General features: G+C 43.1%; 10 protein-coding genes and 1 non-coding gene across 14 annotated transcripts; 4 read left to right on the forward strand and 7 right to left on the reverse strand.

Moving 5' to 3' along the window:
* Nucleotides 1–3,210: 3,210 nt before the first annotated feature.
* LOC133965580 (forkhead box protein O3-like) lies at nucleotides 3,211–34,466 on the reverse strand. Its single transcript, XM_062400205.1, has 2 exons — nucleotides 33,049–34,466; nucleotides 3,211–7,377 (listed from the first exon to the last, which is right to left on the reverse strand). Exons 1-2 carry the CDS (start codon nucleotides 33,535–33,537, stop codon nucleotides 5,674–5,676), a joined length of 2,193 nt encoding a protein of 730 aa, XP_062256189.1. The 5' UTR covers nucleotides 33,538–34,466; the 3' UTR covers nucleotides 3,211–5,673.
* A 5,244-nt stretch (nucleotides 34,467–39,710) lies between these two features.
* On the reverse strand, nucleotides 39,711–42,482 carry med18 (mediator of RNA polymerase II transcription, subunit 18 homolog (yeast)). Its single transcript, XM_062400281.1, has 3 exons — nucleotides 42,110–42,482; nucleotides 40,981–41,075; nucleotides 39,711–40,380 (listed from the first exon to the last, which is right to left on the reverse strand). The coding sequence occupies exons 2-3, from the start codon at nucleotides 41,051–41,053 to the stop codon at nucleotides 39,824–39,826; spliced, it is 630 nt and encodes a 209-aa protein (XP_062256265.1). The 5' UTR covers nucleotides 41,054–41,075; nucleotides 42,110–42,482; the 3' UTR covers nucleotides 39,711–39,823.
* A 1,234-nt stretch (nucleotides 42,483–43,716) lies between these two features.
* Nucleotides 43,717–50,930, forward strand: LOC133964619 (cytochrome P450 4B1-like). Its single transcript, XM_062398798.1, has 12 exons — nucleotides 43,717–43,977; nucleotides 44,489–44,633; nucleotides 44,770–44,814; nucleotides 44,901–45,028; nucleotides 45,389–45,513; nucleotides 45,678–45,832; nucleotides 46,653–46,759; nucleotides 47,364–47,554; nucleotides 47,648–47,781; nucleotides 48,160–48,224; nucleotides 48,767–48,849; nucleotides 50,384–50,930. Exons 1-12 carry the CDS (start codon nucleotides 43,798–43,800, stop codon nucleotides 50,550–50,552), a joined length of 1,527 nt encoding a protein of 508 aa, XP_062254782.1. The 5' UTR covers nucleotides 43,717–43,797; the 3' UTR covers nucleotides 50,553–50,930.
* Nucleotides 50,931–51,990: 1,060 nt separating this feature from the next.
* LOC133964620 (cytochrome P450 4B1-like) lies at nucleotides 51,991–59,466 on the forward strand. The gene is made up of 12 exons (XM_062398799.1): nucleotides 51,991–52,189; nucleotides 52,646–52,790; nucleotides 52,919–52,963; nucleotides 53,050–53,177; nucleotides 54,467–54,591; nucleotides 54,726–54,880; nucleotides 55,690–55,796; nucleotides 56,098–56,288; nucleotides 56,379–56,512; nucleotides 56,850–56,914; nucleotides 57,796–57,878; nucleotides 58,671–59,466. The coding sequence occupies exons 1-12, from the start codon at nucleotides 52,010–52,012 to the stop codon at nucleotides 58,837–58,839; spliced, it is 1,527 nt and encodes a 508-aa protein (XP_062254783.1). The 5' UTR covers nucleotides 51,991–52,009; the 3' UTR covers nucleotides 58,840–59,466.
* Nucleotides 59,467–60,946: 1,480 nt separating this feature from the next.
* Nucleotides 60,947–67,318, reverse strand: ppp1r8b (protein phosphatase 1, regulatory subunit 8b). Its single transcript, XM_062399447.1, has 7 exons — nucleotides 67,196–67,318; nucleotides 66,687–66,747; nucleotides 66,229–66,382; nucleotides 65,285–65,502; nucleotides 63,474–63,618; nucleotides 63,257–63,321; nucleotides 60,947–63,117 (listed from the first exon to the last, which is right to left on the reverse strand). Exons 1-7 carry the CDS (start codon nucleotides 67,249–67,251, stop codon nucleotides 62,764–62,766), a joined length of 1,053 nt encoding a protein of 350 aa, XP_062255431.1. The 5' UTR covers nucleotides 67,252–67,318; the 3' UTR covers nucleotides 60,947–62,763.
* LOC133965650 (small Cajal body-specific RNA 1) lies at nucleotides 66,459–66,618 on the reverse strand. Its single transcript, XR_009923893.1, has one exon. It is a non-coding gene; the product is annotated as a small Cajal body-specific RNA 1 (non-coding RNA).
* A 1,070-nt stretch (nucleotides 67,319–68,388) lies between the features above and the next one.
* On the forward strand, nucleotides 68,389–73,496 carry themis2 (thymocyte selection associated family member 2). The gene is made up of 6 exons (XM_062398842.1): nucleotides 68,389–68,518; nucleotides 68,759–68,899; nucleotides 68,985–69,386; nucleotides 70,192–71,411; nucleotides 71,666–71,783; nucleotides 72,382–73,496. Exons 1-6 carry the CDS (start codon nucleotides 68,416–68,418, stop codon nucleotides 72,477–72,479), a joined length of 2,082 nt encoding a protein of 693 aa, XP_062254826.1. The 5' UTR covers nucleotides 68,389–68,415; the 3' UTR covers nucleotides 72,480–73,496.
* Nucleotides 73,497–73,558: 62 nt separating this feature from the next.
* Nucleotides 73,559–79,663, reverse strand: rpa2 (replication protein A2). 2 transcript variants are annotated; one of them, XM_062398848.1, is made up of 9 exons: nucleotides 79,525–79,663; nucleotides 77,453–77,544; nucleotides 76,425–76,526; nucleotides 76,106–76,219; nucleotides 75,794–75,868; nucleotides 75,224–75,340; nucleotides 74,975–75,118; nucleotides 74,095–74,189; nucleotides 73,559–73,906 (listed from the first exon to the last, which is right to left on the reverse strand). In XM_062398848.1, the coding sequence occupies exons 1-9, from the start codon at nucleotides 79,580–79,582 to the stop codon at nucleotides 73,819–73,821; spliced, it is 885 nt and encodes a 294-aa protein (XP_062254832.1). In that variant the 5' UTR covers nucleotides 79,583–79,663; the 3' UTR covers nucleotides 73,559–73,818. The 2 variants fall into 2 exon arrangements, with proteins under 2 accessions (XP_062254832.1, XP_062254833.1); XM_062398849.1 differs by lacking the exon at nucleotides 79,525–79,663 and adding an exon at nucleotides 77,730–77,860.
* Nucleotides 79,508–82,641, forward strand: smpdl3b (sphingomyelin phosphodiesterase acid like 3B). 2 transcript variants are annotated; one of them, XM_062398843.1, is made up of 8 exons: nucleotides 79,508–79,641; nucleotides 79,748–79,961; nucleotides 80,209–80,306; nucleotides 80,384–80,542; nucleotides 80,632–80,801; nucleotides 81,162–81,342; nucleotides 81,834–81,973; nucleotides 82,142–82,641. In XM_062398843.1, exons 1-8 carry the CDS (start codon nucleotides 79,554–79,556, stop codon nucleotides 82,505–82,507), a joined length of 1,416 nt encoding a protein of 471 aa, XP_062254827.1. In that variant the 5' UTR covers nucleotides 79,508–79,553; the 3' UTR covers nucleotides 82,508–82,641. The 2 variants fall into 2 exon arrangements, with proteins under 2 accessions (XP_062254827.1, XP_062254828.1); XM_062398844.1 differs by having other exon boundaries at nucleotides 80,399–80,542.
* An 821-nt stretch (nucleotides 82,642–83,462) lies between these two features.
* mecr (mitochondrial trans-2-enoyl-CoA reductase) lies at nucleotides 83,463–88,454 on the reverse strand. Of its 2 annotated transcripts, XM_062398845.1 has the most exons (11): nucleotides 88,142–88,454; nucleotides 87,173–87,270; nucleotides 86,927–87,058; nucleotides 86,696–86,839; nucleotides 84,748–84,850; nucleotides 84,566–84,673; nucleotides 84,354–84,456; nucleotides 84,171–84,244; nucleotides 84,008–84,068; nucleotides 83,845–83,917; nucleotides 83,463–83,747 (listed from the first exon to the last, which is right to left on the reverse strand). In XM_062398845.1, the coding sequence occupies exons 1-11, from the start codon at nucleotides 88,330–88,332 to the stop codon at nucleotides 83,584–83,586; spliced, it is 1,251 nt and encodes a 416-aa protein (XP_062254829.1). In that variant the 5' UTR covers nucleotides 88,333–88,454; the 3' UTR covers nucleotides 83,463–83,583. The 2 variants fall into 2 exon arrangements, with proteins under 2 accessions (XP_062254829.1, XP_062254830.1); XM_062398846.1 differs by lacking the exon at nucleotides 84,566–84,673.
* Nucleotides 88,455–91,269: 2,815 nt separating this feature from the next.
* On the reverse strand, nucleotides 91,270–102,078 carry lin28aa (lin-28 homolog Aa). The gene is made up of 4 exons (XM_062399520.1): nucleotides 101,897–102,078; nucleotides 101,318–101,490; nucleotides 96,941–97,125; nucleotides 91,270–93,390 (listed from the first exon to the last, which is right to left on the reverse strand). Exons 1-4 carry the CDS (start codon nucleotides 101,925–101,927, stop codon nucleotides 93,171–93,173), a joined length of 609 nt encoding a protein of 202 aa, XP_062255504.1. The 5' UTR covers nucleotides 101,928–102,078; the 3' UTR covers nucleotides 91,270–93,170.
* Between the last annotated feature and the right edge of the window lie 2,806 nt (nucleotides 102,079–104,884).

The following is a 104,884-nucleotide window of genomic DNA, read 5'->3' on the forward strand; positions in this document are numbered from 1 at the left end:
CAGCTTTTAACTCTGCTTTCAGTCGCGAAATTCTCAAAGGCCTTTCTGACAAGCCCTTCTCACTCTATACCCCTGTGTGTCAGGTTGTTTGCCATTTTAACACCTCTTCTTTGACTATATTCTTGATGCTGTTGCTGCTTTGAGAGCAAGAAAATGAAAGATATTCCACAGCTGATGGTTAAACGTCTTAAAAACCTGAGAAGAAATCTCTAGATGATCAGCTCTGATATGTCCTTTTTGAAATTTACCGATATTACTGATGCTGCCCTTTGTCTTGAAATCTCATCTTTTGAGTTATAACTGAAACTCAAAGTCTCAAACCCTTGAACCAGTGAACTGTGTTTTGAGAGATTTGACACTCCTTAAAGATCAGGCAAATTATATCTTTACAAATTATCTTAAAAACACAGAAGTTAGTTTAGCACCCAATACAAGAATCAAGCTCTTCTTTGATTATTTTAAGTATCGCTGCCGTGGCCTTAAATCATCTTGATTATTCAGTTCAGTCCGGGAAAGAGTGCGATGTCGCTGCAGCTCGTTGGCTTTGACTTGAAAAATACAAGGAAAATCCCAGAATTCAGCAGCTCAGCCTGCAGAACCCCGCTCCTGGTGGTCTCTCCCTGTCTGATCTCAGCTCTTTACCCATATGGAGACAATTTAAAGGAAACTCTTTCGGATCATTTGGCATTGGCAGGGCAACACCACATGTTACAGTGAAATAATTACACAGTTGGACTTTTCTCTGCCAAGAGATATGAATTTTTTCCACAATTCAACTTTTTGTATCCACTGTTCTGCAGAACACTACATTGAGTCTGACATTTCATCAGCCTAAAAATATTATTCAACCCTCTGCACATTCAGACTAGTTATAACAAAAATAATAATTTAAAAACTTTAATTGTAAACAGCAGGTTACCGTATATCCTCTAATATAGGCCCGGGCCTTTATTTGACTCAAGTCCATCATGACCCAGGCCTTTATTGGAAGAAGGCCAGAATTAGAGGCAGGCCTCTATTTCTATTTCTATGTGTCTATTTGAACCTATAAAATACTAGGTTCATTTATTGAAAAAGTAGGCTACAGGTACCATATACACACACCTCTGCTGCATTTGTTTCCATTAGGACACATTTTGTTGTAACGCATCCTGTTGAGCTGATAATGTTTTAGTCTACTATAGTACATTCTGAACGGATTGAAGGACATGTTTGTTTGCAAGGCAGAGGATTCAACAAGCTTTGTTGACACTAGCGCTATAGCCGCCGCGTAGCGCTTAGCTATAGCTAGCGCTAAGCGGCGGCTAATAGCCCCGGCCACTATTAGAGACCGGCTTTTATTTACCTCCGCCGATAGCGAGCCCGGCCAATGTTAGATACCCGGCTGCTAATGGAATACAGGCCACTATTAGAGGATTTACGGTATATATGTATGTCGTGTCTTATACATCCAAAAATTCAGTTCAAATGATTATGATCAATTCTTTCTCTTTTCTTTTTTTCTTCTGCTGCTTCTCTTCGCGCAGACATCTTTAAAATCACGTTATGATGTGATTATTGAAATTGATTTCCACAGTCGCTGCTGTGGGTAAGAATAAGTCTCGACAGTTGTTTTCCGGAGGCTTTACAACCAGCTCCACCCTTCCGTGTTGGAGTATTAATCATATCTGTGAACGATTGAGTTTTTGGAGGTATAGCAGCTTTTCACTTTGCAGCTCGGCTGGAAAGCGAGAAGTGCTGAATCCTCATAAGCACTCAAGGACATCTGTACCCTGGAGCCTTGCCTGGGTGGGTCTGTCTGTTAGCAGTTAGCAGTGTCCCCAGCCAGCCTTTAGCTCCAAGGGCGGTCTCTCCAACGGTATCGCTGGGCCAAGTAAGGAAAGACTTCCTCCCAGATGCTTGAGCGGATGAATAATGACACTGTAACACAGCTCCTCTCTCTCCCTCTCTCTGATAATGAGTAACAGAAGAGCAGACCCTCCCCGAGGCACAGCACCTGGACTGGACTGCCTTTCCGTCTACCTCAACCTCCATCTCTCTCAGGAGACGGGCGGTGAGGAGTAAGACTTTGGCCGTGCGCCAGCCTCTCCGTCTCCGCTCCACTCACTCAGTCTGGTCTAATTGTGAAATCATGAAACATCCCATAAAGTTACGGAGCCATGTTTTGGCTTGACAGACCCTCCTCAAAAATGTTTCACGAAAAACAGCTCTTAATCGTTTGCTTTGGTGTCAAGCATCTTTAGCTTTGAATATACACCGCCTGGCTTCCACCCTCCAACACCTATGTCTCTCTCTTTCCCTCCACTTCTCACTTGTTTCCCTGCAGAGAGGCTTTGTCAAGTGGAGTCAATTAAAACTGTACATCTAAGTGAGAAATGTCTGTTGGAGCGCGCGCGTCGGTGCACATGGTTTCATAACCGCGCTGTGTGCTTCTTTTGTGCAAAAGTGTGAATTTGTGGTATTTTCAAATGTATGTGTGTGAATGTGCATGTGTGTTGTGAGTCTGTGTATGTGTGTAAACGTCTGAGCGAGTGTAGAGGCGGAGGCTCCCCTGGGGCCTGGCAGTATGGCGCCGAGCACTGCACACTCCTCCTGTGAAAACGCCTCCAATGGGACCGGGACAGCTGTGGCCAACCAATGCCGCTTCATGGGCCATAACAAGCCTAGTGACACTGACACACACACACACATACACACACACACACACATATATATATATACACCTATTACCCCCAATCCTTCCAACTCTGTCTGGCTGCCTCCCTGTTTTGTCTGTCTATCATAAACTATCCCTCTTTCTGTCTCTCGCTCACACACACTCACCCCATTTCTCTCTCTTTCTCATGCAATTGCACAAGTGACGCTCCTTGACATATGTGAAGGTCCATTATTTACCCCGTTCTTTTCATATTTTTTTTTATCAATACAGACCACTCGTTTCTGCCTTCCATGCACCAACTTGGCGTAACTGGGCTGCAGGGATTGTCTGCTATGTGAAAGGAGTTTGAAAATGACACTAACTACACAATGAAGAAATTAATTAACAAGCAACACACATTCATTCATCGCATTGGCTATTGTGCACGAGCACATGAGAGAAAGCGCAGCTGACAAGCAAAAGTAAGCTCAGGAAAATCCACTTTTTTGTGTGTTTCCGTGAATTGTAAAGAAAAGCTCACTTCGACAGACCTTCTTTTGATTTCATTTATTTAACAGTCACCAGATGATGAGATACATTCTCTTAGAAAAGAAATAGACAACAAAACTGATACTCTTTTTGAGATTTTTAAAAACTATTATACAATATTCTTAATATATAGATTTTGTACAAAATAAAAGTCAGTAAAGGGGCAAAGGGAGAGTGACATCTTAAAAAACTGAGAAAAATAAAAGGAAGGGGACAGGAGTAGACTCAAACAACGACCACATTTGGGAGAGACAAAGACCAATCTCTTTCATAAATAAATATAGGAAAATTAGACATCATATATAGCTCTCTCTCCAATAGCAGGGCATTGCTAAATGTCTGTAGCATAGGATATAACAGAACTGCTTTGTGAGGCCCATTTGCTTAGAAAATCCCACTAATTCCCCACATAGATTAAGTGGAACCAGTGTGGCTAAAAGCCCTGAAATATAAGTATTTACCTCAATAATAGGTCTGATAGTCTGTGCCATGCTTGACCTTTGGCTGGAACAATAAGCCCCACCCCACCTGTACACCCCCGCACCCCCCTCGTTTCCTTTGTGTGCTGTACTTGGTACAGACCAAGGGCAGAGGGTCTGCTTAAGGGAGGCAGAGAATAGGGATGTCCTCCTTTTCTCTCTCTCCCAAGGCCAGTGAGACACAAGCTTCAGTCTCCCCCACTCACAAACATGGAGACAATTGAGCCGAGCACATGTGTGAGGGGGGGCACAGTATTGGAGTATGGGAAGGTCATACTACCAACATCATTTCACCATTGAATAACACCCTTACACTGCTGCTATTTCAGCGCTGTTCTTGTTGGTCCTTGGAATTTCAACAATACAACAACTACAAGACAACAGAATAAAACACACAATAAGTGGATGTGGATGGCTGTGGTGCATCACAACCCTGTTTGACGGAGACTCACGCCACTCTGACTGGCTGATTGTTTTCTCTGTAAATCTCCTCTCATTGCACCTATTTGAGTTGTTGACGCTCAGGGTAAAAGCCCAGAAAACATGGGAACAAGGGAACACGGAATGAAGATATGAAAATGAATTTACGATACCAATACGCTACATGTTTTCATACACATGCCCGATGAGCACGGAAACTGAGGCTGATGACTGATCCCACGGCAACAACAGACTTGTTGTTCTATCCTTGTCTCCATCTTTTCTATCTTTTTTACCCTCTGTGAGCAGGCAAGTGGACAGTGACATTGGCCCTTCACAGAGCAAGACAGCAGGCAGAGTGACTTGGCGTTAATCACAGTTTTGTCTCGCTTTCTTGGCACATTAAGTTGAAGAGGCGAGTGGCGGCCCGGGCGGCCGGGGTGAGAGATGGGAGGACAACGCGGTAGATTCTCAATAATGACGCATCGCTGCCACATCACTTTGGAGATTAAAAGCAAGATGCTGAATTTCAATCAAAGCACATTAATGGCTTGGTGTGAGAAATGGCCACTTTGTCTCCCCTGGCAGGCAGAGAGAGGGAGACAGATAAAGGGAGAGAGAGGGGGAGCTGGCACAAGAAGAACAGGTGAGACAAGGTGATATGACATTTTAATTCACCAAATTGCATGCTAGCCAGTAATGATAGAATCCTTTTAACGATGTAGTGACAATATTCTCCCAGCAATGGCAAAAGGTCATTGACAAAATGTTGCATCCGAGAGAGAAGTCACAGTGCCAAGGACGGAACGCATGAAGCTGTAAATAACAGCACTGTTGATGTAAGATAATTAATTGGAAGCAACGATTTAGTGAATGTCGCCATTAAAGTGGTTTCAGATCAGAATTCTGTTGTACAAATACTCAAATATGGCTTAAATCTAACAAAATCTTATTTATTTTTTATTAAATATCAATTAAAAATTTAAATCAAAATCTTAGGAAAGGTTTGAAATAAGAGAAAGCTCTGAACAAACAAAAAAAATCTAATCAAAATGAAGATTGGGCTTTATTGCAAGAACAAAAACAAGAGTTTTTCCTCACCACTGTCAATGACACCATATGAAAATATCGGGTCCGAATTTGTAATTCAGTGCCAAGATCTAACATTTTATCAACTGAGTTTTTGATTTCCACACTTGCGCCGATCAAATCCTGCCGCCACCTTGCAAAACATGCCGAGCTCTGCCTGAGCTGCTCTGTGAACGTATTGCACTGTGAGATGTGACCCACTTGCAATAAAGTGCATTGAGAGTTCAGTTCTCATGGTAGATGAGAAGCGATGTTGGGCAATCACAGCTGAGAGATTGTCATCACAGTATAGCTAGTACAAGGAAAAACCTAATGTGACATCTTGGAGGGGAGGGGGATAAAAAGAGAAGGGGGTGACAGAAGAACTGTCAGGACAACAAAGGGAGATGGGGGAGTTGGTCGTATAGTCTCTGTGTCAAGTCCGGAGGGTCACAGCTGAGCACAGTGCTTCTTGGGTGGGGTTGTTCTTTCTGGGGGTGGGATGTGCTGTCTTTGACTTCAGCCTGGCACCCAGCTCTGGTTGCTGTGGGCTTGCTGTGGACTGGCAAGACTGCTCATCCCCATCCCCATGCCCATAGTAACACCCATGCCCATACCCATGCCAATGCCCACCCCCTGGGCTAGGGAGCAGTCAAAATTAAAGTCCATCTCCTCCCCAGAGTCCATAATGTCATGGAGTAGGATGGACTCCACATCGCAGTCCAGGCTACCGTGGAACATGTCAATGTCCAAATCGGCCGGTAGTCTCTCAAGGGTGTGAGGTTGGTGATAGCTGTGGTAGTTGCTACCGATGTTACCGTTCCCCATCCCCTGGACATGGTGGTAAAGTCCGTTTGTCATGCCTAGGTGTTGGGGGTCAAGGTAATGGTTCTGACGGGGGTGCGGGTGTGGGGCAGCGGCCACATGGCAGGAGTCCTGGGGCATGCCAAGCATACCCGCTGGGTTAGGGGGTAGGGTTGTGGAGGCTGGGAGGTGGGCATGTGATGGGGGGCTGTACATATAGGGAGCTTTGTGGTTGTAGGTCTGCAGCTGATTGCCGTTGCCACGTGGGGCCACAGCCACAGCCCGTGGGGGTGTGTGGTTATGGCTCTGGTTGAGGTTGTGACTGTTGTGAGCGAGGCTGTGGGGTGAGTTGTGGTTGGTTACACCATTGTGATTATGAGTAGGAGTATGGCTATGAGTTCTGTTATGGCTATGAGCTGAGCTGTGGCTATGAGGTCCATTGTGGCTGTGACCATTGTGGTGACCAGGGAGGTGGCTGTGATGGTTGGAGCTTACTCCATTACTACCAATCATAGGATGGCTTTCCCTCTCCTGTCCCAGCATCATGTCCTTGGAACAATATTGCTGCCCAACTGGACCCCCTGTGAGCAGACTCTGCAGGGCATTGGTACTGGAGTATGCCCGCATTGTTCCAGAGAAACTGGCTGGCTTGTTCTCCTGTATGGTCTGCATTGGGGAGTGGTGGCGCAGCATCCCCATGCCTGTTGCTCCGTAGACGCTGGCACTATAGGAGCTCTGCCCCTTCACTCCAGAGCTGTAGTGGTAAACAGGGGTTTGCTGCTTGTGTCTACCAACAGCAGGGTGCTGCTGGTGTTGCTGATGGTGATGATAAGTCTCCTCCATGAGCTGCTCATCCAGCCTGATGGCCCCTGCCAGGTTAGCCAGCTGAGGCAGCTGCTCAAGGGGAGGACAGCGATTCCCAGCTCCCATAGATGGGGAGCGGGCACTGGTTGGTGAGGGGTAGAGATGGGGGGATGTCGAACAGGATAAGCCACCCTCCTCTGGTTCCTCAGGTTCTTCCTCAGCTAGGATAGGTGACAGACGCCCACTGAGGGTCGAGGCTGATGAGCTAGCCCTGGAATGGAGGTCTGTCCAGGCGTCAAACTCTCCATCTGTCCCAGTTGCCGCACCGACTCCTGGGAGGCCTTTCTGAGGTGGGCTGCCATGATCGGGGGAGCCCTGGAGCCCCACCACAGCAGACCCTGCTCCTATCCCAGGACGACCAACCCTCTTGCCTCTGATGCGGCCTTTGCTTTTCAGGTACTTGGTGCTGTTGTCCATGGACACTGCTCGCCGGCGCGGAGACTTGCCCATCTTCCCTCCATCAGGGTTCAGCATCCACCAGGAACTCTTCCCAGTCCCTTCATTTTGCACTCGGATAAAGCGTGTGTGGAGGGACAGGTTGTGTCGGATGGAGTTCTGCGGAGAGATGAGAAGAACACACCATTTTTACACAAACTGCTTTTTTGAAATATACACTTGCATAATTTTATTTAAGATTCATAAAACAAATTATTGGCAAATATGATTTTTTGACATCAAACAATATGGGATGGCTCATAACCTTGGTAGAAGTTCAAATTAACTATTCAACCCACTATGCAATCAGTGTCAACCAAAGTCAGACAACTAAGGGCAGTTTTTGACAACACAATCATGTCTGAAGGACAGCTACAGCTGACACAGAGGAAGACCCTGCAAAACCTCAGCCAACGTGCAACGATCTGAGATTCAGGCAGAGACACTCTTCTCATGTACGTCAATCCTCCCACTTTAATTTCCATCAATCCATCTGTCCTCCTCTACTTCTCCTTTCAGCCAGCCTGATGTAAGCTGCTGTGGTTGAGTGTACTGTATGTTTGAAGTCTGTGCCAGTCTGGCTCGCTGCCAGCCCTGTCTCTTTTGCTCTCGTAGCTTGAATGGGAAGGGGGGTGTATCGCAAGATTGGGCCAGGAGCAAGGAAGGCTAATGGATGTCTCCCACCATCCACCATCCACCTTCTCTAACTATCTCCCTTTCCCTCCCATGTTTTGTCTTTATCACTTTCCCTCTTGTCACTGTGTGCTACATATTTTGATTATTTTTTCTACACACTTCTTAGCACAGAAGAGTCATTTTCCACCTCTGCTTTCAGTCTCTATGCCTTTAATTATACAGTGTGTCACCAATTACTTTCCCATTATCCCCTACAACAGCATGTATAGTCACTGACTAAGTAATTCAAAGGATATAGTTTTTCTTTTATTATCATTTACATCTCAATGCTTGCTGAATGCTGATGGTTCCTGATGTGAAACAATCTGTCATTGCAATTCATATTTCTATAGTGTGTGGGGCACTTTGTCCCTCGAGCAGGAAAATATCAAATCCAAAGCTCTTCCTGTGTTTAAAGAAAATACTGGTACAATAGATTGTTCCAGATTGCCGAGTACTCCCATTTCCACCATCTCCATCTTGTTGCAGATTATTTGTATTCACACTGTACCGCACGGCAGGGAAACAAATAAATCAAATTTGCGGCAGTGAACACAAATGGGAGGCAAACTGCATTCAGGTGATCTGTGAATGCCTCCTTGGGTTATCATACTGTGACACCTCCAGCGTTGGGTCACCATGGCAACCAGGTAAACGGGCACAAACGTGCAGAACTATATTATATTGCGGAGAGAGAGAGAGAGAGAGAGAGAGAGAGAGACAGCACGCTGGAAGGAGAGTGGGGGATGGGGAAAGGATGCAAGAGGAGGCGGTTGTTTGATGCCGCTGCTCCAACACTAAACAGCCTTTCATCTCAGCAGTGCAGGTCCGCAGGGGATGCCCGCTCCCTGCTTCTGACGGCTCCTCTACGTGCCGCGCCAACTCCCTGTCTCACTCTGGCTGGATCATCCACCTATCATACCACTCAGAATCATCAAGTCCCCGCGCATGCCCGAATTAAAACATATTTAAGCTTTCATACCATTCCACCACTGTCGGTTTGTAAATGGGGCATTTTTTCAGAGGGCTGACGCACTTCGTGCTTGCAACTCTGTGTGACCTGTCTGATTCAAATCGCGATTTATCCCCATATGAGGGGAAGAGCGGCCCTGCTGAACTTGGAGGGATTTGTCATCGTCCAAACCCTCTTAAACTGATGAATCCACCTGCTAAGAGAGATTTGAGAGATTTCAGATGGTGGTCAGCCACAGTGACAGCATCATCATCATCACCATCACCCTCACTGGCTGCTGGCTTCCGTTCATGTAGTTTTCCACCACATGGTCTTTTGTTCATTGTCATCCTGTTTGTGTGTTTGTGTGTTTCGGTATCTAAGAATATCCTCGGGTTGCAGGTGGTTCCTCTGTGGGTGTGGTTCTGTCCGCCTCCTGTTCCCTGAGTCTGAGTCAGGGGCAATTTGGCCAGCCTATGGCCCTCAGGCCCCTGAAACAGGCAGTCACTGCTAATCCCCCTCCATCCCAGAGTAATCCCAGACAATCCTGGGCTAATCCCAAGTTGATTCAGGGGCACTCCCAGCTGGGTGTCTCACAGAGAGCCATGCCAGGTCACTGCGGACACAGTGGGCTGCCCGGATATGCTATGATCCAATAGTAATACAGCATAAGGGGAGATTGAGCTGTGGGAAATAAGGACACTGTAAAACCCTTTTAGGATGCAGTGCTATTGCCTGTTATGTTTGTGTGTTTGTGTGTATTTTGATAAACGATTTCTGAGGTACTGAGCTGATTGATGTTAACCATATTTTTGATGCCTCTGCTGCACCGACTACCTTTACTCTGTGTGCTGTCCTTGAGGGTTGCCTTTGCCACGTTTCAACCCCTTAGGGTTGAATAGAATAAAATTGAAAACTTTATTATGTTTTAAATATTCATAAAATGGAAATTCTCTTTCAGCCCCCTGGCTTGCTGAGGCAGACAGATGAAGCCCACAGAAACATACAATGACGGAGGAACACACACATCACACGCCTGGGTCCAGGAAGCTACTTCCTATTCAAATCATACCCCTTTAATACAATGGACCTAGTGGAGAGGCCTCTAAATAATGAATGAAGCAGTGGCTGGGCTTTCGCAGAGAGATGCACTGCCTGGTCCCATAGTGCTGGGAAAAGAACAGACAGAGACATAAGCAGCAGTGCAACTTCTTTGTTTTGTCGTCAGAGACATCTGCAGCAGTCAGCCTACAAACAGCTAAATCAGGCTGAAAGTTGTTTAAGTGAAATTAGTTGAGGATAACAGCTTGCAGACCGATCTAAGTCAGTTAAGGTGAACTTGGTTCTATAGGCTGCAGGAAAGAAATCAGCTTGGGTTCAACTCTCATTAAGAGCTAAAAATCCTAATAGCTGATTTAGATATTTAGACAATGGATAGGCTGCTTTGTCCCCAGATTAAGCTTTAGGCCCTTTGCATACAAATCCTACGTGTTGACACTTTTTTCCAAAGCACACAGGTGGACGGAAGTAGAAGGGCTTTGCTTTGGCTCCGGGTAGGAACTGAAGTGTTGAAACCAAACAGGCAGAAATGTCTGCTGTTGTTATTTGATCCCACAGATTGAGGATCATTATTTGTTGATGAGCAGAAACAGGTTCTTGGTATTCATCCATAATAACCTCTTTAAGAACCATTCATTTGTATCTTGGAAATCTTACAAAAACAATCAATTGCTCTGCTCTCACCGCCTCCCTTTTTCCATGTAAACTCACTTTGATTCAGGGACTGGAGAGGCCTATTTACAAATGAGAATCAATGATGTTTAATGGCTATCAGTGCTGAGGCTTAGTGCACATCAAAGTTCGGCTAACTACACAATCCAGCTGCATTATGAGGCCAATATTGGTGCTCAATACGCCATATCCAAGTGTTTGCACAGCCATGTCTAACAGCCATGGGCTCCGTATTGTGACCAAACTGACTCGGTGTCAAACACTGCCCTCTGTGTCCTCACCAAGGAGTTCCAGCCATCCGCATTGGGAGTGGATGTGGCTAGGGGTTGTTATATCGGGCCAAATGGCTCATCTGGGTTAACCTGACTGGCATAGGGGGCAGCTGTGCTAGGGGTTGCAGCAGGAGGTGGAGGGGCTGTGTGGGTGGGAAAGAGGTACTGCAAGAGGCCCCTTCAAGCCACACAAAGGGTTGCCCTCAAAATGCCCCCCACTTGTCCCATCCCCCTCTATTAGCCCCCCACCACCACCGTCAACAGAACCCTCTCTGAATGTTTCCCGCTCACACACATGTTCACACACAGAGGGGCGAGGAAACAGGTCAGACAGTTTATAGGTCCCATCTTTTGGCGAATGTGCACTCAATCAAACAGAACCGAGTGAGGAACGAGGCACTGTGAGTGGGGTCTGGGAACTGGCAAAAAGAAACCACTCACCCGATTCAAACAACCTCAAGGGTGAAGCAGAGTGGTGCACTTGCCCAACTAAGAACACAGCAGCTGTTCTCGTAGTGGCACCGGGTAAAGCCGTTTGCCACACTCGACTGGTATTACCGAACCATTTCATGCAGAATGGAGCCATTATGTATTGTCAAAGGGTATCCCTCTATGGTGCACATTCATTTGATAAGCCTAAATCAAGGGGGAGTAACAGAAGCGCTAACTGTGTTTATTGTGATGCTGTATTTGCCTGTGCAGAAGGCAGGAGGGATCAGGGGGAGGGGAGATTTCAACACAAGCAGTTTTGTTCAGCACAGGAATGAGTTTTGTCAGCTAAGCCTGTCTCCAGGCTATTGGTGGAAATTAGCGCCGACTAAATATTCGCTTTCCATGATTGATGTCACGGCTCGCGTTGTCCCTTTGAAAGGAAATAAAGAATTTAGAGCCATGTGGATTAATAGGGACAGGGTTGGGGGAATTTAATGTGTCTGAGGGGGACTTGGAGAGGGACTGAAGAGTCTAATGGCTGCACAGATATGGCACAAAGGAGCCAAGACGATAAGGTATCAGAAAGTGGGAGAATACAAGTGAGAGTATGACAGTAACTACAAGACAGAAAACTGGAAATTGTGTATGAGAGAGAAAGAGGGAGGGAGTTAGGGAGAGAGGGAGACAGAGGGTATGCGAGACAGAAAGAAAGAGATGTAGCTATTTGCCTGAGAGTCAGATGATTAAAATCCCTTTAGGAGACTTCTTTAGGAGAGACAGATGGGCAGACAGGCCTGTTTTTGGAATACAATCAAATTGAAAAGATTAAAAAGGAGTCTCTTTTATTAGGAGGTGAGAAACAGTTACTTCTCCGCCACATGTCATCATCGCCTCAACAGCAGTGGTCACGGCTGCATCGGCATGCACGGCACACTGAAGCTTTCGTTGGAGAAAAAAATAAATAAACCTGGGATTAGGAATTGCATCTGTCTCAGTGTTTCACTGTGGGGTCTCTGAGGATTGGCAGCATTAGTAATTTATTGCTGAATAAATACGCCCGTCAAAAACTTCACCTCTTATGGGATCATTAGAGAAAGAAAGCTGAGCTGAGCCCCAATAACTCAAGGGCTAGTCACTAATCGCTGCCCCATTACAGACACAACTTTCACTCAATCTCAACGCCAATCTGAACAGGTACAATTCAAATGTGGTTGCCATTGTCCTCGAATAGACTGAGTTTGCACAGTAGAGTGATTCAAGTACTGTGAAAGGTGCTCTGTATTCGACCCCATTATTCCAACACTGCAGTGGTGCCGTTTATAAAAAGGCTTAAAATGGAAAGCAAGTGTGTGGTAGCGTTTCTGTTAGCCTCGGAACAGGAAGTGGCTGTGGAGAGGGGAGTAATGGAGTTGGTAGGGGATTCCTGCCTGACTGTGCACTAATTGCAGCCAATGGCTGGCGACTCATCAGCGGTGCCCACCCTGGCGCCAAGGGCAGAGTTGGCATCAGGGTGGCAGGGTGTGGGATGTAGAAGGGCTGCCGCAGCTTTGCTGGATATAAATAGATACTGACAGCTTAGTAGAGCATCTGAGACCCGGATAGGGGATCGGAAAATCCACTCGCATGTTGCCAGGGTCAGCTGAGCGTTTCCGGTGGGGACACAATCTGGGCATCACGTCTGACGCCCACGCACAAAACAAGGAGTGGATGAGGGCAAATTAATAGGCAAGTGCCACAGTGTGGCATGGATGTGATTTTTCCACTGGGACATGCAAGGGAGGCAGAGCTCACGCCCTCCCACTGAGGATTCACACAACAGGTGTTTGGGCTGGGCCACCTGTGGGGCCAGCCGCCTGCTCGCACTTCACACCTCGTCGAGGGAGCAAACTAACATTTTCCATTGGGCTTGCCATGCCTTTGTTACAGACCAACACATTTCTGGAGAGGCTTTTACAGCTTTTTTTTTTTTTACAAGATCAGCAAGATGTGCGTGTGTGCGCGAGTCAATCTGCGTTTATGTGAGCGCCTGTGTGTCTATATTTGTGTATCAGTCCATTTAATAGTCAACAGGCACAGTGTGGAGTTGATTATATTGAAACCTCCCTCTGCCATATACAAAGAAAGTGATGGCCAACAATGGAATCAATGCAGGGCTTTTTCCATACTCGGCCTCCACGTAATCTCATTCATAACAATGAGAATCTCATTTCCCACATTCTAAAGGTCAGTGCACACCTCTGATCACACTTTAATAAACATCATCCTCACCGTTTAATTTAATTTCAGCAGAGCAGGAAACTCATAGGCAGCCATGCACATGGCATGCAAAATTATCGGATCGTCCCTTTAATTGTTTCAATTTCACAGTACAGAGAAGAATGACCGCAATCATAGAGATGAAAAAAAAGAATGTGCGAATTCACAAAAACACAAACTCACATCTGCAGAACACACACAAATACACAAACACACACACACACACATGCCGACGGAGAAAAAGATAAGTAGAATCAGTCAAGTGCCAGTTACATTTTAATAAAATAAGCTTCTCAATATTTTTTGGGAGCAGCACCAAGTCGTGCCTCCACATCTCTTTTGTCGTCACACATTTTAACTCTCACCTAAATTGGCAAACTGCGCCAAACAACCGCACAAACACGCTAAACCACACATGCGCACACACACACAAACACACACACACCTTTGCAACACACTCACTCACTGTCTCCCACACGAACATCGCATACACACACACACACACACACACACACACATGCCAACGTGACACAAAGCCTGGCACATCGGGCACACACTCATTACTGCAATGCCAAGCTACCAGTTGCTAAGGAGACCTGTGGGAGAGGGAGGGTTCCTTGTTGTTGCCATAGCAGCCGGCTCGCTCCCTGCCAACTCTCTCTCCCTCGGGGGGGAAACAAGGCGAGAGGTGGGGGGGGGGGTGAAGTGGGTAGAGGTAGGGGGCAGCGGTTTAATAGGGCTATGGAGGTGCAATGGAACTTCATTAGCCATCAGTGTGCGCCACACCGACCCACATGCGACACTTCAGCCCGCAGACCTCCACTAACTCACACACAGCCCATAGACTCCCACTAATTCACAGACCTCCATGGATAAGATGGAGAACGGCATGCTCAGAATGGAAAACAGGGAGCCGAGGTTGTGTCTGTGTGTGTGTGTGTGGGGGGGGTGTATCTGCTGAGGGAGGGGCTGAGAGGGCAGAGGTGAATGAGGAACATAAAGAAGACAGAGGAACAAAGGAGAGTCAAAGAGCGTCTTTAAATGTAGGGGCCCTGCTCCAGTGTGTGTGGAGGCAATTCTGTGCCTCCTCCCAATCAACCTTGACCTTCACCTACTTCCTCCGTCTAGACTCAACGGACGTAGAGTTTATAACAAACTCTGTCATTGCTCTTGGCATCAGCACGATAGGACTCCGCTCATCCACTTCCCTGTGTTCACTTTGTGTGTCTGAGTAAAATACACACTGCGCACGTTGTCCTTGACATCTTTCACTTTCTGTTGCCAGCCTGCACAGCTCTAAAATACTGATTGGAGTGTGAGTGATGGCTATAAATGCTACCTGTTAATGGAGCCTGTCGAAAACTGTGATGCATGATTGACAACTTTTCATGCTTTTGCAAACAACTGAGGGACCTCATCTTAGCCGACTCATCTCTCTGCGATTATAGCTTTTGTTAATTAAAGTAATAGATTTGACATTTAATTTGAATTTTAATGCAGCCGCTGAGAGAGTACAGTAATTGTCCGAGGTTAAAAAGTAAGGTTCATGTCTGTTCACATTTGATCCATTTAGTTTTGGTTTCACATTGGAATTTGGAACACTGACGCTGACTAAAGACTTCTTTGAGATATATGAAGTTCCGGTTTTGTGCCTGAGATTGATTGTGCTATTGTATCCTTGTTGAATAAAGTGGATAGAAACAGTTAACATGATTATAACTTATACTGGACAAGCTCAAGCCACTTAGAAATTTGAAAGTGTTGTTTGTCATTTACAGAGGCAAAGTAAAGAATAGTGTCATCAAAGATAAAACATAGAGAATACAATCATAACGACATGCATGAGAATGAACTCAATTTTAAAACATTTCCCTTTCTCTGCTTCACTGTCAATGGGAATCCGAATGGAGAGAAAAATAAGTCTCAAAGTGAATCCACGTTTGTCTGTACACAGTCCAGAAACTGGATCCTTGTAAAGTCAAGGTGAAGAGAGTCTGAACACCTGTAGGGTCAAGTGGCTTCTGTATTCAGGACCAGCGCTACAGATATCGACAGTCTGATAAACCCACGATACTCCTGCCTGCCTTAGATTCTCATATAACCAGTGTACAGTATGTACGCAGGAATGTATTGATTAGTCTGAATGAAGCCTGTGTGTGTGTGTGTGTGTGTGTGTGTGTGTGTGTGTGTGTGTGTGTGTGTGTGCGTGTACAGTACAGAATACCACCCACCACCACCCCAGACCCAAGCTTGACCAATTCAATACAAGCTCATATATAGAGAGAAAAGGACGGTGAGAAAGAGATCTAGAGATAGAGTGATAGAGAGAGAGAGTGAGAGAGAGAGACCCCTGTACAGCTAAGAGGAAAGGGTGAGATGGGGGGGCGGGCAAGAAAAGACAGGATTTACCCCTCTTGCCTCACCCGCACCCACCCTCCCCCCGTTTCCTGAAACAAAAAGAGCCCAATTAAGTCAGTTTGAGTTAGGGTCTTGTGTGTGTGTGCGCGGGGGGGGGCTAAAAAATATATGCATCCAAAGCATGGGAGTGTATGCAATAGAAGGAAATAGGGGAGGGGGCATTGTATTGTAAGTTGTGGTGCTGTCTAAGGGCATGGGGGGGTTTGTTGTGGCTGGGGGCGGTGTCAGGGGGGGGTTAGAATAGGGGGGCTGAAGCACTCTCTCTTTCTCCGTAGCCACTCTCTCTCTCTCTCCGTAGCCAGAGAGGGCCAACCTTGCTCTCAGCTCCTCGACGGGAGACGCTGAAATATTAATCGCCACGCTCCAGCCGCAGACTAGTGAACACAAACGCTTCAAACTCCCACCCTAATGAGTGTGTTCATGAATGGCTAATGTGCACAGATGGGGGGCTGATGACTGGATAGATCGCAACGGGGAGGTGAGGGAGGGAGGGGTGGAAGGGGGGAAAGTGAAATTTCGGCGGGGGCGATGGTGAGGGGGTGCGGAGGCATGCCATGACCTTTTAAGAGCCTCCTGAAAACTTAATTAAGACTAGCCCCGCGCTACACTTTCCTCCCGCTCCCTCTCTCTCCCACACACACACACACACACACACACACACACACACACAGGCACACAAATTCAGTATGATCCCTCGTCCTCTCTCCCTGCCCCTTGCCCTTTGCACACGCACCCCACTGAGCCGACGTACAATAGATTTCTGGGGATGAAAACTTCAGAAATGACTCACGCTGGCTTTTTATGGTCACATCAGTTTCTCGGTCATGTTAAGGCCCGTACACATCCCGAGATAAACAAAAAGCACGACCGGGGCATTAAAACTGCAGCAGCTGGAATGTCTTCCTTTACCCCCTACATGGATACATCTCAGAAAGAGGCTGGAACAAACCCACAGGGCTCTGGAGAGGAAGGTGAGGAGCTCTTTAACCTTAAATGCCGTCGACTTCCACACAGAAGTTGCGGTTATACGTCTCACTGATGGGGTGAATCGTAACCTGCTCGCGGCGCAGGACATGTGGGTCAAATTGACCTCAAAGCTGGAGCTTGTTCTCTGGGAATGACAATTATTCCCATTCATCTTTTATGGGCAAATCCGACCCTTTCTTTCACCCCAAGGATACTTTTTAGCCTCAGTGTTTCTCCATCCTCACTTGTTTCCTCATCGCGTGCTGACGTCACAATAATGTTTTAAAAACATGTGGCACGTAACAGAAAAGCAGGCTACAACGCTTATTCCCATGGACTCACCATTACCATAAGGGCCACCTCGGGATTAGGAGCAGCCTGCGTACGGACGCATACAGACGTACACACAAATGCACTGACATGCATACACTCAGTGCATCTAATTAGAGGAGCGAGATGCTGTTGACCTACTTCCTAACCTCTCCTCGGCAGTCAGGATTGTTGGGGCCTCTGCTTGCATCGGTTGGATTCAGGCGGGAAAATGAAGGTGCCTCACAGTGAGACGTATGGAAATAGAGAAAGGATGGTAGGGGTCTCGATGGGATGGCTGTTTTTACATCAAAGAGAGGTTTTCTGCTCAGACGCGTTCAGAACAACAACAAATCCACCTGCCGCGAGAAGCAGACAGAGGCAGGAAGTGATGTGTTAACTCTGCTGCAGAGATCATGTGATTTTGTTTACAAATTAACGTTCTAATTCACTGTTCGTGAGTTGTGATCTTGTGAGGTTTTCCACTATATGCACTTAGGCTGAGGCAGGGAATGTATTTCTGACAGTTGGAAATGTTTGAAGATGTTAAGCATCATATCCAGAATCAGATTTAAGAAACATTACAGTCTAATCTCAGAATCTCCTTCTCTGGTGACCGTACCAATGCTTCACTCACATCTGACAAAAGCAACACCTAAAAGAAAGCTTCCAAAATATACTGTGTCTGAATAAGAAGAGCCTTCTCCAAAAGTTTTTCACTTCTTATCTAAAAGTGCCACGTCTGTGGGATGCCACCATACAGTAAACACGCAGCCATTTAGAGGCACAACTTTAAATTTAGTAGCATCACAAGCCACTTTCCCTGATTCTTCACTCGAGTCCCAACACATGAAGGAAGGAATGAAGGAAACCAGATAGTGAGAGAGAATTCACCTTTGTGCAGACAAAGAAGTAAAAGCACTGTTGAAACTCTCTGTACCGGAAGAGGTTCAGTTTGAGATATTTCACTTTGCTGTCAACAGAATACTTCAATGATCTAAATTGGAAATGCACCTTCGCAGTGCATTTTAAGACTAATCTGCAACTCTGCTGCCATACCCGCAGAAACAAACTGAACAAATTCAGTGCGGCATGGAATCTTTCTGTGTAAAGCATTTCTTTAAACCTCAGTGAACAAAAGTTAACGTCAAAATGGATTGTGTATTTCCTATTTTTGTGCTCTCTTCTCGTTTTTAGCATGTCCACTATTACAATTTTATTTGTCATGGAGATCAGGGGCCAAAAGAGACACTAGCAGCATCATTAACAAGTGAGCTGTAGCCTGGGATTACCTCCATGGCCCACATCTCTCCATCACATGGAAATTCCTGAAGGCAGATGCAGCTGGATGGAGGCATATTTACAGTAAGTGCATGACTGTGAGCCCCACCGAGGGGTCCTGTGTGTGTGTGGGGGGGGGGTGCAAGGGCGATGGTCACATACTCACAGACACACATATATATACACATGTCTGTCAGCAGCTCAGCATGAGCTGATACATGTATGTGAGAAAGTGCTACACCTCTGTATGTTATACTGTGTGTGTGTGTACGTTTGCGTTTGCGTGTGTGTGTGTGTGTGTGTGTGTGTGTATGTGTGACAGCACTCCTGAAGGGGGGCTGCGGCGTTTCTGCCTGAGTGCGACTGTCAGTGGGCATCACTCAGCCCGGCAGTGTGGCAGGATGCGAGGATCATTAGTGGAGACGGAGGGAGCGAGAGAGGGAGCAGAATGGAGGAGAGTAAAGGAGAAAAGGGGAGAGAGGGGCAGTGACTGTGTGAGTCGGGCAGCGCGTCTTAATATCCGTCTTGAGAGCATTACACACACGGCAGTGCACTTTCCTCTCAGTCACGCTATCGCCCCACCGCAAAGACCCCGCAATGCACAGCCCCCCTCTCCTCTGTCATTCTCTCCCCCTCTGTCACTCTCCCTCCCCTCATCCATCTTAGCCCTTTTCACCCTGCATCTCTGATTGACCCTCTCTGTCCCTCCCCACATCTCTGAAGTCGTGCCCTCACTTAAGCACGGTGCGTTGCAGCTTTTCATTTCCCCGGCTCCAGATTTATCCATCCTGCTTCCCCCTCTTCACTAGCATCTTTCCATTTCAGCCCATTGCTCCCATTTTCACCCACTCCGCATCGCGCAGCCGATCTTCTCCTTGCACTAAGCATCATTGCTACTTGACCTGTTCTTAACCGCAGCAAGGTGAAACAATGTTCTACACATGTGAGACATAAGCTCTTTTCACTTCTGCCTTCATTCCTCACTGCATCCGCGGCACCTCATCCCCCTGCAGTTGTGCATGTCGGGCTTTCGCTGTTTCAAGCCTCAGCATATTCATTTGTACATTTACCCATCAATCCAGCCATTCCTCAGACACTTTGCATCAGTATACTTCAAGTCTGCATTCATGTGTATTTCTCCACCATCCACCCCTCCCTTCATCCTCCCCTACACTCACTCACTCTCTTTAGTCAGAGCGATCCCTCTGATCTCCCTCTATCCCTCCAGGTCTGTGACCTGTGCTGCGATGTCCTGTGCTGAACACCAGAATCAACATGCCTGACATTTAAACAAACAGAGCGGCTTCTACAAAGCTAGCCGTGTTAGCACAAGTGCTAAATCTCCCTTCGTTTGCTTAGTCTGGGGGTTCCCAGGTTCACGGATCCATTTGTTTGTTTTACCGTTTTAGTATTTATCACACAGATATTGTCCCAGTGAAACATTTGTGAGCTTGGTGTTGGCACCTGCTGTCAGTATGGTTTAGCATTATGGCCGTGCTGATGACATCAATGCAGTGGCATCATGAGGTGAAGGAATGCAGTTTGTGTGGCCCGATGCCAGCTCTGTTGAGAGATTGGTGGATTTCAGGTGGTATGGAGTCAGATATGGATCTGGTATGCAAGCATTTGCACAAGACAAAGGTGCAACAGCGGACAGTGTAACAACGCCACTGAGGTCTGAGTCTTTTGAATATGATTTGTGGAATATCTGTCCCATATTGGACAGAAACCAGAATTGTGTTGCAGAAGTCCAAAAAGAAAATGCTCCTATTAAAGTAATTTTAAATTCATGACGCTGGTCTCCTGGAAAGAAATTTCAGTGAAAATCTCAAAATGAGAATAAGACCCTGTTTACAACACGTATGATCTGAATACAAGTGGACAGCTGAGACACATCACAAGTGTTCAAATTTCATTGCAGACCAGATGCATTCAATGCAAAAGATAGGTGGCCAGATTTGAACATCTGGCTCGCATGGGGTTACTAAGATTGGTACGGACCAATACATGTAGGAAGCAGCAGGACCAGAAAGAGAGAGAGTGAGTGTTTCTTAAAAAGTTAAGTTAGACACTAATTAGAGAATGAAAGTGCTTTAATAAGAACCCATATATAAGTTGCGTCAATCTGTGACAGTGGATCAGTTTGTGCGTGTGTGTGTGTGTGTGTGTGTGTGTGTGTGTGTGTGTGTGTGTGTGTGTGTGTGTGTGTGTGTGTGTGTGTGTGTGTGTGTGTGTGTGTGTGTGTGTAGTGCTCTACTTCCCCTCCCCTGCAGGCATGTTGTGCATGCCAACCGTTATTAGCTTTAATGTAAAAAAATAAAAAAAATTATAAACGTGGTTTGACTACAAAGCAGACTGAAGAAGCGATGTATGACATTATTTCACATACAAGGCCGAAAGCCAGGGCGGGTTCATGGACACCGCAGATCCCGGCTGTAAAGGATGTTTGAAAGCTACACAGGCAAACAGAGCCAACACGTCCAACTTGGCAAAGAAGCTCGGCCACAGACGTGCCAACACAGAGAGAGAACATGATACCTGACATAATTACCCTGTGCCCACAAATAGTAAGAAGTCGAACAAGGGTGAGTTATTTTGTGACAAGCACACATTGTTCACAAGGGCGACGATAACTGCTTTTACTTGTAACGTTTCGTCTTTCAAGCTAACTCAAATGCTAATTGGCATGCAAACGTTCACCCTGGTAACTTTAACCCAACCATAACTCGAAAGCTGCTAAAAATCAGGTATTCACAAGCGTGCAGCTCGACAACGCCACCTATAAATAAATAATTCATACTCAATCAGGGCAGGTAATGGCAATTATGCTATTTAAATTACCTCTATAACCAAAAATGTGACATATTAGAGAGCCAACGTCCACTGAGAAGGTTTAATGAGTCTGGTGAGGTGATATCTGGAAACCATATAAACGTACAAGGGACATAAGTTTACAATCAAGCCGCATAGATTATTTTACAGACTCATAGATATCAGTTCCCTTATTGGGCCATGAATTGTTCCCTGGGAAAATGTCTCTTCCAATGGTAAAGATCCCTGGATCCGCACCAAATTGTAATGGGTTCATCCCCAACCTATACCACATCCTTCCACCAGGTTTCGGGGAAATCTTTGTGTAATCTTCTTTACAAACAAACCTACAAACAAATGGACAGAGGTGAAAACTATAATCCTTAGCCAAACATTTATCAATTAATTAAAGAAAACACTGAACTGTAAATTCACTTCAATTGCATTATTAATGTATTAAAATAATGAAACACAGGCACTTCATGGTGATGTTAGCTTAAACCTGGTATAAATAGTCTGAAGTAGATTAAAGTAAACACAAATGATTAAATACACCTCTGTGGCTCTCCTGAATACATTTTGTACTTTCAGATACTTTGGTCTTGAGATGTTTGCGATGAGCTTTTGTTTCAATGTTCTCTTCATTTCATTGATTATACAATTAATGTAATGTAATTATTGATCATCATACCGGATCTTAAAATCCCAACTACATATATTTTCCCCGTTATTAAACGTCCATTCATCCTGTCTTTTCCGTTCTCTCATAGCAAGGAAACCTCAAAGCCTACATATCATTTACCACATATACCTACATCAATATGTTTAATGCTCACACACACACACACAGACACACACACACCTCAAGAAGGAAAGTCAGTGTTTAGCTCTGCATCGCTTTCTTTCTCACTTGTTCAAATTCCATTGTATGAATTACTACCTTTTTACCTAATCACCATTCCAGACACTCTCAGGCCTGGAAATGTACAAAGACAGCTCCACACACACAGACTCACACACATACAGACACACACACACACAGCCTTGACTACAGCAGCATCCCCTCAGCTGCCCCTCTCGCACCTCCTTGCCACACAGCCAGATCTCTTCCCGGCCAGTCTTTGGGAATGAATCACTTGTAAAGATTTGAGAAGACTCTGCTAAGCTGATTGCTGAAGGGGAGGGGGACAAATTACCATCGCACAACTGCATAAAAACCTTCTTGGGTCATGATTTGCCTTATGTAATAGGTTGTGTGTAAGTGTATGTGTGCGTGTTCCCGAAATACCCCCCCGCAGCCCCTACCCCACGCCACTTACCCATTTTGCACTAATTGAGGGATCTTTTTTCGGAAGCCGTTATTGCGCACATTTAATTATTTATTTTGACGGGAAGCAATCTGGTGGCTAGTGAAGAGGCCGCGCGTGTGTGTGTGTGTGTGTGTGTGTAGCAGTGAGAGAGTAATAGAGAGGGGGAGACGGTGCAAGACTGGGTCAGTGCAGCTTTTTGGGTAAATGTGTGTGAACGTGTGAGGCCAGGGCTACTGTAAGCCAACTGTGTCTGTGGGGCTTTGCATGTATGAAGAGTTTGAGAAAATTTACCCTGTGTGTTTGTACGTGTGCATGTGTCTTGCATCTCGGAGTGCACGGCTCTCTGAGTGCAACGGGAGTGCACTAATGGACGCACACTTGAGCTGAAGTGTGCAGAGTGTAGCTGAAGTGCAGCCAAGTCTGGCTTCCAGTCCTGCTTGGAAGCCCTATAATCTACTCTCTTCTATTCTAGCTCTATTTTCTCGCCCCCTCCATTTCCCTGGCTCTCCCCTACTTGTCTTTCTATCTCTGTCTCTCTATCAATTCAACATTTTCATCCCCTCCTCGGTGGCTGAGACGGCCGCCCCCCGTCTCCCCACTGTCTCCCTATTAAATCTCTTTATCCTGGTTCTGAGAATGAAGACGCGTGGATCGCCGGTGTCGCTGGCTCGCCGCGGACTTTCCTTTTCTTCTCGGCTCCCTCTTCTCCCCTCCTCACCCCTCCCTCCCACTTCCCTGCTGTGCGGTGAGGAGAATGAAATAAGGGAAGACGACATGTAACCACCAGTAGTCTTGACCTTTATCAAGCTCCGGCGCCTGAGGCAGGGTGAATGAGACATTAAGAAAATGACTGAGCATTATTAACCCCTACTTACTTACACACACACACATTTACACACACTGTCTGCTCTGAACAATTGGCCCTGGTGCCTTTTTTTCCCCTCTGCGTGCACTTCTGACAGTAAAGGATAAGCTAAAGCCAAACGATCATACTGGGAATAACACTTCTGCATTCTGCATCACATCACTTTAAAAAGATAAGAATGGCAAGACCGGCCCGGCCTGCCAGCTCACATTGTTTAACTGTGATTGATCCCCTGTCGAGCTCCAGCTTCCCAGCGAATGCAAAAACCTGAAAGCTGGACCTGAGAGGACCAGAGGTTAACCCTCACTACTGCAGTCCCAGCCTAGCTGTACTTCTAATAATAGATAATTTCCCTCTCTCTCTCTTCTTCTCAGCCTTTCTCTTTATTTTTGTTGCCGGTGTGTGCACGACTGGATGTGCATGTGTGGCCATCCTTCTACTCCAGTCAATCAATGAGCAGAGACAATTCCCCGAGTGACATTTACGGAGAAGAAAGAGAGCCATTTATCACTTTAGTTTTGGGATAATAAAAGAATGACTGAATGAGCCTGTGTGCGTGCGTGTGTGTGTGCGTGTGTGTGTGTGTGTGTGTGTGTGTGTGTGTGTGTGTGTGTGTGTGTGTGTGTGTGTGTGTGTGTGTGTGTGTGTGTGTGTGTGTGTGTGTGTGTGTGTGTGTGTGTGTATGAGGGAGAGAGCAGGCGCGAGAGAGAGCTAAAGATGAAAAGGGGATTTCAAAAGCACATGAAAGAAGCAGGAGAAATGAGCGAGGGAAGAGGGAAATGAGTGATAAAAAGGCTACTTTGTGGGGAGGACTGTGAGTGTGAAATAGAACAAGTGAGGAGAGAAGAGAAGGCTGTGAGTGACTGACAGTGAAAAAGAGAGCACGAGAAAAGCATGGGAGGGAAGAGAAAAAAAAAAACAGGCCTCGGGTATGGAAAGAAAAAAGGCAGAGACAGGGGAGAGGGGATTGAAAAAAGGCTCTGAGCACAGAGAGAGAACGGGGGAGAACGAAGGGGAAGAGAGGAGGATGAAGTGAAAAAAAGGGTCCATGAGAAAAAGAGAAAGGGAGAGGAGACAGTCGGAGACAGAGCGAGGCAGACGTGCTGGGTTCATTCAGGGCTACGAGCAGACTTGGAGTTCAGACCTCACACGGTCAGCATACTAAACACCGGACCCAGTGTCCTGACCTAGATTCATGCAAGTGACATACAAATCCAATCGGGGGGGGGTGGACGATTTCCAACCCCCCCCCCCATCCCGCTGCCTCGCCACACATCCCTCAGCCCTCAACCCCAGCTGGTCCTCGCAGTCACCCCATAACCCGACAGCCCTCGCCTCAATCCCGTTACCGCCCCGCGCATATGCTGGCTCCCACACAGATTTGCTCACACATGGCTTGTTTTACACACACAAATGCACAGGCCCGGGCACGACCACAAATGCGAAGGGATTTCTCTCCAAGGTCGGCTCCGTCTATTTCGGCTCAGGTGAGTCGACATTACACCTCAGCGGGGGGGGGGGGGGGGGGGGGGGACTCCGGGTTCCTGATCAGCCATTACCCGACGTGACCTCTGCAGCTACATCCATCAGCCACGGGCGCGTGGGTCAGCCACATATCCAGCCGCCATTAGCATAACAAGCATCTTTATGGAAGATAACTCTTGCCGCTACTCCTCGCCACTCCCTTTCCCCTTTTCTCCCCTGTCCACCTGCTCCGATTAGTCAACGTTAAGTACATTTCCCTTTGTGAGGCGGCTCCCTCCATCACTCGCCGGGACCGTCGAGCTCAGATAAACTGATCTACGACCCTTGTATACGCTTTTATTTCCCCTCCCACAATCCCTTGGCTCATGACAGGGGCTTCTGATGGACAGGTGGAGAGGAGCGAGAAAGCTGGGGCACGTGGCTGCCAGGAAGGGATGGTCCAGAGATGGAGCGTTGAGAAATACAGCGTTTAGCTTGGCATGCATCATCGCTTTCTCAGGGACAGGACATGGCAATATGCGTGGCACATGGCCATCAATCGCTTGCATACATGCAGGAAGAGATATCCGACGAGGAGAAAAATTGCATTAGGTAAAATGGGCGCCGTGATCTGTGGGGAGCCGGTTTCGTGGCCCGGGGAGAAATACCGCTCGGAGCGTACTTCATCTTATATATCGGGAAGAGGAAGGAGCATCCACGTTGTTTATCTAAAGCCCCCCATCTAGTTACAATGGCTTGATTTGAAATATTCATATACATGTATGACAAGATCATGGCCATTATGCTGCTCTCTCAGCGGGGCCTCACTGAATGGACTGAATGGAAACCCATCAGTCAGTGTAAATTATGAGGACATGATACATTACATAAGCCTATAGATGGGCTTGAAGATGAGTATTATGGTAGCTGGATATCAATCAGGGTAACGCACACTCAACGGTGTCATCAGTATGATAACATGCTATAGGCTATTTCAAGGATAAACCCGCCATTATAATATTTCACAGAGCATATAACAAAAGGAAAACACATTAGGCTTTGTGTTGTGTGCATCATAAAGCATCATGGGTTGGGTTTTAGATGGATCTGTGAGTATACAAATGGTACCTCAACCATGAAGTGTAAATCATGCAGCCTACAAGGGCTGCAGCTTGTGATTGTTTCCTTTATCAAGAGTTATTTCTACCAAAAATAAATCTTTGAACAGACACATGAGGACAATTTGACATAACGTGACCATCTCTGAGCACGTAAACAGTGAAAGGAAGCTTCATTTTCGTGCTGATAAATGGCTAAAATTATTAATTATCAAAACCGTTGATGATGGATTTTCTGCTGATCAAACACGATGATAAAACAACCTAACGTTCAGCTCCACAGCCGAGCCGATCAACCTGCAGCTCACGTCTTTGTTGGCCAGCGAAACGAAAACATTCTACAGCAACGCCCCCAAGAAGTGCACGGCCTGTATCTAATCAGAAGTATATGAGGCACATCTTTAAGTACAAATAAAAAATAGTATGTGCATTGTACGGCTATTAAAGTGCGCACAGATACGGAGTCCGGGAGCCCGAGGCCGTGTTGGTGGTGGGGAAGGCGGAGGGGGTGAGCACTGGAGACGGAGCAGAACAGAGTGGAGCAGAGCGGGGCCCTGTGGTGGCAGAGAAAGAGACAGAAAGAGTCGACCCAGCGTGACTACCGCCTGCCTGAGTGGAGCAGCCTGCCTGCAATTAAGGTGGAATCAGGGAGAAATCTGCGCTGCCTTGATAATGAGCCTCGTCTGAATTATTAACGAGAGCTGTTCCCCCGGGACCCGGGCTCCCACTGAGCCCATCAACCCCCCCAACACATCCACATCCCCACACACACACACACACACACTCACACAGGGAAAGAGGGGAGCGAAATCCACTCAGAAAAATGCACAGCATAATCACACATTATGCACATTGACAAAGATGGGCAACAAGCATGCCACTGCACATGGAGCCTGACATTTTCAGCACCATGAGGGCCAACGCATTTCATTCACATGCTGAAGTGGTGACTATCCAGAGCCATTACAAACATATGCAGTGACACATTTCTCCACGACAAAATAACTCCAATCACCGCTGTCGGATTGAGACTGACAGACTATTCTCTTCGGCATAGCACATAGACTGAATTCGATAAAGTATCTCACGAAGCCTCCATTCATCCGCCAAGCGAGTGCAGTGATACAGGGTGTTTTGCTCACCACATTACATTGGGAAAAAGTAAACCGAGGTATTTTGTTTCGGAGCCAGTTATTATATGATGAGTCATTTATTGCATATTAGTTATTTTGGAAAGCATTTATTGTCACGGGTGAAAAATGCCTTAATCAAAAACTGTTTTCTGGGAATAATATTACTGTTAACTCAGCTGACAAAGATTTGTGAGCCCTTACTCTATTTTTGTTCAGCAAACCCTCAAAACTAGAGCATAAGCAGCGAGTACAGAGTTTTTATTAGCAGGTTTTTAAGTCACAGGGATACAATAGAAAGTGCTGAGGGGTAAGTGAGCAGGAAGATAGGGAATTTAATCTCACTTTATTGAAATGTGGGAATGAACTACAATGGCATTAAGAGCCCCGAACAGAAGAATACTTCTCTGTCGCCTCTTCCATAAAATGTCCGAGGCCCTCGCCACCTCCCGTCGGATCTCCATGACACCAAACTAACACAGCCTCAGAGAGAAACACACACCACATTCTGTCCCTGCAGCTGTGAGCGGTTTTGCCAAAAAATCCGCGGGTGCTCACCAAACACCGCCACGCCTTCCGTGTGAGCCAATCGCAGAGCGGCAGACAGGTTTCAAAACAAATCAGACAGCAAAACAAGCACCGCAGAAAAGTCGCTTCCGCTTCTCGGTCGGCCCCCTCCGCTCTCCAAAAAAAAAAAAAAAACGTTCACCCCACCCAAGAACAGAGTGTTCCTCCATGGGTGGTTCATGGAGGCGCAAGTGTGTAATGTTTTTCGTGCAAATGTTTGTGAGCCTGAGTCAGAGGGAATAGTGGAAACCATCACCCTAAATAGTGCAATGGGAAAAGAATGACTATTTATCTATGCTTCACTATGCTTTTTCGGTTTAGAGGGAAAATTAACTAGGAAGAGCATTTCATATTCTAGGAAATGCCACCCAATGGTTGTTAGAAAAGAAATAAGAAAGATAATGCAGAACCAAGGGTAATGGGCTTGGTGAGAAATGCTTCAACAGCTGAAGTTCAGCTGAGAAGAACATCCAAATTAGTTCAACCCCGTCGAATTGGGAACTTGACGGTCTCATCCCCTTCTATTCTGCTCCAAAAGGCCCAATAGCTGAGGACAGTCGAGCTGGGGGGGGGGACAGCATTGTTATCTCTGAGATAACGTACGATGTGAGATTTCTCTTAGATAAGAGGAAGCACACTGCTGAAGAAAGTCGAGATCACCGGCTGGAGACTGCTAAAGCTCAAACACCTGACGCCACAGCTCCCACGAGAAAGACTCTTCACCTCAATTGGCCCTTGTGCAGCAAGAAAAAAAAACACTAAGAATGTATAGAATGTCTGATGGACAAAAGATGGGCGGAGAGATAAGGGGAGTTAGCATGGCTGTCTGCTCCGTACGGTGATAAGAGAGAGTGAAGTAATACCAAAGACAAAATTATATTGTTTTTCATTTTGCCTTCTCCTGATTGCTGTCTCCCATATTTGAATGCGTGCCCATGCTTCGGTAATTTGCATGTCCATTAATCATTTTCAGTGAGAAATGAAGTGTCATGGCTGCCTGAAGGCTGCAGGCGGGAAGGCGGTGAGAACAGGCTTCTTGGCATCAGATACCCAGCTCAACCTGAATATACTGCCTGAACCCAACCTGGCTCTGGCTGCAGAAGCCAAGGGGAGATGTAAGGTGCTCATAATCCTACACCATAAATCTGTCCAGCATGCATCATATGCTCTCATTTTGCGCGAGTGTGTATGCGTGTGTGTATATCTGTCGCACTCTCGTATTACTCTGCTCCCCTGAGCCAAGACGAAGGATAAAATATGAATCAGCTGAAGTCTAGGACAGTTTCCAGTCTCTCCAGACTCACCCACCATCATCGGGTGACACGAGCATCCATCCCTGTGCACATATGCACAAAACAGACGCATGCACACGCGGCAGACACACTCCGGAAGTTTCAAGTCTTTTCACTTCATGCTAAGCTCCTGACAAACACACTCTTCGTTGCACATTTGACATTCATATCCCTCATATTTGCCAAGTGCCTCTCCACTGCAGCTGCCGGAGCCCGTAGTGACAGGATTATGAGACTCTTTCTCTTTCCCATCAATCAATTAGACAAAGTGATACGATCCAGCCCTGTTTACAAATACATGTGTTATGTGCCTCTACCGAAGATAAGACTATACACATGTAAATACACCTTTCTTTGTATTCTCTGCGTTTCCTCACACGCCGCTCATGTTTTCTTTCCCATTTCTTTGTCTTGCTTTTAGTTCCCGGTTCCAGGTTTCTCGGACTTCTGCCATTGACTGAAAGCCCCGTGACCTCTTGCCCGGCTGGCCCCGCAAAGGCCTCTACCTAAAGGCACTTTATAAGTAACAGTCTAGTGGCTTTGGATTAAACTGTCTGAGTGATTGCCTGGCACCCTTGGCGCCCCGCTGTGCGATGCCCTGGCATCCGACAGGGCCCAAGTGCCGGAGAAAGCCCTGCAGTGTAAATATATACAGGGATAAACTACATGTTGTATGTAACGTATTGTCGAGGCGGACGAATTCCACAGAAATAGACTGTACCTGTAATTGCACCTTTAATTTCAATTTTAACATATTTACTGCCCCAAGAGTGTGGATTCTTATTATGATTTTTTATATCCCATAACGTCCCATTCTGACATCCACAATAACGCAAACCCCCTCCCCCTCCAAAAGGCATAACAACGGCATTATCTAACCCCCTTGAAGTTTATGAACTTCGAGGCGCCTGCAGGGCAATCCAGACACCCAGTTCCTTTTAAAGACCACCATTAGCGGCATTATGAAGTCAAGAGCAAGGCTACACACCATTCTCCGCAGTGACATGCTGTCAGACCAATCAGCAGGGCCAAACACACATGCCTATAGAAGAAGACAGCCCCTCCCCCTGTAGTAGCCCCCACAAAGGCACATACAACGCTACCAATCCCTGACGTGTTTTGTTGCAAGTGACATGTGCTTCTCCCGCGCACAAGTGCGGAATGTTCACACACACACGCACAACCGTGGATCAACCTAGCAACAGGGCACTGGAAAATAAAGGCCAATTTAGTGTCTGCTAATCTTCACTGCACTTTGGCTAGCACCCCAGTGGAAAGTGTAACAGGGTTCTTCTCAAGTGCAAAAGTCGACGTAACCTTCCTCCAGTAAGGAGCTGATTAGGAAGCCGTGACCTCACAATACCGTAGCCTTCCTAGAATCCAGAAGCCATTAGGTATTTATAGGAGCTTAATGGTACTGTCTCGATGCACTGGCTGTCTAGCACCCATCATCGAGCCGGTATCACATCCATTCCACGGCGGCGAGATTTACAATGCACAGTCTGCTTTTGATGATTATATTCCTACAACAACCATGTATGATCCAGGTTCAATAAGCTGTCTCCAGAGGTTCCTTTTTGCTTTTAGTTGGTCATCCCCCGCCTACAAACATCCCCCCCCCGCTTCCAAAAAAAACCCCAGAGCCTCCCACATGAACTGTCAAGCTATACCACTTAATTTCATTTTATTTCATCAGCAGCTTACGAACAATTCTTTTATCTCCCCCCCCCCCCCCCCCTCCCTTCCCCTGTCATGACAGAATAAAGCAGACTGTTTCACATCAAATGCTTTTGTGCGTGCGTGATTTTCCAGATTGAAAATGCAGTGGATGATACAAGCAACTTTTTTCATACTCACAACTGCTGTCAAATATAATTGCCTGATATGACTGTGGGTTTACACGTGTGAGAGTGCACCTGCGTTGTGTGCAAGTGGAGGCGGGAGGTTGCTGGGTTAAGACTCAGGGCTCACGATGGCCACTCGGGACATGTGGCCTCACGATGACCTTTAGAAGCTGATTTACCATGCGATCCTACTCTTCAGCTCTCGTCAAATTAGATAATTCAGTCCAGAAATGTCTATTGAGGGACAGACATTTCTGTTTATGCTCTGCAAAAATGTGCCATAGTGAGCAAAAATCAAGATTTATGGACCTTCTGTATCTCTCCTACCAAAACAAATATTCTACACAGCTTGATTATGAATTCAAAGAGCAGCAAGGATTTTTGAATTTGAAGAGTCAAGTTCACTTAAAAAACTGAAAACTACCTGGGTAGGCAGCTGCAGCAGAAATCAAGGTTTTGTGTACATGCCTGTAGATGTGCTGCTTAGGGTCAATATTTCAATCAGCTTGTTTTCCTGCAGCTTAGCTGCACATGTGACGTTTAAGTGTATGTTTACATTACCACTCTGTCTCTGACCAAAACCAGGTCAGCCCTGTTACTGACATTATGGCTGCCTGCTTTAAACGACTTACCTAATCCCCCGTCATTACCTGGAATGGGGCCCCACGTCTCGCCTGTGGCCTTAAATAGCCCAGGACCTCAGATTGCCACTGTCAAACCCCCTAATTTGCAGTTTCATAAATAGGAGACTGGGACTTTGGCACTAAAGATAAAGAGGCCCTGCGGTTGAAGCCTCTGTGGTGGAAGCGCAGGGCTAATGAAACAAAGTCTACCTGGAGACACACCTTAGCAACGCTCACTTTAATGGGACAGGCTTTAGGCGTCAGTCAGGTGCTTGTGATTAAATCTGGGGCCAACAGGGGAGACTTTAGGTGGTGACAGAGTTTACATTGTGCAACAACAACACACAAGTTTCTACAAAGGACTAATTCCTCTAAAGCGACAAAAATATCAATGCACGTCTTTACTTTGGGCTGTGATCTTTTGTGATGATGAGTGACCAACCTAGATCGTTCTATCCAGGAACAGATATAAATCAACACCTTCATCTCAATAATTCTTCTTTTAAATATTTAACGTTAATTTAGCAAAAAGTATTAACGCTCACTTAAAGAAGCAAGTGAAGTCCTCTCTCTAAATCCTGTTTCGTCGATACTGCAAGCCCCTAATATGAAACTATAAGCAGTTTATAGATTTTCCTAACCGACAAGGAGCTGTTGTTATACAGATCTACCTTCTTTACCTTCGCATGCATACAACTCTATTTTCAGAAGCAAACTTAACATGTAGTCTCAAAGTGTCAGCAGAGGTGAACTATGAGGACAAGCAGTGCTGCCCGGCTGATCCCCCTGCCCCTGCTCCCTGTCCTCAGATGGCCGTAATGACTGCCTCTATAGGAGCAGAGGCTGATAACACGGGCAGATGTCCAGGAGGTTACTCTCGGCTCTCAGCCAGACGGGCAGTGGTGGTGGACTGTGGTCAGTTATGAAACAGCCGCTCTGAATATTTACATTGTGGACAGCTGACCTGTGATCTACCAACAAGTGTCCCTCTGTTGATTCATAGATGCTTTCACTGATAAGTAGAGGAAGATGTGGTGTATGAGGATTATGCATGAAGTAGTTTGCTCTGTTTATCCGCAGCAGAGGGATCATAGAGCACTGTGGTCCAGGTCCTGATGAAGAGGTTTCATGCACTGTACAGACCCTGCACACCACGACCTGCTCTCTGAAGCTGGGATCAGCGAAGCCTTGTTACGCACACACTGCAAGCGACTCCACTCCAGTCTATTACATTGTGCCATCTCTGATCTATTAGAAATGACTGACGGCAGTAATGAACTAAGACAAGATTACGCGTGTCCCCATTCGTGCGTAACCGACACGGAATCCCACGGTAGCATGTGGAGGAGGTGAAATAATCATAAGGGACAGAGTGCATAAGAATAATGGTTTATCGTGGGCTGATATCGGTGTGGATACTTTTGATTAACATGTCAAAGCTCCACCACGCTGGCCAGTGTGTTTTCACTCCTTACCTTCCAGCCAGCTGAGCTATTACTGTCGCCCTTATCCTTGAAATAGGGCACATAACGGACCATCCAGTCGTATATCTGTGACAGCGTGAGTCTCTTATCCTGGGTGCTCTCGATGGCGCGGGTAATGAGATCCGCGTAGGACTGGTTCCCCCACGCGTTCCGCCGCGAGGACTTGGCTTTGCGCAGCGATCCGGTCACATCGAGCGCCGCGCCGGCCAGGCATGGGTGCGTCGCGCCCGTGGGTGCCGGGGCGCCGGCTGTGTGCTTCAGCTCTCCCGGTGCGCCGCCCACGAGCCCCGCTCTGCACGCCGGCACGTCCTCCGGTTCCAGTTTGATGCTGGCCAGCGGGAGACCCCCGCTGACCTCGTGTCCGCCGGGGAAATCCTCCGGGCACGGCAGCGGCCAGGTGCAGGAGCGAGGCCGGCTTTGCGGCTCGAAATCCGAATCAACCTGATGAGCGTCCAGCTCGTTGTCCTCCATCATCAACATTTACCCTTCAGTTGAAATGGGTATAATTCAAATGAGAAAGCAAGGGAGGGGAAACACCTCCACGGTTCCGTATTTTCCCCCACTGTCCTTAATATCACTTCACGGTGAAATTCGCGTTGTGACACGGCTTTTCAGCTTCTACAGTCCGGATCAATAAGAGGCAATTCAACAGAGTAGAAGGATCATGATGGAGACACGAAAAAGAAAATCACAGCTCGGCGTGGAGAGATAAGAGAAGTAATAAAAGTAATAACAATTTTTCGTCCATTTTTCATCTGGAGGAGAAATGGTCAAATGGTGAATAAAATGCTTCTTATTGAGCCGTCCACACCACCTCAGCGCATTGGTGGTGGTGGTGGGGGCTCCTCAATCCAGTTGCAGCAACAGATGATATTTCAGATAAGGAGCAGATTTGCGTCGATAAATCCTCCAGAAGAAGAAAAAAAACAGGAATAATGGAGAGAAGGGGTAAAAGAAAGAATAACCAAATCAGCGGGGCTGTGTAGAGAGCAGCCACTGAGGCGATAATGCGTTATTACCGTGAATTATTAAATCTTCCAGTGTGCACGGATTAAGCTGGCAGCGGCACATTCAAGTCCATTCAGCCTGAACAGCACCCAACTGTCTGCAATTACAACGAAGAGGCGTGCGCATGTGACGAATCGATAAATTCCCAGTCTGAGAAAAAATATATAAAAGGATGAGGAGGATGAAATCAAAAATAAAAACAATAGTCCGGCAATCAAATCTGGTATCCACTTGTCAGGATGACAGGAATAAAAAATGGCTTTTTCATCACACCTCCTCCCGCTCCCCTCTGTCCTTCTCTCACTCTCTCAGATCCCACACATGTTCTCATTTGCTTACAACTCGCTCCGTCGATGTGAACTGAGGATGACGCGCCGGCGCTGTAGTGGAGATGCTGCCAATTGGAGTGCGCTCACGAAATCAATACTCCGAACGTGATTACAGCGAAATCCCGAACTCTCTCCTCCTCCTCCTCCTCCTTCTCTCTCTCCTCCTCCCTGTCCTCCTCTCCCTCTCTCTGCCACCTCAAGGAGCAGTAACTCTCAACACCCCCCCCCCCCCCCCCCCCAAAAAAAACCTTAATCACAGCTAATAATGACCTTTTCTGACGGTGCGTCACGCGGGTGCTTTGTGCGCCACGCAGCCTCAACGTGCAGCGGTGATAATACAAGCGAGACAACGTGAAGTAGGAATTCCTACACAATCTCGGATTTGTTTTTAAATGCAGCGTCTGGTGTGAACTGCCTTTGTGCTTAACAAATTGTCCCGCGCCCCGTACGTGTGTGTGTATGTGTTTGTGTGTCCAAAGATGCCCTCCTGGGAGAACCCACGCGGCGTGCATGGAGGTTTTCACCTATGCTGATTATATTGCGGACTATACCTCAGTGAGTGTAATTTTCGATGCGATTAGACAGATTTAGTGCAGATTAGGAGAGATTAGGTAACCCTAGATTTTAATCCGGCAGGAGTGAGGTGAAATGGGGATTTTTTTTTTCCCTACAGAGGCCAAGCAGAGCATGGAGTGTAGGGGGGGGGGGGGGGGGGCATTCCAGACCCACAGTCCAGCCAACGCGAAGAGGAATAAAACACTTGCACGTTATCATCTCAGAATCTGCCAAAGAGACGCAGCTCTGGCGCACAGACGCATTCCCCTGGTCAGACCCGCGTGCGGAAATGCGCTGCCATGACCCCCTCCTCCTAAAATCTGGCAGCAGGGCGGGCACACAGTCACAGGTGCTCGACTCCCATTGGCTGTCTATCTCCCACGTAAACGATTATTAAGAGTAAATCTGGGGTGACTTCACATCGAACTTCACCCTTTCCCCCCTCTGTCCATCCAGAACAGATTTGCTGAGCTCTTTTCACAGGAAAACTCTGCGTCACGTTTTTTTTAAGCACACTTACACCTGTTATGTTGCTATGGGGAGGATATTATTTATTCATGGGCTTTTACAGACAGTCCTACATTCACACTCTCACAAAATTTCGGAGATTACTGGCAGGTAGACAGCCTCTCCATGCAAGCATGTTAATAGCCCATGGGTAATCAGTATGACCTGTGGGGGCATGTTCCTATGAAGGCACTGCAGTCAAAAATATTCAACAGCTGAATGGTAGATTGTCCCTACACATGGAGTTGTGCAATCTCTGCAGAGTGTGTGACGCTGAATCCAGAAAAACACTCTTTGACTTTTAATTTTCAAGCTGGAGCTGTGTAAGGTGGTTGAAATTCTCGGCGAGACCCACCCTGATGTGTGCAAAGTGTGCGTGGACTGAAGCTGTACTTAAAAGTTGCACAACATGGCCACCCTGTGCACTCAGACATGACTGATGTTGAGAAATTTGTGTCAAAAATAGCACTCTTTTACATGTGGGAGGATGTGTCATGGTGTGTCATGGAGTGACTTAACGGCTGAGCATCAGCGGGATCACGTGGGTTAAAATGTCATGTTGCTAATAGTTTGCATATGTCAAATTTCTACAAGCCTTATTGCACCTATAAATTTGAGTTAAGGGTTATTACTATATTGTCTAATAATGTGGCGAGAGTAACAATCCAGCCAATGCTGGAGACAGACGAGCCATTCATATCCTCTGGTCTCCAACACAAGGTTTTAGTTGCGATGCTTGTCCACAAATAAAACTCCAGAGAGCCATAGTTATTGTGACACTTGAGATTACATAATGTGTCTTGATTACACACATCGAGAAAGAGAAGTAATTGTGAACATCAAGAAGACGGTGTAGATCCAGAAGCTCGAAGCAGGACTGAATCTCCAGAGTCTGGGCTCTTGAGGAAGAGGATGAGGAGAGAAAAGGTCCAGGCAACACGAGTTCAGGAAAACTATGTACGTGTTTGGTCCCTTCCAGGCTAACTGCTATACTGTCCGCATACCAGACATTCCAGAGACAGCGTGGCTGGCTTCAGGCTCTGGCTGATCCTGGAACAGAATATTCTGCACGGCAGTAATCATCTTAGCCAGCCACAAGCAAGGCAGCGCACCACATCAACAACAAGACAGAGCTTTGTGCCTGTCAATTTGCACCCTAAAAACATTCTCTGGAATTTCCTTCACATCAGGGACACATTTTATTTCATCTGCCAATTTCTGCCAGGCCCGTCCTCGTTTTCTTGGCCCTGCCACTTTAAACATCCCTCGCAACCTCATGATGTTGTGCAATTTATCCCTGCACCCCACTCTGCCCTGTGGGATTAGGAAAAGACGAAGCTGAAGGAGCCACAAGAACACCCTTGGGAGATCGATGCCTGTCTGGGAAAACACCTCCCCTGGTTCTCCACCTCTCTCGGCAAACAACCAACACTCTCTAACAGGCATATGGGCGCCCAATGACACAGGAAGGAGAGGGCACAAATCCAAGTATTGGGAATGTTTCTGAGTAGGCGAAGCTGGATTTTTGTTTTACCCCTGTGGCAGTGGCCCAAAACAGGGTAACTTAAAGACTTCCTGCCCCGACCAAGAGCCAGCTTTTTTGGTGGCATCTTGGCATCTGCGCTGCCAACTATGTACATTATGTTCAGAGGCAGCAAAGACAATTGGTGCCAAGAGTTTTAATTAAGACTGTGTTGTGGAGTGGAATGCAAAGGCATGTGCAGGTAACGGCTTCTATCCCCATTTCAGAGGTCTAACAAAATATGATTAACCAACACTGTCTGCCTTGGTCAATTAATTATATTTAACAGTTAAAGACCCAGAGCAACCAAACGGCCCAGAGAGAAACTCAGTGAGCGCTCGTCTCATACCCAAAAGTGCAGCGGGCTTAATTGTGTTATAAACTGATGATATTTAAGATGTTTAAAAGGCTGTCGGAGCTCAGCTATGTTGTTGCACTGTGAACTAGAAAACAAGGCATGGGACCTACACTAAATAGATTGCATTATGCATCTCCAATTGTTTTGGAAATGTAATCAATCATCAAGGTCAATTATCAATAAAAAAACTGAATGGTTCCTGGGTCCAGCTTCTCCAATGATGCTTCTCCCAATTAATTCAAACTGAACACCAGGAATATGTAACAGCCATTTTTCACTATTATTAGCCATTTTATAGACAAAACAATCAATAAGTGAATTGGAAAAGCAAGGGTTTGATTGATAATGAAACTTATTGTTTGCTGTAGCCATAGTAAGTGCAGATGTGCTGCCTCTGTGAGCCCCACACTTTTCCTGACTCACAATAACAAATCCACAATGAAAATGAATCAGGTTTGATGATCACTCGGTATCTTAACCCCCTGTTAAACCCAATTCCCAGATTTATCTGGATTTTTGCATACATGTGTTTGGATAGGGTGTCACTCCCATCTGAATTTCATAAAATAAACCATGCAGCTTATCATATTGCCTCTGGCAACAAGCTAAATCCCTCACTTGTGCAAGTCAGTGGTTGGCTACGTCCACAATAGTCGAGCAGGCCTGATGCCAAGACACTGATTAGCCTAGCTATGCCTCCTTTCTCCAGGCAGTGCGGAGTGGAGGTGCAGTGGGAGTCCAGCTCATCACCAAAGAGCACTGTGCTAAACACGAGTTTAAGTGGAAGAAGGCCAGCAGACTGTAGTGTATCCATGCTGGACATATAAAGCCTTTGGCAAGGAGGCATCTGCCTCTTTAATACATAATTCACTCAGAGCTGAAACATCATGCTTTAGTCCTAAGGGCCAGTAGTCTGCTTCTGCTTGTTGGAACATGAAACTGTCTCCATCAGATAACAGTCTTATTGACAGGCAACTTCATGTAAAGGGGAGGGCTGTATATGTACATTGAATTTGTGCATCAAAATATTTTTCTTCAAAATACACAATCTTTCAGCAATATGATGAACAGTATATTCAAATGTGCAAAGCGTGGTTTCCCAGGTGCACGAAATGTAAGCAGAAGCAATGTCATCTCACCTTTCCACCTCAGTGAACTTGTCCTCATCAGCGTTGATATGCAGGTAGGTCAACGTGTAGAGACAGCCATCTGCCCCGAGCTCTCCCCTCAGACACGCACATGGTCACTTTACATTCGCAAGCCCTGCAAATGCATCCTCCTGTAGCAGCGTTATTAGAAGCACTCATGTCAGATTGCCCACGTTATTATCATAACTGACAGGATGTGCATTAGTTACTTCAGTCTCCACGGTGGATTGGCCATAATGTCGACACAGTAGTATATATATATATAACCTGAGGGAGCTGCAGTGCTTTCAGGCAAAATAGTCTCAGCTCAAGTTCCCATGAAAGAGGCACTAATGGGTTAACAGTAGAAATGAGAGGGGAAGCGAAGGGAAATCAATGCTTTTGTTGGGGGAAGAAAGAAAGGCTTGCACAGGTCTATGTATCATTAAGCAATTGAGAAAGCTAATTAGAGTGGGGGGAAAAGATGTGCAGATCTCACAACTAATTATTTCCATGGCAACCGTAGCTCATGTAGATGATCTGAGGTAGCTTTCAGCTCACTACTTTTAGGACAGCTGCACGAAGAGCATGAGAGACCCCTAGTGGTGAACAATGAACATGTTCACTCATTGGAAATCAAGCGATCAAATATGACTTTGTATCTTTATACATAGAACAATAATCATGAAAGTGAATTGGTACTTCCTGGAAATTAAAGACTTTTCTTGGCGTGACAAATCATCAGTAACTGTTGAGCAGTGGCTGTTTCCTCACCTTGGTGTAACAAAGCAGACAAATAATCATTTTAAGAAAATGTATATCGCAGGAGCCTCGTTTATATCTATGCTACATTTACAATACAGCAAATGACAAGTGGTGATCTGTTTCGGGTTGTTTGCTGAAATCTATTGTGAACAAAATTCGTCATTTGTTCAAGACGCTTCCACTTCCTCTAAACACATCACAAGTGTTGCCTCGATGAACAATTCAACACTCCACTAGTCTGGGAACAACTAGATCAATACTTACTACAAATGAAGTCACCTCATTAAACTGGGCTGAAGTTAAACTAAGGTATAATATAACTCTTTGACAGAGAGATAAAGTTTCTCTTGTGGAAATTGAGGTATGTGGTTGTGTAGTGAAAGCACATTTTGGCTGTAACGCACCTTGACGTTGGGTGCCACCCATCCAATAAAGAAAAAGAAGAAGACATTTTCCAGCTCATATAACAAATTGACCAGAAGTGTAAGTGTTCAATCAAAGATGCACTGTATTTCATTTTAGGTAACAAGAGAACATTGGTGTAAAAAAAAAAGAAACATGAGAATTTGTCTATCGCAATAGTAAGAGAGTCCAGTCAATGTCTCTGTTTGCTCGGGTCTATCTTCTCCAAGTGAACCAGGGGTTTGAGCTGCTCAGCGAAACTGCGCATGTCCTCTGACATAGTGTCCTGACCAGCGGGAGCCAGCACACTCAGCTCCACCAGGTATGAAAGTGACAGACGCTCCGTGTTGTCGGTGTTCCCTGGTACGAGGATGCGTGACAGTTTGGAAACCACGACTTTCATTACTCCTTTTCGAAATATGTGTCCATTCGCCACAAACTCATGGTCCATGCGGAAGCCCATCTCATTCAGGAACTCCGGCAGGCTGTGAGAAGCAGCCACGTCCACACAGTTGCGGACTAGGGCATGGCGGCTCTTGTCTCCCACCTCAGGTTGGCCCAGGTAGCGGAGATGCCAGGGAGCCGTGGGGTGGGAGAGGGAGCGCCGGGCACGCAGGATGAAGGGGTTGCCTTGTTGGCCTTTGAGAAGATAAACCAACTCATGATCTGTGAAGATCTCCGGCTCCATGTTGTCACACAGACCTCGGAGACGATGTAAGAGGCTTTCAAGGGCCTGATCTAACACACTGCCTGAAGGGTTAAAGGGGAGAGAAGCATTATTAAAGCAGTTGAATGATGTAGAGAGATGACTTAGACTGCACAATATGTTTTGATCATAACTGTCATTTTAAAACAAAATGGGGATTGCTCTTTTGAAAGAATAGTGCTCATCCAGCCATCAATAAACACAGTTTATCTCTAAAACCTGTTCTGGCAGGTCATGATCTCCCTGCATATCATTAAAGCATTTACAACAGTCTTTCCTTTATTTCTTACCCATCTATATAGATTAAAATTGTTCTGATTGCTAGTATGTGCAGTGTGTTTTTTCTAATCAGCCTGTTTTATGCATTAAAGTGACACAGAATATTGTGTGGTTGTTAGATATACGACAGAATGATATAGGCTCTAGATCTACAGTACTTTCCGACACTCACAAGCTTAAGTTATTGACATGTTGACTTATCACATCTCATAGCACTATATTAGTGATGTAAACCTTGCCACTTATCACAAATTGTATTTGTCACACTCAGTCCTAGGCGCTGTTTGTAACAAGGCAGTTCATAGTCTATCATTGAGACGTTTTATCCTCTGTCCTCAACAGCGGCTGTATCTGACTAATCTCACCTTGCAGCAGATACTCCATCATATTGATTGTGCCGCCAGTGACTGGCATCGACGTGACAGGAGGAGCCTCCATCTTTACTTTGGCACTTCTGAATCTAAAGGAGGAAATTATTAATTTACTACAACAGTCTGCTAAATATTAATACCTTTGAACACATTTTACCAGTTACTATTGAAATTCATGTAGATCAATGTCATTACATGTCATTACATTCATAATTAATTTAATCTAAACATTGAATTCATTCAACAGTCAGACTTTGGTATTCTCTCGAAAGTGGAAATCAAATATAAATCAACAGCATTGTCTTTTTAAGCTGTTTTGACCAGACGTAATATGTTGGTTTATTTTTTATCATTATCTTATCGTAAGATGAACATTGATCAACTAATCTGTCCTACTTCTTTAACTGCCTTCTTCTCTTTTATGCACCCAACTAAAACGCTCAACTGTCTCCAATACAACACTTGTATAATAACTCCCAGCCTCATGAAGTGTAATGTTTATGTTGCATTGAAATAATTTTTAAAGGGAAACATGTTGATTTTGAAGGAAGCAAATAGGCAATTCTGTTATTTGGCCACATAGATCCTCAAAGATATGAATGGGATGAACAAAATAAAAGAATCATCTATCTAACACAATACCTCTCACCAGGAAAGTTGCATGAAGCCAAATCCACAACTCTGTACAATTACTAATTGTGCAGTATAACTTATGGATCCTGGGTTTATTGCACGAGTGTGGGATAAGAAAGCATTAGTTTAGTATTAACTAGGTTTACTCAATGAAGGTGCACCTCTACCTCCTTTAATACAATATTATCAAACTGAGTGTTTGTAAATAGTCAACATTAAACATATGTGGGAATTTCGACCTTAAGCATTGAGAATTTCATTAAGTTCCACTGCTGAACAATTAAAGAAGCTAAACTTATTTTAAGTTTACCAGTTACTTGTTACCGTTTGAGTAGCTGGACTTCATTTGACAGCTTGGAGCGTCTTTTCGGATCAGTTTACAACTTCTATCACATTTGGACACCTAGCAGCCAGTTTTAGCATGTAGCATACAATAATTAAAGGTAACTCTTCTAGTTACCCCCCTAGTCAAAGTAGTTTGCTGTTTTACCTGTTAAACCTCGGGGAACAAAATGAAGACAACGAACACTGGGTTTGGTTTGCGGCGTGTTCGTCTTCGGGGGAGTCTCCACGGGACAGACCGAGGATCCAGTTGGGCCTCACCGGTTCGTTCAATCAACACACGGCTAGCTAGCTAACTAACTAGCTGCTAGCCACGTTAGCTTCATCAGTTAGCAACAATGCAGCTCAAGAGGACGTGCTCAGCATTTCAGCGTGGAAGCAGTTAAATGTGATTAAAACAACCAACTAGGGGAAAGAAGATTGAAAGAAAAAGAAAGAAGACAAAGAGCTCGTTCACTTATCAGAGGAAGAGAGAAGACAGATGAATGAGAAGCTTCTGTTCGTCTTCCGGGTGGTTATGCTCAAGTTAGCAGCTTCTAGACACACTACCACCACCTACAGGACAGGAGTTTGTTTTCCTCCCTGTCATGGAAGAAGTGAATGTTGCTCAGAAATATAATTTTTTTAAGTAAAACTACTCAAGTCAAGTTACAAGTAGCCGAATGTTATAGAGATACTAGAACTAAAAATGTGATCATTCAATTGTTATCATTGATGCATAGATACATAAACAATGAGGAGGAATACTGAGATAATTTACTCTTCTTCTCTTACTTTAAACACTAAAAATAAATAGTAGCCAGAAAGTTATCTTCCCAATCAGATTTGGTAAATGATTTAAGACATTTAAAGAAGAGGAGGTTGGCATATGACATATACAATAATCCTTTCTTTACCTTGTCAACAGTTCACCATTGCGTTTGCATGTGTCTGTTTGATGGTTCATTTGTACCAATAGTAATAATAGTCATAAGTGTGTCCTGACCCCAATATACTCCATCCTACTAGGATAATCTTCAAAATATTAGTCATTTTTTATCCTAGAATGAAACGGAATTTGTTTAATTATTATAATTGTTCATATGCATCAAAATCAGATTGTGTAATTAACGTGTTCCTTGAATTATAATTTACTCACAATCTGTCGAATATTTCTAAAGACATATCTTTATTATCTGTTGAAAATTTGTGAAGATAGCTGTGCCATTCTTGGTGAGCGGGGAGATAACGACTTCCTTTGTTTATCAAACATTCAGGGAGAGATTGTTGTTCTAGCACCACGTGGCCAGCGGGTTCTCTTCAGTCCTGTACTTTGATTCTTCGTTCCTGCTGATGAGACTTTTTATTAACAGTCTATGGATGAGTGGATCTCACAATCGTGTTATCAGCAATATTGACGAAGTGGTTTGTGGAACTGTGTCCGGTGTGACCCGGAAAAGAATAAACAACAACAGATTCTCTGATTTGTCGCTAGAGAGAGGGAGGGAGAGAGAGAGAGAGAGAGAGAGAGAGAGAGAGAGAGAGAGAGAGAGAGAGAGAGAGAGAGAGAGAGAGAGAGAGAGAGAGAGAGAGAGAGAGAGAGAGTGGGAGAGTGGGAGAGGGAGAGAGAGAGTTGGAGAGAGAGTGGGAGAGAGAGACAGAGAGAGGTAGAGTTTTAGGAAGAGAGAGTGAGAGGGAGAGAGAGTGGGGGAGGGAGAGAGAGAGAGAGAGAGAGAGAGAGAGAGGGAGCTCTGCAGACTCCTCCTCTCACCAGCATAAATCCTCGCAGTTAAATAACACCAGATTGAAGAGTTTCTCCTGCTACAGGGGGTTCTCCTCCACCACCTCCTCCTCAGTATGGACTTCACCGAGGCTCTCGTGACTTGGCCCCGCATGCATCACCTGTTCGCTGTGCTCTGTCTGGTCACTGTTGTTTATAAACTCAGTCTCCTGTTGGCGAAGAGAAAAGCTGGGTTCAGTAACACCGAGTGTTTCCCTGGACCCCCGGGACACTGGCTGTTCGGACACGTCCGTCAGGTAAAACATTCTGCAGCCTCTGTAACTCAGCTATAAGACAGCACCCTGCACTGGGACCAGTTCATGGATGAGCCATCATCATTAACAGTTATGGAATATCACCAAACATTTACACCTCAGGTGCCAGTAGTCCAGTGTTTGCATTTATACTTTCACTCCACTATATTTCACTACTGGTACTGCTCTATATTTATCTGACATTTGTTGTCGTTATCTAAACTTACATGTTATTTAGGTGAATTAAATAATATTCTGTTCACTAAAACATGATATTAATCAATAATATAATGATCTGTTGACATAATATTAAAGTAAATACCTTCACCTTTATTATGTGTACTTTTTCATACTAGGCACATTTTTCTAATGATAGTCAAGTCAAGTTCTTCACACGCGAGACGCACAGTGGTTTAACATCATGACTCAAGCATAGGAAACAGTTCTTCATAGAGGACTGGCAAACTGTGCAGGTGAATGTTTGATGTCTCACATGTTTAGATTTTTGTTTCAGTTTAAACAAGATGGCAAGGACTTTGACAAACTGCTGGAGTGGGCAAAGCAGTACCCGTATGCTTTCCCACTGTGGTTTGGTCCTTTTACTTGTTTTGTCAATATTCACCACCCAGATTATGTAAAAACCATTCTGACATCAACAGGTGTGTAAGAGTTCATTCTTTTTTTTATGATATATCCTTATAACATTGTGGTCAAATGTGTCTTATATATGCGATACAATAAAGAAAAACAAAAGGATCAAAGTAACAAAACCTGTTTGTGATTCTTTCTTCACAGAACCAAAAGATGATATGGCGTACAGGTTTATCAAGACTTGGATTGGTAAGACTCTGCTTTGTCTGTGTTGCCTCATGACAGGTTGTTGTTTTTAGGTTGTGATTCACGTACACATATTCTGTCTGTTTCAGGGGATGGTTTATTGGTGTCAAGCGGTCAGAAGTGGTTTCGCCACAGACGACTCTTGACGCCAGGTTTCCATTATGATGTCTTGAAACCATACGTAAAATTGATGTCTGATTCTACTAAAATTATGTTGGTATGTAAATCACAGTGCCTAAAAGCTTATTAAACCTCTAATAATTGAGGTAGCAATTAAAGTACAACAAGAGGGGGCTCGATGGAGTCAAAGTAAAGGGATAGTTCACCTAAAATGAAAATTCTACACATGGATGACATGTGGGTTTTTTACATCTGAGGATGAGGTCCTGTTTACTTCAATTGTATTGGATTTGGCTGCAACTCCATTTACCTCTCAAACACTTCACCCACGCCTCCATCGGCACAGTGATGGGTAGATAATGAGTGGATTTAAATTTTGCGGTGAACTATCCCTTTAATGAGTCTGTTGGAGTTGTTGGAGCAGGAGAAGTCACATCTGTTCTCTTACGGCTGCCAGGACAAATGGGAATGTTATGGCGACACCAACAAGTCCTTTGAACTGTTTGAACATGTGAGCCTTATGACACTGGACAGCATCCTGAAATGTGCGTTCAGCCACAACAGCAACTGTCAGACCGAGAGGTGAGTCCATACAAACTGTCCTTCCAACCATTCACAGTTTCCATCCGATGTTCTCATGTCTTTACTTCCTCAGCTGTCTTACTCATGTTTGGAAGAAATAAAGCTGTTAACATTTGTCCACATTTTCATTTCAGTGTTAACATTTGTCCACATTATCATTTCAGTGGAACAAATGCATACATCAAAGCTGTGTATGAACTCAGTTATCTGGTCAACCTGCGGTTCAGGACGTTTCCGTACCACAACGACCTCATTTTCTACCTCAGCCCACACGGCTTTAGATTCAGGAAAGCGTGCAGGGTTGCTCACGGTCATACAGGTAAGCTCTGCTGCTGCACACATCACTTGATGAATGACCATCAGAAACAACTCACACATATCAATGGTACTCAGGGACGTGCATAGACATGTTGGGGGGCAGGGGCACAAGTAAGAAAAAGGGCACCTCTCATAATTATTTATAAATTTTTTTTAATAAAGTATCACATTTCTGACTAGATTAAACATTTGTTTTATTACCCTTACACAATTGTTAAATACTCAACAATGGGAGAATTAATAGTTATTAGATGATGTGCCTACAATAAAATGTTTGCAGTTCTAGGCAGGACACTAAAGGCAAAAACAATGCTTTTCATGCAATGGTCAATTTTGAGATTTTGGTCATCTTCTTTCTCTCCAATGTAAAGAAAACTTCACAGGCGTCGCGTCTTCTGCGACAATGAAGTAAATGTCAGCGTAACTTATGATCAGTGTTTATTGTTAAACTGTAAAGTGAGCGCAGTGATGGCGAATCAGACTCCAACAGAGACTCAGACAAAGCTAAAAACAACATGAAACGATAATGTTCTGTCTCTGCATCGATGCATCTAAGAATCAAGACCACAGCTGTAGTGCTCCAGTGCTCCATTAACAGATTCGTTTAACAGGGAGGCTGTGCACAAACAGGAAGGTAATATGCATTTATTTAAAAAAGTACCCAATAAAAAGGGCCCTTTCTCTCCAGGAAAAAAAACTGCCAGGTGCTCAATCCCCCTCAGATGTCTATGTGTGCACCTGCCAGGTGGTAGTGATCATGTTGCATTGTGCAAAGCCAGATTCGGTCTGCAACTACTCATCCATTATCTTGTGCTTTTAAGAGGATGTAATAAGAAAGAGAAAAGAAGAACTGAAGGAAGAGAAGGAGCTGGACCAGATACAGGCCAAGAGAAACCTGGACTTCCTGGACATCCTTCTCTGTGCAAGAGTAGGTTTAATGATATGAGGCTCCAACCTGTGATTTTACAAAATTACATGTTTTCAGAAATAATAACAATATTAATTTAAACAAAATTATTGTTATTTATTTAGTTTTGTATTAGGATTATTGTTGTTGTGATTAATATTTTAAACCGTATTTATTTAGCACTTTTTATAGCATAAAATGCAGCTTAATAGAGTTGTTAAGCTGCAGTTTCCAGCTAACCAAGTTTACATCCAAATGTTGGGGAAATGTTTAAAATCATTCTATTTCTATTAATTATTTAAAGCTCCTGTGATATGCAGCAGACTAGCTAGTAGCACAGCTTTAACTCATACTGAATGACATACTGATCTTTTTTCCCGCCCAGTTAGACAGCAGTCTTCCCTCAGCTATCATTAACCCCACCTTTGACCTGGTGAAGGTGTAAACAGGCGTGTTATCTCCCTGACTTCCATTACGCAACACCAACCAACCTCACTGCCTTTTCTTGTGCTTTTGTTATGAGGTCAAGTTGCTCTAAGCCAGCTACTGTCTGGCTATTTCTATTAGCCGTCATAGTAGTAGCAGTGGCAAATGTGTTATTTTTGTCCTTTCATCGCACCTTTAGGACGAGAGTCAGCAGGGTCTGTCAGATGAAGATTTGCGGGCTGAAGTGGACACCTTCATGTTCGAGGGCCATGACACCACAAGCAGCGGCATCGCTTTCATCCTCTACTGTCTTTCCTGCAACCCAGAACACCAGCAGAAGTGCAGGGACGAGATCACGGAGGTCCTGCAAGACAAGGACACCATAGAGTGGTAAGCTTGTGTACTGAAAACACTGGCATGTGCAGTGCCAGGCAAAATGTGCTGGATTGGTTGTGCACTAACATTGTTGTATTTTATTGTTAGGGAGGATCTTAATAAAATTCCATACACAACAATGTGCATAAAAGAATCCCTTCGTATTTACCCTCCTGTACCGGGAATGGCCAGACAACTCACCAAACCCATGACCTTTTGTGATGGGAGGACTCTGCCTGCAGGTCTGTGGTCTATTCTTGTCAGTAGTTAATAGTAGAAAACACGATGGGGTCTCAGTTAACTGTTTTTTTTAAAGTTAAACATTAGTTCATATGATGGCGAACTGTTATCTGGAACTGGAACCTTTACCCTACTGGTTAAAGCTAAAATATTAACTTTTGATGGAATCATTTTTGTTTTATGTATTCGTTCTTCAGCGCATACAAACACTTAGATCTGGATTTCGCCACCCTGGGGTCAGTCACTGTTGACCCCAGGCTGGTGAAATCCAGATCTAAGGGTTTGTATGCGCTGAAGGTGAAACTGTTATAACGTAAGATGTTGTCTGATCACATGCATATTCCTTAATTAAAATTCCCCTATTTTTTTCATGTTGATAGGTTGTCTTGTTGGAACAAGTGTCTATGGGATTCACATGAATGAAACCGTCTGGGAAAACCCTTATGTAAGTCAAGATCATTTAGTTTTGAGGGTTATTTTCTTAGAGACCAGAGGCTGTGTTCAGTCCTTGCATCAGTACGTGTCTCCACATACGTCTGAAGTGGAGGTTTCACACTGGCTCATGCAGGTTTTTGTTGTTTAGTCCCTCATTGTATAAATGATATATACACAGAACTTTTTATCGTACTTCTGTCAATCGGGTGGTGAAGTCATGCCTCTAGATATTCTTGGTGCCATGTGTGTTTTTTTACAACAAGGTCACACTCATCTGCCTCTTTAAGTCGAGTACCAGGAGCGACCTGTCATATCCTGGTGCCTCTTGTAAAAACTAACAAAGTGCCTTACTTACATAAAAACATGACAAACAATAAAAGACAAAGAGGAGAAAAGGCAACACAGGAAATTAGCAAGGCAACTATGACGGGGGGGGGGGGAATACAATATTAACAATGACAAATATTACTGCATGTCCAAATTAGAAAATGGACTGTGATGTTTGATTTATGCCACTCTGATGTTTGTTTTGTCCTTGTTTCATCATCTTAGGTCTTTGACCCACTGCGCTTCCTACCAGAGAATGTCTCCAAAAGGTCACCTCACGCATTCGTGCCTTTCTCAGCTGGGTCAAGGTTTGTCCACACATAGGCTTGGCAGGGAGGTCTACAGCTGTCGTAATACTCAGTTCAGGATGTGTAGCGTCACAATTGCCTTCCGTTCGCACAAGAAAATATCAGACAGATGAATATGAGACTTGGAGTAACTCAGTTCAGATTGTGTGTGTCTCCCCTCATGTTGCCATGGGAGCAATGGAATTGTTTGTAGCGTGGTAACTTGACCCAAGGCAGCCGTGTTACATGTTACTTGGGGAAATGAAAAAAAAAACAAAAGCCAGGAATGCAAATGAGTTTGAGGCTCTTCAGGAGCAGTGTTTTCGCTGCTTAGGGCTTTGGCCTTTGTAACCCGGCAGAATGTACACGTGCAAAAAAGACACTTAAAAATATTTCTTGAGGCTCATTCACGCTCTACTGAAAGAAAAAGCCCCAGGTTTTGGGTGGAAAGTGTATCAGTTTGGTTAATAGATAAAAACAACCAGCTGAAAGGTTACTTCACAGAGATAGTAACTTCACACAGAAAACCAAGGTTACAACATAACCAAGTGGTCTGTGTAAAAAAAAACTGTACTGTAAAGCGCTTTGAGTGGTCATCAAGACTTGACAGACGCTATATAAATACAAAAACATTTACCATTTACCATCGATGCAGATGCTACTGTATCGATACGGCATCAAAATGTTGGGACGGCTGTCTTGAAAACGAAACATCACCCATGTTGCAGTGCACAATAATGCCAATAGGGGGCAGCAAAGACAAACACAGCGCACGGCTCAATTCAAAACAAACAGTGAAGGAGACAGTGGATAAACTGTCGGAGTTATTGCACGTGAAATGCTTTGCCCCCAGTCTGAATTTGGCCGCGCAATGCCCACTGTCTCTTACTTACGCTCCACTAGGGTGTGGAAGAATGCCAAGGAGTTGTGCGATCCTTAACTGAAGCCGACCTGGCCTGTGCTGAAGATGTGGCTAAAGCCCCGAGGCTGCTAAAAGTTACAACACTCGTAATGTCTGAAGAAAAGACCCCTACGCGGTCTGTTATAGCACCGCTGCATGCCCAGCTGTGCAACGGCGCTCATGTCCAAGCAACAGACTCAGCACTCACGAGGGACATTAAAAACACAGTATCTGGGGATCTTGGGAAGAGATACGTGGGCGACAGATCCTTTCTCTGCATCTCCTTTTCCTTTTTATTCGGATTAGAAAGATCAGTATTTGTCTTGCTTTTAAGATCTTTTAATGGCCAGAATTGTATTTTGAGTAGTGCGTTCCTAAAGACTTTGCCTTTGTTGCTATATGGAATAATAAAGAATAGCTGTTGTAGTAAATTCTGTAAGGACATGGTCATTATTCATAAGCGACGTGTATCGTGATACGTATCGGGAACTTGTAGGCAATACCCAGCCCTAATGTCTGCACAACCCCCAAATAAAACCTTTGTTTTTCAATCCTAATGAAAAACAGTTGTGCACACCTCATTTTACAACCCAAAAGTATTTCATTGCTCAAGATCCTCGCGTTGTTTCACAATTGTGCGTTTTCCTCCAACAGAAACTGCATCGGTCAGAACTTCGCCATGAACGAGATGAAGGTGGTCACAGCCCTGACGCTGAGGAGATATCAGCTGACAGAGGACACCACTTGCAAACCCAAAATAATTCCCAGACTGGTGCTGCGCTCACTCAATGGCATCCACATTAAAATCCAACCTGTAGTATAAATACTTGTTTTGAAAATGGATTGATCAAACTAATGAAAAGTGCACTTATATTTTGTTTGCCTTTTTGCATATTATAGATTTTGAGTATTGTAGTGTGAACGTTTAACTTGGATTATTTCTATTAACAGTAGACTGTCAGTATTTGAGGCTAATACTAGGACTGAGTGACAGTTTCCCCTGAGGTACTTTGAACCATACCAGAGTTCTTATGAGACACTTGTATGTCTTGTTATGTTGATCTTATTGACTTGCTTCTGTTGTGTTTGCTATGTACACTGAAGATACGGCTTGTCAAAATACTTTCCCTTCAAAAAATCCGGTGTATCAGACTACATGCAATAAATATCGATGCAAATACAAGGCAACAGCTTAAAACACCGTAGAGTTTGAGTCAAGTCATTTCTTTATCTACAGTAATATGATAACAAAATCCACAGGTCCACAGCGACAAAACAAAGTCACAAGCACAGTTTGAAAAAATGTAGGACTTTTTTTATCTCGAATATTCAGTCTTTCATTTATTTGAGGATCCTGTGAAACAGCCACTGTATTATCAGGGAAAGCTGCTCTTTCTGGAAAGCAGTGCATCTTTATGGGCGACCTCATGCCTGTTCTTTTAACTATGACCAACCTTTCTTACATAACTACATAATTTAAATACTTCAATACAAAGTTTCATTCATTTCCACTGCTGAAAAATGAAAGAAGCTAAACTTATTTAAATTTTCCAGTTACTTCTATACCATGTTAATCACTGGACTACATTTGACAGCTTGAAAACTTGGAGAATGTGAGTCTTTTCAGATCAGTTTACAACTTCTATCACAATTTGACACCTAGCAGCCGATGTTAGCGTGTAGCATACAAGTAGTGATGGCGAGATGTAGCATCATGAAGCATTGACGCTTTCCATCCAATTGGTTCACTCATGGGCCGAAGCTTCATGAGTGGTGTGTCTAATAGGTAATTTTCCATTCTTGTGGTCTGCAAAAGTCAGTCTGTCAGTGAGACTGAATGTTAATCACTGCATCTTCATTTTTGATTCCTGACCCGCAATATACTGCCACTTTTTACAGTTCATTGTGTGCAGAGATTGTTATGTAAAAAAATTCTATGGTGCAAAGAGAAGCTAGAAAACGTTTTGTCCATCCCAACTGGATAATCTGCAAAAAGATCTTATAGTCTTTGTTTTATTAACAATCTATGGATGAGTGGGTCATCAGCAACATTGATGAAGTTGATGGTAGAACTGTGTCCGGAGTGACATGGAAAAGAATAAATAACAACAGATTCTCTGATTCGTAGTGCGAAAGAGAGGGAGTGGGGGAGAGAGAGAGAGATACATGTTTGCTCTGCAGACTCCTCCTCTACCATCCTAAGTCCTCGCAGTTAAATAACATCAGATTGAAGAGTTTCTCCTGCTACAGGAGGTTCTCCTCATTCACCTCCTCCTCAGTATGGACTTGCCCGAAGCTCTCGTGACTTGGCCCCGCATGCATCACCTGTTCGCTGTGCTCTGTCTGGTCACTGTTGTTTATAAACTCAGTCTCCTGTTGGCGAAGAGAAAAGCTGGGCTCAGAAACACCGAGTGTTTCCCTGGACCCCCGGGACACTGGCTGTTCGGACACCTCCTTCAGGTAAAACATTCTGCAGCCTCTGTAACTCAGCTATAAGACAGCACCCTGCACTGGGACCAGTTCATGGATGAGCCATCATCATCATAAACAGTGGTGGAATAGCACCACACATTTATGTTGTGATGTTCATCCACACCTCAGGTGCCAGTATTCCAGTGTTTACATTTATACTTTCACTCCACTATATTTCACTGGTACTCTTAACTCCTTAATAAAACTGCTACTTTTCGCTTAACCACATTTCACTGGCACTTTTCACTCCACTATATTTCACTACTGGTACTGCAATATATTTATCTGACATTTTTCTAATGATAGTCAAGTCAAGTTCTGCACACGAGAGACGCACAGTGGTTTAATATCATGACTCAAGCATAGGAAACCGTTCTTCATAGAGTACTGGCAAACTGTGCAGGTGAATGTTTGATGTCTCACATGTGTTTATTGTTCCCTCAGTTAAAAGAAGATGGCACGGGCTTTGACAAAATGCTGGAGTGGGAAAAGCAGTACCCGTATGCTTTCCCACTGTGGTTTGGTCCCTTTACTTGTTACCTCTCTATTCACCACCCAGATTATGTAAAAACCATTCTGACATCAACAGGTGTGTTAGAGTTGTTCTTTTTTTTATTATAAATCTCTATGACAGTGTGGTCAAATGTGTCTTCTATATGCGATACAATAAAGAAAGGGTCAAAGTAACAAAACGTGTTTGTGATTCTCTCTTCACAGAACCAAAAGATGATTTGGTGTACAGGTTTGTCAAGACTTGGATTGGTAAGACTCTGCTTTGTCTGTGTTGCCTCATGACAGGTTGTTGTTTTTAGGTTGTAATTCACATACACATATTCTGTCTGTTTCAGGGGATGGTTTATTGTCGTTAAGCGGTCAGAAGTGGTCTCGCCACAGACGACTCTTGACGCCAAGTTTCCATTATGATGTCTTGAAACCATACGTAAAATTGATGTCTGATTCTGCTAAAATTATGTTGGTATGTAAATCACAAGGCATACGAGGTTGATAAAAGTTAAAGTATTGAAGTAGCAATTAAAGTACAGCAAGAGGAGTCTCTCTTGAATCAAAGTAAAGGGATAGTTCATTGAAAATTGAAATTCTACGCTTGGATGACATCACAGCAGCAGTATGGAGACATGTGGGTTTTTTTACATCTGAGGATGAGGTCCCGTTTACTTCAATTGTTATGGATTTGGCTGCAACACTGTTTACCTCTCACTTCACCCACGCCTCCATCGGCACAGTGATGAGTAGATCAGTCATTCCCAAAGTGTGGGCCGTGGCCCCCTGGTGGGCAGTGAAGCCACTGCAGGTGGACCGTGAGAGGTCATCGGAAATAAACAGATAAAAAAGTTTCAGATTTGTAAGTAAGCGTTTAAAACCACCAAACATTTATGATTGATCAAAAAAAAGTTAGCATCACAGGTAATGAAACAAAGAAATGAGATTTAAATTCCACATTGTTCGTATTTTATTTGACCCATAAAGCAGGTGTTGTTGTATTTGCTGAGCGTCACGTTAACACTTGAACGCTTTATTAACGGGGGGGGAGTCACAGTTGAGGGAGAACTTTGTTATCTGCCTTGTCGAGCAAGATGGAGCAGAGGAAAGCTGCTAATGATGAAGAGGAATCAGGAAGTTAAACTGAATCATTTAAAACTAAAAAGAGGACTCGCAGAAAGGACTCCAGTGAGGACCTGTCACAGGCCCAGAGGACAGCCCTCAAGCCTGTGTGTGTTTGTGCTGTGCGCTGAGATGCAAGCTAACAAGACCCGGGGATCATGTAAAGTGCGCCGCCGCCGTTTAGAAACTAAACATGGACAATATTTATCAAATCCTCGAGCATCTTTTGAGGGGGGGGGCTGAACCACCTCAAGGGCTGAACCACCTCAAGTATATTTGGTTATGCCTCAAATGTGTTTGGCTTCTCCCGGATATCCTTATTGTGCTCTGTTAAACAAACAGTAAGAATGTATTTTTAACAATACCCTATTTGCACTTAATGTTTTTCATTGGTTGCTATGCAAATTGTTACGCTTAAATGTGGATGTTATTGGATTTGCAGTGTGTATATGTTCATAATCAATTATTTATGCTATAAAATTAATAATATGTTTGATTCTAGTCCTGTGTGTGGATCATATAGTTGTGATTGAAGGTGTGGGTGGGCCGCACAAATCTTTCTATTTTCAAATTGGGCCGAGGCCGTCCTAAGTTTGGGAATGGCTGGAGTAGAAGTCACATCTGTTCTCTTACTGTTCCCAGGACAAATGGGAAAGTTATGGAGACACCAACAAGTCCTTTGAACTGTTTGAACATGTGAGCCTTATGACACTGGACAACATCCTGAAATGTGCGTTCAGCCACAACAGCAACTGTCAGACCGAGAGGTGAGTCCATACAAACTGTCCTTCCAACCATTCACAGTTTCCATTCGATGTTCTCATTTCTTTACTTCCTCAGCTGTCTTACTCATGTGTGGAAGAAATAAAGCTGTTAACATTTGTCCACATTTTCATTTCAGTGGAACAAATGCGTACATCAAAGCCGTGTATGAACTCACTGATCTGGTCAACCTTCGGTTCAGGACGTTTCCGTACCACAACGACCTCATTTTCTACCTCAGCCCACACGGCTTTAGATTCAGGAAAGCGTGCAGGGTTGCTCACAGACATACAGGTAAGCTCTGCTGCTGCACACATCACTTGATGAATGACCATCAGAAACAACTCACACATATCAATGGTACTCAGGGACGTGCACAGACATGTTGGGGGGCAGGAGCACAAGTGAGAAAACGGGGAACTTCTCATAATGATTTATAAAAAAACATTTTAAAGTATCACATCTCTGACTAGCCTAAACATTTATTTTATTACCCTCACACAATTGTTAAATACTCAACAAGAGGAGAATGAATAGCTATTAGAGGATGAGCCTACAATAAAAATGTTGAAGGTGAAGGCAGGACAGTACAGGCAAAAACAATGCTTTTTCATGCAATGGTCATTTTTTAGATTTTGGTCAAATTGCTTCCATGTCGTCTTCTTTGTCTCTGAAAATGTCTGAGGCGTCGCTTCTTCTGCGACAATGAAGTAAATGTCAGCACTGTACGTGTCGTGATAACTTTTGATCAGTGTTTATTGTTAAACTGTAAAGTGAGCGCAGTGATGGCGAATCAGACTCCGACAGAGACTCAGACAAAGCTAAAAACAACATGAATCGATTATGTTCTGTCTCTACATAGATGCATATAAGAATCAAGACTGCAGCTCTAGTGCTCTTGTTTGACAGGGAGGCTCTGCACAAACAGGAAGATAATATTAATTTATTTAAAAAGGGCCATTTCTCTTCAGGAAGAAAACGGGCAGGTGCTCAATCCCCCTCAAGGGTCTATGTGTGCACCTACCAGGTGGTACTGATCATGTTGCATTGTGCAAAGCCAGATTCGGTCTGCAACTACTCATCCATTATCTTGTGCTTTTAAGAGGATGTAATAAGAAAGAGAAAAGAAGAACTGAAGGAAGAGAAGGAGCTGGACCGGATAAAGGCCAAGAGAAACCTGGACTTCCTGGACATCCTTCTCTGTGCAAGAGTAGGTTTAATGATATGAGGCTCCAACCTGTGATTTTACAAAATTACATGTTTTCAGAAATAATAACAATATTAATTAAAACAATATTATTGTTATTTATTCATTTTTGTGTTTTTGTTAAGTTGTGATTATTATTTTAAACTGTATTTATTTAGCATTTTTCATGGCATAAAATGCAGCATAATAGACAAGTTTCCATCACTTTGCTTTACAAGTAAACCATCTAGTGTCTATTTCTATTAGCCGTCATAGTAGTAGCAGTGGCAAATGTGTTATTTTTGTCCTTTTATCGCACCTTTAGGACGAGAGTCAGCAGGGTCTGTCAGATGAAGATTTGCGGGCTGAAGTGGACACCTTCATGTTCGGTGGCCATGACACCACAAGCAGCGGCATATCTTTCATCCTCTACTGTCTTTCCTGCAACCCAGAACACCAGCAGAAGTGCAGGGACGAGATCACAGAGGTCCTGCAAGACAAGGACACCATAGAGTGGTAAGCTTGTGTACTGACAACAATGGCATGTGCAGTGCCAGGCAAAATGTGCTGGATTGGGTGTGCACTAACATTGTATTCTATTTTTAGGGATGATCTTAAAAAAATTCCATACACAACAATGTGCATAAAAGAATCCATTCGTCTTTACCCCATTGTACCGCGAACGGCCAGACGACTCACCAAACCCATGACCTTTTGTGATGGGAGGACTCTGCCTGCAGGTCTGTGGTCTATTCTTGTCAGTAGTTAATAGTAGAAAACATGATGGGGTCTCAGTTAACAGTTTTTTTTAAGTTGAACATTAGTAGATAAGATGGCGAACTGTAATCTGGAACTGGAACCTTTACCCTGCTGGTTAAAGCTTAAATATTAACTTTTATTGGAATCATTTTTGTTTTATGTATTCGTTCTTCAGCGCATACAAACACTTAGATCTGGATTTCACCAGCCTTGGGTCAACAGTGACTGACCCCACGGTGAAACTGTTATAACATAAGATGTTGTCTGATCACATGCATATTCCTCAATTAAATACCCTTATTTTTTTCATGTTGGTAGGTTTTCTTGTTGGAACAACTATCTATGGGATTCACATGAATGAAACCATCTGGGAAAACCCTCATGTAAGTCAAGGTCATTTTTTTTTGAGCTTGTGAAAGGTCACATGTGGCCACTAAAACTAAGAATTATGGTCCCTCTTTACTGTGCACATAACAAGTTAAATGATTGAAGGGTTATTTTCGATAATGGGGCGGTGTGGCCTAGGTGGTAGAGTGGTGGTTCTTCAACAAGAAGGTTGCCGGTTCAAATCCCACTATTTCCCATCTGCATGCGGAAGTGTCCTTGGCAAGATACTGAACCCCTAAATGGCCCCTCATAAATGTTGAGTGTAATAATTGTAAGTCGCTTTGGACAAAAGCGTCAGCCAAATGACATGTAATAATGTAATGTAATGTAAAATGATAGCTGGCCTTGTTCAGTCCCTGCATCAGTACGTGTCTCCACATACGTCTGAAGTGGAGGTTTCACACTGGCTCATGCGAGTTGTCTTGGTTTAGTCCCTCAGTTTATAACTTGATATATACACAGAACTTTGTATCCCCCCCACCCAGCATGCCATGCTGAGGGGTATATTGATCCATATGTTGAGGTCTGTAATAATTTCGTCTCAAAAACAATTCGGACATTTTTTACAAAAGTTATGTCCTTATGTCAATCGGGTGGTGAAGTCATGCCTTTAGATATTCTTGGTGTCATGTGGGGCTTTTTAAGTCGAGTGCCAGGGACGACTTGTCATATCCTGGTGACTTACAGAAAACATGACAAACAGTAAAAGACAAAGAGGAGAAAAGGCAACACAGGAAATTCGCAAGTCAACTATGACGGGGGAGAAATACAATGCTAAAAATGACAAATATTACTGCATGACCAAATTAGAAAATGGACATAAATGTTTGATTTATGCCACTCTGATGTTTGTTTTGTCCTTCTTTCATCATCTTAGGTCTTTGACCCACTGCGCTTCCTACCAGAGAATGTCTCCAAAAGGTCACCTCACGCATTCGTGCCTTTCTCAGCTGGGTCAAGGTTTGTCCACACATAGGCTTGGCAGGGAGGTCTACAGCTGTCCTAATACTCAGTTCAGGATGTGTAGCGTCACAATTGCCTTCCATTCCCACAAGAAAATATCAGTGACAAAGACAGATGAATATGAGACTTGGAGTAACTCAGTTCAGATCGTGTGTGTCTCTCCTCATGTGTCCATGGGAGCAATGGAATTGTTTGTTCAGTGGTAACTTGACCCAAGGCGGCAGTCTTACATACTTGTTACTTGGAAGGAAAAAAAAGAGCCAGGAATGCAAATTAGTTTGAGGCTCTTCAGGAGCAGTGTTTTCGCTGCTTAGGGCTTTGGCCTTTGCATCGTAGCAGAATGTTCATATGCAAAAATGACACTTAAAATCATTCTTGAGGCTCATTCACGCTCTACTGAAAAAGCACCAGGCTTTAGGTGGAAAATGTTTCAATTTGGTTAATAGACAATACAAATCCAGCTGAATGTACAGAGGCTACCACATAACCAAGAGGTCTGTGTGTATGACAACATCCCCCAAACACAGAACAAGATTAAAAACAGTGGTCAAGTGGAATTTCCCAACAAAACTGACGACTTGACATTCACCGCAGAGGTGTTTTCAGGTGTTTTTATAATTCACTTCCTTGCACTTACTGATATTATGTCTGCACAACCCCCAAATAAAACCCTAGTTTTTCAATCCTAATGAAAAACAGTCTTGCACACCTCTCATTTTGGAAACCCAAAAGTATTTCATTGCTCAAGTTCCTCGCGTTGTTTCACAATTGTACTTTTTCCGCCAACAGAAACTGCATCGGTCAGAACTTCGCCATGAACGAGATGAAGGTGGCCACAGCCCTGACTCTGAGGAGATATCAGCTGATAGAGGACACCACTTTCAAACCCAAATTAGTTCCCAGAGTAGCGCTGCGCTCACTCAATGGCGTCCACATTAAAATCAAACCTGTAGTATAGATACTTGTTTTGAAAATGGATTGAAATATAACATTTCCTCTCTGCTTTTTAATAGTGGGCGATAGCTGATTTTAAAGCCAGGTCAAACTAATGAAAAGTGTACTTATATTTAATTTGCCTTTTTGCATGTTATGGGTTTTGAGTATTGTAGTGTGAACGTTTAATTAAAATTATTTCTATTAACAGTGTAAAGGTCATCTAAGTGCACTTTATATATTAGAAACATGTACATATTTAATCGGTCAGATTACTTAAATTTTAAGGATGAGGGAAGGGATCTTTGTATTTATTTGTTTGTTGAAAGAGTTATGGTGTATATATTGGTTTCTTTAACGTCCAAATGTGATAAATGGGGGGGAAGTGACGTCTTGGCAGGATTTTTTTTTTTTTCTTTTCTGCGGGCACGGGGAGCGACCAGCCACGTTCGAGAGAATTGTATGAACCTGGTGTTTTGGAAATATTGATGTATGGGATTTGTTTCAATAGTGTGTTTATGTTCACGTTTCCGCCTTTGTTTGCGGGCACAAGTCCATGTGGTATGTGGGGATGATGGTGTTTTGTGTCAATACAGAATATTGTATGCAACATAACTGTCTTTATTTCGTTAATCAGGTGCATCTCAAAAAATTTGAATAATGGAAAAATGTGTTTATTTTGATAATTCAATTCAAAAAGTAAACTCATATTATACAGATTATTACACACACAGTGAAATATTTCAAGCGTTTATTACTTTTAATGTTGATGACTATGGCTTACAGCTACTGAAAACCCCACATTCAGTATCTCAGAAGATTTGAATATGTGAAATAGTTCAATATTGTAGACTCTCGATGTCCCACTCTAATCAGCTAATTGACTCAAAACACCTGTAAAGGTTTCCTGAGCCTTTAAATGGTCTCTAAGTCTGGTTCAGTAGGCTACACAATCATGGGGAAGACTGCTGACTGGTCAGTTGTCATTGACACCCTCCACAAGTAGGGTAAGCCACAAAAGGTCATTGCTAAAGAAGCTGGCTGTTGTGTTCACAGAGTGCTGTATCCAAGCATATGCATAAAACGTTGAGTGGAAGGAAAAAATGTGGTAGAAAAAGGTGCACAAGCAACAGGGCTAACCGCAGCCTTGAGAGGATGTTGAAGCAACGGCCGGCCATTCAAGAATTTGGGGGAGATTCACAAGGAGTGGACTGAGGCTGGAGTCAGTGCATCAAGGGCCACCACGCACAGACGTATCCAGGACATGGGCTACAACTGTCTAACTACTACTCGTGTCAAGCCCCTCCAGAACCAGAGACAACGTCAGAAGCGTCTTACCTGGGCTAAGGAGAAATGGGACTGGACTGTTGCTCAGTGGTCCAAAGTCCTCTTTTCAGATGAAAGTATATGTTGCATTTCATTTTGAAATCAAGGACCCAGAGTCTGGAGGAAGAGTGGACAGGCACAGAATCCAAGTTGTTTGAAGTCCAGTGTGAAGTTTCCTCAGTCTGTGATGATGTGGGGAGCCATGTCATCTGCTTGTGTTGGTCCACTGTGTTTTATCAAGTCCAAAGTCAACGCAGTGGTCTACCAGGAAATTTTAGAGCACTTCATGCTTCCTTCCGCTGACATGGTTTATGGAGATGCTGAATTCATTTTCCAGCAGGACTTGGCACGGCCCACACTGCCAAAAATACCAATACCTGGTTTAATGACCATGGTTAGGGTTAAATGAACTTTAACATGATATTCTAATTTATCGAGATGCCCCTGTATATATTAATTCATATGTGGTGAGACCGATGACAAGGTTATCGGTCTTAACAAATATTACTTGTTTATTGTAAATTGGTCAGGCAGTGGGCGCCCATACACAGCATTATGGGTTCACCCATGCTCCTTAAATAATAGCGTAGTAATTTCCCCCTGTGTTCCTAAAAAAGGCGAATTGTTACAACAGTAGACTGTCACTGTTCGAGGCTAATACTAGGACTGAGAGACAGTTTCCCCTGAAGTACTTTGAACCATACCCAGAGTTCTAATGAGACACTTGTATAACTTATGTTGACTAATTTTCATCAGGTGTATCAGAACACAGGCATTTCACATTGGAACAAGTACAAGGCAACAGCTTAAAACACAGTAGAGTTTATGGGTCAAAATTAAGTAATTTCTTTATTTACAGTAATATGATTACAAAATCCACAGGCCAACAATGACAAAAAAAGTCACCAGCACAGTTCAAAAAAAGGTAACACTATCTTGAATATTCAGTCTTTCATTTATTTGAGGATCCTGTGAAGCAGCCAATGTATTATCAGGGAAAGCTGCTCTTTCTGGAAAGCAGTGCGTCTTTGTGGGCGACCACATGCCTGTTCTTCTAACTATGACCAACCTTTCTTACATAACTACGAGCCAAGTTTACACTAAACATGATCCCTCGTGGTAAAACAACCAGCACTGTCCTTCCTATCTTTGAGCCAGGGCGTGGTCTTTGTTGGGTTTTTCCTCAAAATCCTGGCTCCTCACCTCTGCTCCTCATGTGTGAACTGTTGAGCGTCATTTACCTGCAATTAACTGGTTGGGGACACTAGCAGGGATAACCTGAGAGCTCTTTTAACAATAAAATTGCCTTGATAGCCCATTTAACACTCATTCCTTTAAGAGGGAATACAATGGGGATCAAGGAGGCATCGTTGAAATGAAAAGCCATATACTAGGTGCGATTACCATTAACCCTTCTCAACTTTCAATAATAGCAAAAAACAACTAATAAAAGTGATTGCGCCATTTCATAGGATCTCATCTTGACTATAGACTACATGGTGTACTGTGTGTGTATTTAACGCCTATATCTTAGTTTGGCTCTGTAAAACAAAAACATTAACAGATTTGCACCAGACTCTGTTGCATGTGAGAGATGCTAACATGCTACAATACCATTAAAACTTCCTACATCCAAACTTCTCTGTTCTCGCTATTTTGCCGCAAACCTGGTATGTGTTATTGTGGAGTCCATTTAATTAGGTTGCTACTCAGTAACAATTAAAATTAACACAGTAGAAAATAAAATAAAGAACCTTCATGTATTTACAGGACACTGAAGCTGGAAGATCGGCAACAAACAGTTAAAAAATATACAGGAAAAAAGTTTAAGGACACGTGATCAACATCTGCAGGAGAACCCAAATTAATGCCTAATGGCTTTAAATAGCACTTTCATGGAACGCCATTAAGCTTTTGGACGAGGTGAAGTGCAACAAGCACAAACAATTGTACTGGCAGGTTTTCAGTGAGACCTCAGGATAGACCCGTGAACACAAGTCGGCTTCTTGTGGCTTCTGGGAAATATGCAAAACACTTCAGTCAGGCTTGAAGGCCGAATAATTTGCAGGCGCGTCCTCACATTGTGTCAAAATAAAAAGCAGCTGTGTTTTCAGAGACTGACTTTGTGTGTGGCGTCTTTGACTTTTCACAATAAAATATCTCATACAAAAGTACTTTTAAGCCATTTTTTTAATAGCATTATCAAAATATTGACGACGTGAAAAAACTGTTGAAATATGTTTAGTAGAAAAAAACTGTCCTTGACATCCACCACATCAAAAGCATAACTTGTTTACCCACGATTTCCTCGTAGCCTGTCACTCACACGGGTATACTTCATAGCCAATCTTGTACTTGATGCTCACAGCCAAGTCTGTTGATGTCTTTTATATTCGTTCACAGTCACAAAGATTGAACTCTTCCTGCCAAAATATCAACTGCTGACTCAAAGTGGACGATGTCTTGAGACGCGGCAATATTAAATTGCGTGATTTCTTTCTGATGATAATGTGTAACACAACAAATTAATAAAAAAAGGGAAGCGAGTGACTCCACCTCTGCCAGGTCACAGTTCGATGGTGTACTACTGGTAACCTGAGAGTCAGCAGCTTTAACAAACTGGTTAGATGAGTAGTGATGGGGTGGGTTTCTTGCCCGGCCAAGCTTCTTTGGCATATTTCTTTTTGCGTGGCTCGTTGTGGGTCTCTGGTAGGTAGGGGGCTATAACGGGGGTAGGGTTGAGGGTGACAGGAGGCTGGTTAGCCTCTGGGGCCAGGTCCACCTCTGGTGCTGGATTAGGGAAGGGCAGGGGAAGCCCTCCCTGCATGGAAGCACCTCCAGGAGCTCCAGTTGGCTGGTTATCGAGATTAGTGGGAGGCAAGTCCCCGTAGAGACCCCCGCCCAAGTTGTAGCTGTGGATACGTTTTGAAATCATGTCGTCCAGACCCAAGGTGTTATGGCCCTCCGATCTCCGTTTCTACAGCAATGATGACAGAGTATTAAGTTTCACAGTCACTCAGTTAATGCAGTTCTTTGCTTAGTAACCCAACACTGATATGATGTATCCACTCAAATTCCACAATTTTAATGAGAAAAAAAAGACAAAAACAGGTTACCTTGATAGGGACGACAGCAGTCTGCACCATATTTCTAAAGCGTCCCACCGAGGGGTCAATATCCTCTGCAAATACAAAACAGTGGTAATATTCTGTTAACATTTATTCTCACAATGACTAGAAAAGCACATATTGGATCAGTGTAACAAGCTGTTAATCTTCCCACGAGTTGTGTAAATATTGCTTGTGCTATATTTTTACTGTCTTTTATTTGTACCTGGATTAATGATGGCGTCTTCTTCACTGAAAGTAACTCTGGAGCTCCTCCGTTTCCTCTTGGGCCTTTGGATTTCAAGGTTTCCCTCTTCGATGGTTAGGAGCGAGATGCGCTTGTTGTGAGCTGTGTTGAACTCTGTCAGGTTCTGTCATTTAATTCATCAAAAGAAAATGAATTGCAATGTGTTTTGACCAGGACATCGGGACTCTATAACACAACACTATTGGAAAATAATGAGATGCATCATAAATTATACTGTTTATATAGGCCTGTTGCCTATTTATCATTCATCTTACTTTAATTGTCCTATTGCATTTAAACCACTCTGAAAATCTACGATTTTGAGGATGAAAATAAAATACTATGTATAACACTTTAAAAAAAAAGATATAAAGGGCTCAAATAGAATTTTAACACTTCATTGAATAGAGCAGTCATTCCCAAAGTGTGGGCCGCGGCCCCCTGTTGGGCTGTGAAGCCACTGCAGGTGGGCCGTGAGAGGTCATCACAAAATAAATAGATAAAAAAGTTTCCGATTTTATAAGTAAGCGTTTAAAACCACCAAACATTTATGATTGACTCAAAAAAAAATTATCATCACAGGTATTGAAACAAAGAAATGAGATTTAAATCTATTTAAATCTCAGCAAAGCTGCTAATGACGAAGGGTAATCAGAAAGTTCGACTGAATCATTCAAAACTAAAAGAGGACTCGCAGAAAGGACTCCAGTGAGGACCTGTCGCAGGCCCAGAGGACAACCCCCCAAGCCTGTGTGTGTGCTGTGTGATGATATGCAATATTAATCCAAGCTTCGAGCATCTTGGCATGCCTTAGGGTTATTTGGTTATGGCTCAAAAGTGTTTGTCTTCTCCCAGACATCCTTGTTGTGCTCTGTTATCCAAACAATGAGAATATATTTTTAACAATACCCTACTTGCACTTAATGTTTTTTACATTGATTGCTTTGCAAATAATTACGCTTAAATGTGGATTAGGGCTGCTCGATTAATCGAGAATCAGTCCTTCCCCCAAAGCATTCAGTGGCGCAGCTGACTGGCACTCACTCTCAAGCAGCAGAAAGGTGAAGGCGGCGAGTTGTGTGTGTGGTGATTGGCGGTGAAAAAAACAGCGCGAATGGAAAAGCAGGGAGGGCAGCAGCACACCATGAAGTGGCCACGTCGCCCACCGCTATTTTCAAGCGAGCCCCGCCTGGCTGTTCAGACCGGACCCACATTGCTCCGCACCGGTCAGTCGGTCATAGAGTGTTAGGGTTGCCATCATTAAGGGTTTGAATAACCTGGCACCGATATCCTGGTTTCACGGGGGAATAAGACAAGCAGCCGTCATCGGTGTTGCCGGAACCGGAAGTGATTACAAAATAAAACATAGACTTTAGAATAAGGGCACATATTAATAATCGTTTGAATAATTGTGATTTTGATATTGTCCAAAATAATAGTGATTATGATTTTTTCCATAATCGAGCAGCCCTAATGTGGATGTTATTGAATTTGCACTGAATATGCCTGCGTTCATTTAAAAATTATTTTTGCTATAAATTTAATAATATGTATGATTCTAGTTCTGTGTGTGGATCATATAGTTGTGATTAAAGGTGTGGGTGGGCCGCACAAATCTTTCTTAAGTTTGGGAATGGCTCAAATGGATTATAAATCTTCCTAAAAGCAGCAACTTGTGGTTGAAAAAGGTGATAATCCAGAAATACCATGCAGATTTTTTCTTCGTCTCTGGTTTAGTTTGTTTGTAGTATACAATGAGAATATTGTTACTATCAAGACAATAAACGTACCTCTAGCTCCGTCTCTTCTTCTGGAAGCCCAAGCAGCCCTTTTAGTTCCTCATCCTCTCCTGCCTTACTGTCCCCTGTACCAGCAGTGCCTTGGGTTTGGGGTTTCTCTCTGATGGTGTAGGTCCGCGTCGAGGCCCCGAAGGATATCGTAGAGTCTATGGGGACCTGCTGAGGCTTGTGTGCCTCAAGGCGGATGTGTCCGAGGAAAGTACCGTGTGCTAAAATATAAAATGTGATTCAGTCCTGGTGTCAAAACATGTGCTGATGTCACACCAAGCATATGAGATGGAGCAGCAGTTTAAGGTCAACCAATCAACTTGTGTTTATTTAGTTTTTGATATAAAGTCCATCAGTCTGCCTGTGCTTCAATATAGAAATTTAATTTAGCTTAGGTAGGAGTTCAGCTGTATGTTACTTAGCATATTATTTTCTCACAGGACTAATGAGCTGTGTGTAATATGAATTTAATATCAAAAAGAGGGATATCAGACATTTTATACTATTCCACTGTTGCCACACAAAGTGGCTAGTGCAGCCCAAAGTGACAATTTGTATCTAACTTATCACAAAGCGCAAAGAAAGTAAACATGTGCACCGCAAGCAAAGTTTGATATTACAAATGTATGCATACCTAATAATGTTTCCATGTGATAACCCAGAGTTGAGTGCTACAAACAGACCAAACCTCAAATATACCAATTTTTTTTACTTAACAATTATTCATCAATTGTCTGGTTTTCTGACTGCTGAATTACAATTAATAGAATTAAGATTGACTAATTGGTTCTGCTATAATTTATGTGACCTTTGGAGAAAAGAGGTATTGTTAGCAAGTCAGTGGTATAACTCTATCAGCCCTTTGCCAGCTGTTAAACTCTTCCAGACAATGATCCTAAACATGAAATGAATAAACACAGTGGGCGTGTCTGTGGATAGTGTCTTACTGCTGTTGAGATCCAGGAGGAAGACCCTTTTCAGATGTTTGTGGTAGACCAGGGCGGCGTGGACACGTGAGCAGGACTGGTGGTCGATGGTGAAGTCACACCAGTCGGGGTTCCTCCCGAACAGGTAGTACTTCTTTTCATCAATGATGAGTTTCTGCGGGGACAGATGTGTAGCGTCACAGTCGGAGCAGCAGCCGACGCAAAGTGTCTGTAAACAATCTGCACTATGTCTCTGTGCCTCTGAGCCATAACTCGACAGTGACGCTTCCCACTGCCAAGCTTAAATCTCAGGACTGAGGTTGCTCTCGCACCGTGTGTAACCCAAGCAGCCACACATGACAGAGTCCCAGAGTGGGACTGCGTCGACTGTCAGGCTTGTATCTGGTGCATTCACTGACTCACGCATTGACACAACCAATAAGTAGATGGTTAAAGAGCATTTCCAAGCGTCCACTCACTTCTACCAGTTTGTCTCCTTTCATCACGTCTAGATGGAGCCCTTGAGGAGCCTTTCCTGCCCTGGGAGGAAACAGAGAGGGTACGGTTTAAACATGGAAACACACCTGGACTACAGAATGGCTGCAACACATGTGATTAATTGATACATTAGCTCGGTTACATCTCGCATCAAAACCCCTTTCGAACGTGTTACATCTACTGCATTAGTGCCACAGGGTAATGGAAGAGGTACAAGGTTAGATTGGATAATAAAGTATCGTGTCCTGATCACTAGAACCGTCCTGTACATGCACGTTCTTGAACAGAATACACGTCATTAATACATTAATTCCAGCGTTGACGAGTTAGCTCGTTAGCTTGCGCGGATGCTAACGCTAGCTGCACTGGCCACAAGCTTCTCGGCAAACGACGGAGACTCGAATAAATTCCCGAGCGTAGTTTAGATCGTTCGTGTCAAACGTTTCGCCACGAACACACCGCCGCCACTTCAACACGTGCGTTTCCTCACCATGTCGGACAATCAAAAGGAGGGGGACTGCTCTCTGTGCTTATTTTAGTCGCCATCTTGCCTCATCTTCGCGGAGCCGCGCGGCATGACGGGAAAAACGTCCCCGTGGCATGATGGGAGTTGGAGTTTTGGAGCTCGAGAAACACTTTGCAGCCAAGTTAGACCCAATTAGACCCAAACTGTTGTTGTGTTGTTATTAATGTGCGAAATGTAACGTGAGACTGAACCAAAATGTGAACGAGTGAAGGAAATTAACAAGAACAAGAGCAGATGTCAGTTCCCTCGAGAACCACTAGAGGACCCCAGACTTTTAATTAGCTATGAAGCAAGGTCATCAAAGACAATTGTGAACAGATATAAGTATTCTATTTGACTTTTTATCATCTCTTTAGCATTAAATTGTGTCCTTAGTTATTTTTATTTTTCGGCATTTTTGCATACTTTTAGTTTTGTACAATGAAATGACCTTGTAATATCTGTCCTAAGAAAGGTTTAATAAAAAAAGTTTGGGAGCTCTTTATATGGTAAGGGCCATGCACCCAAGCCTATCACTCTACGTGAGTTCTGTCAACACGTTGTCCGATAAATCAAGAGATCAAACTGGATCACAGAGAAAGAAGCAGACTCGAGAAGTTCAGGCCCATCTTTGAGCATGTCGCAGGGTTCATGCGGAAAGTGTTGTGGTTTATTTTACAGATGCTGTGGAGGTGCTGACTCGTCGTGTCACTGAGGCGGGGGTAGGATTGTTCTGTAGCACAGATCCGTAGAGGGAAGTGAGGGGGTTCTAAGTTCATCTGAGTCAAGGCACTTTTAACGTGTGAAGGATGTCACATAGGCTTGAAAGTGGAGTGAGGGCTCCCCCCCCCCCCCCGTGATCTGATACAAACCGGCATCAAAAAGGTTGTCAATCTGCTTTACAGAACTAACCTCAGGGTGATGCAAAGTTGTTTTACAATCTTATAACAATAACGATAAAGAATGACATTTAACGATAAATGTCATTCTTTCGGGAAACAACTAACATGCACTATATTAACAGACTTTTTTTCCCCCTCGACTGCTCACCGCTGAAGAATGCAAGCCCCGTGCAAACAGCTCCAGCAACTTCCTCATTCACATTTGTGGTTTTTGACTGCCAAAGCACCCCCCCCATTTAGGTCATGTTTGTCATTTGCTATCTGCCTTCGCTCTTCATCGCAGCACGCCAAGACACAGCAGGGATGGCAGGCGAAACTGCTCTGCCACTTCAACAGTTGATCGCATCACTGGACGATAAGTGTCTGCCAAAGATCCTGCAGGTCGTCTCAGGAGTCTATTTCCAAGGTAAGCTTCTTATTGTTTTATTGATTGTGCACTGAGATTATGAGCGTAGAGGAACAGAAGGTTGAACAGATTGGAAAAGACTTGAGGAGAAAAGATTATCTGGTTTCTGTATTGTGTATTGTGTATGTTTGTGAGGGAGATGAGATATTTGTTTTCCTCAAATGATTAATCCTGCCTGTTTCTGAGTTGTGTTCTCGTTCGTTGTTCTTTCTTTGCTCTATTTCTTGCTTTCTCTTTCAGGATCTATATATGAACTCTCTGGAAGCGAAGTGAGCTTTTCTACCGGGGATCTAATAAAGGTCATCCGTATCGAGCTCCAATCGGTTTGCTGCGAGGACGTCAGCGGCGATGACAAGTTTGAGCTCCCTATCGGCCACATAGGTCGGTCCGTGCTGTGAACAGGGTTGTAGTGGGATCATACAAATGTCTTCTGCAGCAACCACTGACTCACATTTGTTTCTTATAGGCTTGTACAAGGTTGTTCCAGAGGAGATGCCATACAGCACGGTAGAGGAGATGGTGAGTCTGAGGCCTGTGGACCTGGACTCCTGCCTGCCCTTCACTTTCACCAGCAGCTCTAAGATGGCCTTTGACAACTTCACACTGGCCGCTGGCAGAGCTTTGACGGTGCTCTCCGTTGAGAAGGATCAGGTCCGCTGTCACGTTCAAGGGCAACAGGAGGTCTCAGCCGAAGTGTGCATCCCTCTTTCTGCCAGAGGAGAGTTCTATGAATGTGAGAGCCAGGAGTGCTTCAACCTGCAGGAGATCATGTCCTCCCCAAGCCTGCGTAGTCGAAGGTTTCGCAGCACCAAAAGTGAAAGGCCAGTTTTCCTGAGTCCAATATACCAGGTCCACGCCATCATGAACTGTGAGAATAACTTTTGGGATTTTAATATTTATTCTTTAACTTCTTCGAATGTCTACACTTAATTTATTAAAACTTAAAATAAAGCAATACAATTAGTCATGATAAAATCCATAAATCAAAGAGGAACTGGTAAAATAGTGAAATAAAACAAATAGGCCACAATAAAATAAATTAACCATGGATAGGAACTAGATAGACACCAGTGCAAAAAATGCTTTCCAAAAGTAGAATAAAAAGGAAACGATCCGAGACCAAGTTCCTCAGGTTCCATGAACACTGAATGGAAAGCCCTGTGGTGTACTGGCAATGGTGCTGGCAATGGCGAGAGTGGGAACAGTGGGTTTTACCTGACAGGTGCAGGCACTCACTTGGCTAAGTAGAAGCAAGGCCATGCAGGACGTTGAGTTGAAGTTTCAAGTTTTATTAGTCACATGAAAGTTAACACAGAGCTATGTCTTAGGTATAACAAAAAAAGAAAAGAAAAGTTCCTTTAAATAAAGTTAAACAGCTCAATAAAAAAAAGTGATAGCAATGCTATTTACATTACATTATGCAGTATACTGAAAAAAATATAGAGAGTTTAGAGCTGATTAAGGGTAAGGGTGAGTATATGTCTTTAATCTATAACTTCATGATGAATTGGTGTAATTACCTGACAGTGTTCGGTTTATCTGCAGAATGAATACTTAACCTTATGAGACAATACAATACAACAGGTCATTTTGCTGATCATATTTCGGATCGGAGGAATGAGTACGTTTACACATCATAGTTTCCTAAACTTTTTCTCCCATTTTGTGTACAGTGAGGAAGAATGTGTTGAAGTTCTCGTCCAGCTCAGAGGTGGATGTGATGGATGTCACCGAGCTCTGCAAAGATGTTGTTTTTGTGACCCCGCTCACTCTGACAGAGGTCCAGTCCCAGCCAGATGAATCGTTCCCTGCAGTGGTGGAGATACTGGAAGGCCCAGAGACCCACTCTCTGTTCAGGTGCAGTTGGCTGCAAGAACTGATAAAGGGCAGGAATCTGATTTTCCACAAGAAAGGAACGTCAACCAGGATTTTATTCTCGAGCCTGAAGAGCCGCAAGGCGCAGCAGTACTTTCTGGTGTCTCAGCAATACGCTGGACGGTTTCGGAGGCGGCCGAGGGAGTTTAACTCCGTGTACGAGCTGTACGTCGCTTCAGTCCAGGCGCCGGGTCTGAGGGTGAGTGTCACAAGGAGCTTTGAGGAGGTTGAGGAGGAGGGCCTGCCTGCGCTCAGTGTGGGGGAACAGCTGGAGGTTGTGCGCTGTGTCAGGATGGAGCTGCCTTGTGGAAGCAGAGAGGAAGAGAGGCAGTCCGTGGAGGCTCTGCTGTGTCATCGCTTCCAAGAGCCTGATGATGGAGATGATGATGATGATGATGATGAAGAGGAGGTCAGGCAGGAGGATGAGAGAGAGGAGATTTCTCTGCCTCTGTACATGCAAGCTCACTTAGTGGAGGTGCTCAAGGACAACAAGAAGTACAGACTCAGGGACTTGGAAAAGGAGTTCAGTTTTCCTCTGGATGTTAAAGTGATTAACCGGGACAATGTCATGGAGACTGATCCGCTGGTTGGGCTAACATGTCTCAGAATAGAAGGGGCTATGTCAGAGCCCATCATCCAGGCGAGTCTTCCCCACACGCCAGAACACTGTTTTGAGATCCCAACTCAGTGGCTCTCTATGTCTGTCTCTTTCACCAAGGACTCCCTGCCATGGCCCAGTGATCAGCCCCCTGAGTGCCATATTGAGAGGGTCACCGAGGTGACAGACACGTTCTTTTACGAATACCGCAAACAAGCGAACTCGGATGCAGCTCCTCCTCCTCGGCCACCAAAGCGAAATTTGTCTTCTTTAGACGCCAAGAGAAAACCCTTTGTACCTCCAAAGAAATCCTCCAAGGAGGAAAAATCGAAACATCGACCAGACGAGAGATCCACGACCAAAGACTTCGCCAATATGACTTTAAGCAGCAAAAAGAGACACGCAGCTCCCCCACCACCAGTAAGGATGGCTTTCTTGCATCTATCTCAAAGAGCTGTTTAGAATCTGTCGTAGTCCAGCTGTCATTTTTAACCCACCCACACATCTTTCTCATGATTCTTAGTAACGTCAGAGGCAGTTGACAGCCAGGCAACATTTTTCTTCACAATTTAACTTCTGAGAAAACTATGCAAAAACAAGATGCTTCCACTTTTTGCTGTGGCAGAAAGAAGCTGTGCATATGATTCATCTTTTGACTTCCTCATATTGTGCAGGATATTTTCGATGAGCAGCCGCCACCACTTGCACCGCGAAAGCAGTCAGCAGCTGAATTGACAATTGGCAAGGCCCGGCCAAACATGTACGTGAAGAGGGTGGATTCTACAATGAAAGGTAACTCTTCATAGCTGTTCAGTGCACTCTTACACAACAGTGCTGATGTTTATCTATTGTATATATATATATATATATATATGTAGCAAATCCATATGTCCCAATTGTAGGTGACAATATTTAAATAAAAAAAAACAGGCAAAATAACCAAATATCTGTCATGACAATGAAGGAACATGTATCCAGCTAAAATATCTAAATGAGAGATCTATGATCTAAGAAATCATATCATGCATTGTCCTTAGGGATATATCAATGATTACTGGTTTTGGTGACTGGAATGTTACTCATGAGCACGAATACTTCGCCAAGGCCAAGCAGTCTCCTCACGAATCTTCATTTAAATTCACTGGATCCAGAATTTTATCTGGATTTGCACAGAATTCCACCCACACACTCATTAATATCCGTCCCTAGAACGTGCCTGTTTGTTTTCATTAAGATCCATGAATTATTCTCTGTGAAATCATTGTAAATGTTGAATCTTACAATGTACTAGGTTCCGTGGTGGTTTGTGTGTATAACAAACCAAGAAGAAAACATAATGGGATTTAAAACACTGAGTAAAAACTCTGACTGTTTCCTTCTTTCCTTCTAGTTGCGTCAGATGAGGACAGTGACCACGACTATGAGACATTGGATGATAACTTGCTCACAATGATAAAGCAATCACAGGAAAATGTAACTTTCTACTAAAAGATTAAAGCAGGAAAAGTAAATATCATTTTTTTTTTGGCTGGACTCCCTTGAAATATTCCACGAATGCGTCCCAGAGACCAAGCAACCAAATGCTCCTTTAAATCAGATATTGAGTTGAAACTCATACTCCCATGTTTGATAATTGGTAAAAACAGGGTAAACTATTAGAGCAAGATTTAAAACACCCTGTGGAGCTTTTGGTGAATCGTGGTAAATCAAGTGTTGTGGACACTTCAGTAATGCTTCAGTACCTATGTTGAGACTCCATCCGGGGTTGTGCAACAAAAGTATAATATTCACATTATACAGTACATTATATTCAAACTTAGCTAAAACTAACCCCAACCATGAGGTAACTTGGGGCGCAAACTATTTCTTTTTATACATAAAAGCCTTACATTGTGCAATACAGCAGTAACTTAATACAATAATACAATAAACTACAAGAATAAACACATTTCTTGCGTTGAATCAACACCTCACTCTCAATAATTGCATATTTTTAAGTTTTGTTTAAGTTTTACCAAGTTGTATTTTACTGTATAAGCTTTTAATGTATTGCACACTCATTCCTCACATACATATACGTGTTTGCCAAGGCAGCACAATGATGACTTCTGCTTCTGGTGGATTCTATAGCTACAATAGCAGAAAATCTGCCTCCACAACCAAAACCATCAAGTTAATGTAGAAAATCAAAAGATTTTATGCTTTATATCAGATCGCTTTTAACATACATTTTTTTGAAATTGAAACCCAGGTGCTTTTCAGTGACACACTGAACTGGAGACAAGCCCCTAAAGATATGAATATAGTTTTTATTTGTGTGGAGCCTCTTGTATGCATTGTGTGTTTTTGCATTTTGTATAAACATGTTACTGTGTTGACCAGTCACTTATTGTCAGGTGTGCTGGTCTCAAATTCTGCATTATGTCCAGTTATTTTGCTACGGGCAGAGCCAGTAAAAGAAAAATCTTAAATGTATGCTTCATGAGTCAGTTTGTTGTTGCTAAATGTGCAAATACACATGTATACAAATTATTTATATTAAAATCTTGTTAAATGACCAAACTGTATTTTGTATAATCTTTTAATATTGTCAAAAATTACAGACAAAAATAAATCAAGTAGTTATGTTTCCAGGCGTTAAAATTACAAAACTCTTTACAGTGGACAGGGGGGGGGGGGGGGGAGATATTTATTAACTGCTTGAAAATGTTTTTGGGACTTGCAAATTAGCAGAAGCAACTTAGTGAATAAAGAATGTGTAAACTAAAGGAGAAACCACGTGTTTCCACCAAACAGATATCAGGTCAGGTCTGTGAGAGGGAGGCGTCTAATCGTCACTGTCTGTCGATTTGAAATGGTCTTCGTCGATGGTGGAAAAGATGTGACCTTCGTTGCTAAGAAATTCCACTGCTTGCCTGTTCAAAAGACAAAAAGAAATATGAATTGTACTTTTGCGGCACAGTATAGAATCTGGAAGAAATTAAGCTTTTGATTTTAGCCGTGTTTACCATGGTGGTTACTTTGCGTGATTGATGACTACTAAGGGTGATATCTTTCAGTTAAAGAGAAGAAAGAAACAAGGATAAAAAGGAACTTTTCTTACTTGATAACAGTCAGACTTATACCACTGAGTCTCTGCTTCAGGTCCTGGATGCTGATGCCCTGCGGTTCTGGGCAGCTTCTTATCAGACTCAGCACCTTAAGTCATGAACATTGACATTAAAACAGTGAACAGTTTTAGAGTGCAAATAGAGAAGCTACTTCACCACTTCTCTCTTTGGTATCATTATTAGAAGGGCGCATTATGATAATGGACAGGATGTATGAGACAGTAAACATTCTGTGTATGTGAAACTAGTGCATCTACCTTCTATCGCCTAAAGTATCTACCTGTATGTGAAACGCATAACCAGAGAACCGCTCACATTATCTATTTGTCTGTAGTCTATTAAAAAAAATACCAAAGAAAGTGGTTTGGACATGCAGTGCTTTTTTCTAATTCACCACATCTGACTGACAGACATTCAAATGGTGAACTCCCTCATGGCAATAACATTCATAGAATCACTTCCTCTTTTGCAAGTTGTCTTCAAGGTAAAAGCATGTTTGTTTCATTGCTGTTGTGCTTCATACTTAGCAAAATTATACAGCTTTTATTTTGAAAACTTGTGAACTTGGGTTTGAAGATTGTGTTGATTTCTATTCAGATCTGTGAAAAAGCCGACATGCAAGCTATGAAAAAAAAATCAAACTTGTATATAAACCAAACGCATGTACAGTTGTAAGTTTCAGTCTATAAAACACACTAAACTACAAAATCTTCACCGGTGATAAGTCAGCTAGGATGAACGCAAAGTTTTCCAACTTCACTCGGCACCATGGACTCTTTATAAAAAGCTGACTAATCTACATATAAATGGAGCAAACGAATATCAAAGAGGTGCATTGTATACATCTAATATGAATCTGTCATTTAGGTTTACCTGATTCTGATTCCCGCTCAACCCGTTCTTAGTCAAGTCGGTAGCACCAGAGTAGCTCCCGCCCATTCCTCCCATGGTCCCCTTGTTGCCCATGTCCGACTTCATCATGGGTGTGATGTTACTGCTCATTCCTCCTCCGGCACTCTTTTGAAGGAGAAACAGAATTAAAAGAAATTCCAGGTCCCAAACATCTAGTTTTTGTTTAGCCAACAATAAAGACGTTTGAGATTTATGCTTCTTTCCCCTCACCGTGCTCTGAGGTTTGCTGAGCGCCATGTGTGCTTGGACAACCTCCAACATGTGCGATGTGATTTCATTCATGTCCTCCAGGGGTCTGACACTGAACGCCACAACAGACCTGTTGTTCTGTGACAGGGACACAACACCACCCACATGTTAATTCTCAGTTAATTCTTAAATCCCTGAATTCACATTAGAAATACTGGGGGGGGGGAAGAAATATTGGTCGGTGGAACAGAGCAGTATCACAAAGAAGAGCAGCTGCTTATCAATTTACCATATATCTACAAATCTCTAAACTTAAAGTCACAGGCTCGTGTCTCCTTCCAAGAGAAAATAAAGCTAATGCTACATCCACAATAATACCATAGAGTTTTAAACACATCCCTTATACGCATCTTCATCAGGAAAATTTGAAAACGCAGCTGGTCCGGATTTATTTTGAAATCTCAAGGGCTGTGCTTAGGTCTGGAAGGACATAAACGGAGGAAACAATGGAAAATATACTGGTATGGTTGTAGGATAAGTTCCCGTTTGTGTCTGGGTGCTTTGTGGATGATATTAGGACTTTAAACTTACCTGAAAGGAGCGCAGATTTCCAGAAACTTTGACGTACGTGCCCGGGGGCAGCACCGTGCTGTCCACACCAGGATCCTAATCAAAGAAAAAACAGAGATTATGGTTAAGAGTCTTGTAATGTCCCAAATAAAAAACTGTGGTAGTTTCAGGTTTTCAGAGGTAAAACGTGGAATCAGTTGTTACTTATGGTAAAATATGTGGGATTATTGCAAAACTTCACTCACGATATTTAGTCCAGCTCTTGAACTTACAGGTATTCATCTACTAAAGTTTGTTTACTCATATCTAAAAAATAAAAGGATCCCCACGAACCTCTGTATCGACCCACTGCTTCACATCCATGGGAGCGCCCGTCATGTCATCGACCTTGTACTGGATGTTGGTCATGGATTTGTCCGTGCTCCTGATGACACCCACGAAGGTAACCTGGGACACATGAGCTGTGAGCAGAGCGACTGGGAAAGTTCAACGACTACATTCTCATTTAGGATGTGAAACAGCCTATGGTTTATTGTTGTCACTTTTGTAAGAATACGCTGCGTAAACAAGTGTTTTTTCCCACAATTGTTTGAACGATGCAAGTTCTATCCACGTTCTGCCTCCACGCAGCCCCGACTTCACTTCAGCTTACCTGGGCAACTTCCACATCTCCCACTCTGAACGATTCCTCTGCCTGGGCAGCAGACATCAGCTGAGACACTGTGCAGGGGATTATCTGATTTGCACGAGTTCTCTGTAAAACAAACACACACACAGTTCCTGCAGGGTTCACCAACTTCTATCTTAGATGTTATAGGACCTTGGATTATTGTCGCTTATTTTACATTACAACAGAGACCGAAAAGAGAGAGACGGAAGCGAAGAGATACATAATGAGCAGAAAAAAAAACAACAGTATGCCTGTCCGTCATGCTTGAACGCAGCACAGCTGCAGAGGAAACGCATATATAGAATGTTAGTTTTTGTGGTTGGAGTGAGTTGATGACCTCTTTTTCCCCATTTACTAATAATTTAGATTTTCAAGAACAGCGGTTATTCTGTCTGTCAGTATTTGCATGAGATGAGCTCAACCAGTCAACCGTCACTGTTCGCACAAGTTCATGACTTAAGTTTCTTTATCGTCATGAATAGAAATTAAGATTCATCACAAAATAGAGATTGAGCGAGACGAGTTAACTAATAGAACACTATTATTAATATATATGCAATATACACAGACATGTATATACATATGTCTTGTGCAGAGACCAGTTTCTTTTTGTTCTGTACTGCAGTGAAACCTCCTTAGGTTGTTCATCTTTTGTATTGTCTATTGTCTGTTGTGTGAAATGCAAAATGAATTTCTCTGGCATGTGCAATCTTGATGGGATAAGATAATTCAAGATAAGAAACAAGGGGAAAATGTAGTTGTATACACACAAATATATATATATATATATATATATAAGCATGTGTAATGTATATAAATAAGAATACAAAGAGACATTATACACCCGTGTCTGCAATTTGTCCAAATGCTTTTCAATATTCATTATGTGCAGTGTAATGTCCTCTGCTGTTATTCCAGTTGATGCTCAGCAGACTTTTGTGTGTTTCAGAATCAGTGTGTTGTCCCCAGTGAGTGACGCGGGGATGGGGTGGGGGTGGTTCAGCACTGACCTTCTTGTCTCCCCCCTGGGACATAGAAGGTGATGCGAAGCCTCCCGGGGACTGAGTGTAACCTCCGCCCACACTGGACTCACTGTATCCTCCTGGAGACACAGAGGAAGAAGAGACAGTTTATAGTTGTCCTGCTTCACATGGACGCCACACAACACTTTGCTAACCAGCGTGCAAACACATCATCAACAACAACAACAACAACACAGCGTCCAGCTAACGTTAGCCGGAGTCAACAACTGCTGCGGGCGCGACCAGGCGTGGACATCGAACTCACCCTGGTTAAACATTTTGTCTCTTTGTGTTAAAGTGGTGAAAACCTGACGTGAGACAATGAGACGAGCGGAGACAACAGCAGCGGGCAGCTCTTACACTAAACTTCCGGATGGGATCCCGCGCCAAACTCAAGCCACGGCGCACGCGCGTTGCAGAAGTCCCGCGAAATCTCCCGGAGAGTGTTCCTTCCCCTGATGTTGACTCGTCAGGTGTAACATTAATTCTCTAAAATGTGTGTGTTTATCGAGTCCAACCTTCATCAATGACCTCACACACGCTGCGTGTTTCTATTCACAAGAAGCTGAGTTGGTATCGTTGTTTAGAGATGGTGCAGAGCGTTTGTTAGAGTACCTGAAAGACAAAACTCGGGGGAACAATATTCTAACAAAAAGCCAGGACAGACAGGGCTTTGCTGCATTCAAGGTCTGTGGGAAATATGTGAACTGGCCAACTGTTGGTAGTAGAATATACATATGGCCAGTCCGTTATCTACTAAGAAGATAATAGAAAAATAATATCCTCAAGCTTGAGCAATGGGGAAGAGTGTATGTTTTATTGTTGGATGGAAATAAAGGGGGTTGGACCAGACAAGCATCTTGCGGCTTCCCAATCCTTTTTACGTATGGGAATAAAATATTAATGTTCAAGGTAAGATTTAGGTGAAAGGGATCTATTGGCAGAAATTTCATATTAAATATTTCTACTGATGTTTTCACTTGTGTTTTTTATCTAAATTGGACGAATAGTGTTTTTACATTTATTTACATCCGGAGCAGGTCCTCTCTATGGAGACCGCCATGTTTTTTAAAGCCGTCCAAACTGAATAAACTAAACACCTTGTGAGTTTTTATGCGTTTTTATGAAAACTATTAAGAAATGGAGGATGAGTTGTTTAGCTGCAACATGCACCTTCAATTCAATTATTATTATTTATTGGTATAGCGCTAACCCCTTATATTAATTATTTCAAGGCACTCAGAGGGTAAAGTGCACCTTTTGTTATTGATTTTTTCTTCAGATTCATTTTATTTAATCTTTTACAAAACTACACAATGGTGTTGAAAAATGTTGACATAAGCTCTTTTTTTATAATTAATTGAATTTCCTGTATTTAATGATAAATACATTCAAATGAAATGACTCACGGTGTGTTGGATATGTTGCCAAATTCAAATTACATTAGTAAAACAGTGTCAAAGTATATGTTAGTAGTATAAGAAACTATGATTAGAATGAATAGAAGAGGTAACATAAGGTGAATACACTTTTCAATGTTATGGTCCAAGTGCAACAAAAAAAAATCTTTAACGGCCTTTATTGCTCCTTCGCAGATCACAAATGGACAAATGAATCCACTAACTTTGAAGTGTACATGTAACTGAGGGCAAAAGTTAAAACTATTTCCTACTTTTATCTTTAGTCCAGGAGGAAATAGTTTCAATCAAGGGATTTGGCGAGAATCTAGTGTCTTATTATGATATCAAATATGTTGCCTATAAACTGTGTTTTGTGCTATAATGTAGTTGTGTTGTCGGCCTGCAGCAAAAACTCAGTTGAGAGAGCGACCCTGCTTATCCCTTTAAATCAGAAAAAATGCACATTTTGCATTTACATTTTGACTTTTGAACTTCTTAAATATAGGTCCGGTGAAGCCCATATTAGGCTATCTGAGGTTTTATAATCGAAATTACTAACATCAGCTGGTTAACCAAAGATAAAGATATGGGCTCCATTGAGACTTAACACACGTCATGAGGAGCTGCGTCTTATCTCACTTTGCCCTTTTATAGACTTACCTCTCAAACCTGTCCTAAACCTCCGCCGGATGTTTGCTTTCTTCAAAGAGCTCAACATGTCCGTTGTGAAGCTGCTCCTTTCTTATCTGCTGTTCAAAGAGGCTCATGCACTGTCAGGTGAGAAGTCCCACCAGAATTACCATCCTGAATCAATATAGCTCCTTGAAATGTATCTCGAAATACACCATCCAGGATCAACTCAACTGTTTCTATTTTTATCCAGGGAACTTCTGGCACATCACCGATCTGCATTGGGACGACACATTCAACCTCAGCGATGACCCTGAACTTGTGTGCAACTCAAGCGGCAGACGACCCGCAACCAATGCTGGGAAGTATGGAGACTATGTTTGTGACTCACCGCTGCATCTTATCATCTCCTCTGTGAATGCCATGAAGGATATTCTACCAGACCCGGATTTCATCGTGTGGACAGGGTATGTACTGACTGGAACATCTGGAATCATGCTGGTTTGTGTTAAATACCTAGTCCACCTTCATAATCATGGTGCTTAGACCTCGGCTATGAAATGTCCTGTGTCAGGGTCACAGCCTATTATTCCTGCTCTATACCCTGGAGGATCATCTTCAGCCGCAGGGAGCCAAGAAATGATCACCACCTTACAGGATTACATTTACATGTGGAAAAAGCTATTTTTCAACTATCTGTGTTTTGCTTCTCAGAGATAACACACCACATGTACCTGATAAGGACATGGGTGAGGAGAGAGTGCTCTACATTATGAGCAACCTCACTCAGATCATAAAACAGGTCTTTCCACGTAAGTCAAGAGACGTTGTGTGTTTTAAGGGAGAAAGTATTGTTTTGGTATTGATGAATTCATATTAATAACGGAAGTTCTTCGTTCCTTAGACACTAAAGTGTACACCGCCCTGGGAAACCATGACTACCACCAAAAGAACCAGCTTCCCACGTTCTCTAACAACATCTACAACCAGACAGCAGAAATGTGGAAGGACTGGTTGGATCCTGAATCCCAAGAAACATTTAGAAAAGGTGAGTAGAGCTGGTGATTCCAAATGGTAAGTTGCTCCTTTTGAAAGCACGTGTCTGAGTGCGTTTTCTGTAATATTCCCTCTGAACAGGTGGATTTTACACAGAAAAGTTGCTGAGTCGAACAGGGTTCAGGATGCTGGTCCTCAACACTAACCTCTATTATGACCAGAACAGGGAGACCCTGGGTATGGACGATCCAGCGGGCCAGCTCCACTGGGCTGACCGTGTTCTTACAGAGGCCGCCAACAACAAAGAGAAGGTAAAGCATCGGGTCTGTCTATGCTTTTGTAACAGGGATTTAATTTTATTTTAAAATATGGGGCACACTAAATTATGGGGCAAGCTACTCTGCTATCTTTTATGTTGTAATGTTGAATGTAACCATTCAGTGCATTATGAGTAATTCTGTCCTATTTCTTAGTAATGGTTAGGGTATACAGAACAAATACTTTCAGTCTGACTTTGCACCAAATGAGTAATAAAAAAGAGGTTGAAAAGGGAACCTCTTTCACAACCTCTTTTAAAAAAAAAAAAGCCTTTATAAAAAAGAAAAAAGTGGATCAAACTCATAAAGTTCATCAAATCCCTTTTAACAACTCTACATTGGTTTCTCTGCCAGGTGTACATCATTGGTCACGTCCCCCCAGGCTTCTTTGAGAAGAAGAGATCCAAGCCCTGGTTCAGGTCTGAGTTCAACCAGGAATACTTGGATTTAATCCAGAGGCATCATTCTGTCATTCTCGGGCAGTTCTTCGGCCATCACCACACCGATAGTTTTCGCATGTTCTACAGCCCAGAGGGTAAAGTCAAACTATTATTATACTTCTACACTTTCTTGTTTTGGATCAGTGCTGAATGAGTCGACAGGGATGCACATTCAGAGCCAAGGTGTTATATGAGCTTTGGCCATCTGCAAGGTTCCCACAGCCCACTAAACATCGAATTCAAGAGACTTGAATAACGAGAACTAGCACTTTACAGAAGCTCACAGGCCACAAAAAGAGAGAAGCTTGCATGTGTGAACATCCTTTAACATGTATTTCTGTGTGAAATGTCAGCCAACCATTTCATCTACAGTACAGGAAGTCAGTACGCGATACAAACAGAAATTTATTCATGAGCAGGTTGCAAAACAGTGGCAGACCCACGCAGACTGCGTCATGAAGCAACGACACGTAATCCAAACTTCCAAGAGCTTGTTTATTAATTTTCAGCGACCAGTGGGGGGGCTATATTCAGACTGTAAATTTGTAATATAATGAAAATCAGCATGAATTTCTGTTTTTTTCAGAGCCACGCTCTCCTATAAGTGCCATGTTCCTCAGCCCAGGGGTCACACCGTGGAAAACAACCCTCCCTGGAGTCGAGGATGGAGCCAACAACCCTGGGATTCGGGTCTTCGAATATGACACTGAAACACTCCTGGTCAAAGTAAGTTAATGTAATTTAGGGTAACCTCCATATGAATAGTTTTAGAAACTTTCCTACGGCGCAGTATAGAGCCTGCACCGTATGCGAGATATGCAACCCCCCCATAAAAGCCTTTCAAAGATCATTGTTGTAGAATCTGTTTCTGAACCATTTTCTGCACACGCTCAGGATGTGGTGACTTATTATCTGAATCTGACCCGCGCTAATGGAGCCCGTGGGCGCTGGGAGAAAGAGTACCGCCTCACAGAGAGTTTCAGAGTGCCAGACGCCTCCCCAGCTTCCATGCACCAGGTCCTGGAGCGCATCGCTAACAGCAAGTGCTACCTGCAGAAGTACTACGAGTTCAACTCTGTCAGCTATGACCTGACCGAGTGCGACAGCGACTGCCGCATTGACCACGTTTGCGCGGCCAGAGAGGTGGACTTTGAGAAGTACAACAACTGCCTGAAAGCAGAAGGTTCCGCTGCTATTCACGGGTGTGGTTTCCTTCCGCTCATCTCTGTGGCTGTAAGTTTGGTGTTGGCCTTTCGGTAATGAAGAGTGTCATCAACATCTATCGCAGAGGATGTTTAAAATATACAATTTATCCCTCAAGATGTTATTGGATCAGAAACAACTGAAATTCAAGATCAAAAGTTGTATATATTGTGGCCATGGACATTTTTTTTTTTTAAATAAACAGTCAGCATCAGTTAAATCACATTAAATTATTTGACATCTTTAACTGGACTGAACGATTCACTAAATATAGTTAAAGGTTCAGTATGTAGAATTTAGTGCCATCTAGTGGGGAAGTTGTATGTTACCGCTGAATACTCCTCACCTCACCTTCCAGACATGTAAGAGAACCTGTGCATTTAGTTGTCATAAAAACTCCAAAGGAATTTAGTTTGTCCAGTCTCGGCTACGGTCTGCTACTGATGTAAATATAAAGTATATAAATACAAAGGTTCCATTCTAGGGTAAAGAAAACCCAGATTTGTACAATTTAGATGAAACACACTAGCGAAAACATGACTAGGATTATTTTATATTCAATTACTGTCAATAGATCCCTTTCAACCCTGTGGTTTATGGGTACTGGTTGAACACTTCATATCTAGTCAAACACTTATCGTCCTGTGGCTCAGTGGCTTAGTACATACACATTGACTTCGATGCTCTGGAGCAGATAGATGTTCTATTACCCTGAGATTTCCTCTGAACCTCGACTGTTTCTTTTTAATCAACCCAGAAATTGATCTCAGTTGTATGAATGATGTTTTCCACAGAAAAAATAAAAACACTTGCAATATCAGAAATGTTCCAATAAGTCTGATGATAAACATGAATTGCACTTGTTCAGGTCTGCGTTAGTTAAATGTAATGTGACCTATCACGGGTGGGTTCTAAAGCGATTACTGTTATCTCATATCTCTTTATAAAGTTTTAATGAGTTTTAGATTCCTGCTAGTAAAGTGTGACTGCAGAACAGAGACTGGACTTTGAGCCAATTACAGACACATTTATTGAGTAGTCCATGTGCGGGAGCAGTGTATTTGACACATAAACAACACACTTCAGTCCATACACTGGGATCTTGACAGTTTTTCTTGATAAGACCGGGCCATTCAGATTATTAGGACCTGTTTAGCAGAAGTGAAAGGCTTCATAGACGATTCAAGAGCTTTGCTGAAGTCTCGGAGTCCAACCTCGGTGCAGGCAGGGGCTGTGAGCTTTCTCTGCTGGATGAGGGAGCACAGTTCATCAACCATGGCTCGGACTGCTCGTTCATCTAAAGAGAAAAGGTAGTAGAGTTTGTCATGAAATTAATAAAACAGGAATCATTTGGTATCATTATCCAGCAAAGAGGTACTTCCATCTTGACCCACCTTTTGAGTGATCTCTCTTCCACTGTGTGACCCAAAACCCCCGAACCTTCACATCCTTGAAGATAAGAGCGCTCTGGATAGAAAAAAGAAAAGTAAGTTTGCCGATAAATCTGGTTACTCTGAAATGTGATGTTAAATCTGAGTAGACAAAGTTGAATCTCACCACAGGGACAGTAACCGGCTGTTTGGCCATCCCTCCATACGTCACCATGGAGCCTCCAATCCTGAAATAACACAAAATAAATCACGTGGCATTCGATGATCAGTTTTTCTCTGCAGAATACGGATATTATATCATGTTAACAAAGTTTATTCAGCATCCTCACTGTAGATGACGGAGCAGTTCTGTTGCACTCTTGCCTCCAACTCCATTTAACGCCAGTTTTGGCTTTGGAAATCTCTTTAAAAGAAAAACAATATATTGAGACTGTATTTATGCACAGAAAAGAAAAACCAAAGCAAATAATACCATAAATAATATGTATGAAGTTGTCTTCAGAGCCACAGACCTTTAACAGCTCCTTAAACTCAGGCCGCCTCAGGGCCTCTTCTTTAATCACATGAGTTGCTCCGATGGCCTTCAACCTATCACTGAGCTGTGTGAACTCTGGCCTTTGAAAGAGACGACACAATGAGAAGGTTCATTACAGCCGTAAATCAAACGCACAATCATATAAAACTATCTCTGTTAACATAATAGAAAAAGACCCCGTTATCTCACAGGGATTCAGGGACAGACTGATAACCGAAGCCAATGACTAGGATGAAGCATTCTTTCTTTTCCGTTTTCAGGAAGGACTTGATATATGGTGAGGAACAGGGAAGTGAGCTGTAGTTTAAGTGTAGTAATTTATTAACACAATAGAGTTAACATGAGATATAGAGTAGTATGACTGAGTTAACCTGTCTCGGACGACATTGATTGTGTTCACTCCTCTTGAAGCAGCAATCTGTATGACAGCCTGCCCGACTCCACTGTTAGCGGCATTCTGGATGACTGTGTCACCTAAAAATACAACAGAGGGACAGAAAGTGGTTTTAAAAATAGCCAGAGGTGGGACCAAGTCATTTTTTTGCAAGTCCCAAGTAAGTCTCAAGTCTTTGCCCTCAAGTCCCGAGTCAAGTCCCAAGTCAAGACAGGCAAGTCCCGATTCAAGTCCAAAGTCAAGACTGACAAGTCTCAAGTCAAGTCCAAGTCCTGCAGTTTGAGTTTTGAGTCTTTTCGAGTCCTTTTGATCACTGAGTAATAATATATTTACACAGATCATGTATGCTTTTAAAATCTGTATTTATTTATTAAAACAAGTGCAATTGAAATTACAGAAAAAAAATTGGGCCAACATGGCACTTCCCTATTGCACTATTAACCAGTCATTTGTAACATTTAACTCATATTTTGCAAGAATATTCTTCATTTTAAACCACTCCTACAGAATGAACACATTTGAAAAAACAAGTGCAACTGTAATTATTTGTACAAAAGTGCTAACAACATTGTCCTGTCCTGTGTTTATCTAGCGTCATATTGTCTGTGTGTGTGTGTGTACATGTGAGAAACATAACAAATACTTGAACATAACAATGAACAGGGTTGTGCTTTTTATATGTCAGGGCCCTATGCTGCATTACATTTGCAAAAGACCACATTGGCCAAAAGTCTGTACAGTACAAACAAGAATAGTCAATCTTCTTTAACTTTTTTTGAGTAATTTAATATATCTCTTGTTCTGCCTTTTTTGTGATATACATGTCTAAAAGGTACCTAATATTTCTATACTGAAATAATATCGGCATTATAATTGTAAGCTAATTTATTTAATGACGTTATTGTTGAGGGTTGATTTGTATTTCCGGTTTTAAGTGGGTTGTTGGTAGTGACTCTTATTTTGAAAGGGGGCTTTAAAGGAAGTGGGTGCTGTGATGAGTGAAATTGTAAAATGAACAGAGAATAAGCGGGTGTGCTGTCCCGAGCGCATGACCTGCTCTCGTGTCCTTTGTCGGCTGAAGCCGGACTTATGATACAACCAAACGCTCGGCTACATAATTATTATAACTATGATGATTTTTCAGTTGCTTTTTTTTTGGTGCCCCCTCAAGACTTGGTGCCCGACGCACAGCGCGTAGTGGGCGTTTTGGGAGCGGTGGCGCTGCACACACACGATAAAAGATACAGAGCGCTCCTTAATGACATACTTTTGAATGTTTGTGTTTTGGGGAAAAGAGCAAGTCTTATCAAGTCAAACGGCTCAAGTCCAAGTGAAGTCACGAGTCATTGATGTTGAAGTCCAAGTCGAGTTGCAAGTCTCTTTACAGTTTGTCAAGTCGAGTCTAAAGTCATCAAATTGATGACTGAGTCTGACTCGAGTCCAAGTCATGTGACTCGAGTCCACACCTCTGAAAATAGCTGTTATCAACATCTACCTTTGCTCCTCAGTAAAGTGCATACACCCTCCAAGGCCCAACAGTCCCCTTATGAAACCTTATTTGAATTCATTAGATACACATGTGTATGTCAATCTGCACCAAATTTCACACACTCGTAAATATCAGTTTCTGAAACATGTCTGATTTTTTTCATCACGATCGATTCATTTAAGTTAAAAAAATCAGGGTAAATGATAAAGAAAGTGAAAAAGAAAATTCCTGGATCTGCCCCCGGATCCACATTAAAATATAATGGCTTGACTGGCTTCTTCCCAGATCCATACCAGATTTTTCCACCAAGATTTGTGATAAGACATCAGTCACACAGACAAACAAAAAGACAGGGGTGAAGACATAACCTCCTTCATCATATCTTTGTCTACCTGCGTATGTGTAATTCAGAAAATAATGTGTGTGGATCTGTTACCTGGCTTAAGATCTTCAAAGTCAGAGAGCATCCTGAAGGCAGTGCAGGGGTTAACCCCCAGCGTGGCAGCAGACAGCAGGGGAATGTCATTCGGGAGAGAGATGACATCGTCTTCAGAGAACACTGCCTCTGTCCTCCACATACCTGCTCATAAAAAAAGCACACATATCTTGTTGGGTTCCATCATTGGGACAGTGTGGTCTCAGAAATCTGACCTAAAGTGTAATTGACCTAGACCAGCATCTCTTGGGATGACCCAGTCTCCTGTTTTGAGGGACTTCACCAGGCTGCCCACCTCTAGGACTTGGGCCACCCCTTCGTTGCCTCCAACAGCAGGGAGGTCAGGCAGGATGGCGTAAGTACCTGGAGAAACACTGTTCGATAAAAAAAACTGGTCTTCACACCTAATAAGAATATATAAGAGTATATATGATGGTAGCTGTTTTCTGGTGTGCATGTAACTAACTACTTGATTACCTTGAATCATGTTGATGTCAGACGGGTTGATGGGGGCTGCCAGGATTTTAACCAGGACATCCTTTGCACCTATGGGTGGCAGATCTATATCTTCCAACCTGGAAACCAGAAAAAAGCAATGAGCTAATTTGGGGTATTTGGAGCACCACAATAAGTACAAGATGCGGAAGTGAAACCTGAGAGAAACTAACGCTGTGAACCTTTTTAGAAAACGGAAACTGTCACTCATGTAGTGGGGAGGTGTGGCCTAGGTGGTAGAGTGGTGGTTCTTCAACAAGAAGGTAGCCGGTCGCTTTGGCAAGAGCGTCAGCCAAATGACATGTAATGTAAAATGTATAAAATATAAGGATTTAGGTGGCAAAGGGGCAGGACATTTTCGGAAACCTTCTATCGGAAGTTAGGCTTGGGAATTTTGACACATTCTTTGCAAAAGTTTATAACAGGGAACTTAAATGTACTTGAAAACAAAACTAGGAAAGCCTAGCTGGACCGACTTTGAATATTCCCGGAATTTTGCAACCCTAATCGAAATTAAACTACGAAAATCGAAATATAACATTACAAAAATTATGTGAGAAAGACATCAAGGAATATACATCATGTTTTAATGAACAACTTGAGAGAAACAGGACTAAATAATACAATTTTAGTTTATTTTAGTTTTGCTACCGATCTACTGCTCTACACTCCGATCCAGAAGGTAGCGGTATTGCGCCAAAAAACTGGTTTGCCATCCTCCAATAAACACCAGAAGAGGAATGGAAGAAGTGACCTAACTTTGACCAGGGACACAAAAGGTGAGATCTTTGTTTTAACAGAGGAGTTTTCGAACAACAACTTTCTTACAAGACTTCAGGAGAAAACACTGAAATGATGGCGACGAATTCCTTAGTACGATAAATGCTCGTTTAACCTGCAGCAGAAACTTAAAACATAACAAACTATACCTGTTCAATGTTTAAAGCTTACTTGACGACTTGAGAGGGGTCCCCGTGTTGTCTGTACTGCAGAGCTGAGCTTGTCGGTGCACACAGTGCAGCTGATTGGGTGAAGTGACTGACGTTAGCATTAGCCGTTAGCTTTGGCGGCTTTGACAGAGCAGCGCCTCTTCTGCAGATCGTCCGGCTTCCGGAGCAGACCGAGCGAAGCTGCGGCCACATCCCGACACACGTCTATTCACAACGTGGGAAAAATCTACTCCGTTACGCGCTGATATTCGTCATGAGAGCTGGGAGTGTTGCAAGAGCTTCTCTCAGTGCGCGGCCATGTTGGAATGAGGTTGTGTGATATAAACAGAGAACAGCGACATCTGTGGAGAAACAGGGTACTGCATTACTATGAGCTTTGGTCTGCACACGGGTGGAAAAACAGTTAGTATTGATGTTACTTTTCACTTAATGCTATGAATATTTGTGTCATGGTCCCATTTCTGTTTAAGACAAATGAAAACAGAAACAGAAAATATACATACAATAAATATATATTGTTACTAAAATATAGAAATGGAATCTACTTTGTTGGCCAAACTAATTTGACAGACATTTCTCTACTCGCTCCCGGAGTCTTGACACAAAAACACATTTCTCTTAAGATGGACAAAAGGTAAGAGATGTTCATACATATTATACTATTAACAATTAAAATATGTAAAGCAACAATGAACATGAACATACATTGTATTAATAAAGGCAAATCATTTTTTTAATTCAGTGTATAGAGCATAACAGTGCTGGGGAATTTGCTTCAAATATCTAAAGTGGGTGTGAATTCACATTTGCTTGTTTATTTTTACATACAGCCTACTTAGATGTATGTCTTTATGTTGTATCTTTGTGCATGTTAAATCCCACTGTGTATTTTAGCTGTAAAATGCATATATATTTTTCCTTTTTAGGTGCAAATAACACTAAATGACCCTTTCCATGGATTCAACAGTGATTATGTGTACAGATACTGAAGTCCTGCATATGTAATGTAAAATAAATGTTGCTTATAAATAATACCTCTGTGCTTGTACTTCAGAAAAACATTTAAATGCATACTTGGTGGAGTATTTACCGGTTATTGTATTACTGTAAGTTAAAGGTCCCCAAGTATTTCTTCAATGGCGAGATGTAATGAAAACATGAAACACACACATGGATATTGACATTTATTAGGAAATGGAGCAGATCTTTACACATAGAAACATGATCACAGTTAATACTTTGAAAAGCCTACATGCTGCTCATCATTGAAAAACCAACCATTAAATTGCCTGAGGTCAAGGTAATTGTAGGTTTTATGTCAGTAAACATTGATACATTCATCCGTAACAAATGCAAGTTTTTTTTGGAAATAGCTCAAGCCATTTACCTGATAAAATACAACACCACAAATTAAATGGCTGATGGTCACAAACAAGATGTACTACGAAAAGCATGATGTACTGCAAACGATACCCTGAGCAGTCTTACAGTTTTTTTGTTTTTTTTTAAAGCTATATCTAACCCATCTAACACCCGACAATCAAATCACAATAACACACCAATGAGGGGTCAAACAGGCTTGTTGCAATCAGAGCGTCTTTCATGGACTTTCGTTTTCAAATTATACATTGAAAACATCTACCTGCGGTTGAATATTGCTAACGTTACAATACAACACTTCCATTCAATCTTTATCATAATAGTGAGTTTCGGGATCACAGATTAAGAGTTTGATGAATGAGGTATTGAGTGGATTTTAAAAGGAAAAATTAAAATCAAAAACGCATAAAGGAAGTCATCTGTGTTTACCCATAATGCAGAGAAAAGATGGTTCAATGTAAAGATGCAGGAAAATTGGAGTAATCCAATCAATAAGACCACTTGATTTAACAATCTTTCAGTCCTTTTATATCCTGAGTAGAATAATCAAATCCATGTTTCCTTATGCAACCTTCTAAAAATTGAAACACAACTAGAAGCGAAGTATGAAACAAGACCTGAGTGTTAATTCGTCCATGACACATTCTTTTTTTGTCGAAAGCACTGATAGTCTGAAACACCAAGTATCGGCCGTGTGTTGAGATGAGAGAAACCCGGATCATATACTACTAGCCCCAATCTCTTTAACAATATTCTACTACATCCCCATCTACGACGATTATAGAGGAAAAAATACTAATAGTGGAACATTTTCTTCATATCATATATCATATCATGTCAAATAGGAGAAAATATAAAGATCATCCTCACGTCTCGTGCATGGAAAGGTGAGTCTAAGTAGTTTGTAGATCTCAATCTAAACTGTTTTCATTTTGTTTGTTAACTTTTTGTGGATAAAGAGAAGCTGTTGCACCATGACATTGAAACCCAGACTCCAAGCACATTTTCTGTGGCTCCTTTGTCCTGTGTTTCACATCATGAGCAATAAATCGTGATTCTGTCTTGAATAAACACACCGACTCTTTCTGAGCGATCTGAAGCATTCCCTGAGTTTTCAGATTCGCATTTCCTGAGATGAGACAAAGAGCGGAGGATATATTTTTCCCAACCAGCAACGGACTGTGTGAGGTATATAAAAAAAAACTAAATATAAAGTCAAAAAAAATAATATATATATATATTCAAAGACTTTAAACTGAATATACATATAAAAAAAGAAATAAATGCATCTTACACATGATTAGTGCAGAGTAACATTGCATTGGCTTTGGCATAGATAGGAATAACAACGCGTCTCTCTTCTGAAAGATAATAAAAATAATAAATCATACAAGGCAAAGGAAATAAGAGAAACTCACAGTTTAAGTCAGCCCTCATAATAATATTTACCTGTACAGGGTGTGCTGCATATTGGTACTCTCTTGTATTGCAATATTACCGTTTCACTGTGTTTATGCTGCATTGGATTATTAAGGACATTGATTTTTTAAGCACACATGTACAAAATACTACGAGTACCATGATGTTAAAAAGATATTTGAAGCTTTGACATTTGGCAGTTTTCTGATGTCTAATCAAACATTCATTGCTGAGGGGCTTCGACAGGAGGAGAAGCTGCAGCACTCATGGATGAAAATAAATAAGTAGTATGTTTTTTTTTTCTTAAAAAAAAAGCTTTAGAATAATTTTACATATATATTAATTGGGTGTAAAAGTCTCTTCAGCTTCTCCTGTAAAATTGGAGTAAAACGCTGATTAGCTAGCTATCTCTACATGCTCCTCCGCGCAGGCTCGGTGTTCCTGAACTATCACCCTACTAAGGGTCATAGGGAGGTATGGTCTTAAATAACTACCTAGAAATGGAACACATTGGATATAAACAAAAACACCAGCCATCCCACTGGCAACGTCATGTCGGATTCTGCCTCATTTTATTCAAGTATCAAGAGGAGAGCTAGTTCGACATCTCACTTACTCAGTCCAGGTCAGGTATCTTAGTAGAAGTTATGTTGTACATGTATAGATTTTCGTATCACAGTTGGAATTCTAACAAATCCAAGTTTGGGTAATAAATCAGCAGCCCTTAACACAGCAGCAATTAAATCAGAATATACTATTTGTGGAAAGTTCATCATCGTAATGCTTCCAGCTCCCTGAAAGGTTGAAGAGCCATTTAACACCAGATTGAAAAGCAGCATTTGCCTTCTCTGGTTGGAACTTCAACTAGACCCAGTCTAATAATCTTGCTTGCTCAACAAAATAGTGTCGATAACATGTTTTCCTACAATGTAGCATGGAGCTATAGCACCACACAACATCACGCTCCCCAGGAAAACAGACAACACCTACCCACACTTTTAAGTGGTCAGAATACTCCGTCCAAAGGGCCTGTTGGATTGTCGAAAAACACCCGTATCTGCACACCTTTCCAACGTCAGGGTTGGATGTCCGTGTTTGACAACTGAGCAGTGGAACTACGTGATAAAGTTCGCTATACTTGGGTCTGGACTTTCTCCCGACTTTCTTTTTGTCTCAGACATTTGCAGAGAATATTCTGAGTTCAGAACATGTCAGAAAGCTGAGCTGTCCGACCACTGGATTTCCGCAAGAGCAAGATTTTCAGGAAGTTCTAAATCACTCAAAAAATGATATATCACAACCAATGACAATCCTGTGTAAATACTGTAGTGCAAAAGGATATGATTTAATTCCAATTCACATCTCAAACATCCAAAGCTGTGTACTGAGGATATTTGGTTTGCCAGCAGAGGCTAGGAGAACACTTTTAGTAGCAGACCAAATATGTGTCCATGAGGTAGACAGTGCACCTTTTAGACAGCCAGCAGAACGCTGGATTAAAATAATGAAAAGACAAAACAAAAGGTGACCAGGAGCTGAAAACCCCTTCTGGTCCGACATTCATTTGGCCCCAGCAAAACTGGAAGGTCAACTACAATATTGGCAGATGCCAATACATTGCCTGTAGCTAAACCCTAAAACCCATCCCATATGTTTTCACAAACCCTCCCCGTTTCCCATGCGATATGCAAGCTAACATTCATTACAGAGGTACCATCTGTCATGTCTCTGCCTTGTCGGATAGTGAGGTGTAACAGTCAGGAAGAAGACTAAAGGGTAAGGCAGCAAAAGTGTAGCTCCATAGCTAACACACTGACTGAGTATTACGCAAAAAACAAGGAGGTATAATGCCCACAGGAGAGGCACAATATCACATAAAACAATGAAGGTTCTACAAAAACTCAGTAAGATAGTCTGTTATATGGCATTACTCACTACAATCTCAAAGCCCTAAAAAAACAAACAAAAATACAGCAGTGATTCATACATTTAGAAAGCGTCCTGAGTGCAATAATACAGCAGTATTCCTGAGCGTTACACCAAATGAAATCAAAAAACAAATCAAAAAACTTCAGCAACATTTTCCATGAGTATTTTTTTTAAACCTGAGGTAGTTCCAAAAGCAGCCTCGACAGGTGGAGAGGGGTTCGTTTGATTCCCCGTCCCTCCATCAAAGCAGTTTGATTGGCCTCTGTGCTTCCCCGGTGTCAGTGGTGCCCGATTCCATCCCTTTAATCTGAGGTCTCCGGAGGCAGTGCCGAGTGGCTGTGCTCCTCCTCGTCTCCTTTCAAGGAGGACGGTTTTCCCTGAGAGCCCGGCGAGGACTGTTGTGCTTTGATTGGGCAGTTGGCAACCATGTGGTCGATGCTCTGGCAGAAATGGCACTTCTTGGGCTGCGGTGGCAGCTTGCACTCTTTGGCATGGTGGTCAAGGCCTCCACAGTTGTAGCACCTACAGGAGCAGATAGAATTGAGTCAGATATCATGTTAACCTTCAATTATGTTTTTAGCACTTGGGGGAAATGAGCTTCAATCATATCGTCAACATTTGAGTTGATATGAAACCAACACTTTCTACTTGAACATATAGTACTTTAAAATAAACGTTAGCATTAATTTGGACAACTCTCCATTAAAAGGTTCTCTGTTTTTGGTCTCCTCTTAAACCTGAGGGAGATCTCTGGCTCTTCATCTAAAGATATGATTGCTGATGATGTTTTGGGGTCTTTTTCACCTTAGACGGTTTCCTGCTACAACCAAAACAACAATGAGTTAAGATTGAACCAAAAAAGAACATGTACTGTCTAGAAAATCGAATGAATTAGCTGAAAGACCCAATAAATCTCATTAAGGCTGAGTGATCACAGTTTTCCTCAGTGATTAATGTGAAAATGAGCCTTCTCGTTTCAAACTTAACTTTTATTTCATCCTCATGTTCAGAAAAGCTATGACATCTAAATGAAGTCAACTTTAAGTTGCACTTCTTTGCCACTAGATGGCAACCTTCCACACAGGAACTACTTGAGTTTGCATTTGGTCGTTATTCTTGTGAGGGCATTCCAGGTCACACCACATCAGTCTATGAGCAGCATACCAGGTGGAACTTCCACAAAATGTCATTATTTTACTAAATGGTCAAAAATATTAATCAAAAGTTGTTTAATTTTCCTATTAGCAGTCTTTAGGGAAAGAGGGAGATTTTGAAAGGGTTGAATATTTAAACAACTACAGACTTAAAATAATAAAGCGGCAGCCTTCTGTTTCTTTCCATGCAGCTGGTATGGTTACCATTGCACATTATCTAAGAGATCGTGAACAGCTTGTCCTATTTGTCACTGCCAAAAGCTTCTCATTGGACTCTATTGTGCCGGACATCCGTTTCATCAGCATTGAACTTTAGAAATCAACCCAATGAGGGGTCAGCGGGAGCCATCGGGCTGCCTTGGCCACCTCTGTTTGAACATATTCTATAGAATGGCAACGCGTGCAGGGGCGGGAGACAGATGGGCAGTGGGCGTTGGATGGTCAGTGTGTGCCACTGACTGAGGACCCCACCCCCCCCCACCCCAATCCCTACCACCGTTGCCTCAGCAGATGAGGTTTGGACGGGGAGGGAGTCGAGCACCTTTGTAGCTGGTGTCAAGGTCTGTGCTGTTCACAGAAGCTCCAAAAATCAGCATCCATCAGGAGGCAAGTGGAGGTAAAGGGAAGTGGCCCCTTTGTCTAAAAAAGCTGCAGTAATGACCCCTGAACCCTGACCCCCCCCCCTTCCTCATACACACACTCCTCAGTCCTCTAACCCCCAGTTCCATCCCAGCCCCCAGCCCTCTTGCATTTACTCATACACTGTTTCCATGACAACCGTGACCTTTCACCCCCTCGCCCAGGCTCTTGCATCTGTTATCAATTAAATGGACAGGAGGTTTCTTTCCCCTCCCTCCGTCATATAACCGACTCCAGTGGACCAACCTGAGCTCAAAACCAATGACTGAAATCAAACATGAAAATCTTCCCTCCTATCGCCAATATATCCAACTATTGGCTGTAAACGTGATCGACCAATCAAACATAAAAACACACGAGACACCATCCTTTGTTGCATAATGAAAAATTGCTAGAGGGGGAACGACATCTTATCCATGGATCAGTGTGGTCTTGAGAGTTATTGAACCACAGCGGGCCTCCCAGGACTCTTTGAGGCAGTAGTGATCTCTGTTCTCACACTGACTACTCTCTGGCTCTAATCACAACTGACAGGGGGGTGAAGTTGATACACCTCTAACCCCGTGCTATACTGATATTCAAAGAATGACCCCCCCCCCAAAAAAAAAATATATAATCAAGGCCCCCGTAGCTCTTTCCCCCCTTTCACCCAGAGGAAAAACATTTCTTTGACGAATCCTAGGAGACATATGCAGATTATAGATACTATATATATGCAGATGTTTTGCCTTTGCAACTTTCACAGCACCTGGGCCCGGGAAGTTATGTCTTAATTTTAAAGAACTGTGGAAATGTCTTATTATTATTTGTTTTTATTAACAAACTAACAAAGTTGCATGGATTCAAGTTTTTCTTGGCTTAGACAAATTATCAGTTTCGGAGTTACAAATCACATTGCTGGAAGAGGTTGAGGAAGAGAGAGAGTGTCATTGGGTGTGAATTCACTTGGGGCCCAGCAGATTTAAACAGTTATTGATCCAGGTCAAACATCAAGCCTGCTGGTGTGACCCTTGCTCGTGTTGGGGATGGGGGTTGAGGAAGAGGAAGGAAAATGGGGAGAAATGAAAACACCCTTGTATATCTAATCCAAAGTGGGAACAACAATGGCTGTTTGTTGACTGTTGAGCTTTAAGAAAATGTAAAGGTGAATGATTTGCTGCTGTCAAAAGAAAGAAGTGCATCTTCGAAATGGGTTAATTTGGCACTGTCCTATACCGAACCGTAGCTATTTATAATATACATAATATTAGCCTCGCTTAGTTTACGATTAATGCATTTATACACTGGTCAGCCACAACCTTAAAATAAAACATTGAAATTCATAGGAAGGCTGTAAATTCCAGAGGGAACCTGAAGGGAAGGTTTTAATTAACCAATATTATGAAAAGCAGCCTTGAGTTTTGGATAACATTATTTCAGAGATCTCCTTTTTTTCTAGACTACACTAACAATTTCAAACTTGCCTGCAAAACAGGGGAAATCAAAACCAAGTTCAATTAATAAATGAGTCAAACCGGACACAGTTTTTTAGGTTTATGTTCAAAATAATGGAGACTGTGGTTTTAACGCAAATTAGATTTTCTTCTTTTAGTTGTGGGATACATTACAAGGTAACACAAAGTGACGTAGTTTTACTGCATTATTAGCAAATAATCATTGTTTGTTCACTTCTTTCTTGCAAAGCACAAACCACTGTCAGATGATTGATCCAGTCCTGTTTTGGAACCAATTGATCCACCTGAGTTTAACTAAACTTAAAGCTTCATGTGCTTCAAGTATGTGAGCTTTTTGTCTGTGATAAGGGGGGAGCTGTACAAGAGAGGAGGAGATGCAAATCGCAACAGCATGTCTCATGTTTCTTTTCATTATTCATTATGTAGTTTTTTCTACGTCCCAAATGTAACAAGCCAGAATATATTTGAGAGTATTTGAGGTGTCGCCTACACCTCATAGGAACGATATCATATAAAAAGATATCCACTGATTGTGTGATTTATGTCTTGATCCTTGGGTTGAAGGGAACCAACATCTTCTAAAAAAACGTTTTGAGGTGTTGACTTGGGTTGAGGTCATGAACGAGGGATTGATGAAGCCTTGTTGAAGCTTTGAACCTTTCAAGCTGACTATGATGAAGATTTTCAGTTAAGCTAAGTATATAAATGGTCTCCACAAGCTCCTCCATAACTCCTCCAAGGAAACAAGAATGGCTCCTTCCAATAAGTCAATAAGCAGAAATTAAGAGGCCTTTTCCTATTTTCTACCAGTTCATCATTCTTTACCTGTCTCCCTTTGAACGTCTCTTCTGGAGCTTCTTGCCTTTGGGTCTCCGCTCGCTGCCCACACAGTGGATACCTTCTGGTCCCGTGACTTGCTGAGACTCTAGGCCCTTGGATGACTTCTTGAAGGTAAACTCGACGTCCTCGCCCTCCTTCAGGCTGCGGAAGCCTTCCATGTGCAACTTGCTCTGAAAGGGAAAACAGGACCAGGATTCAGCATCAACGTTACCAGGAGACAGACAAAGGTCTAATCACAAATGGGTGAATGGTTATTTGAATATTGTTCATACTGCAGATATACCCCATATAGGGATGAGTATATTATCAGTGAGGAAATCAGCTCCACATTGAGCCAGTGGAGACTTTGACCCTGGAGAACAAACCCTCACCCATTCTTCACTGTCTGATAGCTCTTATCAGGTGCCAGGTATTTAAGGTGATGAATAGACAAACACTACAAAGCTAGCTGCTCCCAGCTTGAGCTCACTCAGGCCTACGCCATCGCCTTAATGCTGCTTTGTCTTTTTTTTTTTGCTCTGTTTGAGAGGTAAAGCTGATGAGGATAACCTTCAACCCATCCCCCCCCTCCCAAAGAACAGCATTCCACACGGCCTCCCCCACCCCCATCCCTCTTCCCACCCACATCACATAGCTCGACTAACACACTGACCATCGCCACTAACCCTTAAACTGCAGGATGCATGGGGTTAGCGGCGGGGTTGGGGGTGGGGTGAGAAGGCAGCAGGGCTTCTCTGGGAGGTTGGAGGGGGTCAGGGAGACATTCCTTGGATAGTTGTTTGGCAAAGAGATGTTAAAGGTAAAAGTGGAGGGAAAAGCCCAAATGATTGATGTTCCCCTGTGATACGAGTGTGCTTGGATAAGAATCCTCTTCTTTTTGGAAATGAAATAAACACGTTTTGAGACCGAATGCTACAACAATGGAAGAGGTGGTTTGAACAAATTGAGAGTAGATGACAACCTAGCCTCCTGCTTATTCATTCAACGTTCCCCCTGAAGTTACCTTTCAGAGGGTCCAACTCAATACAGGCATCTTTCCTGATTTCCAAAGAAAGGGATGGGTGGTGATGGAAATGAGGGTGAGGTGTGGTTTGAGGATAAACTAGTTGAACATGGGAAATCCCTCTCTAAAATCCCCTTGGCGGGGTGGAGATTAATTTATCACAGCCGTAGAAGGTTTGTTTTGATAGAAATGAATCCCCGTTCTTAACGGTCTGCCAAAACCACCAGGAATCAGACGGAGGTCCACAAAGCACATGGTTCGTTGTGAGGAAAGTCTGTGATCTGTTTGAAACCAAAGGCAAACAGGTGAAGCTTTTAGGACAGCTTGCGATTTAGAAATATAAAAAAGACAGTAATCTCCCAAGATTCAAAGTCGGATTAATCAAATAATTAGGAGACGTCAGAACTCAACGTTTATCTTGGAATCATAACAAACAGAGCTTTATCCTGGAGAGTAAGACCTAACAACGCCTTCTGCAATGGAAAGAAACTGCATGAACTCCATCACTCTCTGGTGCAACATTCACTCAAGCTGCTTTCAGTCATTAATGCACTCCAGCCCTGAACCGTTCTACACACCAGCAGAGGATCTAAATTTCCAAACCAGTTCATCCTGACTTTGCTTTGCCAGCCGTCTTGTTAGAGCCCATGTGTGATTAAAGCTGGTCATTGTCTTTGGAATTAACACTGAACGAGCCAGTGGATGATCATTTCTCCTGAACTTGCTCTATACAGGCACAGACTCTTGCCTAAGCTGACTGAGTGCTTCCAGTTGGGGGGAAAGCGTGATGGTGGACCTCCAGTGAATGAGGTGATCACTGTCAGGCCTCATTTCTGAAAACCTGATTCATAGTTCGTGCTCCTCCTGTTCACTGAGGGAACACAACTGGTGAGCCGTGACATTAGAGTGGCAGCATGGACATCCACAGAGCACCACTACAATCAGGCCTCTCTACCCTGATGACCGTTAACCCACTTCCTCTCCCATGTGTGACCTTTCCCCACCCCCATAACGGACTCTCACTATCCACAGGCCCACATTAGGTTATTAGCACACACACACACACACACACACACAAACACACGCAGGTACTGGATCAGAGCGGGGCCTTTCAACTTGGGCATACAACATGATGTTGAGACGTTGCTAGTGGAGTCTACTGTAACCTCTGTCCAGAAAGTGTTGGGGAAGCACAGCAAGGCAAAGAAAGACATCAGAACAGCGGGGGACAATAGCAGGGGTGCTGCCTCCACAAAGAGGGGCTCGGTCACGGCCGAGCAGTGCCTCATTTGGATGCGTGGCTCCATTGTCCACCTGCACAAAGGCTGGCGGACCTTGGGAGTTAATTTTCCCTGACACGCGGCCACTAATTTCAGGGTTGAGGCCTCTTACGTTGCCATAACCCCCTTACATCCATCATTGACACGCGTGTCTAACGTTTCCAGTGACAGAGATGGAAGTTAAGTCATTGGTTACCCGCGGCTGAAACGAGAACAATCGCGGTGAGGCTGTTGCTTAAGCACAGCAGTGATGCAACTTTGCCTGGAGCCTTAATCAATTTGTTTTCATGACACGGACGGTTTTGCACACTTGATTTTAGTTTTTAAGCAGCACGTGATTAAACCTTGAGTGCCACCAAACAATCTCTACTTGCCACCAATCTACGGCTCCAACCCAAGGTGAAGTAATATTTTAGTTGGCAAACTGACCAATCAAGGGTGTTAAGTATCATCTGTTCCTCAGGGCAAATTAAGTCTCTAAAAGAAAACACACACGGGAACATGCAAACCAATGAGACTAAACTCATAGGTCTAAAAGAGCTCTGTTATGTGGATATTTGGCAACTAAAGTCAAATCTGTAAAAAGTGAAATGCCCCCACAGTCGGTGGTCTGGGAGGGCGTTGACATGCTGGTGAGTGGACATGGAAATCACCTCAAGTCAAAGCCTGAGATTCCCCCCCCTGTGCTCTTTCAAGCTTTTATAACACGCAGCCACACACAGCAAAGAGCTCTTAATCACTTTATGACAGGAACCTTGAGGTGAATGAGCAGCTAGTGGAGTCTCCTCTCATTTACATGCAAAGCCTTTATCTTATCAGACAGCGATGGAGACGCTCACTCAAATGAGATGGAGGGGGGAGCGAACCCCCACCATCACTATTCAATAATAATAAAAAAAAATCTGGAGGAGGTTTTTGGTTTAAATCTGGAAGAAGTGAGAAGAATAAAAACTCAAGAAGTTTGAAGCTGACTCTAAATCTTCATCTGGATCTAAAACATTTTTAAAACCCTCAATAAAAACAGCCGTCTTATATAACTATATACGGTAGTGAATAGTTTTGTTTTAGGCCCAAAGCATTGATTGTGAGATCAAGTTGTGTAAGATGAATGTTTTCACTTAGAAAATGAGCTCAATTGTCTTAATTATATTGTAAAATCTGCAATACAGCAAATCTTTAAACCCAAAATAATCTGAAGATTCAATATTGCTATTCAGAAGATTGCAGACTCTAAAAAATGTTTAGTTATTTATCCAAAAGCATGACCTTTTTTATTTTTTACAGCCACTCAGTAAAAGCAGATCAATATATGTAAAGCAGCTGTTTTTTTATTTAGCCTAAATACCACACAAAGCATTGATTATGAAATGTGGCTGTGTTTAAAATGCATATTCTAACCGTCTAAACGCTGGAATTACACTGGCTACATTATGAACTTGTCACTAAGGTGAATCTATAAGCCCCAAATAATCCAATTATGAATTTAGAAAGCTTTTTGTGCAACACCCACATTGATAAATGACCCTACAGTGAGTATTGACTGTTCCCATCTTCAGTACAGGATCCATCACACGACTCCTCTGGTTTAAAGGAGTAGATTTCATGCAGCTCACACAGAACGCGCTATGATCCATCGAATCCATGGACGCATCTTTTACGCCTCGATGTCCGCTTGTGAAAGTGTGCGAGCTCACACGTGCACAATTCGAAATTCACTGCATTGCACGAAAAACCACGAGGGAGGCACGCTGCTCCCCTAAGGGGAAAAACACCCACCGTGCACGCTGCTGCATCTGAAACCCCCAATCTCAAACTGTTAAATACAGGTATCGGTTATTGTCTGAACTTTAAAAGGACGCATATCAAAACTCCTGGGTGCATTTTAATTGTCTAGTGTTTATTCTCAGGTTAATGAGTCTCTGCAGCTTGTTGGAGAAAATGTAATAAATCCAGCTGCATTGGAAACAGGTGATGATGATGATCACACGCTGGGAAGGAATTTATTTCACCTGCAGCGACACGTTTTTGCAGTGTTGGTTTGTAGCTGGGTTTAATGTCGGGAAATAACTTCCATCCTACCTGATGGACGAAGACATCGACCGGCTCCTCCAGTGGCTCTCCCTCCCGGGCGGTCATGGAAAGGAACCCGAAGCCCATGCGGACGTTGAACCACTTGCACACGCCGACGCCGTGGAAGGATTGCGAGTCTTCCTCGGTGCTCGGTCCCTCATCTTCCTCGGTCTTACAAACTCCTGCAGAGGGAAAGTGAGCGTAAAGTTACACCGATTCAACTGTGAAGGAGAGTTTCAAAGTTTCAAAAGGCCGGAAAAGTTCTTCTTGGTTTGTTTCGTTGTTGCATCCCTAATCGATACAGATCGATTGAATTAAGACACAAATAAGAATCGTTTTGGATTTAATTTCGATTAAAGTGGTTCAGAAAAGCAGCAACAGAACACATATCTCCGTCTTAAGTTTGTGGAAAATAAGTCATCTTGATTTTTACATGAAGCCAGATTCCCATCAAGAGCATTTTAAGCTTTGACCGTGAATTGCAGATCACGCGTGTGAACAACACAAGAGAGAAACTGTAGCATCAAAGAAAACAGCTTATTTAACTTTTCTCTCTCTTTTTTAAAACAGCTTATTTCGTTACTCCACCTGGGAATTCCTGGTTCGAAACGGAGCCCATGTCTTCACCTCGAGTCAGAATTAGCACCCGAGCGACAGTATCCTTGTTTTTTTTTTATTTTAAATTGGACCCCGGAGCTGGGTAATCCTCACAGATGCCACTTTCATGCAAAATGCGGTGGAGAGCAGAAGCTGCGCCGTGAGAGGGAAAGCGGGAGAGGGGGTAAACAAAAGAGGGCTGGCAACCTCTTCCCCCTAAACAATGAGGGGTGGGGGGTCAGATTTTTTTTTTTTTTGCCGAAGATCCCCCCCCTTCCAAAAAAAAGATCTTAAAGACAATGCAAGGAAACCCAGCCCCTCACAGAAACCACTTCAACCAACCCCCCCCACTCCCCAAAAAAAAGAAGGCTCCCAGCATACCTTCTGCCATGTTGCAGGGCCAGTCTGCTCCCAGTGTGCACCGCTGCGGTTTCCCTCTTTGTGGACTGACTCTCTCTCCTGCAGTGGTCAGAGCCGCTGGTCAGTAAAATGACCATTTCCAATCCAACAAACCCCCCACACCCGATCCCCTCGGTCACGTCCACGTGATTCACAATTACATTGTCCCCCAGGGAATCGGATTGCATCACGGAAAGGCCCCCGAATGTGAGAAGTCACCGATCACCTCTAAGGAAATCTCCTCAAAGATATTAAGAATCACGTTTAAATCATGATTTTTGTTTAAATAAAATGAAGACATGTAATGTAATGATGTAATGTGTGTGTGTGTGTGTGTGGGGGGGGGGTTACTTGCAGGACTGGACACTGAGATTATTCCTGCAAAATAACACGATAAACCTGCTTTTTCTGTTTTCCTCAAACAACCAGTGACCTGATTAAATATTTAGTTTTACCTTGTGAATGATCCAGTAGACCAAATGTAAATCAAGGTAGGTGGGGTCATGATAGGTACAATATTAGAGTATCAGGGCCTGGTTTAAAACATTAAATTCAACAATTTATTTTATAAACTAGAATTCAATTAATGATTACATATTTTAAAAGGCTGCATGTTATTTCTTATTTGTTATCGTGGTATGGTGCCTTCTTCTCCGTGTGGTCAGTGTGTTGGTTAGCTGCTTTCCTCACACGCCAGAGAAAGGTTTGTAATGGTAATCCACGTGAAGCACAGAGGGGGAAGGGTATTCTACTCTTCTTCTTCGTCTTTCTAGAGATACGAAGGGAAAAGCAGCTAAACTCCGACTCAAACCAACATGGTGATGAGCTGAAATAAGTAAAGGAGGAGAAAAACACAGAAAACCCACGGGAGTCGAACTTTGACGAGAAAAAGGTTTAAAGAAGAGAGAAGAGAGAAAAACAATATGGCAGCATGAAAACAAGCCTAGCTGGTCAAACGAATTCACGGATCGATAGTGATTGATCACGTCATGTTAAAATGTGGACTCGTGTCCTTGTGGGATGATGGATGGATCGAAGACACAGGAAAGTGATCTTATAACCGTCTAATTTCAAAGTATAAACAAATATTATTTGATTGTCTAATTAATTTAATAATAATAATAATGCCGAATTTAAGAAACATAGCAGCATAAAACTAAATCAAATCTGAAAAAAATGCAAAGCCTGAATATCAAATAGTCTTTATAAATATCTGTATATTCACGTTTAACAAATCATAGAAAAGTTATAGGCTCTATAGGCCATAGGCAGATTAATTTGGAAATGATCTGAACGATTTACTGGTTTGTGCGAGTGGAGGCTGCAGCTCCACCTCCTCCAACTGATGTCAGAGGTGACCTGTCGATTCCTGCGCCACTTCAACAACGACCCCTTGTGGACCCTTCACCTGACAACTGGCCCAGTTAAAGACCCAGAGAAATAGTTACATCACATATCAGAGAAAGACACAAAGAGAAGGTGCTTCACATTGGTGCGTTCAAGAAATAAAACAAAAACCTGCAGCTAAAGAGATGTAGTTTCTAAATCGTTTTGACTTGGTTATGATTTATTTTTTTGATTTGATTGGAAAATTTGACAATGAAATTACAGATTGGGGAAGATGTATGGCCCCTGTTATGTATTATAAATCTAAAAGTATCATTACTGTTTATATAGGGATTTTTTTAAGCTTTAAAATATGCATATCCCTATTTTACTTAGATTAGAATTCCTTCATGAAAAGATCTAACCTTCGTTGAAAGAAAGTAAGAAGGAAATAAAGAAGTCAGAATAGTGGACATGGATGTCTTTGTTTTTGTCTCTTTTATTGGATAATAAAGGAGTTGTCATTTAGTTTCAATATGGTCATAAAAATGTGCCAGGTTTTCTTTGGATGAGACAAAACTGAATCAGTTTTGCTGTAATGAGAAAGTAAATTTTCTTGAACCAAAAAACAAAAAACTGAGATGTTGTAGATGAATTTAGAACTGGATGATGATGGTTTAGAACCCAGGCTGCACGGGGCAGGTGGCTACCAGTCCTCCGCTCAGAAATAAAACCTGTTAGTGGAAGAAGACAAAATCTAATGAGGTGTCAGCAGTCACATCGTTTCCTGTGGAGAAGGTCAGAGCCTCAAGTGCTGCCTCATGTTATCTTGGCCGGAAGCCAAGGTCTTTGGCTCTCCAGCCAGTGGACTACAATCTGACTTTACTAAAATACTACACTGTTTTAAAACGTGTTTGGTGCTGAAACGGTTTTGGGGAGTTGTTGCTCTCAAACAAAATTGTAGTTCAACATTTTTATCCAAAGTTGGAAGTAATAAATATCCTGAAACTACAATCAGATATTTGGATAAAAAAAATGTAATGAAAAAATTATTAACGAGAAATGAATAGTTACCAGTAAAGACTCCTCCTCCTCCTCCTCCTCCTCCTCCTACTACTACAACTACACCTGCTGGTACGCAACTGCTGCTCTTGGTTCCCAGGGGGACAACATAAGGTGATTGAGCTTTTGCTGTGAGGGCTCCATGTGGAATCAGCTTCCCCTGGGAATCAGACAAGTTACCTCTGTGTCCCC

The sequence above is a fragment of the Platichthys flesus genome, chromosome 11 (genome assembly GCF_949316205.1).
Source record: "Platichthys flesus chromosome 11, fPlaFle2.1, whole genome shotgun sequence".
NCBI lineage: Eukaryota > Metazoa > Chordata > Actinopteri > Pleuronectiformes > Pleuronectidae > Platichthys > Platichthys flesus.

Excerpts from the sequence above, each read along its gene's own strand:
- med18 (XM_062400281.1), bottom strand. The coding sequence starts at position 41,053 with ATGGAGGCTCCTCCTGTCACGTCGATGCCAGTCACTGGCGGCACAATC. Across the intron at positions 40,381-40,980 it reads GATGGAGTATCTGCTGCAAG|GCAGTGTGTTAGATCAGGCC; the intron begins GTGAGATTAGTC and ends TTAACCCTTCAG.
- mecr (XM_062398845.1), bottom strand. The coding sequence starts at position 88,332 with ATGTGGCCGCAGCTTCGCTCGGTCTGCTCCGGAAGCCGGACGATCTGC. Across the intron at positions 84,069-84,170 it reads GAACTGCTCCGTCATCTACA|GATTGGAGGCTCCATGGTGA; the intron begins GTGAGGATGCTG and ends GTGTTATTTCAG. Across the intron at positions 83,748-83,844 it reads GAAGAGAGATCACTCAAAAG|ATGAACGAGCAGTCCGAGCC; the intron begins GTGGGTCAAGAT and ends TTTTCTCTTTAG.
- LOC133964619 (XM_062398798.1), top strand. The coding sequence starts at position 43,798 with ATGGACTTCACCGAGGCTCTCGTGACTTGGCCCCGCATGCATCACCTG. Across the intron at positions 44,815-44,900 it reads GTTTATCAAGACTTGGATTG|GGGATGGTTTATTGGTGTCA; the intron begins GTAAGACTCTGC and ends TGTCTGTTTCAG. Across the intron at positions 45,833-46,652 it reads GGTTGCTCACGGTCATACAG|AGGATGTAATAAGAAAGAGA; the intron begins GTAAGCTCTGCT and ends TGTGCTTTTAAG.
- lin28aa (XM_062399520.1), bottom strand. The coding sequence starts at position 101,927 with ATGGGCTCCGTTTCGAACCAGGAATTCCCAG. Across the intron at positions 101,491-101,896 it reads TTCGAACCAGGAATTCCCAG|GAGTTTGTAAGACCGAGGAA; the intron begins GTGGAGTAACGA and ends TTCCCTCTGCAG. Across the intron at positions 97,126-101,317 it reads TCGATGTCTTCGTCCATCAG|AGCAAGTTGCACATGGAAGG; the intron begins GTAGGATGGAAG and ends TTTCCCTTTCAG.
- smpdl3b (XM_062398843.1), top strand. The coding sequence starts at position 79,554 with ATGTTTGCTTTCTTCAAAGAGCTCAACATGTCCGTTGTGAAGCTGCTC. Across the intron at positions 79,642-79,747 it reads AGAGGCTCATGCACTGTCAG|GGAACTTCTGGCACATCACC; the intron begins GTGAGAAGTCCC and ends ATTTTTATCCAG. Across the intron at positions 80,802-81,161 it reads CCGCCAACAACAAAGAGAAG|GTGTACATCATTGGTCACGT; the intron begins GTAAAGCATCGG and ends TTTCTCTGCCAG.
- themis2 (XM_062398842.1), top strand. The coding sequence starts at position 68,416 with ATGGCAGGCGAAACTGCTCTGCCACTTCAACAGTTGATCGCATCACTG. Across the intron at positions 68,519-68,758 it reads CTCAGGAGTCTATTTCCAAG|GATCTATATATGAACTCTCT; the intron begins GTAAGCTTCTTA and ends TTTCTCTTTCAG. Across the intron at positions 69,387-70,191 it reads GGTCCACGCCATCATGAACT|TGAGGAAGAATGTGTTGAAG; the intron begins GTGAGAATAACT and ends TTTTGTGTACAG.
- ppp1r8b (XM_062399447.1), bottom strand. The coding sequence starts at position 67,251 with ATGGCGACTAAAATAAGCACAGAGAGCAGTCCCCCTCCTTTTGATTGT. Across the intron at positions 63,322-63,473 it reads AGACGCCATCATTAATCCAG|AGGATATTGACCCCTCGGTG; the intron begins GTACAAATAAAA and ends TTGTATTTGCAG. Across the intron at positions 63,118-63,256 it reads CTGCTGTCGTCCCTATCAAG|AAACGGAGATCGGAGGGCCA; the intron begins GTAACCTGTTTT and ends TCATTGCTGTAG.
- rpa2 (XM_062398848.1), bottom strand. The coding sequence starts at position 79,582 with ATGTTGAGCTCTTTGAAGAAAGCAAACATCCGGCGGAGGTTTAGGACA. Across the intron at positions 77,545-79,524 it reads GTTTAGGACAGGTTTGAGAG|GAGGATACAGTGAGTCCAGT; the intron begins GTAAGTCTATAA and ends CTGTGTCTCCAG. Across the intron at positions 75,119-75,223 it reads TCAGCAAACCTCAGAGCACG|AGTGCCGGAGGAGGAATGAG; the intron begins GTGAGGGGAAAG and ends CTCCTTCAAAAG.
- LOC133965580 (XM_062400205.1), bottom strand. The coding sequence starts at position 33,537 with ATGTTGATGATGGAGGACAACGAGCTGGACGCTCATCAGGTTGATTCG. Across the intron at positions 7,378-33,048 it reads ATAGCTCAGCTGGCTGGAAG|AACTCCATCCGACACAACCT; the intron begins GTAAGGAGTGAA and ends ATCTCTCCGCAG.
- LOC133964620 (XM_062398799.1), top strand. The coding sequence starts at position 52,010 with ATGGACTTGCCCGAAGCTCTCGTGACTTGGCCCCGCATGCATCACCTG. Across the intron at positions 52,190-52,645 it reads TGTTCGGACACCTCCTTCAG|TTAAAAGAAGATGGCACGGG; the intron begins GTAAAACATTCT and ends TTGTTCCCTCAG. Across the intron at positions 55,797-56,097 it reads ACATCCTTCTCTGTGCAAGA|GACGAGAGTCAGCAGGGTCT; the intron begins GTAGGTTTAATG and ends TCGCACCTTTAG.